This window comes from Sturnus vulgaris, chromosome Z (genome assembly GCF_052056855.1).
Source record: "Sturnus vulgaris isolate bStuVul1 chromosome Z, bStuVul1.hap1, whole genome shotgun sequence".
In the NCBI taxonomy this organism is placed as follows: Eukaryota; Metazoa; Chordata; class Aves; order Passeriformes; family Sturnidae; genus Sturnus; species Sturnus vulgaris.
The window spans coordinates 4,883,184-5,025,920 of record NC_142283.1 but is presented as its reverse complement, the minus strand read 5'-3'; the positions used below and the strand labels follow the sequence as shown (position 1 = coordinate 5,025,920).

Here is a 142,737-nt window from a genome sequence, read left to right as displayed (position 1 = left end):
CCTCCCCAGCTCCCGTGCCCTTCTGCGCACACGCTCCAGCCCCTCAAGCTCTTTCTGCTTCACAGCTGCCCACATGTGGACACAGCACTCCAGCTGCCGCTGCAGCCCTGCCCAGCACAGGCCACAGCTCACTGCCCTGCTCCTGCTGCCCCACGATTGCTGACACAGGCCAGCACGGCCTTGGCCTTCTTGGCCACCTGGGCACACACTGCCTCATCTTCAGCTGCTCTTGACAGGCACTCGTGGCTCCTTTTGTCCACCTTCCACATCTGACTTCGGATGCAGCATCCGAAATTCCAAGATACCTCTCCTCTTCTTAAAAACACAGGACACTAGTCCAAGTCTTTCAACTCTTCCCCCTCTGCAGGCACCACTGGCATTTTCATATGCAGTTATCAAGTTATAAGTTATGCACACAATAGAAAGTATCAACAGACACATGTAGCCTCTGGCTTTTGCCCCAGCAATGGGTCCACAACTCTGCAGTTTTTGTCTTTTGCCACACGGGACACGTGCAGGCCCATAAGGATCCATGGACAACACAATCATCTCTTTGCAGCTTCTCTAAAATAAGCCGACTCTCACTGCACTCTGCTACTGACCACTCTGCCTGAAGAGGCAAAAGAACAACCTGGCAATAAAGGCACCAAATCTCTGACTGCCACCTGCCACTCCACAATGTGTCTCTCAAATACCGCCACATAAGCAGAGCCAAGAAGCTCGTGGCGACAAAGCGCCCCAAAGAGCCTGTGAGGTCAGATCAAGCATTTCTGTGCCTTTAGCTCCTCGACCACCCTGTGGAGTGGCACAGGTCTCTCCAGACCGCCGTGTCCCCTACGTATCCAACGTGGCTGAGCTCAGTGCCTTGGACATGCTCCCTCCTCTGGGGCTGGGGAGCCTTCATGCTTCACGCTGGCCCCTAGCAGAATCCCAGCAAGCTGGGGCCTAAAGACGACACAGCAAAGCCCATTCTCCAGCTCTCACGGCTTTGCAGGGCAATTCCTAACTCCTGACAGGACTGCAGCACTCAGCAACCTGAGCCACCAACAGCAGGTCCTGGCTGGACAGAAGCTTGCAGCTCTGTCTTGCACTAAAGACAGCAGCAGCCACAACTGGCACTTACCGGCTCGCAATATTCAGCTTCCGCTGTGACCACACTTGCAGGTTTGTGGCCGTTTTGCTCCTCTTTGGCCTCATCTCCAGGAGCAGAGGGAGCCAGAGGAGAGTCTGCTCTTGGCTCAGGGTTCTTTGGAGAGAGAGAAGCATGAGGGACAGGCCATTACCTATCATTTATATACTTAATTCTGTGCAGCTCTACAACCTGATCTACAAAGGCAAAATCATCAACTGTCATCACAGTGCAATTCGAGGTCACTCTGACTAAATTCAAATGGGCTGGTTCAACAGAACTGCATATGGCTCTGAATTCAATATTCCACCCTGGTTACTATCAGCAAGCAACAGTCTCTCTGAAAACTGAGCTTTCAGTTCTTTAAAGCTGTGACATGGAAAATTAGGAAATAGCCAGTAATGCCTTTGCTATTGCTGCTTCAGACATGGAAATGGATTTTTTTACAGCCCACCCAGCTGGCCCTCCACCCTCTACTGCCACAGGCCAAGCTCACTGCTTTCTCCTCGTTTCTTACACAACAGCAACATCAAATGTTCCTTTCTCACTCACCTCCCATTGGGCACCTCTGAATACACGTCTCAGGTGACCTGTAGTGGGCAAGGAAAATGAAACAGATTCCTTGAGACAACTGCCTGGGCTGATCAATCCCACAAAACAAGGCAACCCTAATACAGAGCATTTTCTGTTTCACTACAGGGGACCAGGAGACACAGCTCTTGTGCACTGCCAGCAAGAGAACAGGACAATATTCTTGGCTGTGACTGTGCTTTGGCCTGTTTTGCCAGCAAATTCATACAAATTGGATCACTATAATGAAAATAGTTCTTTAACACTCAATGCTCCTTTTCTGCCCGACACATAAGGCAGCCTTTTTATCTTCTCCTTCAGACAATGTTTTTTTAAATTGGTTCCATGCACTAATTCTCATTAACTTGCTGGAAAGACTTGCCCAGAAAAGCTTCCCCAAGATCCCTCTGAACTGTGGAAGTTCCAGTGGCAGTGAAACAGCACAGCAGCAGCTCCAGGGTTCGGGAGCAGACACTCATTGCTTTGCAGTTTGCACTTCATTGTAAAGGGAATCACTATTTTAACACTTCAGAAAGGGTCAAGTTAGGCAGGCAAATCCTTTCACGACAAAATTTAGAATAAAGAAGCTTTCTCTGAATTCTTGGAAGAGCTGCAGAAATTTTAGAAGGCTTTCTGAGAAGGCCTCCCAGTTTGCATTTTCAAAGTTGTCCCGCTTGATCCAGCAAAGTGAGGAAATGTCAGACTCTGCTGCCACAGACTCTCCCGTGGAGGGAATTCAACCCCTGTAGGTTCCCGTGCAAATGCTGCCCACAGACCCCTGGCTACAGAAACCCTGTTTTTAGCGGAATGTGTTGACAGGAGCTTTCCCAAAGCAGTGGCATCCCAATGCTCTTTCTGTTTCAAAATCAACTCAATTACTAAGAAAGAGCAGGAAGATATACAAAAGCCAGGTTAGGTTACACTCAAGGGAAATCTCTACTTACGTGCCAGGTGTGTCAGGTAATAGCCGGAATAACCAATGCCATAAACAGTGCAAACTGCAGCAGCGAGTTGCTCCATGACTGTAGCACTGCTGTGCAAGTTTGCAGACTGTGCTGCAATGCAAGAAAAAACAAGGCTCCTGTCACTGTGCAGCTGCCCACTGACAGACGCCTCAAGCAGGAGGATGCTCCTGCACTGAGCAAGCCCAAGAGCTGCTCTGACACTGAGGCCTTCCGTGCCCCAAGGCAACCTTCTGATGTCACCACTACAACGTGGCAACCATGCCCTGACATCACAAAGCAAACGTTCTGCATTGGGCTCTGAATTTATGCAAAGCAGCCCAACCTTCCTTACATCAGACATAAAATAGCCGGGGAAGTTCTCCTCTGTCACAAAGTAGCACAAACTCCCCTGGTGGGCCAAACCCTGTTGTTCAAGGGATCCAAGAGTAATTCCAAGAGTGTCCCAAGCATCTACAGCCTGTACCCCAACTCAGCACTCAGATGGGACCAAAGCAAAGGAAAGCAGACCAATAAAATTTCCATAAGCACTGCTGTTTCTAGTAAATTGCTCTCATCTTCAACCCATGATCTTTATCTCTTTGTGCCCTCCTCTCCATCCTGCCACAGGGAAAGTCATGGGGAAGTCAGGGAATGGCACATGGTCCGAGGTATTTCAGTGTGAGCACTAAACTGGGGAATGCCATTCCTACACTGCAACAATGTGGGAAACTCCATTTCCTAAGTGATTACTTTCCTTCTCTAGTCCTACAGGAAAATTAGCCTGCTGAACAGCAACTGCTGTAATTGAACTGAAAGCCTGCTAGGTAACACTTGTTTTAAAGTACAGACTTTATAAAGTTACACAGAAAGCAAAACTTAAATATTGCCTAATAGTCTTTATAATAATATTTTAAAATCTGTGGTGGGAGAAATTCCTATGGTCTTTTCCCAGAGTGACAAAGAATTCTATAAAGCAAATTACAACTGAATATTTTCAGCTCATCAAGAAAGTTAAGTAGAATAGCAGAAACAGTTTCATTTGAGTTGCATTTACACTCCAAAGCAGATGGTTGACTTTAAGGCTTAAAGCTAAAGAAGGGGAAATGAGAGGATCTGTGTGTTGAAAAATAAAACCATAATAGGACTGTGCAAATGCTTTCTGTTCCTCCCTCAAATGGACATTCTTATATTCAAAATATCATTGAAAGTTGAAGCCAAAATTTCAAGTGACTTGATGACCATCAGCTGTGTTAAATCATTAAAGAGAGCGTTATCGGTCTATTTCACAGGTGTCTGAATGAATGATGAACAGAAAATCTGCACATGCCAAATTTCACTTTCTTGAATAAGTCAGATTTTCTAGAGAATTCAGAAAACAGGTTTGGGTTTGTTTTGGTTTTTTTTGTTTTTTTTTTTTTTTTTTTCCCTCCCTCTAAAAAATTGCCAAAGGAGTTCATGCCTTTGCTTAGTCAGTTCAAGGTTCTGAAGGGTCACTTGGCTAGTATCGAGGACACAGGCAATGGATTCTGAGCACTTCCAAAAAGATCTCCTTGATTTTCAGATTTTTTGCAGACAAAATGTCATGAAAGAAAAAATTGAAATCAATTGAATTCAGACACTAATGCCGACCAGGGGTTTTATGCACAGAAGCACAAACGAGATGGGACTGCTGTGGAACACGTCTCGAGCTACTTTATTATTTTTTCCTCCCAAGCATCAGTCTCATTACAAGGTTGGGACAGCGAGAAGATGCCAGCAGCTGACATCCTCAGCAACAGCCAGAGAACATGATGTTACAACGCATTTTGAAAGTTTTTTGACCAATCACAAAAGCAAAAACATATTGACAGTAGTTCTATCCAACCACTATAAGTACATGTCCTTTTGGTTAAAACAATGCTTGCGTATTTTAAATACAATACCTACTTGTAAGCCTTAAAATACAATACACAGAGCTCCATTATTAAGCTTAGACCTTCCTAATATCTTCCTAGATATACTTTTCTGCAGCTTAGAGAGTTATTCTAGCCAAGTGTTAATACACAGGCTGTTGTTCTATTTGTCCTTCCTTTCTACATTTCATATAACTTTTCTGCTGACATGCCTTATGTTTTTCGCTTAGCTCCTATTGCAGTTTGCTGTCTCTGAGGCCTGCTTTTGTGCAGCTTTCCCAAAACCCTCTGATTTTAAGGAATCACACTTTTTTTCCCTTTTTTTCCTCCCTCTAAAAAAAAGCCAAAAGAGTTCATGCCTTTGCTTAGTCAGTTCAAGGTTCTGAAGGGTCACTTGGCTAGTATCAAGGACACAGACAGTGGATTCTGAGCACTTCCAAAAAGATCTCCTTGATTTTCAGACTTTTTGCAGACAAAATGTCATGAAAGAAAAAATTGAAATCAATTGAATTGAGACACCACTTTGCTCTCCATTAAGCCACAAAACTACACTCTACCCTTCTCATTAATACAAACACAGAAACATTGACAGCCTTGGTTGGCAGAAAAAGGAAAACTGTCACTTCAGACAACTCATCGAGAGCAGTCAGTGTTAAACCCCCTGCCTGGGCTTCACAGCCACTCCCCACCTGTGCCCATCCCTGCAGGGCAGCACCAGCATCAGGAGCACCTGTGGCAAGAGGTGGTGACAGTGGCAGATCCCTGTGCCCAGGGCAGAAGGCACAGCACCTCTGCTCCTAGCTGGAACAGGGGGCACTTGCCTGGGTGGATCTGGTGCCCCAAAAGGAGGAGGGACCCCAGACCCAGGGCTCTCCCCAGCCCCACAAGAGGCCAATCCACCAGCAGCTCTAGCAGGGCTCCTGGAACTCTTTATTCAAGGAGAAGGAAATCAATTGTTATTTCCCTCACACACTCCCTGCACACTGGTTTCTCTTCCTTCTAATGCCCTTCCCTTTCCCCTTTTGCCCCACTGTGGGTGACACCTCTGTGCTGGGGGGCACAGCCATGGGCCCCTGGAGTGCGAGGGCCATGTCAGCAGTGGTACCTCTTCCCACAGGGAATCCTGCTCCAGCTGCACACCTGCAGCACAGCAGATGCCACAGGCAGAGCGAGCAGCACGAGCAGCTGGTCTGGCACAGGACCATGCCCTCAACCTTCCTGTCCAGCTCTCTGGATACACAGTGACTCCACAACCTGTGAGAGTCGAACTGGGGGCACTCCTCTCTGATGTTTCTGCCCAGAAAGTAGAATTCATTTCAGTCATTCAAGCTTTAGAATTGAGTAAAGGAAAATGAGTTAACATTTGAAGTGATTCAAAATACACCTTTGGAGTGGTACATGCACATGGGACTTGTGGAAAGAAAGGGACCTTTTGGCATCTCAAGGCACGTTGATCAAAAACGGAAAACATATAAAAGTTGGAAACAAAAAATGGTATTTCTTTTTTTTTTTCTATCCAAGACCATGTACCCACAGGGATGGAAGGCCTGTGCAAGGTCTTTTTGCACCTCTGAGATCACACGAACCATCACGACCCCCGCCTGTATTAACAGCAGATCGTGGCATTAAATTGGTGTCAAGGACAGGATTTTCTGGCGGACAGAAGGGATGCAAGGTTGTGTGCAGTCTGTAGTATGGGAAGGATATATTGCCTCAGCCACACCTAGCTGGCATCTTGAAAGGGGTGAGCCTGTCTAGAAAGCAAGGGGGGCAAATTCAGATTTCCTGCAAACTGCAGACACCTCGATGTAAAGCATCCCCACACTCGCTTGAGGGCTCTGTCATCAGAATTTCACAAAGGATCTCCTGGTGCAAAAGGTGCAACTTTGTTGTTTGGTGTTTCTGTGCAAAAATTTTCTACTTGGTGTAGCGGAGAGACAACCCAATATTTTGTACCTAAGGAGTGCCTCCCAAGTAGTTTGGTCTCTTCACCCGCACAGGGAAGCCAAGGGGGGCACACGGCAAAAGCTCTGTGTGTGAAACTTAAGCCATAGACCTCCCCGTTGTGGTTTCTACTTATCTCTTCATAAAATGACTGAAAATTCCAGTGCAACAGATAAAGCTGCATTTTATGCTTTACTAGCTAAATATAGCGCCAGACCATCCCAAGGTGGGGAGGAATGGGTGAACAAAAATTGGTTAAATCTAGAAAATGTGAAGAAGTTCAAACTGGGCAAAAATGAAACCATACTCTGCTCAGTTTTGGGAGCTTGTCTTGTAGCTGCTATAGAAACTCGCTCTAAGTGAAGAAGTGAGGAAAGCACAACCATAGATTCTTGACAAAACTTAGTCAAAATTTTGCAAAAACAATTAGATGAAGAAAGGGATGAGAACCTTTTGATACAAGCTGCCCTAAGAGAAGAAAGGGCCAAAAATTCAAAGCATGCTGACTCACCAAAAGAAACACAGGAGAAGGAAACTGTCCATATTAATCAAATATACCCTCAAAAAGACCTGATTTTGAAGAAAAATTGTGGGGAACACTGCTGCCCCAACTTGAAACCTGTAATTAAAATAGAATAGGATTCTATCAATGATGCACCCCCCAAGTAACCTTCTCCACAGATTCTGGGAGTTGAGCCAAAGCAGTACACCTGCACAAGGCTTTCTCAAGGGTATAAACACTCCTCCATTTTGGCCCCCCCAGGTTTTAGCCCAGGAATTAAACAAGATACACCAAACCTGAAAATGTAGCTGTTTATCAAGATATTGATGATATCCTGGTGGGAGGAAACGAAATAGAAGTAGTGGGAGATACCCAACAAAAAAATAATCTCCCATTTGGAAAGCTTAGATTTGCAAATTCCCTCAGAGAAAATTCACAATCCTCAGGAAGTGAAGTTCCTGGGAATTTGGTGGAAAGGGGGTGTCACATGCATTCCTCCTGATACCCTAACCTCTTTAGATCAGATTTTAATGCCTGAATCTAGAAAAGATATCCAACAAGCTCCAGTATTACTAGTGTTCTGGAGAAAACACATTACAGTCACCACTGGGACCCCCCCGCCCCCTGACAGGGTGGCCCAGAGATCTTCAGTCAGGAAGTGGTATGCTCAGATAGAACATGACTGCAACATTTTCTCAGTAACAGAAAGAGCTGTAAAAAATCTGGCAATACAAGAAACTGGGAGCTTGGCTAACAGCCATGACAAACCTGCCTTGGTAATTAAAATAGCCCCTCCTTTCTCCCCTGAACAATCAGCAAATTCTTGGTTCACTGATGCTTCTGCCTAACGAGAGGGAAAGGTGGGGAAATACAGGGCAGTAGCCCTCCCCACTTCTGCTGGTGAAGGAATTATTACTGAGGGAGAAGGCAGCTCTCAGGTTGGTGAGCTGACAGTTGTTTGGAGTGTTTTCCAACTCGAGGTACAGAGTACCTCTCTTGTTTACATCTACACTGACTCCTATGCTGTGTTTAAAGGAGGTACAGAGTGGCTTCCTTTTTGGCAGCAAAATGATTGGGAAGTTAACAGAATTCCAGTCTGCACTACACGCTGGATAGTTCCATCATTTTAATCTCCTGCCTCCTGGAGGCAGACTCTGTTGTGTTTACTTTTCACAGAAGAGCACCGAGCGACATGAAGAAGTATCCCCTCAGTGTTGGATGACAAGAACAATGTCTTTCCTCCTTTCATGGTAACACAGGGCAATGATGTCACAATAATGTGTAAATTAATTTTTGAATCCCTCCTTGAACCTGCATACAGTTATGGCACAGGACCTCACGGCCATGTTTTATACTGTGAAATTCAAAATCAGAATTGTTGGCTACTCTTAACTGTGGTACAATTCTCTCATAAAATCATGTGTGGTAAAAACATTCCAAAATACTGGGGGGAACTGATGTTAATGTTGTAACACCTACCACCCAACCACCGGTTATGCTGAGCCCAAAAAGTTTTGCTCAGAAATTCAGCCAGCTTGTTCACTTTTTCTGCAAAGGGGTGGACAACCTGGTTGTGAAAATGGAATCCTTCTAAGAAACAAACAACAAGAGGCATAACAGGTGTTGTGGGGACAGGACTGGGAATTTTAAATAGTATCAATTCAGAAGTACTGATGAATAAATTGGCTACCACAACTGGAGATGTAGCCAAATTACAGCAGCCACTGCACTCATCCTTAACAGCTTTGGGAACCCAAGAGTGGTTGTCATCAAATGTATTACCAACTTGGGAAAAGGTAAGCAAAATAACATTTCTCTTGCTCTGTCTGTATCTAGGCTCAGTTGTGGATGCAGTCAGTTGCTGCCTCAATTATAAGAGAAGGAGAGGAAGGCACTTTTCCTACTGAAATTCAGAAAATAATCTGGGATAGTGCCACTGATTTTGAAAGAGAATTCCAGTCCTGGTGGAACTTAGTAAATTTTACCTATGACCCCAGCACCAACACAGCCACAGCCTTTGTACTGACGATATGCAATGCTTCAGTGCATTCAATATTCCCCATCATTGCCTTAGGGTTGAACCATGATGGAGCTATTCTCTATCTTTTTGAGCATAGGGAATGGGCCCATCAAATTGGTGAGCAATGGCAAACTGTCAATTTGGAAACTTGCGCTGTCCGGGAACAACAAGGGTTTATCTGTGAAAGTAACACAATTAGAGCTCAAGATATTTGTTTGGACACAGAACAGAATGTTGTAACTTTGAAATTCACCCAAACAAGATCCCTGAAACAGTACTGGTGTATATAGGCAATGGATGTGCATGCTTTAGAAGTACTTGTGATAGTGTTTTCATAGAAAATTTGGTAGTGAACACTAAAAATCATTGAAATCTTTGTGTTTGTAACTTTACTAGAATTGCAGGATGTGACTTTTCCTATGTAGCTCCAGTTACTTCTTACCACTTTTTGAAGTCAAATCACACATTGATCCACCATCTATTGCCCACCCCCATTGGAATAAGCCTCTCTCTGGTGAAGAAATTGCTGCTTCACCGGGATTTAATTGAAATTTTGGAAAGGATCAAGAAAAATGGACAAAAACCTTTAATAACTGTTCATCACAATGTGAAAGAAAAACATGGTGTTTTGGAAAGAGTAAAGAAAGATGCCGAACACAGGTGCTGGGATACTCTATTTGAGTGGTCACCTACTGCTACAGGTGTCCTGACCAAATTGTGTCATCCCATCATTGTTCTCTTGATTTTTGGCTTTAATTGGTTTTGTTTTATTAGCAAACCTATACATTATGAGTTGGAGAATGATGAAACACTTAACAAAATTGGCATCTGTAATGGAGGTACCCAAATCGGTCACTGTTGACATCCCTAAGGTTATTGACACAAGACAAACTACACAGGTGTTCAAAAATAGGATAAACTGTGATCTTGACTGAAATTGCTTATTTTTAATTGTGTGGTATGTTTTGGAATTAATTTTTTTTTTGTAATCAAAAATTGAAAATTTACTTCTTCTTTTGTAACCAAAAAACTGAAAAAATTGTTAATTTCTTTGTAATCAAAATTGAATGTATATTTTAATTGAGAATTGATTATTTGTTTTGTTTCGTTCTCTCTCTTTTTCCTTTCCTTTGTTTTTCCTACTTTTCTATTCTGTCTGATTCTGTCTCTTTTTTCCGGGATATGCTACCAACTTGGATGGGTCCTGAAGACTTCACAACAACACTGCAAAGGAGCGCTCTTGACAACGATTGTGAGTCCTGGGGGGTTTAAGGGTCAGTCCGAAGTTTCCCTCGTTTTTGACTCACGACCATCACAAGAAGACCCCGAGGATCCCCACCTGGGCTGACTCTGGACAATGTTTTTTTTGGCCTGGTCGAGATGGATGCTTGCCAAGAGACTGTTTGCAGGTGTGTTGTGTTCACTGCACTGTGCTGTCATGGTACCAGCTGAAGCCTGCATGTACTGCACGTACGCACCTGTCTCTTGGAGCTCCTCACAATGGTCCATAAATCTTCCCAGCTCTCAGCCAGAAGCCACTCGCTTTGACCCTCTGGAGAAGACCCTTGAGTATTCCCCACGGATGAAGGTCTATTGGCTGAGGATCACGAGGACGTCCATCTTATCTGTTGGTAGCTATTTCCCCATTCTCCTCTTTCTCTCTCTCTCTAGACTCTTTTTCCTATATCTCTCCCCTCTATCACAACTGAGGTGTTAGCATTCCATAAAAACGCATTGCTCTGAATAAACTGATTTGTCCCCCGCTATTTGCCTGCTTGCACCTCTGAGATCAAACGAACAATCATGACCTCCATGCTGTGTTGGCAGATCATGACAGGAACACGGCGATATTTTGGGCTCTCTGCTAAGGTGGGCAGGGATCCCTCATGAGGTGTGCAGCAGGGTTAAACGAGACGTGTTTTTTCAGGCTTCTCAGCACAGCAAAGGGACACTCTCGCTCGAGGTTGTGCAAAGTTTGCTGGAAGCCTCCTGCAAAGCCTTGGGCCCGGCCTGCGGGCCCAGCGGGCGGGCAGAGCCCATCCCTTGGGGCCGGGCGGGGCCTCTGGAGCTGCCGCGCCCTGGTCGGGCCGGGTCCCGCGGCCGGGCCGGGCCGGGTCAGGGCCCCGGCAGGGAAGAGCCGCGGCCCCGGGCTCTGATGGCGCTGCCGAGCAGTGCCGGAGGCACAACAAGGGCCTCGCTATGCCCTGGCCCTGTGCTGCAGCCAAAGACACATTTACAGCCACGGCTGTTCCTGGGCCACAGCAGGCACCTGGGGTTACAACTGAGGCGGTGGCTTCTCACACTGAGGACTTCCCTGCAGTTGCCTCAAGCAGATGGGGAATCCAGCACAGCATGAAAACGGTTCTGATGGGTTCTGGTCTGTGCTCCCGTCTAGATCAAGAGATGGATTGACTGGAAGTCCTGGCTGGTCACAGTGGGAAGATCATAGTGCATGCTGGAGGCAATTTCTGAATGTCCCTTTCCTGACAGAAGAATCCCTGATTATTAACCCTGCCCAAGAGTAGCCCCAGGAGCAGTGGGCAGAGGCAAAGCAAGGTGGGGAGGAGAAAGAGCAGGGTCTAGATTGCCTTTGAAAGGCAGATGAGCTCTGGGGCCTGTTCCTGGCCAGGGACCCTGCCCAGAGCCATCCCCTGCTGGCCGGGGCCTTGAGGGGCAGCTGTCCAGCTGGGCCAAGGTGTGCCAGCAGCTCCAGCCGTGCTGGGGAGCCTTGCCAGCTCTGGGCCCAGCTGTGCAGGAGGGTCCCTGTCCACCACCAGCAGCTGGGGCCTCAGACACTCCTCTCTCCACAGGAGCGCCCCTGCAGCTTCACGAGAGCAGCAAATGACTTCAGTCTGGACAAACTGGATCTGTCATCTTGCATCTCCATGCACGTGTCCGTTTTCCCTCCCCCAAATGCATGACCAGGTAATTCCTGTGCATATGCTGCCACCAGGATGCAGAAAAGGACCCTCTGTCCCCAAAGGGACTGTCCTTCCTCTCCAGCCAGGACAAGAGTTGGGGCCCTCTGGCCAAGGCAGAGCCTGAGTCCAGAAAAACATTTGGGCTTCAACTCTGGTGTCTGGGTGGTGTCACCAGCACTGGCAGAGCTCCTTGTCTGGGCACAGCCAGGGCTGGGCAGGCAGCGGCCAGCTGGTCCTGAGATCAGCAGCTGCTATGTTTATTTTTCAATTGGCTAGATTTAGGAAAAATTTTCACCGAAACAAATCCTCAAATATTTCTTCCCTTTTCCCCAGTAGTTTAGGATTTTTCAAGTAGTTTTAGAATTCTGAAAAGCTTAGAACATTTTTACACTTGTAGAATAAAAAAGAAAACTTCATTTAGTTGGTACTCTTTATTCTAGCACAAACTAAAACAGCCCAAGACACCCAGCCTGTCAGAGTCGTTCCATCAGCTGCCATGGGCGGAGGGGGCGGGTCCCAGACAAAGGCACCAGCACTCCTGCTTCTTGTAACAACACCTAAGCCTCGCCCTGCTCTTTGGGGTTACAGCTTCAGAGCTGTATTCTCATTTCTGGCTGTCAGCAAATACATCTGAATGTTACTGGTAGTTCCTTAGCCACCTGCAGTGCTGCACTTGGGAACTGCACATTGAGAGAGATGTGCAAGGAGTCCCTAAAGGCCCCAAGCCCTGCTTAGAGCCCAGGATGTATCCAGAGAGTACTGTTCTGTTCATATGGTGAGTGGGGTTGCTTTGCTTTTATTTCTGCCAGATCCCCAAAAATGCTGCTGGTGGGAGTGCAGGGGCCCCTGCTTTGAGCTGAAGGCACAGCTGCAACATGCACAGAGGTACGATAGGGAAGCACAAGCAGTCAAGGGTGGCATTGGTCTGTGTGTGTCCCTTCCAGAGGGAGGGAGATACAATGTAAACCTTCAGGGGAATAAAGGCCACTGTTCTGAGCAGCGTTTAAAATCCTGGGTTTTCTTGGAACTGGCCAATTTCCTACTCCTTGTCTAAAGCCCCAAGGAAACTGAGCATGGCCTTCTGAGTTCTCCAGAAGATTCATCAACTGCCCATTCTTAGACTGAGAGTGCAGAATTCTTTTGCTTGATTTCCTAATTTGAGCTGGCTTTCATGGTGTGTTGTTTTCTCCACAGCTGATTTTGGTCTCTTTGCTCAGTTCACCCCTGAGCAGAGTAGACAGAACTCAGTGGCCAGCGCTTCTGGGTGGATGGCACCTGAAATCATGACAGGTCAACCATATGGCCCCAAAGTGGATATTTGGTCTTTTGGAATTGTGGGAATTGAAATGGTGGAACGAGAAGTTCCTCACTGGAACCTAACTCCTGTCTGGGTGAGGTGCAAATACTTACTGATCCCACTGTCTTTCTCACCTGTCCCATGTTCTGTGTGCCACTGGACAAAATCCCATTGCCATCTGCTGGCACCACTTCCATCAAGGTCCTTTTCTAAAAATGTCCCTGCATCACATCATCATCTCCTATACTTTTGGTTGTCTCAGAAGGGAAGTGGCAGGTAATCAGTTCAGCAACGTGCCATTTCTGCCTCCAGCCATGTCTGACATCTCATTTACTTTTTGAACAGTGTTGGAGCTCTGTTCCTGAAGGAAAGAAATTATTCAATGAAACGGTTAGATATGTGATAAACATCCTTCAAATTGGAGGTTGACTCTTCCTAGTTTCAACTTTAAGGAAATAGTAAAAAAATAGAAAAAAAAAAGAAAGGGAAAGGAAAGAAAAAAGAACAAAAAAACCCAAAAAACAAAACCAGGAAACAAAAATATCCCCCCGTAAAAAAAAAAAACAAACCAAAAGAAATAAACAAAAAAAAGCAAAAAAAAAAAAAAAAAAGGAAAAAGAGAAAAAGGAAAAAGGAAATGGAAAAAGGAAAAAAAGAAAAGGAAGTGGAAAAAGCAAAGGAAAATTCAAAGGAAAAAGTAGACATAAAGAACAATTACCAAAATTATTCTGAAGCAGTTCTGCTTGCTTTTTCCTTTTTTTACCAAGAAGAGGACAAAAAGCTTGATGAGTTTTGTTTTTTGGCAGCTCTGCTTAAGGGACCAACAAGCACTGCAGACATGCCTTTTATGTAATTACCTTTGGAAATTGTAGAGTTAGTTAATATAGCAAAGTCCCTCTTCCAAAATGCCTGTTAAGCTCATGTGAATCCTCAGGGAACCAAATGTGCTTTTGATGATGTAGTTTCCACTAACTAGGTGATTCAATGAGATCAGCTGCCAAGGTGAGATCCCCTGCATGTTGGAAAAGCTGTGGCTGCTTTGGGGTTTCAGTGTTTTGTTGGTACAGCAAAGTCATCTCAGCCTCTCTGCCAGGGCAGAAACTGCCAGTGCAGAGTGCAGGTTAAACAATGGCATCTGGGAGAGCAGTGACAGATGTGAAAGGAGCAGGCTGAGCCTCGTGTTTCCTTTTTCTCCAGCCTCAACTCCTGATAGCCACAGGAGGGAGACCAAAGCTGCAGCAGCCCAACCTCTTCTCGCCTTTGCTGCGGGACTTCCTGAGCTGCTGCCTGCAGACAGACGAGGCTCGGCGCTGGTCTGCCAAGGAGCTCCTGCAGGTAAAATGCAAAGGGGCTGCAGGTGAAAGAGTGTCTGAGGGATGGGCTCCTCCTCCACTGGAGGCCAAGGCATCAGATCAGCCCCCTCCTCCTCACCTCCAATCTTGTGCTTTTCAAATGAAAATGGTGAGGAATCCTAGACTGGGCTGGGCTGGCAGGGAGATGCAAAGGTCATCTGGTCCAAGTGGCCTGCAATGAGCAGGGACATCTTGAAGGAGATCAGGTTGGTCAGAGCCCCTTCCCATCAGAGCTGGAATGGTTCCTTGGATGGAGCACCTATCAGGTTGTGGGGTAACCTGTACCAGTGTTGTATCATGGTCCTTAGAAATACTCAGACTCAATCCCCTTTTCACTTAAAAATATTACCCCTACCTTTAAAACACCAGGTTTGGGAAGTCATGGTTCATTGCTCTTTTGTTTTTTTCTCCTTTTGTGCAGCATCAATTTGTAACATCAGCCAAGCCTGCATCCAGCCTGGTGCCACTGATCCTGTCACTGAAGCAGTGGAAGGAGGAGGAGAGTGGCAATCCATTCAGGACCATTTTCTGCAATACCAGCCTAGAGCAGGACTATAGAGTAGGATTGTAGAATAGGATTGTAGAGTAGGATTTTACAGGAGGATTGTAGAGTAGGAATATAGAGTAGGATTGAAATGAAATAAAGTTTCTGAAACCTCAACTCATTTGGAAGATACCCCTCCTTCTGAGCCTGTGAGAAAGTTCAACATTTCTTTCTGAATTATCAGTTGTTTCCTCATGCTGCAAAGTGACATTTCTGGCTTCCTTGGTGTGCTTCAAAAGTGGGGAAGGCTCTTCTTTATTCATCCTCTCCGGACCACAGTGCCTTTGGAATATGGCCTAATGGCCAGGTTTTGCCCAGCCCTGGTGCTTCTTTTTGAGACAGAAAGGGAAATGGAACTTGCAGGCAAAACCAAAGGAGTGGTGCAGCCAAATCACCCTGTGCAGGTGCAGGCCTTCAGTCGTGAGTGGGCAGAGGCAGGCTGGAAGGAGGCCCTTGGAGCTGCAAGAGGCAGCAGCCCGGCCCTGGGTGCCTCCTCCTGGCACCGGGCGAATCCTCTGCTCTCAGAGCCAAGCTGGCAGCTGGCTGGGCCCCAGGGGAAGCGCAGCCGTGCTGGGCACAGCACAGACTGGTGGCATTGGCCCCCTGCAGTGTGGCCAGCAGGAGAGAAAGGCAAAGAGCAGCCCAGGGCTGGTGCCCTGGCTGAGCATTGCCCCTCTTGGGCCGGCTGCCCTGTAACTCCTGGGCAAGGTCAGCAGTGTGTGCAGCACTCTGGGCACAGGGGCAGGGAGCCGGGCTGCTCCGCAGGCTCCAGCACAGGGCAGCGTCCTTCAGGCACGGCACTTGTGCCAGGGGAACCGAGGCCAGCGGGAGGCAGGGACAGCTTGTCAGGTCACAGCTGCAGGGGACAGTGCCTCACACAGCCCTGCGAGGAAGCGCCTGCAATCCTGGACTTGTGCACGGAGCCACAGCAAAGGTGTGAAATGCAGAGTGCTTTGCAGAAATATTCAGGGGCACCAGGCCAGCCTGCTTTGTGCTCTCTGCAGCACAGCAAGCACTGTGCAATGCAGCTCTGAGCTGCTGGGAGTGAGGTATTATGGGGATGTGCCTGAGGGTTGTGCTTGAGTGGTGAAATGATTTGGAAGGGAGCAGAATAATTTCAGTAGTCAATCTGTGTGGACACACACATTTAGAGAGCTAGGAAATTACAGCTTGAAAATTCTTTCCCAGGCTTGGATTTTCCTGCCTCTCAGGTCCATTCCGAGACTGATAAGCTGGTTGTAGCTTCAGTTAGGGAGGAATTCTCCCAGGATGATAATTTGTCAAAACAGAATGGAATCTGGTGAAAAACAAAATGGAATTCATTAAAGATTAACACCTGGTGTTTTTCCCGTGGGACACATCCTGAAGTATGGTCTCATGGATGTTTTTCCCAATTATCCAATGAGCTACTGTCCTGTCTTAGCTCCTCATAATATGCTTTAAATACGGGCTGTCCGTTCAATATAGTTGGCCTTTTTTCCCCAAAGAGGTCCGTGTGTGTTGCTGTTCTTGCTGTCTCTCTCTCTCTCTCCAGGGCAGTAACTACAAATCTGTGCTTTCTTTATTCCTTTTTGGAAGACAGATATAATGTAGCTTCATTCAGTGAAAGTCTTTTTTTTGTTTTATTTTAGAACGACTACTCAGGCAAGACCTTCAAAACAGCAACTAAAGCAATTCCCACCCGGTGAACAAAAAAGCCCAAACCCCCTACATCTTTCTACTGTAGATCTTGACTTTTTGGGCTAGTCCTGCAAAGGGCTTAGCTCCCTTTAAGGTGGGAAACACCTTCTTGTCTTGTCAGCCAGGACAAAGGATGCTTGGCCTGTTCTAGAATCAGGCCATGAGCTTGTTTGCTTTTGCTTTTTGTTATGTAGCAGCCCCTCTGTGGCAAATGTTCATAACCTTGCAAGCTGACCAAGCTTTGCTCACTCTGTCCATCCCAGTGCTTCTGGCAGAGGCAACAGATGGAAGCCTCTTCGGCTGGGAAGGGAACCTATTTGGAATGATGTAGTGATCCCAAAGTCCAACAACACTGCACCAAAAGATTAGACCCCTCACTCTTCAGTACATTCTAACTGGTCCTGCCTAAGATGGTTCTAGTGAATCTCTGCCAGGGCTCACACCTTTATTGCAGGGCTGTTCTTCCTCTCAGTAATAATGGCTCAGCTGTGTCTTGATGACAGGCTGCTAACCCAAGGCCAGTCTCATCCATATCCCTTAAAGAAGGACTTTACCTTAGATCCTGAAATGTTGCGTAAATGCGTGTAAAAAAGCCAACAGAAACCTTTAGGAAAATCAAGGTGCAAAAGCAGATTCCATTAATCAAACCCAGAGCAACTGCATTAAAATGCAGGTCTATAAGCCTTTCTTCAGAATTGTCTTATTCGTGGCTCCAGAGTAATTTTTGAGAGATAACTAGGCTGCCCCTAACAAGTCTAGATTACTTATCAAGCAGTAATTAGTCATCCAGAAAGCTTTCCAGCTGTTGTGTGGCATTTTATGCAGATAACTGCTCCCTGGACATTGCAACCAGCTTCTGACTTATATCTCTGCATTTCTTTTCCATGTTCTCAGCCCAGAGCATCCTAACACATTCCACAGTGACTCCTCACTCCGATCCCATGTATTATCCCGTGGAAGATTCCTTGCTCTGTTTTCCTTGCCACCGATGGGGATCTGCAGTCCCTGCCCGGCACTGCTCCTTGTGGGTTCTCCAGCCAGAGGCGATGCTGTGGCGCACCTGGCGCAGGTGAGCCTTGGGCCCGAGGAGGGACCGACGCTCTGAGCTGCCGCGGATACGGCGGCGAACCCGAGCGGTGCCATCGCCTCGTTGGGAACCCGAGCGGTGCCCAGGGCGCTGCCTCCCCGGGCAGGGCTGTGCTCTCACGGCCGCCGGGGCTGCCGAGCAGTCGCTTTCCACGTGTCTCCGGCTCCGGGGCCGCCCCCGCAGCCGCGCTCTCCCAAAGGCGCTGACCCGCGCCCATTCCCGGCCCGGCTGCACGACTCCCTGTGTCTGTTAATCAGGCTTTTTCTACTGGCCCAGTTTCTGCTTTGTAACCATGACTATTCCAGAGATTTGTTTTGCTCTCAGCAAATCTGCTGACAGGCAGCAAATCACACCTGTGTTCACTTGCGATGTTCAAGAGCTCCTGGGAATACCTTACAATGGCAATCTATGTCATTCACAGCACTCTCTGATACTTCAGTGACAAATCAAGTGATACTGGTTCAATACTGCGAGCTGTAGCAATGTGTTTATCTTTTGAATCTGTGGGTTGAGGCGAAAATAATCAGCATTAATTAGTCAGCAACATAAAAAAAGTGATGAGTTTCAATCACTAGAAATCTAATCCGTAGAAAACACATTTTAAGTATAACTAAGATGAGCTAGATAAGCTATCGTTATCAAATGATTTTTTCATCTTCAGGATCAGTGTCTCTTAGCTCCATCATTTATGAGATCTTCACGTTAACTGCTATACACAATATCCTACAGATACTTTGTGCAGCCCTTCTGTTAATGATGTCTGATGCTTACTACAGATGATGCATCAATTTTGTTTTTCTTCAGTGATAATTAAAATCATTTTTTGTACAATCCTAAATCAAACTTCATCGAGTTTGTCAATATTCTAACCACTTAATTTTTGAAAGAACAGTAGCGTTTCTCTTCCTGATTTTACTTAGAAAGAACAAAACATGAGACTAGCAAAAAATGTCGATGAGAACTTGTTTATGTAGATCATTTATTCAGCTGATACTTCATACCTGTACAAATATACATTATTTTTAGATAATAGTGTATTTAACCGAGGGTTTACAAAGTGATGTAAAATAACTATCAGGTCACTGCTTTAAATGATTTGCTCTCTTCCCTTCGTTTATCCTTTCTGTTCCTGAGAACCATGGGGAGTTGTAAATGACAAAGAAGTTCCAAGGTATCCATTAGTCCAGTGGATTACTGACATTAAAATCAAAATCAAAAGCATACACATGCCATGTTTACTAGGAAAAAGAGAACAAAAAATAAATCTAGATTTTTACTCCATTTTAATCAGCTTTAATGGAAATATTGCACAGAATGAAACAGAATTTAGATTAAATTTTAAACCAGCCCTGCAATTCTCACCCTTAATCGTTTTAGCAAAGTGTCTTTTTACTATAGGCACCTTAGAAAATAATTGAAAATAAAGTTCTCTGGAAACATGCTGTTGCAAAACAACCACCCTTTCTTAAATTTACCCTTTCTTCACGGAGATCAATGGATGTTCTATAAATCTGCTAAAGGAGAGAATGCATGGTTCTAAATGCTGAGCACTACCTTTCGAAACACAGAGGGTACTTAATGCAGAGACAGTCTAAGAGATCTAAAAACCAGTTTTAAGCAATGGGGCAACAAGTTCTGAAGTCTTATAATTGATAATATTGATAATCAGGTCTCCTCTCTGCAGTGGGTTTGAGCTCCAAAAGCCAAGCAGAGGCTGCGGGACAGGGAGCTGAGCTGTAACTGCAGTACAGGAGGGGTCCCGTTGTTGGCTCAGGAACAGCTCCCCTGTCCATCAGCAATGTGCCCGCTCCTCCTGCCTACTGCCAGTGCTTCCCTGCAGTGCCAGCAGGAGCTGCTCCCTGCCGCCGCCCAGCTCCTCTGCCTGCCGTCCCTCCCAGTGCTGGCACTACAGCTCCCTCCTGCCTTGAGCCAAATGCCTGCTGCACCTTGTGCTGCCTGTGCCAGGTCTCTTTCTCCAAGCCTTTGACTGCCGGGCTTCTGCCCCAGCCCAGGGACATTGGTTATTTCCATCACCAGGGAGTTTTACACAATGAACCATTTTGGTTTTACCTAAGAGGTGAATCATTAAGGTTGTGGTGCTTTCTTGTACCCAATGTCCTGTTAAGACCAACAACGAGCTCTTCCTACAGCTTAGTTTGAGGCTATTCCTACACCATTTTATTCCACACTGCATGCCTAAAGAAAATATATCCTTTTCCTTACTAAGTTTAGACTGCAGCTTAGTGCAAATACGTGTGAGAAGAGATTAAATGTCATAATCCCCTGACATTTTTCTCCTCCCCTCTCCAGCCAGGGTGCTGCCTGAGGGGGTTCTAGAGATGGACCACAACTCACAGACAAATAACCTCAGACAGGTTCTATTACCCACAGATGGACAGACTTGGGAGGAATTGGGTGCCACAGGCTGTCATACACTCACCAAAGCTTAAGGATCAGTTAAGAGATAGGGGCAAACATTGATGTGGTCACTCATCATAGAAACAAGAAGTGCTCCAAAGCCAATGTCAGTTTCAAAGGGAAATTTATTACAGATTGCTACAACTGCGATGCTTATATACGATGACCAATTTCAGTTCTGTTGGGCGTTGAATTTTCCCCTTTTCTTTCTGTGAAATTGCGGGCGATGGTGAGGGAAGGCATGCAGACAAGCAATATGATTGATAAAGCAAGCTCCGTTTATTCTCTGTTACAATGGCTTTTTATACACTTAGCAAGCAACAAATACAGCTGTCACATTTTGATTGGATTTGATTGCATACAGATTCCTACCTTGCTGCTTCTTCTTGCCAGGATTCTTCCTTGTTCTCATGACAAACTTCTCTAAAGTTGCATACAACAGGATGACAAGATTACAGTGCTGTGACAATTGATAAAAGATTCGTGTTAATCACAAAAGCATTAGGGTTTGTATAAACCAGAATACTAAGCTCTAAAGTGAAGCATGGACGCTAGATAAAGGAAATTATATGATTAAATAATTCTTTTTAAAATCACCTTGTTATGTTATATTATGTTGTATTATGTTACATTATAATATGTTATGTTATGTTTTTCAAATAAGTTGTATCGGCTACCAGCTTGGAAAATTGGACTTCCCAAAAAGCCCTTCCTGCCTTTGTCTGATCAATACTGCCTATCCCAAAAACCAGACTCCCAGACTTCTCTGGTGCTTATCTACAAAGACCAGACCTCCAGAACTTCCCTGGTGGTCATCTACAAGGACCAGATGGCTATCTGTGACTGATTATCACCCAAAGGCTTTGTGAATTTGTGAACAACGAGAACCCACAGTATAAGAAGAGGCTGCAAACCAAAGTTCAGTGGAGCGTGGAATGGGCAGTGACCCCTCACGTTCCCCAGCGCGCTGCTTGCTCTTTCTATATCAAATAAAGCAATCTAAATTTTGCTGAATATCGAGACTTTTGTCTCTCATTTATAACAGTGCCCTTGTCACATTATTACATAATGCAATACTTGTGAAATGATGTACAGCCTGTCTTATTCTGATCCACAAGGGGATTGTTCGAACAATGCTTCCAAAGACCCATGACCCTGAGCAGCAAGCCATTCCTCAACATGAAATTTTTCCCATTGTTATGCCAAGTATTTGGAGCTACACCCAGAAGCTCAGATAGCTCAGTTAACAGTTTCTCTCAAAGGGGGAGGAGAGGGGCAATACTGGAGAAATGAAGAGGTGGGGTAGGGGCCTGCTCTCTGGGGCTCTGGCTCTCTCGCTCGTTTGGCTCGGAGAAGGACGGTTGCTACAAACTCCGCTCTGCCATCCTGACGCCGGCAGCTGCCTCCCTTGGCTCTGGGATCCTGCAACCTCCCTGCTCGGACGCTCTCTCTCTCCTGCATCTCCTGCCTACTTCAGCACATCCTCTTGGAGCATTGGGATCCGTGAGCATCGTCTCCCTTCCGCCCTTCCCATCTGGGACACAGACGCCATTCACCGCAGGGCCCCTCCAGACACGTGGGATCAACGCATCTCCTCCCTGCTCAGCGAGAGCTGGCAGGCAGCGCCAGAACGGAGACTGCACCGCAGAGGAAAGGTGTCCACAACCGAGAGAACTGTTCACTGCGTTTGCTGCTCTGTTGCTGTTGATCTCGCACTTATTGTTGTTTCTCTTGTTACCTATATATATATATCAGTAAAGAACTGTTATTCTTTCCCCCATATGTTCGCCTGAGAGCCCTTTAATTTATATAAATCATAATAGAATGAAGGGAGGGGGGAGGTTATACTCTCCTTTTAAAAAGGAAAAAAAAAGAGGCCCCTGTCTCTTTTGGCAGATACCTGTATTTCCAACCAAGACAAGTTCAAAGATGGCTACAGAACGGTACAACTCTGCTGACTCCATAGATAAAGATAGAAATATCCATTTCAGTTCCCACAATCAAGTATGTTCCAGGTCACTAAGTACTGCCTACATATATATATATATATATATATATATATACACATACATATTTAAGGTATGTATGTATATCTATGCATGTGTGAGTGATCTGAAAATCCACAGAGGAGTTCTACGCTCAGTGGAGTCCCAGAGTTTTTTCAGCAGGCTTTGCAGAGAATTCTTAGCAAACGTGTGGCTCTGCTGCCATCCCAAATCTGAGCTTTCCTCGTCCAACCTGAGTGCATGTGGGGCCTGTGCTGGGCATGGCTGGAGATTTCCATGGCCAAAATCCTCCAGCATCATCACCTGTACATCTGCTCATTGCTTTGGATAGCACAAACCACACAACACCCATCTCAGCTGACAAATGTAATTTCCTGCAGATTGCTACAGCCACACTGCTGATCGACAAATACACGAGACTCGATTTCAGTTGAAAAATGTCATTTATTACAAATTGCTACACCCGCGCTGACAATACAGAACTGTACAAATCTCAGTTAAGGTTCAAAAAAGGAATTTATTACATTAGTAAAACAGTGATATGTATATATATATACAAATACCAACTTCTGTTAACAAAAACTTGATTTATTGCCAACCTCTACAACAACTCGGTTTACATAAAGATCATTTAGGTGTTTAACAACTTAATTTATTACATATTACTACAAGCGTACAGCCCATATACAAATACAAAAATACGTATTCCCTCTCTAAATAGACAGAAGTATACAGCTATACAACTCCATACGCTTTTAAATAGAAGTAAAAAAATACATATATACACATATATAAATACATTAAAAATTATAACGAGATATAGATGTAAATATAGATTAAATATTACATATTATATACAATATAAACAGATCTATAAAACAAACCTATCTATAAATATAAAACTATCACTGTGCCAAGCTAAATATCCATATAACTTCATCAATACAAATACACAGCTATACAATTGGATACATATGTCAATAGAATGACATATAGAAATAGATTAATATATAAGAGAACATATATACCTAGGCAAATATGAATATACCTATTTAAAGAGCCATTTATCTCAATAGAAGAAATAGATAGCAACACAACTGTATACATAGGAACTAGAACTAAAACCAGAACAACATACATGTATACTTAGATACATACATACATATATATGTAATTACAAACATATATGTTTGTAATCCATAAGTATAACACATATATAAATATAACAACAGACATATAAAAATATTGATATATAAAACAAAACCCACATATGTAGATATCCATAGAATTATCCCTCTCCACGTGCAAGTCCATTTATCTTGAAAGGGAACGCTGAGCAGAGGGATTCCAGCAGCCCCATCTTCAAAGCCTCTCCCTCGGTCTCTTCCTCCCACGCAGAGCAGCTCTCCTGGACAGCGACAGCAGACGGGACATCAGGGAAGCAAAGGGAACACGGAGTCAGGATCAGGGCCTTTCCCTCGGCAGCAGCTGCACTTCCATCAGGGAAGAGAAAATCTCAGCGCCTCCCCAGGAGGGCTGCAAAGGAAAAGCGGCCGAGCGGGCCGGGGTGAGCGCAGCCGCGGCGGGACCGTCCCGCAGCCCCCGGCAGCCCGGCACAGCCGGCACAGCTCCCGGGCCCTGCCGGCACAGCTGCCTTGCCCAAGGACAGCCCCTGTGCCGGCCGGGGCAGCTGCGCTGAGCAGCCCCAGCACGGGCAGGGCCCGCTCCTGCCCCGCCGGGCAGTGCCCACGGCCACAGCCCACGGCACCCTCACCCCCAGCCGGCCTCACCGGCCCTGTGGCCTCACCCAGGCTCCCTGCTCACTGCTCTTGCTCTGGCCTTCAGCTCCTCCCTGCTGGCTCCTGTCAGTCCTCCTGCTGTCTTCAAGGTCTTCTCTGCAGCTGTGCCAAAAACGGACGCTCAGGAATTGGTTCCAAGGCCTGGCAGAGCTGCAGTCCCGCACCCCTCTGTGCTCCCTGCTGGCTCCCTCCATCCCCTCAGCCCCGCCATGCTCTCGGCAAACCCCGAGTCCCCTTCAGTTTCTTCAGAATCCCGCAGTCCTCTCACCCCCCTCAGTCCCTTCTGACCCATCCCATCCCCTTAGACCCCGCCACCCCCCTCAGCCTGTGCCACTTCCCTGTCCCCTCAGTGCCACCATCGCCCTGTGCTGCCCCACACCCCCAGCCCCACCAGCACCTCAAGGTCACCGTCCCTTCAGTGTCACCACCTCCTCAGCCCCCTCAGTCTCACCGTCCCTCAGCAGCTCCTCAGGGGACAGTGCCTGGGGCCACCGGCAGCTCCCAGCGCTCCAGGGACACCCGGGGCTGGAACTGCTGCTCTGCTCCGGCCGCCAGCTCGGACACAGCACAGGGAGAGGGGACAGAGGGGGCACAGGGGGAAAACAAGCAGTGAAAAAGGCATCCGAGGGAGAAAAGAGGTTAAAAAAAGGCCTGTATGTATACAGGTATCAATCTATGTAACTAAACTCCCAGATAGAAATACAACTACGCCTATTTATAAACGTAACTATATAGATATATAAATCTAACTATACATATCTATAAATACGACTTTAGCAGAGGGATTTTACCTGCCTGATGGTCACAGGCCCTCCCTCTATCTCTCCCTGCCACCCAGGGCAGCCCTCCTGGAGAGGTCCATCAGAATGGATCTGGGAAGCAAAGGGAACACTGAGTCAATATTGGCCCTTGTGCGTGTTTCCCTTAGGCACCAATTGCCCTTCTATCAGGGACTGTTCAAGATGGTCTGAAAGGCAGACTCTCACTTGGAATTTGAAGCCTGATCTTTTGAGAAAAGGGATCCTTTCACATTTTCAAAACTGTGTAAAGCACTGCAATACCTCGATAAAGTTTCAGCACTCACAGTGCAAATAGCACCCATGAGAGCTTGAAACATAGACAGTCCCAGCTCCCACAAAGAAGCCCAGCCTTGTTCTTTCTCTGTGCTGACAGAGAGACCTCAGTCCCCACTGAAATGGCTGAAGCTGAAGGGTGCTGTGAGCCGAGTTATGAAACCAAATTGGGACACCCGACTTGGTAACACAACTCCCACAAGGTCAGGTTTATTCCCTGCTCTCTTGCCACAGCAGAGGACTCCATGTGAGAGCCTCTGGAGGGCAGGGCTCAGGGAGGTTGTGTCTGTGCAGGATTTGAACTAAAGGCACCGGGAAGCACCAACCCTGCAGACAAGAGCTCAACTCTACTCATCTCCCTTCCTGTGAGAGGCAGGCTCAGAGCAGCCGTCTCACACCTCTCTAAACCAATGTGGGCTCTCTCCTTACCAGGCTCCTCAGGCTCTGGGGAACTGTTCCTGCAGCTCTCGGTGCCAGATGAAGATTCCTCTGCTGCAGCCCTGTTCAGAGCTTCCTTCCCTGACGACTCAGGGGCAACATTAACATTCCCCTTGAAAGAGAAACAGAAAGAAAGAAACCCAAAGATCACTCACTGTTTTCTTGGAATCACATCAGGGATACAGGAACTCTCCTTCTCCACTCCCAGAGGACATGGAGCAAAAGGGGCAACACTGCCCACACGGTTCCCATGACAAGCATTTTAAACTCAGGATTTGGGTGGCCAAGGTGAAACTGAAGCTCTTACAAAATGATCTTTGAGGCAAAACATGAACACAGAAAATGAGAAGACAACAAGCGAGGAGACGCGCCCTCACATCCTGACCCTGGCTCATCCCACGAGCTGTAAGAAATCAGCCAGCAGAAAGCCAGGGGCCCTCCTTGTTGACAACACGGCTGGCAGCAAGGGCAGAGCTCGCTCCCAGCACTGCCCAGGGCTGTGTGCTGCAAACACACACCAAAAGCACACATCTCATTTCTGGCTGCGAGTGTCACCGCCCCAACCCAACCACTCAGACAATCCATCACCAGGTGGTGCTTTTTGGAGCCCTTTACTGCTGCCCCATATGGATGACATTTATGGACCAGGGTATTTCCAGGATCAAATTTTCCAGTGGCTAAAATCTGTAAATGTGGAGGGTAAAAAAACCAAACCAACCCATCTCTTTTGAAATAGCTCATCCATCAAAATCCTAAAGAGTCTAAAGAGGGTTGAGAGCCTGTAATGTTTCCTGTTAGTATGGAATAAAATGCTTTTGAAAACTGCTATGTGTGAGTTTACAGAAGACAAAAGACATCCCACTTGACAATAAAACATTAGTAAATCCAAAATATCCCACTCCCCCCTCTGAGTCTGCCCTTCCTCAATCATACATGTACTGCAGCCAGTGGGGTCAGAACATCAATAGAAAGAGAGGCATTCTTTGGCCAACACATATAATAACTGCAGAAAGGCCTTGGCAACACTCCAGGCAAGTCTGGGAAGAGTTAAGAGAAATGGGATTCCTAATCCAAAGACTGAATCTGTCAAACAAAAGGACAGAAAGCTGCAGCTCCAGCCCATCCCCAAACACAGCTCTAGGAGCACCTACATGCATGGCAGGGCTCACACAGCAGCAGCAGCTGCAGCCCAGCCCTTGCTTTGCCTTGGCCTTCCAACACAAAGAGGCAGAGCCCACATCTGCTGCTGGAACTGAGGCACCTCTCACATGCCCCTCCCTGTCAGGACACTTTGCCTTCAGTGGCATTTTCCAAACACTCTTCTTTCTCAAACATAGCCTGATAGAACCTACAAAGCATCACCACAAATGTCCCTGCACGAGGCATTCTTCCCAGGAAAAGGAGCAACCAAGCGTGGCCAACACAGGCTCACACCTCTCATCGTCACTAAGGTGGGGAGACTTTTTCATCCTCCTTCTTTTAGAAATCCTACTTTCCCAAGAATAATTAGATATCTATAGAATAATTAAACAAATTAACTTCAAGAAGCCTTTGCTTCTCAGCCACGTAACAAGGTTCCAAAGCTCTCAGTTCAGCCTCTTTTATTCCCATCCAATGGGGTTACCTGAGCAGAGGGTGACCTTTGAGGCAGGGATCTCCTGATCTCCCGAATCATTTTTTCTATTTCAAGGCCTAGATCTGCTGCTGGGGATTCATCTTCCACAGGTGCATTCCATGCTGAGCTGGAGGCCGTCGATGCTGCACAACCAGCACTACCAGGTGGAGCACTGGGGGCTGAAGTGCCTGGTGTGGCTGCAGGAATCCAAACACATTAGTCAGGCTCCACAATGTGGCTTTGCAAAACAGACCTCTACTGCTGCCTGGGATCAAACATCCCAGGAAGCACAAGGGAAAACCAGGCAAAGGATCTTTTGGCCTTCTAGGTCCCCCTTCCTAATGGCTTGACAATTTCTGTCTCACAATGACAGAGCAGTGCGGAAAAATACTTTAAGAGGTCACTTCTCATGACCTTTTGGAAAAGCAAGGCTGGAATTCTTTTCCTACCTGGCAGGTGGGAGGCTGGGGGCTGCTGCTCCCTGTGGAGCTGCTGGAAGCTGCAGGGCTCTATCCCGAGCACCTCCCGGTCGGCCGGAGGCAGCTGCTCCCCGCAGAGCTCCTGGAAGCGGCTGGGGGGCCCCTCCCGCCCGAGCTGCAGCGGCCGCTCCCCGTGGAGCCCGAGGAAGTGGCAGGGCGGCACCCGGAGCAGCTCCCGCTCGGCGGGCAGCGGCCGCTCCCCGTGGAGCTCCTGGAAGCGGCTCGGCCCCTCCCGCCGGGCCGGCAGCGGCCGCTCCCTGTGCAGCAGGTGGAAGCCGCTGGGCGGCCGCGCCCTGGGCAGCGGCTTGAAGCGACTGCGCCCGTCCGGCCCGTCCGGCAGTGGCCGTGCCCTGGGGAGCTGCTGGGAGCCGCGGGGTGGGAGCCTGCGCCCCTCCCGCCCCGCCGCCAGCCGCTGCCTGTTGGCCGCGCTCCGGCGCTGGATGCGGAGCAGGAGGTCGGGGCGGTCGCGGCGAAAACTGGGATTCGTGTAGTGGAGCCAGGCCCCGGCATCGCCCGGCACAGCTGAACCAAGCCAGCCCGGCACCTTGCGGAAGCCGTAGCGGTAGAGCTGGCGCACGAAGCTGCGGAACTGCGTGGCCCTGAAGGTGTGCGGGGCCGGAGCGTGGGCACTGCCCGGGCTGAGCAGCTCCCGCTCGAAGAGGGAGCGGTCGATGAGCAGCCCCTGGCCCCGGCTGTCCCAGCGCACGGAGCGGACGCGGGGGCTGTCCACCAGGCGCCAGAGCTTGGCGGGGAAGGTGCTGGCGTTGAGGCCGGCGGGCAGCGGCCGCTCCGCCATGGCGCCGATCGCCGAGTGTCGCCATAACGGCCGCGGCTGCGCCGGCGGCGCGCGGCCTGAGGGGGGCGCTGCGCTCGGTCCCGCTCGCGGCCCCGCGCGGGCCGGACTTGGCGGGGCCGAGCGCGGCAGAGCCGGGGCTGCGGGCCCAGCGCGGGCCGGGCGGCTCCCGGGGCCGGCCGGGCACCGCAGGGCACCGCGGCGCCAGCTGCAAACCCTTTCTCTCTGTCTTTCCCTGCCTGCAGCCATCCTTCTGCCTTCGCAAACCGTCAAGACAAGCGCAGGATCTTTCAGAAATGGGTCCGAATTGAGGAATCCTGTGGGAAACTCTTCCTCTTTGTCCAGTGAAAGCAAAATCGCTCTGTGTTCAGCATAGCTGAAGGGAGGAAAAAGATGTTAGATTGAGTGGCTTCACTATTTTGGTTGGGGTTGCAAAGAATTCCCAACTTGAAAGCAGACAAGGTCAAATGGGAGAAAGGGGAATTGTTGGGGGTTGAATTGTTCCCTTTTCTTTCTGTGGAATTTTTCCCATTGTTACGGTAAGTATTTGTGGCTACACCTTAGTAGCAATAGTTTTCTCTTGCAGAGGGGTGGGGGATAGGGGGACACCGGCAAAGGAAAGGTGGGACAGGGGTCTGGGGTGGGCTCTGGCTCTCTCGCTTGGCTCGTGGAGTGAGAGGAGGACGCCCTGTGCTCCGATCTGGCATCTTCCCCTCCATCCCAGCGCCGAGAGCCACGTTCCCTGCCCTCGAACATCGCTCTGCTCCTCTCCCACCTCACCCTACTACCTCCAGGCACTCTGCCGAGCACCACGACCGACACCGTGAGGGGGGAGTCTCTCCCCCATCCCTCTCAGCCCTGGGCCGCCGCCATCACTGCAGCCCCTCTTCAACTGCGCGGGACCTGCCCTGCCCCCAGCACCGGGAACTGAGCGCAGGGAGACGGCCTGCGGCCAAAAGGGACTGGAGCTGAGCTAGACTGCTCTGTTCTGTTGTCAATTTTTATAGCTGTTGTTGTTTTTTCTGCCTTGTTAGACACCAGTAAAGAACTGTTATTCCTATCCCCATATCTCCTGCCTGAAGGCCTCTGATTTGAAACTATAATACTTAGAAGGGAGGGGGTTGCACTCTGCATCTCAGGAAAGGGGTTGTCGCCTTTCCTTAGCTAAAATACCTGTCTTTCAAACCCAGACAAAGAATTGGTGTGTAAGTGAGGAAACAAGGTCAAATGTTCACTGAAATAGAAATATAGTTTAAGTCATTACAAATAAATTACATGTCACTACCATTCATTCAGGCATTTGTGGATTAATAGTCAATTGGATTAGAAGCATTTCAGCATGAAAATTAAAATAATTTGCTTAGTCAAAGTGTTAGGATAATCTTCTTAGACTTTCATGTTACTACAACAGCTTTTTTTAATGAACGTTTATTCTCTTTGGACACTCTACAGCCAGCTGAGGAGGGGGAATTAAATGTTGGGGATTCAGGTTTAAAGAGCAGTGACAGTGCAGGGTGACATGTGAGGCTGTGTTGGCCATGGGGAGCATGGGGAGGCACAAACCCTTCCTGAAAATGAGGGACGTGCAGGGCTCCTGGTGCTGTGTCACAGCTGAGCCACTCTGCTCTTGAGGCCTTGAGCAAGTGCCAGCCTTTATTCTAAACCTCAGCTCTGGCTCTCAGAGTGGGCAGAGGCTGGCTGAGCACACCCAGCCTGGGTGGCTGCAGCTGGAGGGGACAGCAGGACCCCTGAGGTGCAGTTTGTCCAGCAGCTGACCTCATGTGAAACTGCTCCATTTGGGTTCTTCTTCCAAAATGGGCAGGGTGTTGCTGCTGCTGGGCAAGCAGTGTGTGTTCCCTGAAGTGCCTCTTTCTTTAGGCTGACTCCAGATGGGTCAACATTATTAGCTACTTTATATTCTGTATGGTATTATTAAAGTATTAATTTTCTTTTTCTCACAGTCATCTCTTTGGAAAGATGATTCTTCATTTCAACTCCTTTTCTGGCTTCCCTGTCATACTCCTGTACCACTGGATGGGGTCAGCTGTGTCCTTGAATCTGTGTAGCCACTGGGAAAGGTAATACTTCCCTTTTGGAAGAATAAGTGACATAAATTCCAGTGTAATAATTTTGCTTTGCTTTACTTGGCGTGCTTCAAATTATTGAAGGCTTTTAGCTGAGTTTAAAAACAAGGGAAATAAATCACTTTACTGCATGGGCAGGTGAGTTAATGGATAAGTAAAGAGATCATTTAACAGTGGGCTGTGTGATGGGTTGACTTAGGAAGAAGAAACTCAGAGAGAAGTTCTATCTAAGGGAATTTCCTCTGTGGGGCTTGGGACACCTGCAACAGCCAATGAGAGAAAGTTAGTTCTCTCTGTGAACACACATTTTGAAGGAGGTAATCTGGAACTGAGTCTCTTTGTCTTTCCTGTAGCTGAGCAGGTGACACCAACCCGAGCTTCCCCCTCCCCCATGCGGGGGGGAGGCTCAGGGCGCCACTTGGGCCTCGTTTGCCAATGAGGGGGACCTGATGGCCAGGAGGAGAAAAAGTTGTGTGATGAGACCTTCACAGCTTCCTCCTCCACGGGCCTGTGGCTCTGGCATGGGGGGGAGGTCGACTCTTGCTGCTGCCGGCCGGGCCGGGCCTGCCCGGGTGGCCATGGGCAGGGTGGGGCTGCAGCCCAGCCCCAGAAAGGCTGAGTGACACCTCAGCCACCCTCACCCAGCACGGCCTGGGCCTGGCCCAACTCTTGGAGTTGTGTTAAACTTTAACTCTTTACTGCTCAGATAAGATTTGCAAAGCCTCCGGCCTTCCTTTGAATATGAAAGGGAATAAGACTTCTGAAGTCAGTAACATAAGAGCTAAGTTTTTTTAGATGGAAGAAGAATGAGAAGATGGTGAAATGGCTGAAAATCTTTTTGTAAATTGTAGGGATGAAGTGATGTACTGAATATTCCTATAAACCATGGAAAAAGACATGGGGGGATGGAGATGTTCCATTTGATAGATGATTTGACCAAAAAGTACCTGTGTTAAGAATCTTTTGCCCTGAGGAAAGAAGGGGATCTCGGTTTTCTGAGGATGAAGCATGAAGAGAAAGAAAAGAGATAAAGAAAACCTTTGCTGTGGAACATTTCATTCTTAAAAGTAATACCCCATGAAATAAACATGGCCCACATCTACAGCTTTGGGAAGGCTGTGGAGTTGGGAGGAGCGTCACGATTGCAGGTCAGGGTGGATGCAAATCGTGAAAATGAAACCACGAGAGGACTGTTTTCTTCCTTCTTGTGAAAAATCCCTACAGCTTTCATCAAAAAGAGGCTTCTCTCTCCGGAAGTGAATTGAAAAAGACTAAATTAGGGACTGACCAAAATACTTGCTATATGTTTTTTTTGTTGTTATGAAGGTTTGGAAAGGGAAGGAAGGAGTAGTCTGAAGAAAATCTTATTCTGAATTTGGGGGTTTTTTTCCTTCTCTTTGTTTGTGTAGTTAATAAATTTCTATTTTATACTCTCTTAAGTTTTAGGCCTGCCTTGCTCTTTTGCTCCTGGTTCCATCCCACAACAGAAAAATGAGTTTATTTAGATTAGCAAATCAAAACGAAGACACTGCTTTTTCAGATGAGCAAGACTCTCATCCAGGCAAACAGATTGCACTTAGTAATAAGTAATCATTTGGCAGGAACTCTGTTGATTTCTAGTAACAGCTGGAGGCCTTCATCACCACAGGATGTTTTGGCTTTCCCATACTTTATTGGATTTTGGCAGCAAATACCATTGCCCTTGCCATCTTATCTAGAAGTACCATGGCTGGGCAAAAACTGTGTAGTGGCCCATATTCCAAAGGCAGTTTGGTCTGGAGTTTGTGAATGAAGGAGACCCTTATCCAATTCCAAACCACATTAAAAAATCATGAAAGAGAACTTCTCATATTTAACAAACAACTGACAATATGGAAGTGAATGTAGAGCTTATTATACATTATTAATGTAGAGCCGTTGGTTCTAGGTGTTGTTATTTCTGGTTTGGATTTGTTCTAGTTAATTTCTTGGGTGTTGCTGTGAGCTGAGAGTGGGGCGGGGTTGAACACCAAACCAAAAAGAAAGTAGGATAAGAGGGCAGGGGACAGACAGAAAAGTAGGTGGTCAGGAGAGAATGTAAGTTCCCTGGTGTGCAGCCAATGGGAAAGGGGACAGTGACCGCCCCCAGCCGGGAACGGCAATAAAAAGCAGCATTTTGTAGGAGTGTGTGTGTGTGTGTTCGGCTTTTGGGGGAGGGACACACACACTCAGCTCAGCTGAATCCATACTAAGAAACAGTTCTCTTTTGCTTTGATGAGTTTGTCCCATTTAATTGTATCTAAGAGTTGGTTCATTTCTAACTTGTCTGTCCCAGCAGCTCAGAGCTGCATTGCGCAGTGCTTGCTGTGCTGCAGAGAGCACAAAGCAGGCTGGCCTGGTGCCCCTGAATATTTCTGCAAAGCACTCTGCATTTCACACCTTTGCTGTGGCTCCGTGCACAAGTCCAGGATTGCAGGCGCTTCCTCGCAGGGCTGTGTGAGGCACTGTCTCCTGCAGCTGTGACCTGACAAGCTGTCCCTGCCTCCCGCTGGCCTCGGTTCCCCTGGCACAAGTGCCGTGCCTGAAGGACGCTGCCCTGTGCTGGAGCCTACGGAGCAGCCCGGCTCCCTGCCCCTGTGCCCAGAGTGCTGCACACACTGCTGACCTTGCCCAGGAGTTACAGGGCAGCCGGCCCAAGAGGGGCAATGCTCAGCCAGGGCACCAGCCCTGGGCTGCTCTTTGCCTTTCTCTCCTGCTGGCCACACTCCAGGGGGCCAATGCCACCAGTCTGTGCTGTGCCCAGCACGGCTGCGCTTCCCCTGGGGCCCAGCCAGCTGCCAGCTTGGCTCTGAGAGCAGAGGATTCGCCCGGTGCCAGGAGGAGGCACCCAGGGCCGGGCTGCTGCCTCTTGCAGCTCCAAGGGCCTCCTTCCAGCCTGCCTCTGCCCACTCACGACTGAAGGCCTGCACCTGCACAGGGAGATTTGGCTGCACCACTCCTTTGGTTTTGCCTGCAAGTTCCATTTCCCCTTCTGTCTCAAAAAGAAGCACCAGGGCTGGGCAAAACCTGGCCATTAGGCCATATTCCAAAGGCACTGTGGTCCGGAGAGAATGAATAAAGAAGAGCCTTCCCCACTTTTGAAGCACACCAAAGAAGCCAGAAATGTCACTTTGCAGCATGAAGAAACAACTGACAATTCAGAAGGAAATGTTGAACTTTCTCACAGGCTCAGAAGGAGGGGTATCTTCCAAATGAGTTGAGGTTTCAGAAAATTTATTTATTTATAATCCTACTCTATATTCCTACTCTACATTCCTACTCTAGGCTCGTATTGGAGAAAATGGTCCTGAATGGATTGCCACTCTCCTCCTTCCACTTCTTCAGTGACAGGATCAGTGGCACCAGGCTGGATGCAGGCTTGGCCGATGTTACAAATTGATGCTGTAAAAAGGGAAAAAGAAAAAGAGCAATGGACTATGACTTTCCAAACTTGGTGTTTTAAAGGTAGGGGTACTATTTTTAAGTGAAAAGGGGATTGAGTATTTCTAAGGACCATGATGCAACACTGCTCATTGCAGGTCACTCACTTGGACCAGATGACCTTTGCACCTCCCTCCCAGCCCAGCCCAGGCTAGGACTCCTCACCATTTTCATTTGAAAAGCACAAGATTGGAGGTGAGGAGGAGGGGCCTGATCTGATGCCTTGGCCTCCAGTGGAGGAGGAGCCCATCCCACGGACACTCTTTCACCTGCAGCCCCTTTGCATTTTACCTGCAGGAGCTCCTTGGCAGACCAGCGCCGAGCCTCGTCTGTCTGCAGGCAGCAGCTCAGGAAGTCCCGCAGCAAAGGCGAGAAGAGGTTGGGCTGCCGCAGCTTTGGTCTCCCTCCTGTGGCTATCGGGAATTGAGGCTGGAGAAAAAGGAAACACGAGGCTCAGCCTGCTCCTTTCACATCTGTCACTGCTCTCCCAGATGCCATTGTTTAACCTGCACTCTGCACTGGCAGTTTCTGCCCTGGCAGAGAGGCTGAGATGACTTTGCTGTACCAAGAAAACACTGAAACCCCGAAGCAGCCACAGCTTTTCCAACATGCAGGGGATCTCACCTTGGCAGCTGATCTCATTGGCTAACCTTGTTAGTGGGAACTACATCAGCAAAAGCACGTTTAGTTCTGTGAAGATTCACACCCGTTTGACAGGCTATTTGGAACAGGGACTTTTCTTTAACTGTTTTCAAGTATTATATAAAAGGGAGTTATTGCTCAGATAAGGAACCAACACTTGGAATCTCAAATTCAACACAGATACATTAAGATGCATGCACAAATGTACTAGGATGAAAATGCCTCTTTGGGCACATAGGATCCACCTGCAGCTCTGTCTCTCAGCAGTCTGAAAATTTCAGCTTCCAATATGCAGAAAAGAAAAGCTTTCCATGTTCTAAACAGCAGAAGTGCCATCCCTTTGGTAATCCTCTGCTCATTTGGATATTCATGTGAATGCATTAATGGTATGCCCATCCCAGAAAGTGCCAGGAAACAAATGAGAGGTTTTGGCAGGCTCTCCCCATCACCATGCTCTGGCTTGATGTGGAGAACGTGGCTTGGGCTATGAAAGAAATATGGTCATTAAGGGTTTCTGCAACACTGCATAAGAAGCAGAAGAGACTCTATGGCCTTTATTCCCTCATGCCCAGGTTTCAGGCAACGTTCCCATGACAAGAACGTACACAGGGTGTGCACTTAATCTCTAAAAAACCACTGTTTTAGAAACTTTGTTTAATTTGAGTTTCTTTCCTTCATTTCTGCAGAGATAACACCAGCTCTGAGACTCATGTTTTGTCATATTAGGTCCATCTGCACAGACAAAAGAGTTGGAATGACTTGAAACTCAAAGCAGAGTGTTGCCTGGAAAGAGCTGGGGAGTGTTTGTGTGTGGTAAGGCTTGAGTTCCTCAACTGAACTGAATCAATTACCAACCACTGAACCAATGAACCAAACTACAGCACATGCTGATGTGCTGCAGGGACATTTTTAGAAGGTGACCTTGGTGGAAGTGGTGCCAGCAGATGGCAATGGGATTTTGTCCAGTGGCACACAGAACATGGGACAGGTGAGAAAGACAGTGGGATGAGTAAGTATTTGCACCTTACCCAGACAGGAGTTTGGTTCCAGTCAGGAACTTTTTGTTCCACCATTTCAACTCCCACAATTCCAAAAGACCAAATATCCACTTTGGGGCCATATGGTTGACCTGTCACAACTTCAGGCGCCATCCACCCAGAAGTCCCAGTCACCGAGCACCTTTGATTCCGCTCAGGGATGAGCTGAGCAGAAAGGCCAAAATCAGCTGGGGAGAACAAGAAATACTGTGCAATTAGAAAACCAAGCAAAAGAACTCTCCACTGTAGGTCTGAGAGTGCACTGTGCAGACTCCCTTCCCTGCTAAAATCTGTCCCTGCTCTGTTTTCTCAGGGCTTTAGCCAAGGAAATATGGAATTGGCCATTTCAAAAATCCCCAAGTTTTTTACACTGCCCCAAGCAGTGGATTTTATACCCCTGAAGCTTTAGATTACAACTCCATCCCTCTGGAAGGGACACACCCACAAAGCAGTGCCTTTCTGGACAGCTTGTTCCTTGTGATGCCTCTGTGCACGTTGCAACTGTGCCTTCATTTGCAGCAGGGGCCCCTGCACTCCCACCAGCACCACTCTGGGGGAACTAGCAGTCACTCAAAAGCAGCTCCACACTTCATATCCTCAGAACTCTGCACCTGACCAAGAATGTACTGACCCAATTTGACAGAGCCATCGGTTCTGAGAAGGATGTTGCTGCTCTTCACATCTCGGTGGATCACAAGATTTGAGTGAAGAAAATCCAGTCCTTGCAGGCACTGAGAGAGAAAACAGAAACAGAAGGGTGTCACATTACTCACTTCTCAGAAGCAAATGCCATTTGGGGTGAACTATTATCTTTTTCAGCTGAGGTCTGAGAGAAATGAGTATTTTTCTTTGCCATTGCTTTCAAATTCTGCCACCAGTACCTTTGCTTTTACAGGAAAGGAATGCAGTCCAGACAGGCTCGACGTAAACGCATAGAGAGGCAAAGTGGAGAACAGCAAATACAAATACAAGAGACAGAGCAAGAATTTAACAGCAGGAGATCAAAGTAGAAGAACAGAGTACAATGAATGCAGGCACACTGCCACGCAATTCACTTGAAATGCTCTTGCTTGCACATAGCATTCTAGTAACACAGAAACAAAGCTTGGCACATGAAATCTCTGCAGTTCTGAGCCCCAGTTTCCCAAACAATCCTGACCAAGCCCTTGGAAGCACAGGTGGAATCCCTGACCTCCCGACTGACAGCTGCCATCTCATCTTCAGACAGGTACATCTTGCTGATGGCATCTCTCAGAGTGCCTCCATCCATGTACTCCATCACCAGCCAGAATTGCTTATCCACAAGGTAGCTGAAAGAAGGAAACAAGGCTGTGGATATGAACGTGCATGGCTGTGTTGCTGTTTGGAAAAGACAAGCTTCATGGTTGTTCCTGGGTCTCTTTGTGATGAGGACACAATGAAAGGAATAGACATTCCCTCTAGGCTGTGCAGTGTTTGCAGTCTGTGCTGTCTCGAGGAGAATGACACATCTGTGAAAAAGAGATGTGTTAGATGGCCAGCAAGTGAAAAGTGCAGTTTAGTAACAGCCCAGATAAAAACCCTGTCACACATGGTATTTCTGGAAAAAAAGCACCTAGTGTCCCTGGCAGGCACAGCAATGGAAAAGAGGGGACACAATCCAAGGGAAATCCTCTCTAGGATTCCTAGAGATTCTCCTACATCAGCATGTAGGAGACTCGAAAAAAAATCAAGCCCAACACCATGGAGGCAGTGAACTTACAGGCTACTGACTTACTACAATAGAGCAGATCCAGGTTTTGAACAATTTTTAAACTATCTGTGCTGGGGAAGACTCATGCAGATAAGATGCACTCTCTTCCCAGCCACTGGAGATGAGCAGAGAAATAATGATGATGCAATAATTAACAGCTCTATTTTCTTCCAGTGACCAATGCGGGTTTTTGATCTCTCATGTTTGTGGTACATAAATGAACATTCATGGAGTAAGACCATAACCACTCACCTGTCTAAATAGTTGACCAGGTTGGAATTCCGATTCTTCGTCATGACCATGAGTTCATTGATGGTTACTTCCTTACTTGTCAGTCCTTGAAGATTTATTTTCTTTATGGCCACCTAAAATGACATTGGAAATCAGTAACTTCAGAAGCTGGTGGCACAAAACCACAGAGCACACGGAGTGAGTGATTTTGCAATGACACAGCTGAGCTGAGCCAAAGTGCCTTGTGATTAGACATTGGAGTAATTAGGAACTGACATTCCAACAGCCCATTTCTCTGCTCCCTTGGGGGCCAGTTACAGGACACATGGTCATTGATGTTTTGCCCTGTCCACTTGATAACAAAGATGTCTTTACTGTCACCCACAAAGCTCTGCCCACACTCTCTGCTGCTCTGTCTGGGATTCAGAAGTAATCTGTGCCTTGGTACTCTCTGGATACATCCTGGGCTCTAAGCAGGGCTTGGGGCTTTTAAGGACGCCTTGCAGATCTCTCCCTATGTGCAGTTCCCAAGTGCAGCACTGCAGGGGGCTAAGGAGCTACCAGTAACATTCAGATGCATTTGCTGGCAGCCAGAAATGAGAATACAGCTCTGAAGCTGTAGCCCCAAAGAGCAGGGAGATGCTCTAAGGCACCACCTTTGTTTTAGCAATTGAGAGCGAGTGAGTGCATCCTTCTCTGAAAGGAACCGCTGCTCTCCTCGCCTTCCTTCTGGCAGCTGAGAAGGACAAAGACTGTCCCAAAGGCAATTTCCAGGCTGGCACCAGTCTGTGCTTCTTGTGCCTTTGCTGCACAGCTCTACCCAAAGCTCCAGCCAGAGCTCACACCAGAGAGGAAAGCCCTCAAGAGCTGCAGCAGAGTCTGCAGGGGCTGTTGACATTTACCTCTTCTCCTGTGGCAGTGTCAAATGCTCTACAAACCTCTCCAAAAGTCCTAGAAACAAAACAAAGCAAAGAAAGAGAAGCCATTTAGAGCCTAGAGTGAAAGCCAGGCCAGACAGGAGATCTGTGCTGTCAGTGCCTAAAATCTGCAGGATGCAGGAGGGCTCTGCCAGAAGGCAGCTCTTGCATTTTCCTCTCAAGTGCATGAGCCCTGGGTCTGTTCCTGGAGTGTTGGTGTTTACTGCCTCAGCTCAAAAAGAGAGATTATTCTTCCATCTGGGGTTTCAGTTTCTAAACTGTGCAGTTCTTATCCTGACCATGGAGTATTTCCTTCAGCAAACTCTTGGAAAGAAATGTTCCTGAGAACTGTTTTTTGACAGCTATGATAGGGGCACTGTTGCCCCTATGATAGGAGTAGGTTGCTCTTTCTGACAATGAAGATTGAAGTATCTTTGACCATACCTTCTGACCACACTTAAAAATTCTGACTGGCACTCAGAAGTGGAGCAGTTTAACCCAACTGTCTAAATGAATATATGATTGCAGCTCGCCTGACTTCACACTCGATACACATTCTACCAGCAAATCACCTGGCCCACGTGCATGTAGAAGTAACTGTGTTTGGACTCACCCGCTGCCAATATTTTCCAGTTCAGTGTATTTCATCACAGGATTTCCCATATTCACCATTTTCCCTGAAGGAAACAAAATGCAAGATGCTCACTTGAAAGCAGAGATCCCAGTTTCCAGGAAATACAAAAGGCAGCCCCACTGTCTAGGTCTCTGAGCCCTTTGTGGTCAGCTAGGTGACAACAATGACAACAGCAACAACAATAACAACAGCAACAAGACAGGCAGCTCTGCAGCACAGATGGCCAGCACAGAGACTGATTTTGGACGGTCCTTTGAAGAGCTCTCTTGCTAGGAAGCAATGCACAGGGAGATACAGGAGAGAAGGGCATTTTCTGCACCTTGCAGCAGTTTGCCAGAAGAATGCCTTTCTGTTTGTAAACCAGAGCAGCTCATGCTATAGGTAATCACAACGGGGCTTTCAGCATCAGGATCCTCACCCTTTATGAGCAGGCTAAACTCAAAGATGCCCTAGCCCGTGCCCCATGCGAAGAACCACACTGCTTGTCTTCACCCTGGCAGCGTGGATCAGTCACTCGCGTTGGGCTCGCCCTCTCAGCACTGCACATGTCCCCATCTTCCCAGCGCGGCAGAGTGGGCAAGGACAGCAGTGCTCCTCAGGCGCCGGTGTGACACCGACAGTTGCCCAGAGGAGATGGTGACCCTCTGGTGAGTCCAGGCCCTGCCATGCAGAAGCCAGCCCAGACAAGGGGCTGCTGCCTCGGGGCAGCTCTGCTCTGCAGCAGCCAGGTAGCAGCGGGACTCTCCCAGCTAAGGAAGGCTCCGGCCTCTGCAGTCACACCAGCCATCAGGGGCAGGGCAGCTACAACAACAAGGCTGGCAAAGCCCAAGTAGGAGCACTGACAAGCAATGGGAAGAAGCCACAGTCAGCTTGAGCCCCTTACAATCTGCTGCCCCCATTCAGGACACAACAGGATTGGCTTGGAGATCAGACACACTGAGGTGCAGATCAATGCCCTTCTTGTCCCAACAGGTGATGGTAGACACAGAATCAACTGGGCTCTGTTCTCAGCCCTACCAGGTCTTATGTGAGAGCACAGAACTAGCAGCTGTTATGGTCAAGAAGCAGATTAACTGAGTTATGCTTCAGAATCACAAAAGGCTTGATGTGTCTTCCTAGAGACTGATCTGAGTTGGGCCAACGGGCAGGATTTTAACAGACATGGGAATGACTGGGAATCAGGTATGAAAAAGAGCCATGGGTCTGAGGAATATATAGCAGAGGGGCTGGAGGCTCACTCCTGAGAAATGCCTACAGTGCAGTTTTATCTGATCACACCACATAGCTGTTTCTCTTGGACATATCCTTATAAACATAAAACTAGGATATTAAATACAGATCGTTATACAGGTATCTTGTTTCTCTTTGAGGGCACAGTAAAAACGCATCTGGCTCTCTATTTGTGCTGTCACTTGATGTTCTTCCAAAGGAGTTCTCCTTTGAGGAGGACAAAAATGTAGTATTCTCATAAAAACAAACTGTAGATGTAGTAGTGGTATTTATAACAGTCCATGACACCAGTAACACACCTGCAGCAGGAGAGCTCCTTTGGGATGGAGGACAATAAAAACCAACCCCACAAAAATAAAACCACACCCAAAAAACTTCCAAAAGCAAATTTTAAAAACCCCAAGCCAGTCTGAGCTGCCCTCAGAGGCAGCAGGAACACCCAGGACGCTCTTTTGCTGCCTCAGAGCACAGCAGTTCCTCTGGGGAGTCCAACACCAAACTCAGGAGGAACATTTGGTACAGCTATGCTGACACATGCACACAACACACTGTCCCTCAGACAAGAAATACACCAGACTTACTCAGTAGCTCCAGGTACTTCTCCTCAAGCTCCTGTTTCTGAGCAGCTGCAGCCACACTGGACCTAAACGAGCTGAAAAGGCTCCACTTCTCAGGCTGGGGACTGGGAGTGTCATTAAACAACATTGCTGCTGCAGCAGGTTCCATGTCAGAGCTCGTGTAGATCTGGGAGAAGAAACGAGTTTATGTCAGAAAGGCGGCTGGCAGAAATTAGCCTGAGATCCCATTTCAAATGCAAGCCTTTAGGAAGGTGCTGTAAGCCACATCCAGGGCAGCAGCTGAGATTCAGCAGCCCAGGAAGTCCTTCAGAGCAGCTGTGATAGAGACCAAAGCAGGATGGCACTCAGAGGCATCACCCAACCCTCTGCTGCTCTGTAGAGGAAAAGAAAGAAGGGCAGAAACCACCAGTTTGGTGACTGCAGTGGTTATCACTCTTTCACTCACTGTCTTTTCTAGAGCCTCTTGTTCCTGAAGGAGGAGATTAATTTTCTCTTTGACGATTTTCATTTCTTCCTCTAGCCTCTTCTCCCTTGCCTTGAGCATAGCCTGAGTTTCCTGCAGCTCTCTGTGCAGCTTCTCACTGAAGTTCTGTAAACGGCAAGAGAGAGAAAGTTTCTTGCGTGGAATGACACCCACTCTTACCCTTACCTGGTTTTGTAGATCACCCCTCTGACGATGGAGATTCCAGTGATCTTGTATTCTTCTCATGTCTTCCTTGTTCCTCCTCTTCACTGCCATGGTGGCAATCTGAGGTTTGGGCACCTCTCCTTGTGGCTCTATCTTGATGTTCTGTACACACAAATGCAGAGCAAATCACAGGGAGCTGCCACCAGGCTCAGCTTTTTCCTCTTTCAGCCTCAAAATCAAATTCATTCCGCCACTTCTTTCTGTTTTCATACCCACCTCTGCTTCCATTGTAATCCTCCCGTCCCTGATCTCTGCAGATTACAAGGCTCTGTGCTTCCAGTGCCTGTGGCACTCCTGGCCTCCTCAGTGCCAAGAGCTCTGTTTTATGTCCCTGTTCCTGCCCTTCACTCTGTCACCTGCTTGAGCCAGGCTTACCTGGACATTCTCCTCTAGCTCTTCCACCTGCTGCCTGAGCTGCTCTTCCTGCTCTCGGGCTGGGCACAGCTCTCCCTGAGTCTGCCATGGCACCTCTGATAAAGCAATCTGCTCATGCTCTTGCTCCAGAAGGGCCTGCACAGAAAGCAAGAGGAGATGGGTTTCAACTTCCCATACAACATTTGTGGGCCAAGTCTCTGAGACTGATGGGCTCACACGTTCCCAAAGCACTGTGCTGCTGCTCCCCTGGCTCATTCCCTGCCCATGGGGAGGCACAGATTCCAAAGTGACACTGGCAGTACAGTCAGGGTCCATCTGGGACTGAAGCTCCAACAGCCTCTCAGGCAGCTGACAGGGAAGGTGTGGCATTTCTCAAGGCTCTGCTGAGGGCCTCCCTCCACTTCTGCTCTGTCCCCTTTGTCTTTCCATGGTGACAGACACCCAGCCCTGTCCCACAGCTCCATCCTGGCTCTGCAGGTGGCTTCCAGTGTGGGCTCACTCCTTGTGACAGACACTTCTGGAGTTCATGTTCTCTTCAGGCCTGCACCACCATTCCTGCCTTTCTGACATCTACTCTCTTGTTAGAAATTCTGTTCAATCAGGAGAGAAGGATGCATGCACAGATCCTCTGATGGAGGTCAGAGAGCCTCCACAGCCACCTTAGTGTATTATATGGAGGAGGACCAAGGTGTTTATTCTCCTTACTTTGTCAACTGAGGATTATCTCACGTACGTATGACCAAAGTCACTAAAATCACCTGGAACATAAGATTATTCCACCTCTCTAGGAAAGGCAGAAACTTCCAGGATAAACAGTGGGTTTCAGGGCAGGAGAGGCTGGAGGAGGAGAAGGCCTCTGAGGGGAAAAAACCAACCATTTCTGGAGAGGGAAACTTCTGCCTACTAAGACTTTGTGGACAAAATGTGTCTCTTCTCCTCTCCCACTGAAGGGATTCCTTTAGGTAAGCTTTGCACACCCAACTGTCTAGGTGCACAGCTGGGAAGATTCAGATAGATAGACAGATAGGTAGATAGATAGATAGATAGATAGATAGATAGATAGATAGATAGATAGATCTATTATAATCTCTCTCTTACTATACTTTCTGGTGCTACACACATCTACACTTAGTACCCAGTGGCCTTCTTGGCCACCTGGGCACACGCTGCCTCATCTTCAGCTGCTGTTGACAGGCACCCCTGGCTCCTTTTGTCCAAGTCGCACATTTGACCTAAGATACAGCATCCGGAATTTCAAGATCTCTTTCCTGTTCTCAGCAGCACAAGACAGCAGTCAAGGACTTACAGCTTTACCCGACTTGGGGCTCCAATGCAGTTTTCAAAACTGCAGACGTCACCACAAAATATAGCAACAGAATCTTGCCTCTTCTAGTTTTTGCCTCAGAAGAAGGGTTCAGAAGTGTTTCTTTTGTTTCTTTTGCCACAAGGGACAAGAATGCTCCCCACAGCTTCGTGGACAACACAATCATCTCTTTACAGTTTATCAAAAGCCAAAAGACAGGTGGGCCAAAAGACTCAGTAGAAGTGAAGAATTACTCAAGAAAACTGCAGACCAGTTCCACAGGTGCCAAACACAGGTTTCCAGAAAGGGAAAACAAACAAACAAAACCTTGTGATCTCCAGCACTACCACATGTGCCTTTGGCCATAGCACTGCAGAAGCCAAGAGACAGAGCTTAACTGGGGCAAGGAGCCAGATGCTCACCTAGAGGCACCAGCTCTTTGGTGGCTCAACAAGACAGATCAAAGCCCATTTCCCAGCTCTCGCTGCCTGGCAGGGGAATTGCTAGGTCCTGGCAGGACGCCAGCACTTAGCATCCTCAGCCACCAACAGCAAGTGCTGCCTGGTCAGAAACTTGCAGCTCTGTCTTGCACTAAAGACAGCAGCAGCCACAACTGGCACTTACTGTCTCGGGATATTCAGCTTCTGCTGTGACCACAGTTGGAGGCTTGTGATCATTTTCCTCATCCTTGGTCTCATCTTTGTCCTCTTCTCCAGGAGCAGCAGGAGCCAGAGGGGAGTCTGCTGTGGGTTCTGTGCTCTGTGGAGAGAGAGAAGCATGAGGGACAGACCATTACCTATCATTTATAATCTTATTTTTGTTCAGCTCTAGAACCAGGTCTACTAAGGATAAACCATAGCAATGGGATTCTAAGTCACTCTGACTAAATTAAAATGGACTGATTCAACAGCACTGAAAATTGCTCTGAATTAGATATTTCACCCTGGTTACTATCAGCAAGCGATGTTCTCTCTGCAAAACCAGGGTTTCAGCTAAAATTAGGAAAATTAGGAAATTGCCAGCAATGCCTTTGTTATTGCTGCTGCACACATGGAAATGGATTTTTTTTTAGCCTATCCAACTATCCCTCCTCACCCTAATGCCACAGGCCAAGCTCACAGCTTCCTTCACAATTCTTAAACACTAGAAACATCAAAGGTTCCTTTCTCACTCACCTCAGGATCGGCACCTCTGAATACATGTGTCAGGTGACCTGTAGTGGGCAAGTAAAATGAAGCAGATTCTTTGAGAAAATTAGAGAGAAAAATAACATTTTTAGAAGGCTTTCTGAGATAGCCTCCCAGTTTGCATTTTCAAAGTTGTCCTGCTTGACCCAGCAAAGTGAGGAAATGTCAGACTCTGCTGCCACAGACTTTTCCATGGAGGGAATGCAACCCCTGCTGGTTCCCTTGGAAATGCTGCCCACAGACCCCTGGCTACAGACATCCCATTTTTAGCTGAATATGTTGGCAGGAGCTTTCCCAAATCAGTGGCATCCCAATGCTCTTTCTGTTTCAAAATCAACCCAATCACTAAGAAAGAGCAGGAAGACATACAAAAGCCAGGTTAGGTTACACCCAAGGAAAATCTCTACTTACATGCCAGGTTAGTCAGGTAATATCCAGAATAAATAAGTCCATAAACTGTGCAAACCGCCTCGATCAGATCCTCAATCATTGTAGCATTGCTGTGCAAGTTTGGAACACAAGAGAAAACAAGTCTCTTGTCATTGTGCAGTTGCCCTCAGATGAACAGGAGGATGCTCCTGCGCTGAGCACGCCCAAGGGCGGCTCTGACACTGAGGCCTTCCGTGCCCCAAGGCAACCTTCTGATGTCACCACAACAACGTGGCAACCATGCCCTGACATCACAAAGCAAACGTTCTGCATTGGGCTCTGAATTTATGCAAAGCAGCCCAACATTCCTTACAGCAAACACAAAATAGCCGGGGAAGTTCTCCTCTGTCACAAAGTAGCACGAACTCGCCTGGTGGGCCAAACCCTGTTGTTCAAGGGATCCAAGAATAACTTGGAGACAGAAAACAAAGAGAATTTGTAAGAAGAGTGCAAAGAAAGCTATTCAGTGAAGACATAATGGATGTAACAAAGTTTCTAAAATGCAACAAGTAGCAGAAGCACAGTAGTTTGCAGAAATTGTTATACAAGCACTTGTCTTAGGGAAAAAAACCTTGATGTTGCTAACAGGGAATCAATCATGTATATTATTGGTTAGCAGACATCTGAACATTTATGTTATTGGCCATCCAGGCTCACGCTATTCTATCCAGATAGTGAAAATATTACACAAGCTGTATACTCTTCTAATAAATATTTCTGGATATGCCATGTCTGGGGACTGTGTATCGTTCATACGTTGCAGTGCCCCAAGCACCTACAGCCTGTACTGCAACTGACCACTGAGATGGGACTAAAGCAAAGGAAATCAGACCTGTGGCCACTGATGCTTCTGACTAAATCCAAGAATGCCTGTTCCTGTACCAAACCTGCTGCACACAGCTCAGCCTGCTGCTTCACTGCTAGGGCATCTCAAAAAAACATGTGGGGCCTGTGCCTTACCCCTGGAGCTCCTCTGGGCACATCTGTGAGCCACAGAGATGGGGTTGGGATGGTCATAAGGAAAGAGAAGGAGAAAGTTACGAAAGAATGTGGGAAGATGTAGAAGGTGGCAGGAGAGGGAAGCCAGTGGGGCCAAGTAAGTAACTTCCATCAAAATTGGGAGCTCCAAGGCAGGACCCCACAAATGTGGTATAGAGACTCATCACCTGTGACTTCTTTCTCAGTTAAAAAGAACAGATAAATATCTGGCCTTTAGCTGTGTGTCTAGGTATGAAGTCATGTTAGATTTTTAAATGTCTCCACACAAGTTTGTCAAGTTTTCTCCAAGCTTCCAAGTTCCCCAGCCCCAGGAGCACTAGTGTCCAGTTTTGTTGGTTTTGCAGGGGTTAGTTTTTGGTGAGGGGGGGGAAGAAGCTAGCCATGGAAGTGATATTTCTGTGAGGAGCTGTTAAAATCTTTCTCCCTGCCTGGTAACACCAATCACTGCCTTGCTCTGAGAATAGGCACACTGCTAAGCCACTTAGAAAAGCTGGTAAAAAAAAGGTGGTGAAAGCTTGTGCCATGCCTGTAGTGATGATGTGACCAACAGCCAGAAGCATGACGAGTGATTCCCCGATGTGGAGCCTGGACAAGATCAACCTTACAGTTCTGCAGAAATCTTTAAAAGCTGTTTCAATTGATAGAACTTGAGAACAAATGAACTTACGAACACCAATTCTCTCCTGAAAAAAGGAAATTCTTTCCTGAGAAAAGGAAAAGGTGGAAACACGTGAAAAGAGCAACATGGTAACACTAAGGTCAGTGCAAAAGAGGGCGGGGAAGAGAAGGCGCTCTGAGCGTCCGAGCTGAAATTCTCCCGCAAGCCGTGGTGAGGACTATAATACAACAAACAATTTCTCTGTAATTCATTAGGTGGGGGAGGGGATGCAGAATTCACCTGCAGCCCATGAGAAAAAGGTTCTCATGCTGGAGTGTGTGGATGCTGAGAAGCTGTGATCTGGTGAGAGGCTTGAACAGAGAGAGAGAACCCTTGCTTCCAGAGATAGGAGAAAAAGACCCTTGCCAAGCCATGGGGACAGAGTGGAGCTGCCCCATCTGCCAGGACACTCAGAATGACATGGCTTCTGCTGTGTGACCACCAGTTCTGCCTGGGCTGCATCCAGAGAAATCCCTCGTGCCCACTCTGCAGCAATCCACTAGAGCGTGTCAGGTTTTCTGAGCGGGGTGGACAGGATTACATACAATTTCCCATCAGCTCCCCATGCAGAGTCACCAGAGACCAACAGCCAGGCAGGGAGAGCTCCCCTCCACCTTGCAGAAAATAGCCCCCATGGCCCTGTCATGTCTCCTCCATCTTCTCCACAGGGAACACTGTCCCCAGCTGAGCAGGGGGATGCAGGATCAGAGCCTGTGGCCGGCCTGCTGCCCGAGGTGTGGGCAAGACCGTTCCAACAACAGCAGCACCTCCTGGATCCTGTGTGGCCCTGGCTGTGCCAGAGGCTGGCAGAAATCTATGGGTGGAGGGCAGAGGCTGCAGAGGCCTCCATCCTGCACAGCCTTTGTGCCCGTGGTCCGCATGCAGAGGCCTTGGTGGAGGCGCTGCAGCCTCTCCTCAGCCTGGTGCACGGCACCGTCAGCGCCATTGCACGAGTAGGCCCCGAGCCTGCTGCACTTCCATCACGGCAGAGGACAACGGGCCTGTGGCCAGCACCAGCTCCAGCATCTCCAGCTGCTCTAGCTGCCAGGAGAGGACTCCTGCCACTGGCCCTGCAAGCTTCAACATGGAGCAGGAAGCTGGAATGTCACAGCCGGCCTCCAAGGGAGTCACAGCTGTCCCCAGCCCATACCTGACCCTGCAGAGTGGGACAAGCCCCACTCTGAGAGGAGCCAGAGCAGGCAGCAGTGGCAGATCCGTCTGCCCAGGGCAGCATCTGCAGCCCCTCTGCTCCTGGCCAGGGCAGGGACCACTGTCTCAGGGATTCCCAGCACGCCCAAAAGAGGAGAGCCCCCAGATCCCAGGATTCTCTTTAGCCCAGAAAGAGCCCACCCTGATGGTGGCACGAGTGAGACTCCAGGAACCCTTTAGCCAAGAAAAAGTAAATTCTCTTTCTCTGAAAAAGTCCCTAGGTTCTGCTTTCTCCCCTTTCTAATGTCTTTGCTTGATGCCCACAGCCCACCACTGAGGGACCCTGGAGCCCCAGGACCATTTTGGCAGCATTTCCTCACACAGGAAATCCTGCTGCAGCCGTGATGGTGGAAGAGCTTCTGGGAAAGTGGGTGCTGTGCACCGCATGGTTATCCTGGAAGATGTGTCCAAGCTGCCTGCTGACTTACCTGGAATCCTGTAAGGCTTTTGACACAGCTGCCTGTGCAAGGTCCCTCCCCTCAATGAGAGAGAGATGGATTAGGACAAAGCAGAAATCAAACGGAGTGAGGATCAGCAGATCAGAAACCCTGCCTAAAATAAGAAATCAAAATTAATTCTGAGAAGCAGGAGCAGCCATAGCCGTGGAGACAGACCTGGAAGGGTCACCAGAGGCCACCAACTAGACAGGAACAGCTGGCAATGCTCTGAAAACAGCTTCAGATATCTCCGTGTCTTCAGTTCGTCTATTTGTGGGTTCTTTGCTTGCTTGATTGGTTGGTTGGTTATTTGGTTATGTCTTGACTGGCTTATTTCAGATGATTTCCATTTTTATTAGCATCTGTTAGCTGCTGACATTCTGCTTCAGATGTCTAAGATAAACATTTACATAAATATTTTCCTCAAAACAGTCATTTTTATCTTCCTTCTAATTGAATGTCTCAATGTTCATTTTAAGAGATATAATCTCTCAGCTACTGTTGAAGAGAGCAGAGTTTTTCCCACTGGAAAACAGTTGATGACACAGTCCCTGGTGAATAATTTCAAAATTTTATGTACACTCACAGCAAAGAAATCTATTATTATTATATATATAATATAGGTACATATATATATTATATATATATATATATATATATATATATATATATATATATATATAGGTACCTGCAGGACATTTTTATCATTAGTACAGGTATTCAGAAACTGGAAGAAAAAACCCAAATTTAGTTCTCAGTGCAGCATTTGTGACCACTATAGTGATAACTATAACCCTGAAGATTCAGTTAAGTGAATAAATATGAGCTAAATGTTGATGGACCGTAAGATAATTCTGTTACTGTAAAATAGTAAAAGGCTGATATCATTTCCTTAAATACCAACCAACCAAACACACTGTCTTCGTTTTGATTTACTAATTTAAATAAACTCATTTTTCTGTTGTGAGACAGAACCAGGAGCAAAAGAGCAAGGCAGGCCTAAAACTTAAGAGTATATAAAAAAAAATATTAACTACACAAACAAAGGGGGAGAAAAACCCAAATTCAGAATAAGATTTTCTTTCCAGACCACTCCTTCCTTCCCTCTCCCAATCTTCATAACAACAAAACAAACATAAAACAACTACTTCGGTCAGTCCCTAATTTAGTCTTTTTCAATTCAATTCCGGAGAGAGAAGCCTCTTTTTGATGAAAGCTGTAGGGATTTTTCCACAAGAAGGAAGAAAACAGTCCTCTCGTGGTTTCATTTTCACGATTTACATCCACCCTGACCTGCAATCGTGACGCTCCTCCCAACTCCATAGCCTTCCCAAAGCTGTAGATGTGGGCCATGTTTATTTCATGGGGTATTACTTTTAAGAATGAAATGTTCCACAGCAAAGGGTCTCTCCATTTCTTTTCTTTTTATTCATGCTTCATCCTCAGAAAACCGAGATCCCCTCCTTTCCTCGAGGCAAAAGATTCTTAACACAGGTACTTTTTGGTCAAATCATCTATCAGATGGAACATCTCCATCCCCCCATGTCTTTCTCCATGGTTTTTAGGGATATTCAGTACATCAGTTCATCTCTACAATCTTACAAAAGGATTTTTAGCCATCTTGACAGCATCTCCTCATTCTTCCATCTAAAAAAACTTAGCTCTTGCTTCACTGCTTCAGAAATCTTATTCCCTTTCATATTCAAAGGAAGGCTGGAGGTTTTGCAAATCTTATCTGAGCAGTAAAGAGTTAAAGTTTAACACAACTCCAAGAGTTGGGCCAGGCCCAGGCCGTGCTGGGTGAGGGTGGCTGAGGTGTCACTCAGCCTTTCTGGGGCTGGGCTGCAGCCCCACCCTGCCCATGGCCACCCCTGCTCCCAGACAGGCCCGGCTGCCTCCCCCAGGCCGTGCGGGGGCTGGGCAGGCCTGGCCCTTCAGAAACTGCTCCGAGCCAGCAGCAGGAGCTGGGCCCCCCTCAGAGCCGCGGGCCCGTGGAGGAGGAAGCCGTGAAGGTCTCATCAAGGAGCCTCTCCTCCTCCCGGCCATCGGCTCCCCTCGTTTGCAAACGGGGCCCAAGCGGCCTCCCGAGCCTCCCCCCGGCATGGGGGGCGGGGGGGAAGCTCGGGCTGGTGTCACCTGCTCAGCTACAGGAAAGACAAAAAAACAAGTTCCGGATTACCTCCTTTGACATGTGTTTTCAAGGAGTGAACTAACTTTCTCCCATGGGCTGTTGAAGGGGTCCCAACCCCCACAGAGGAAGCTCCCTCAGAGAGAACTTCTGAGTTTCTCCTTCCCAAGTCAACCCATCACACCCATGAAAAGGTTTCCTTTTGCCACATAAAGAAGCTGAAACTTGCAGACTGCTGAGAAACAGAGCTGCAGGCGTTTCCTCTTTGTGTGCCCAAACAGGCATTTTCATCCCAATACCTGGTGCATGCATCTTTATGTGTCTGTGTTGAATATGAAATTCCAACTGTTCGTTTTCTTACCTGAGGAATACCTGGTGGATTTCCTTTCTTTTCTTCCAATTACCATTCTTTTCAAGAACAGGACAAAAAGCTTGATGAGTTTTGGTTTATAGCAGCTTTGCATAAGGGACCAGCAAGCATTCCAGAGATGCCCTTCCTGTAATAATTCTTGGAAATAAGAGTTAGTTAATATAGCAAAGTCCCTCTTCCAAATAGCCTGTCAAGCTGGTGCGAATGCTCAAAGAACAAACACGTTTTTGCTGATGTAGTTCCCACTACCTAGGTCAGTCAATGAGATCAGCTGCCAAGGTGAGATCCCCTGCATGTTGGAAAAGCTGTGGCTGCTTTGGGCTTTCAGTGTTTTGTTGGTACAGCAAAGTCACCTCAGCCTCTCTGCCAGGGCAGAAACTGCCAGTGCAGAGTGCAGGTTAAACAATGGCATCTGGGAGAGCAGTGACAGATGTGAAAGGAGCAGGCTGAGCCTCGTGTTTCCTTTTTCTCCAGCCTCAACTCCTGATAGCCACAGGAGGGAGACCAAAGCTGCGGCAGCCCAACCTCTTCTCGCCTTTGCTGCAGGACTTCCTGAGCTGCTGCCTGCAGACAGACGAGGCTCAGCGCTGGTCTGCCAAGGAGCTCCTGCAGGTAAAATGCAAAGGGGCTGCAGGTGAAAGAGTGTCCGTGGGATGGGCTCCTCCTCCACTGGAGGCCAAGGCATCAGATCAGGCCCCCCTTCCTCCTCACCTCCAATCTTGTGCTTTTCAAATGAAAATGGTGAGGAATCCTAGACTGGGCTGGGCTGGGAGGGAGGTGCAAAGGTCATCTGGTCCAAGTGGCCTGCAATGAGCAGGGACATCTTGAAGGAGATCAGGTTGCTCAGAGCCCTGTCCCACCTGATCTGGGATGGTTCCAGGCATGGGCAACTACCAGCTCTCAAGGCAACTTGTGCCACTGTTGCACCGTGCTCCTAGTAAACAAGTTCTTCCTTAGATCTACTCTGACTCAATCCCCTTTTTGGTTAAAAATGTTAGCCCACTTGCTACTGCAACTGGACATAATTAAAAAGGTGTCCCACACTCCCTCAGAAGCCCCACTGAAATTTTGGAAAGTGTCAATAAAGTCTCCCTGGGAGCTATTTTTCGCCAAGCTAAATAACTGCAGGTCTCCCTGTCTGTCCTCAGAGGAGAAGTGCTCTGTCTGTTCTCTGACGGTTTCTTCTGCCCTGTTTTGTAATTTGGTGGTGTGGACAGTTTTATCTAATGCCACAAGAATTGAAGTAGAGCAATGCTGGATCCAGAGGCGTGAAATGTTGATAGAAGAACCCAAGGAAGCCAGTCCTGGCTGAGCACTCAGAGATTTGGCTGTGGGAAGGAGGGGTTGTGGCAGGCTCACTGTGAGCCTCTGAGGGGCCCTGGTTTGTGCTCCCACCCCACTCTCAGAGATTTCTGCCACGCAAACAGGGACAGCTGAGAGGGACTTGTCCCAGCCCCATCTGCTGCCTGGCATGGTCAAGCAGACAGGACCTGCCCCAGGGTTACTGCCAGCTTGTGTGGCAGAGAGGGAACTGCAGGACCCAGTGCCACTCGGCTGTCCCTGCTGGCAAGGAAGGAAGGAAGGTGCCATCCAGCACAGGAGGGGCAGGGCATGGAAAGGTAGACACTGCTGTGTCTCCCTGTGGAAATTAGCGTGATGCCTGTCTTTCAAAGAGAGGCACCCATGTGAGTCTTTGGAGTTTCCTGAAAGGAAAAAACCCCAAGGACAGAAAGCACCATTTCCAGAGCCCTGGCAGGGCAAAGTCCCCAGCAAGATGAAGACACCAGAATAAAGAGATGAGTGGGATTCTGGGCCAGGTTTGCCTGTGATGGCAAGGTCTTGCACAGGAAGGTTGAGGTGCAGATGGCCCTGTTGGTTCTCTTTCTGCATCTTTCTGTGAACCAGAGCAATCCTGACTGAGCCTGTGAAGCACTGAGCCTTGAAAGTCATGATTCATTGTTTGTTTTTTGTTTGTTTTTTTTTTCCCTATGGACAGCATCCATTTGTAACATCAGCCAAGCCAGTGTCAACCCTGGCACCACCCATCATTTCAATGAAGAAGAAGAAGGAGACAAGAATTTAAAAATCACATTGAAACAATACCTTGCAACCAGCATTGAATAGGACTGTTGAGTAGAATTGTAGATTAGGATTATAGAGTAGGATTATAGAATAGGTTAATAAATAAATAAAGTTTCTCAAAGTGCAACTCATTTGGAAGATTCCCTGTAGAGAGCCTGGTGCAGGAATGGCTAGAAGAGAGAGGCCATAGTCAGATCAACTTGGTAAGGCTAACAAAGTAGGCCTCAGCCTCAAGGGTACAGTGTCCTTGAATAGGGGAAGGCACGTAGGATTGGGAAAGACAGGCTGCAGAAGAGGAACTAAAAGAGCTCAGCTAGCCACAAGATTGCAAAAGTGTAGCCACAAGATTAACTAAGCAGCACAGTGACGCAAATGGCAAGTAAACCAATGATGAGCTTAGATTTTGCACTATGCATGAGCTAATTAAGCATTGTATTTAATCACCACTCTGCATATCAATAAACGAGACTTTGCTGACGACCACCTGGTGTCCGCGTCTCCCTTCTCCGACAAATGGTGACCCCGACGCTGTCCCTCCATCGCTAAAAAGAAAAACGGGGGAGAACGCGCTATGGTCGGTGAAGTAGAGTTGGGGCCCGCTGCAACCGGGTCGGTGTCCGGGTCGGTGTCAAACGACGTAGAGAAGACACCCTCAGGAGCTACAGAGGTGGTCTTGGGCCATACGTACTGCCGAAGCCGGAGAGTTGCAACGGCGCCGACGACAAAATAGACAGGCAAGCAGCATATGATTTATTCATAGTACATATAGATAAGTTAGGGCTGAAAGAAATTAATCCCAGGAAGGACATACCGGGGTTGTTAGCCTGGGGTTATGCTAAAGGCTTATTCACTAACCCTCATAGCGTGCATGATTTGAATGAGTGGCGTAAGTTAGGGGATGCATTGACGGAGGCGGTATTAGAGGAGGATAAAACAGCAAAGAAACTAGCGAAGATCTGGCGGGTGGTCCACAACGCACTGCTAAAGCAGCAAGCTGAGAGAAGGGCGGCACAGCAGGCAGTAGAGGCATATAAAAGAAATGCTCAGTATGGTGATAATGAGCCCCTCGCACCAAGCACAAGAAGAGTTGAAATACCCATCTCTAGGGACGCGGCAGGAATGGCCGATGGGACTAGTTGCGCCTCGCCCTCTGCACCCCCCTTAGAAGAACTGGGGGATAACGCTGCCAAAGCAGCAGAGACAATCGCAGAGGGCGAAATGCACCAACCTTGCGGCGCAGAATCCCCTTGCCAGTCTGAGCCTAACACCCCTAAACCTGCCGGTGAGCCAGACCCTGTCCCTGGGGCGGAAAGCGACCTGCGGGGGGAAATGGCAAGGCAGCGGAGGGAGGCATGGAATATGCTAGCTAGACACGGCTTGGAGACCGGGGACGAGGCCGCTGTAGACGCAGCGAAAGTCTGGGCCTTTCCTGTAACGTACACACAGGGAGTAAACCAGCAGGGACAAGTTGTGCAAGTGGGAGAGTATGAACCTCTCGATTGGAAGCTGCTAGCGCAGTTGCGACAGACAGTGAGCCAGTTCGGGTTTCGGAGCGAGCCAGCTAAGCAAATGCTAGATTTTTTGTTCGACACGTACCTACTACTGCCAAATGATATGAAAAGCATAACGAAACTGATTTTCACACCACATCAGCAGATGCTATTTAACGCTCACTGGCAAGCTCTTGTTCATGAGGCAGTTGCGGTACCGAGGGGTGCTGGTGATCCGTTAGCTGGAATCACATCAGATGAGTTAATGGGAGTGGGCCTATACCGCAGGTCGGAAGCTCAATTGCTCCCGGGACCCGACAGGGTTAGGGAAGCCATGCGTATAGTGAGAAGTGCCATCGATCAGGTGAAGGATAGCTCAGGTATACCCATGTATATGGGAATAAAACAAGGAAGGGAGGAATCCTTTGGGGACTTTGTAGATAAGGCTACTGCTGCTATTGAAAGGGCAGGAGTCCCAGAGTATATGAGAGGGGCGCTGTTAAAGCAATGTGCGTTGCAGAATAGCAATGAGGCAACAAAAAGAGTATTATCAACTTTGGGGGCCAATTGGACGATAGAAGAGGCTTTGGAAAGGATGGCACTGCAGCCGTCAGGGACGCAGGTCTTTTTAGTTAACGCACTAAAGGAAATAAGCTCAGGGCTGCAGAAACACGCCGAGTCCACACAGTCACAGGTGTTAGCCGCTCTTGCTCCGCTCCGTGCTTCTACAGCGGCCCCGGCCACATCGAGCGACCACCGGCCTCCTTCGGCGCGATGCTATAGATGCGGAAGCGGAGGCCACATCCGACGGGACTGCCGAGCCTCAGGAGTGTGGTGCCAAAATTGCCAAAGCAACACGCACAACACGTCAGCTTGCCGCTGCAAGTCAGGAAACTTCCGGAGAAGCGCGCCCGGCAGCCGCGCCCGGACACAAGTAGCCGCCGTAACATCAGCGCCATCTCCTGTCTACAGCCCGCCACAACAGGGAGCCTGGGACTCGACTTGGCAGCCGCAGTAAAAACATCATTGATAACAACACGCCCCGTCAGGGTTCCAACTGGAGTTCATGGCCCGATAAATATCAAAGGACAAGCTTATGGAGGACTAATTGTGGGACGCTCGTCGAGCTCCATTGTAGGACTGTTTGTGCTACCAGGTGTCATCGATGCAGACTATACGGGAGAAATACAAATAATGATCTACACTCCTTTCCCTCCTCTGACAATTGAGGCAGGTCAACGTATTGCTCAATTTATTCCACTTCCACAGTTGAGCCGGGGTGTTCAACCACAAAGACAAGCCCCACGTGGAGACCGAGGATTCGGATCATCAGGTATTGCTATGCTCACAATGGACCTCCATACTAGACCCAAAAAAGAGGTGAAGTTCACCTATGCAGAACATACAGTAAAAATGATGGGACTCTTAGACACTGGAGCAGATACCAGCATTGTTTCTCCAGAGAAATGGCCCCATGATTGGCCATCATTACAGACCACGGATACCGTGACGGGCGTCGGAGGGTTCACCCTCGCAAGGAAAACGCCCCCAATAAGGGTCACTATAGATGGGCAAGATTTGGTGACTGTGTTGTCAGTAGTCGCATTACCGCCCACGGTACATTGTTTAATTGGAAGGGACATTCTAGCCCAGCTTGGGGTCGTTCTATCCAATGAGCACCCTTTGGGGTAATCGCCATTGCTTGGACTTTCCCGATCCCAATCACCTAGACTACCAATGAACCGGTAATGGTTAAGCAATGGCCTTTAAAAAGGGAAAGCCTAATACAAGCACATCAACTCGTAAAAGAACAATTTCAACAAAGACATTTAAAACTCTCCACAAGTCCATGGAACACGCCAATCTTTGTAATCAAAAAGAAATCAGGGAAATATCGCCTTCTGCATGATTTAAGAGCAGTAAATGAACAAATGGAAGCAATGGGAGCGTTGCAACCGGGACTCCCCAATCCAGCCATGCTCCCACAACATTGGTCTCTTTTAATTATTGATTTAAAGGACTGTTTCTTTACTATAGCCTTACACCCCCAAGATACAAAAAGATTTGCATTCACCTTACCAGCAATAAATAGGGGAGAGCCTGATAAAAGATATGAATGGACTGTTCTTCCACAGGGTATGAAAAACTCACCTACTTTGTGCCAACTGTATGTTGATGCGGCCTTGCAACCCCTGAGGCTAAAATGGCCCGACACAATCATTTACCACTACATGGATGACATCCTGTTTGCCCAAAAAACGGCATTTACAGATACTCAAATGCAGGAGATTCAAAACACCCTAGCAAAGGCATCTCTCGTGATAGCCCCAGAAAAAATACAGCAATCCACACCATGGAAGTACCTAGGGTGGACTATTACAAATCAAATCGTACGGCCGCAAAAACTTCAACTTGCAACAAGAATCACCAATCTAAATGAAGCACAGCGATTGCTAGGAGATCTGCAGTGGCTTAAACCAATTGTTGGGATACCCAACTCCTTGCTAGACTCCCTCAGGCCACTGCTTAAGGGGACCGACCCAACCACACCTGTGACCATGACCCCACAACAAAAGGACGCTCTTAACGGCATTATACGCTGCGTTGATGAAGGGTTTGTCTCCCGCCGAGATGTATCCTTACCCATAGATCTCACCATTTGGAGTACTCCTGACCATCTACTTGGAGCACTCACACAGATGCAAAAGAAAACGGGGGAGATACAAGTATTAGAATGGATAACCCCACCCTTACAAGCAAAAAGGACAATCAGTACAAAAATCGAACAAGTAGCTACCTTGATTCGTAAGGGTCGGGTAAGGATCATGGAAATCACCGGAACAGGCCCGACCGCAATCCACTTGCCCATAAAAAAGGAGGACTTAGACTGGTACCTCCTTAATTCCGGAGATCTACAGACGGCCTTGCTGGAAGCCGGAGCAGCTGTCTACACCGGACCGCTGACGCCACGTCACCTTCAGTGGCTAGGAAATTGGGACTGGATAGCGAAGCCACTACAATCAGAGCAGCCGATAGCGGGCGCTACCACAGCCTTCACGGATGCCGGGAAAAAGACGAGAAGAGCAGCCATCACCTGGAAAGAAGGCCCTCGATGGAAAAAGCAGATAATAGACGCTGCTCCAGAAGACAGCTTACAAACATTGGAACTGCTTGCTGTTGTGTGGGCACTAAGTAAACTGCAAGGGCCTCTGAATGTGGTCACTGACTCGTTTTATGTTACAGGAGTAGCACAGAGAATTGAGGACGCCTCTGTGAAAGAGGTGCAGAACAAGAGACTCTATGAACTCTTGCTGCAGCTAAAGCGAGCAGTAGGAGCAAGGTTCAAGCCCTATTGTATAATACACATCAGGAGTCATAAGTGGGACGTAGGCTTGGGAGAAGGCAACGCCAGGGCGGATAGACTGGTTATGAATGTAGCAGATGATAGGGGGATTGAGGCAAGAGAGTCACACACACGATTCCACCAAAATGCTAAAGGATTGGTGCGTGAGTTCAAAATAGGCATACAAGAAGCTAAGGCAATAGTGAGAGCCTGCCCCACCTGCAGTCATCATAATAGCGGGGTAGGCCTTGGGTGTGGAGTAAATCCTCGGGGTCTGGAAAGTAATGAAATTTGGCAAATGGACGTTACACATGTAGCAGAATTTGGTAGGCTCAAGTACGTGCACGTCACAATAGACACCTATAGCAAGTACATCTGGGCTACAGCACAAACAGGAGAGAAGGCAATCCATGTGATAAGGCACCTGACAAGTTGCTTTGCAGTCATGGGGACACCTAGGGAAATAAAGACTGACAACGGGCCAGCCTATGTCGGCAAGAGAGTAAGCCAATTCATGAGACTCTGGGGAATTAAACATATTACAGGAGTACCACACTCACCCACGGGACAGGCCATAGTAGAAAGAGCCAATGGAACACTCAAACAGTACTTACTCAAGCACAAATCCGTAGATGATCCACAAGAAAGACTAGCCAAGGTTCTTTATGTTATGAATTATTTGTGTGTGTTTGGGGAAGAGTCAGAGCCGCCTGCAATCAGGCACAGAGGTAAAGGAGAAGGTAACAAAGAGGAAGGCACAAAAGAGTGGGTAAAGTACCGGGATCCAAAGACAGGAATGTGGAATGGCCCCGCTGAGGTGATCTATTGGGGCAGAGGTTATGTTTGTGTTTCTACCCCCACAGGAACAGTTTGGGTCCCTGCTAGGTGGGTGAAGCCCATTCTAGATGACCGAGTGGGTGGAAAGATTCCTGAGAAGGCGACTGACTCCAAACGACCAGGAACGGATCCAGCAAAAGTTGGCGGTGACCTTACAGCCCTATTTACAGAGACTAGCACCGTATAGCCGCGTTGCCCGCGAGGCACTGCAGCGGCCACCGTTGAACTGGACCGATTGGATCGAGAGCCACGCCTACCAGGAAGAACAGCCCCTCAATAGCCGTCCATGTTGCGCGTGTGGGGGGGCGTGGTGTGAGGCTTGGGTGGCTTTAAAGTGTGGGCGCTGTGGGGACTGCTCGTGGGTAAGACAACAAGTAGTATATAGTCTATGGTGCGCAAAGTGTCAAGGTGAAGACATAAGGCGTTCAAGCTGGGGTCAGGCCCTAGAGGGAGAAGCAGGGGTACCATATGCACAGCTCCGGAGCGTATATGAAGCACCAGAACAGCTTCTGTTAGCTTGGGCCCGATGGACGACTACTAGGTGGCTCTGGAGGCAGCGCATCAGTGCAAAATCTCGCATTGTCGCTGCCCGGTGTATGCATGAGGTGCCGCATCTGCCTTTCCCTCGGGTAGGACCAGTTAAGCCAGGTACCGACCCAGAAGAGGTATTAGACCAGTGCATAGAAAAGGTAAAGCAGTGGCACATAGCCGCAGCTAACCCAAAGCGCAAAAGAAATAGGCCACCCAAGCAATCAAAATGATACTCATCACACTGCTTACGCTTACTAACTTTGCTTGCACAAGCTCTTTTCCAATGCAGCATGCGCCTCGGGAAAATGTATGGGTGACATTTGCTAACATAACAAAACAAGAATCAATCTGCTTAAGCTTAGGAGGAGTGCAGAACCCCTTCAGAACCTGCCTTGTAGGATTACCAGTCTGGAAGCCAGGAGAATTCGCAGGGTATGTGAGCGATGCTAGCCTACCCAAAAAGGGGGATGGCGACTTACTACAAGGCTGTGCCAACCCCGGTAGCTATCCCTCACAACACGATGGATGCTGGCAATGTAAAATTGTCCTAGCTTTGAACAGAACCCTAGCCTCTCCTCCAGAAGAGATTGACCTCTTCGGGAGTACCAGCGCCTCAATAGGTAAAAACGCGGGAGGATGGTTTAGCTTTATACCCCTAAACGACGGGAACTTCAAAACACACCGCAAGTATTGGGCGACCCTTGATTCGGCCGCGACCCTTGATTCTGACCTTAGTAATTTACCAACAATTTATACTCAACTCTACTCCAACTGTAATGGTAGGTACATCACAAGGGCAAAAGCACTGCCCCCAGGAATATTTTTGATTTGTGGGGATCGTGCCTGGAATGGCATCCCAGTGAGGCCACAAGGGGGACCCTGCTATCTAGGGAAACTAACCATGTTTCACCCCAATGTAACTACCCTCATGCAACTTGCAAATAATTCAAATAGATCAAAACGTAGCTTACATGACCTTGACTGCACCGACATAGGGCAACCAAACTTTTGGAATGATTTCACACAGGTAGCAGTTGCCACACTCCTCCCTGGGGCAGGAGCCCTCAAAGCTATGACCCTGGCCAAGAAATTAGGATGCTGGGCAAAAGATGAACTCAATACCACCTCTCAGGTATTAGATATGATGGCCAAGGATGTCTCAAGCGTGAACCACGCAGTGTTGCAAAACAGAGCAGCCATTGACTTCCTACTCCTAGCTCAAGGGCATGGTTGCGAGGAATTCGAGGGAATGTGCTGCATGAATTTATCTGACCACTCTGAATCCATCCACAAAAAGATACGAGACATGCAGCAAAACTTACACAACCTAAAAGAAGAAGATGGTTGGGGCATTGATGAATGGCTAAAGAGTCTAGGCCTTGGGGGATGGATTCGGACCATCATTAAGTATGCTATCATGATTTTAGGTATATTCTTATGCTTAGCTTTATTGCTTCCCTGCTTGGTAACTTGCTTGCAAAATTTTATCCAGAAGACTGTTAGTAAAGCTTGGAATGCCACTCTTCTCGCTCAAAAAGAAAACGGGGGAAGTGTAGAGAGCCTGGTGCAGGAATGGCTAGAAGAGAGAGGCCATAGTCAGATCAACTTGGTAAGGCTAACAAAGTAGGCCTCAGCCTCAAGGGCACAGTGTCCTTGAATAGGGGAAGGCACGTAGGATTGGGAAAGACAGGCTGCAGAAGAGGAACTAAAAGAGCTCAGCTAGCCACAAGATTGCAAAAGTGTAGCCACAAGATTAGCTAAGCAGCACAGTGACGCAAATGGCAAGTAAACCAATGATGAGCTTAGATTTTGCACTATGCATGAGCTAATTAAGCATTGTATTTAATCACCACTCTGCATATCAATAAACGAGACTTTGCTGACGACCACCTGGTGTCCGCGTCTCCCTTCTCCGACAAAACCACCCATCATTTCAATGAAGAAGAAGAAGGAGACAAGAATTTAAAAATCACATTGAAACAATACCTTGCAACCAGCATTGAATAGGACTGTTGAGTAGAATTGTAGATTAGGATTATAGAGTAGTGTAGAGAGCCTGGTGCAGGAATGGCTAGAAGAGAGAGGCCATAGTCAGATCAATTTAGTCAGGCTGACAAAGCAGGCCTCAGCCTCAAGGGCACAGTAAGAGGGAAGGCACGTAGAATTGTGATAAGATGAACAAAGACAGACTGTAAAAGAAGAACTAGAAGAACTCTGCTAGCCATGAAATTGCAAAAGTGTAGCTACAAACTTAGCCGATCAGCATAGTGACGCATATGGCAAGGCAACCAATGATGAGCTTAGCTTTTGCAATATGCATAAGCTAATTAAGCACTGTATTTAATCGCCACTCTAATTATCAATAAACGAGACTTTGCAGATGACCGAATTGGTGTCCGTGTCTCCCTTCTCCGACAAATGGTGACCCCGACGCTGTCCCTCCGTCGCTGAAAAAGAAAACGGGGGAGAACGCGCCACGGTCGGTGAAGTTGAGTTTGGGGCCTGCTGCAACCGGGTCGGTGTCAAACGACGTAGGAAAGACACCCTCAGGAGCTACAGAGGTGGTCCTGGGCCATACGTGCTGCCGAAGCCGGAGAGTTGCAACGGCGCCGACGGTAAAAAATGGACAGGCAAGCAGCATATGATTTATTTATAGCACATATAGATAAGTTAGGGCTAAAAGAGCTTAATCCCAGGAAGGACATACCGGGGTTGTTAGCCTGGGGTTCTGCTAAAGGCTTATTCACTAACCCTCATAGTGTGCATGAGTTAAATGAGTGGCGTAAGTTAGGGGATGTACTGTGGGAGGCAGTATTAGGAGATGATAAGACGGCAAAAAAGTTAGGAAAAATCTGGCAAGTAGTTCATAACGCGCTCTTAAAGCAACAGGCAGAGAAAAGGGCGGCACAGCAGGCAGTAGAGGCATATAAAAGAAATGCTCAGTATGGTGATAATGAGCCCCTCGCACCAAGCACAAGAAGGGTTGAAATACCTATTCTTAGAGACACGGCAGGAATGGCCGATGGGGCTAGTTGCACTTGGCCCTCTGCACCCCCCTCAGAAGAACTGGGGAATAACGCTGCCAAAGCAGCGGAGGCAATTGCAGAGGGCGAAATATCCCAACCTTGCGGCGTAGAATCCCCTTGTCGGCCTGAACCTAGCATCCCTAAACCTGCCAGTGAGCCAAATCCTGTCCCTAGGGCGGAAAGCGACCTGCGGGGAGAAGTGGCAAGGCAGAGGAGGGAGGCATGGAATATGCTAGCTAGACACGGCCTGGAGACTGGGGATGACGCCGCTGTAAGTGCAGTCAAAGTCTGGACCTTTCCTGTCACGTACACACAGGGAGTAAACCAACAAGGACAAGCTGTACAAGTGGGAGAGTATGAACCACTCGATTGGAAGTTGCTAGCACAGTTACGACAGACAGTGAGTCAGTTCGGGTTTCGGAGCGAGCCAGCCAAGCAAATGCTAGACTATCTATTTGACACATATTTGTTACTGCCAAATGATCTAAAAAGCATAGCAAAATTAATTTTCACACCACATCAGCAAATGCTATTTAATACTCACTGGCAAGCTCTTGTTGCCGAGGCAGTTGCGGTACAAAGGGGTCAGGGTGATCCCTTAGCCGGAATTACAGCAGATGAGTTAATGGGAGTGGGCGCATTTCGCAGATCAGAAACTCAGTTACTCCCGGGGGCCGACAGGGTTAGAGAAGCCATGCGTCTAATAAAGAATGCCATCAATCAAGTCAAAGATAGCTCAGGCATACCCATGTATATGGAGATAAAACAGGGAAGAAATAAATCCTTTGGAAACTTTGTAGATAAGGCTGCTGCTGCTATTGAAAAGGCAGGAGTCCCAGAGTATATGAGAGGGGCGCAGGTTTTCTTAGTTAATGCACTAAAAGAATTAAGCTTAGAGCTGCAGAAACAAGCCGAGTCCACACAGTCACAGGTGTTAGCCGCTCTTGCTCCGCTCCGTGCTTCTACGGCGGCCCCAGCCACATCAAACGACCACCAGCCTCCCTCGGCGCGCTGCTACAGATGCGGGTGGATGCGGCGCGGCCCGACGGGCGCCGCCGATCAGCCCCCAGCGGCCGCCGCCATATTAACCCCGGTCACAAGTAGCCGCCGTAACATCAGCGCCATCTCCTGTCTGCAACCAGCCACAACAGGGAGCCTGGGACTCGACTTGGCAGCCGCAATAAAAACATCATTATTAACAACACACCCCGCTAAAGTCCCAACTGGAGTACAAAGCCCGGTAACTATTAAAGGACAAGCTTTTGGAGGACTAATAGTGGGACGTTCATCAAGCTCCATTTTAGGACTGTTTGTACTACCAGGTGTCATTGATGCAGACTACACTGGGGAAATACAAATAATAGTTTATACTCCTTTTCCTCCTCTAACAATTGAGGCAAATCAACGTATTGCTCAATTTATTCCACTTCCACAGTTGAGCCAAGGTATTCAACCACAAACACAAACCCCGCGCAAGGACCAAAGTTTTGGGTCCTCTGGTGTTGCTCTGCTTACAATGGATCTCAATACTAGACCCAAAAAGGAGGTGAGGTTCACCTATGCAGGACGTACAATAAAAATGATGGGACTTTTAGACACTGGAGCAGATACCAGCATTGTTTCTCCAGAAAAATGGCCCTGTGATTGGCCATCATTACAAACCACGGATACCGTGACGGGCGTCGGAGGGTTCACCCTCGCAAAGAAAACGCCCCCAATAAGGGTTACTATAGATGGGCAGGACTTAGTAACTGTGTTATCAGTAGTTGCATTACCGCCCATGGTACATTGTCTAATTGGAAGGGACATTTTAGCTCAGCTTGGGGTCGTTCTATCCAACGAGCACCCTTTGGGGTAATTGCCATTGCTTGGACTTTCCCAATTCCAATCACCTGGACTACCAATGAACTGGTAATGGTTAAGCAATGGCCTCTAAAAAGGGAAAGTCTAATACAAGCACATCAACTCGTGAAAGAACAATTTCAACAAGGACATTTAAAACTTTCCACAAGCCCATGGAACACGCCAATTTTTGTGATTAAAAAGAAATCAGGGAAATATCGTCTTCTGCATGATTTAAGAGCAGTAAATGATCAAATAGAAGCAATGGGAGCATTACAACCGGAACTTCCCAATCCAGCCATGCTTCCACAACATTGGCCTCTTTTAATTATTGATTTAAAGGACTGCTTTTTTACTATAGCCTTACACCCCCAGGATACAAAAAGATTTGCATTTACCCTACCGGCAATTAACAGGGGGGAACCTGACAAAAGATATGAATGGACTGTTCTTCCACAAGGCATGAAAAACTCACCTACTTTGTGCCAATTATATGTTGATGCGGCTTTGCAACCCCTAAGACTAAAATGGCCCGACACAATTATTTACCACTACATGGATGACATCCTATTCGCCCAGAAAATAGCATTTACAGATATTCAAATGCAGGAAATTCGAAACACCTTAGCAAAAGCATCTCTCATGATAGCTCCAGAAAAGATACAGCAATCTACACCATGGAAGTACCTGGGATGGACTATTACAAATCAAATCGTACAGCCGCAAAAACTTCAAATTGCAACAAAAATCACCAATCTAAACGAAGCACAACGCTTACTAGGAGATCTACAGTGGCTCAAACCGATTGTTGGAATACCCAACTCTCTGCTAGAATCCCTCAGGCCACTGCTCAAGGGGACCGATCCAACCACACCTGTAACCATGACACCACAACAAAAAGACGCTCTCAATGGCATCATTCGTTGCGTCAATGAAGGATTTGTCTCCCGCCGGAATGTATCATTACCTATAGACTTCACCATTTGGAATACTCCTGATCATCTACTTGGAGCACTTACACAGACACAAAAGAAAACGGGGGAGATACAGGTACTAGAGTGGATAACCCCACCTTTACAAGCAAAAAGGACAATCAGTACAAAAATCGAACAAGTAGCTACCTTGATTCGTAAGGGTCGGGTAAGAATTCTGGAAATCACCGGAACAGGCCCGACTGCAATCCATCTACCCATGAAAAAGGAGGACTTAGATTGGTACCTCCTCAACTCTGAGGATTTACAAACGGCTTTGCTGGAAGCTGGAGCAACAGTCAACACAGGACCGCTGACACCACGTCATCTCCAGTGGTTAGGAAATTGGGACTGGGTATTAAAGCCAACACGATCGGAACAGCCGATAGCGGGTGCCATCACAGCATTCACAGATGCCGGAAAGAAATCGAGGAGGGCAGCCATCACCTGGAAAGAAGGCCCTCGATGGAAAAAGCAGATAATAGACGCTGCTTCAGAGGACAGTTTACAAACATTAGAACTGCTTGCTGTTGTGTGGGCATTAAGTGAACTGCAAGGGCCTTTGAATGTGGTCACTGATTCGTTTTATGTTACAGGAGTAGCACAGAGAATTGAGGACGCCTCTGTGAAAGAGGTGCAGAACAAAAGACTCTATGAACTCTTGCTGCAGCTAAAGCGAGCAGTAGGAGCAAGGTTCAAGCCCTATTGTATCATACACATCAGAAGCCACAAGTGGGATGTAGGCTTGGGTGAGGGCAATGCCAGGGCAGATAGATTGGTTATGAATGTAGCAGATGATAGGGGGATTGAGGCAAGAGAGTCACACACACGATTTCACCAGAATGCTAAGGGATTGGTGCGCGAGTTCAAAATAGGCATACAAGAAGCTAAGGCAATAGTGAGAGCTTGTCCCACCTGCAGTCATCATAATAGCGGGGTGGGCCTTGGGTGTGGGGTAAATCCTCGGGGTCTAGAAAGTAATGAAATTTGGCAAATGGACGTTACACATGTAGCAGAATTTGGTAGGCTCAAATACGTACACGTCACAATAGACACCTACAGCAAGTACATTTGGGCTACCGCACAAACAGGAGAAAAGGCAATCCATGTAATAAGGCACCTAACAAGTTGCTTTGCAGTCATGGGAATGCCTAGGGAAATAAAGACCGACAATGGACCAGCCTATGTCGGCAAGAGAGTAAGCCAGTTCATGAGACTCTGGGGAATTAAACACATCACAGGAGTACCACACTCACCCACAGGACAAGCCATAGTAGAAAGAGCCAATGGGACACTCAAACAGTACCTACTCAAGCACAAATCCATAGATGATCCACAAGAAAGGTTAGCTAAGGTTCTTTATGTCATGAATTTTTTGTGTGTGTTTGGGGAAGAGTCAGAGCCGCCTGCAATTAGGCATAGAGGGAAAAGGGAAGGTAACGAGGCAGAAAGCGCAAAAGCATGGGTAAAGTACCGGGATCCAAAGACAGGGATATGGAATGGCCCCGCTGAGGTAATATACTGGGGCAGAGGTTATGTTTGTGTTTCTACTCCCACAGGAACAGTTTGGGTCCCTGCTAGGTGGGTGAAGCCCATCCTAAATGACCCATTGGGTGGAAAGATTCCTGTGGACGCGATTGACACCAAGCGACCGGGAACGGATCCATCAGAAACTAGCAGTGACCTTGCAGCCCTATTTGCAAGAGCTGGGACAGTATAGCCGCGTAGCCCGCGAAGCACTGCAGCGACCGCCATTGGACTGGGCCGATTGGCTTGAGATCCACGCCTACAGGGAAGAACAGCCCCTCAATGACAGTCCATGTTGCGCATGTGGGGGGTCGTGGTGTGAGGCTTGGGTGGCTTTAAAGTGTGGGCGCTGTGGGGATTGCTCGTGGGTAAGGCAGCAAACAGTAGATAATTTATGGTGTGCCAAGTGTCAGGGTGAAGATATAAGGCGTTCAAGCTGGGGTGCAGCCCTAGAGGGAGAAGCAGGGGTACCATATGCACAGCTCCAGAGCGTATATGAGGCACCAGAACAACTTATGTTAGCTTGGGCCCGATGGGCAACTATTAAGTGGCTCTGGAGGCAGCGCATTAACGCCAGATCTCGCATTGTTGCTGCCAGGTGTATGCATAAAGTGCCACATCTGCCTTTTCCTCAGGTAGGGCCAGTTAAGCCAGGTACTGACCCAGAAGAAGTATTAGATCAGTGCATAGAAGAAGTAAAGCAGTGGCACATAGCAGCAGAAAATCCAAAGTATAGAAGGAAGAAGTTACGTAAGCAACGAAAATGATATTCATCACACTGCTTATGCTTACTAACTTTGCTTGCACAAATGCTTTTCCAATGGAGCACACACCTAGAGAAAATGTATGGGTAACATTTGCTAACATAACAAAGCAAGAATCAATCTGCTTGAGCTTGGGGGGAGCGCAAAATCCCTTCAAAACTTGTCTTGTAGGATTGCCAGTTTGGAAACCAAGAGAGTTTGCAGGGTATCTTAATGATAGCAACCTACCTACAAAAGGGGATGACGATTTGTTGCAGGGTTGTACTTTCCCTAGTAGTAATCCCTCACAACACGATGGATGCTGGCAATGTGAATTTGTCCTAGCTTTAGGCAAAACCTTAGCCTCCCCTCCAGAAGAGATTGACCTCTTCGGAAGCACTAACGCATCAATGGGAAGAAACACAGGAGGATGGTTTAGTTTCCTACCCTTAAAAGACAAAAACTTTGCAACCCTTGATTCAGCTCTTAGTAATCTACCAACAATTCATACTCAACTCTACCCCAAATGTAACGGTAGGTACATCACAAAGGCAAGAGCACTACCCCCAGGAATATTTTTAATTTGTGGGGATCGTGCCTGGAATGGTATTCCAGTGAGGCCACAAGGGGGACCCTGCTATCTAGGGAAACTAACCATGTTTCACCCCAATGTAACTACTCTCATGCAACTTACAAGCAATGCAAATAGAACAAAACGCAGTTTACACGATCTTGACTGCACCGGCATAGGGCAACCACATTTTTGGAGTGACTTTAGACAGGTAGCAACTGCTGTACTCCTCCCTCACGCAGCAGCCAGGAAAGCTATGGCCCTAGCCGAACAGTTAGGGTGCTGGGCAAAAGATGAATTTAACACCACCTCTCAGGTGTTAGACATGATGGCCAGGGATGTCTCAAGTGTTAACCATGCAGTACTGCAAAACAGAGCAGCCATCGATTTCCTACTTCTAGCGCAGGGACACGGTTGTGAGGAATTTGAGGGAATGTGCTGCATGAATTTGTCTGACCACTCTAAATCCATTCACAAAAAGATACGAGACATACAAAACAGACTACATGACCTAAAGGAGCAAGATGGTTGGGACATTGATGAATGGCTAAAGAGCCTAGGCCTTGGAGGATGGATTCGGACCATCATTAAGTATGCTATCATGATCTTAGGCGTATTCTTATGCTTAGCTTTGTTGCTTCCTTGCTTGATAACTTGCTTGCAGAATTTCATCCAAAAAACTGTTAGCAAGGCTTGGCATACTAATCTTCTCGCTCAAAAAGAAAACGGGGGAAGTGTAGAGAGCCTGGTGCAGGAATGGCTAGAAGAGAGAGGCCATAGTCAGATCAATTTAGTCAGGCTGACAAAGCAGGCCTCAGCCTCAAGGGCACAGTAAGAGGGAAGGCACGTAGAATTGTGATAAGATGAACAAAGACAGACTGTAAAAGAAGAACTAGAAGAACTCTGCTAGCCATGAAATTGCAAAAGTGTAGCTACAAACTTAGCCGATCAGCATAGTGACGCATATGGCAAGGCAACCAATGATGAGCTTAGCTTTTGCAATATGCATAAGCTAATTAAGCACTGTATTTAATCGCCACTCTAATTATCAATAAACGAGACTTTGCAGATGACCGAATTGGTGTCCGTGTCTCCCTTCTCCGACAGAGTAGGATTATAGAATAGGTTAATAAATAAATAAAGTTTCTCAAAGTGCAACTCATTTGGAAGATTCCCCTCCTTCTGAGTCTTTCAGAAAAGACAACATTTCCTTCTGGATTGCCAGTTGTTTTTTAATGATGCTAAGTCACACTTATGGCTTCTTTGGCATGGTTTCTGAGTAGGGAAGGCTCTTCTTCGTTTATCCTCTCCAGATCACACTGCCTTTGGAATATGGCCCACTGGCTTGTTTTTGCCCAGCCACGGTGCTTCTATTTGAGGCAGAAAAGGCAATGGCATTTGCAGGCAAAACCAAAGGAAGAGGGGGCAGCCAAGCCATCCCATGCAGATGCAGACCTTCTATGATGGCTAAAATCTGGCCTGGAGGCTTCACAGTCATAGATACCCTAATTAGAATTCCACCAGTCTATGCCATTAGGGAAAAGAGGTCAACATCCCCAGGAGGAAGGCATTTGAAAGCTGGGACATTTAAATTCAAACAACGCCAGCAATCCCTGGCAAGCATGGACACAGGGAGCTACTGGCCAATGAGCTGGGTGGTAACCAAATTCAGCCAATTAGGAGACCAGCCACGGAGGGGTTTTAACATCTTCTAAAAAGGAACTGCACTCGGTAATATTGGCTGTTGCTGTGTGAACTACGGAGTGTCGTATCTTTTAAATCTCAACGGTGACAGCCTTCAGCTGTGACTCAAGAGCATTTGGATTCCTGCCACTTGGATTTGCATCCCTAAGTGCAATCTCTTTGGCTGGAGGAGAGTTTGGCTCAACTGAGAAAGCAGAAAGATCAGTGAGGCTGCTCTGAAAGGTCTCCAGGATGTGGTGCAGAGCTGTCAGTGACTGTGAGGGGAGAGTGAGCCCAGCCTTGCCCAGGGTGGAGCCCCAGCAGAGCCCTGGCAGAGCCCGGAGCAGCCTGAGCCTGGGCAGAGGCAGGCTGGAAGGAGGCCCTTGGAGCTGCAAGAGGCAGCAGCCCGGCCCTGGGTGCCTCCTCCTGGCACCGGGCGAATCCTCTGCTCTCAGAGCCAAGCTGGCAGCTGGCTGGGCCCCAGGGGAAGCGCAGCCGTGCTGGGCACAGCACAGACTGGTGGCATTGGCCCCCTGGAGCGTGGCCAGCAGGAGAGAAAGGCAAAGAGCAGCCCAGGGCTGGTGCCCTGGCTGAGCATTGCCCCTCTTGGGCCGGCTGCCCTGTAACTCCTGGGCAAGGTCAGCAGTGTGTGCAGCACTCTGGGCACAGGGGCAGGGAGCCGGGCTGCTCCGCAGGCTCCAGCACAGGGCAGCGTCCTTCAGGCACGGCACTTGTGCCAGGGGAACCGAGGCCAGCGGGAGGCAGGGACAGCTTGTCAGGTCACAGCTGCAGGAGACAGTGCCTCACACAGCCCTGCGAGGAAGCGCCTGCAATCCTGGACTTGTGCACGGAGCCACAGCAAAGGTGTGAAATGCAGAGTGCTTTGCAGAAATATTCAGGGGCACCAGGCCAGCCTGCTTTGTGCTCTCTGCAGCACAGCAAGCACTGTGCAATGCAGCTCTGAGCTGCTGGGAGAGAGGGAATATGGGGATGTGCCTGAGGGTTGGGCTTGAATAGTCAACTGATTTGGAAAGGAGCAGGAGGGTTTTGGCAGGCAATTTGTGTTCTCTCAGTGTGTTCTCAGTGCTTAATCCTGTATTAGCCATTTCAGTGATTATTGTATGCAAGTGGCTGTCTTTGCCTTGAGAATAAGATAGTGGTCCTGTTAAGAAGGTAGCTGGAATGCATGTCCAATATATGTGCAAATCTGTGGAGAACTTTGCTAGGATTTATTTCAGCTCTTATGCCAACAGTGCCTTCTCTCCTAGTTCTGTCCAATGCTTATGGAAATTTTATTGGTCTGGTTTCCTTTGCTTTGGTCCCATCTGAGTGCTGAGTTGGGGTACAAGCTGTAGGTGCTTGGGACACTCTTGGAGTTACTCTTGGATCCCTTGAACAACAGGGTTTGGCCCACCAGGGGAGTTTGTGCTACTTTGTGACAGAGGAGAACTTCCCAGGCTATTTTGTGTTTGATGTAAGGAAGGTTGGGCTGCTTTGCATAAATTCAGAGCCCAATGCAGAACGTTTGCTTTGTGATGTCAGGGCATGGTTGCCACGTTGTAGTGGTGACATCAGAAGGTTGCCTTGGGGCACGGAAGGCCTCAGTGTCAGAGCAGCTCTTGGGCTTGCTCAGTGCAGGAGCATCCTCCTGCTTGAGGCGTCTGTCAGTGGGCAGCTGCACAGTGACAGGAGCCTTGTTTTTTCTTGCACTGCAGCACAGTCTGCAAACTTGCACAGCAGTGCTACAGTCATGGAGCAACTCGCTGCTGCAGTTTGCACTGTTTATGGCATTGGTTATTCCGGCTATTACCTGACACACCTGGCACGTAAGTAGAGATTTCCCTTGAGTGTAACCTAACCTGGCTTTTGTATATCTTCCTGCTCTTTCTTAGTAATTGAGTTGATTTTGAAACAGAAAGAGCATTGGGATGCCACTGCTTTGGGAAAGCTCCTGTCAACACATTCCGCTAAAAACAGGGTTTCTGTAGCCAGGGGTCTGTGGGCAGCATTTGCACGGGAACCTACAGGGGTTGAATTCCCTCCACGGGAGAGTCTGTGGCAGCAGAGTCTGACATTTCCTCACTTTGCTGGATCAAGCGGGACAACTTTGAAAATGCAAACTGGGAGGCCTTCTCAGAAAGCCTTCTAAAATTTCTGCAGCTCTTCCAAGAATTCAGAGAAAGCTTCTTTATTCTAAATTTTGTCGTGAAAGGATTTGCCTGCCTAACTTGAGCCTTTCTTAAGTGTTAAAATAGTGATTCCCTTTACAATGAACTGCAAACTGCAAAGCAATGAGTGTCTGCTCCTGAACCCTGGAGCTGCTGCTGTGCTGTTTCACTGCCACTGGAACTTCCACAGCTCAGAGGGATCTTGGGGAAGCTTTTCTGGGCAAGTCTTTCCAACAAGTTAATGAGAATTAGTGCATGGAACCAATTTAAAAAAACATTGCCTGAAGGAGAGGATAAAAAAGACTGCCTTATGTGTCGGGCAGAAAAGGAGCATTGAGTGTTAAAGAACTATTTTCATTATAGTGATCCAATTTGTATGAATTTGCTGGCAAAACAGGCCAAAGCGCAGTCACAGCCAAGAATATTGTCCTGTTCTCTTGCTGGCAGTGCACAAGAGCTGTGTGTCCTGGTCCCCTGTAGTGAAACAGAAAATGCTCTGTATTAGGGTTGCCTTGTTTTGTGGGATTGATCAGCCCAGGCAGTTGTCTCAAGGAATCTGCTTCATTTTCCTTGCCCACTACAGGTCACCTGAGACGTGTATTCAGAGGTGCCCAATGGGAGGTGAGTGAGAAAGGAACATTTGATGTTGCTGTTGTGTAAGAAACGAGGAGAAAGCAGTGAGCTTGGCCTGTGGCAGTAGAGGGTGGAGGGCCAGCTGGGTGGGCTGTAAAAAAATCCATTTCCATGTCTGAAGCAGCAATAGCAAAGGCATTACTGGCTATTTCCTAATTTTCCATGTCACAGCTTTAAAGAACTGAAAGCTCAGTTTTCAGAGAGACTGTTGCTTGCTGATAGTAACCAGGGTGGAATATTGAATTCAGAGCCATATGTAGTTCTGTTGAACCAGCCCATTTGAATTTAGTCAGAGTGACTTAGAATTGCACTGCGATGACAGTTGATGATTTTGCCTTTGTAGATCAGGTTGTAGAGCTGCACAGAATTAAGTATATAATGATAGGTAATGGCCTGTCCCTCATGCTTCTCTCTCTCCACAGAACCCTGAGCCAAGAGCAGACTCTCCTCTGGCTCCCTCTGCTCCTGGAGACGAGGCCAACGAGGAGCAGAACGGCCACAAACCTGCAAGTGTGGTCACAGCGGAAGCTGAATATTGCGAGCCGGTAAGTGCCAGTTGTGGCTGCTGCTGTCTTTAGTGCAAGACAGAGCTGCAAGCTTCTGTCCAGCCAGGACCTGCTGTTGGTGGCTCAGGTTGCTGAGTGCTGCAGTCCTGTGGGGAGTTAGGAATTGCCCTGCAAAGCCGTGAGAGCTGGAGAATGGGCTTTGCTGTGTCGTCTTTAGGCCCCAGCTTGCTGGGATTCTGCTAGGGGCCGGCGTGAAGCATGAAGGCTCCCCAGCCCCAGAGGAGGGAGCATGTCCAAGGCACTGAGCTCAGCCACGTTGGATACGTAGGGGACACGGCGGTCTGGAGAGACCTGTGCCACTCCACAGGGTGGCCGAGGAGCAAGAGGCACAGAAATGCTTGATCTGACCTCATAGGCTCTTTGGGGCGCTTTGTCGCCACGAGCTTCTTGGGTGCGCTTATGTGGCAGTATTTCAGAGACACATTGTGGAGTGGCAGGTGGCAGTCAGAGATTTGGTGCCTTTATTGCCAGGTTGCTCTTTTGCCTCTTCAGGCAGAGTGGTCAGTAGCAGAGTGCAGTGAGAGTTGGCTTATTTTAGAGAAGCTGCAAAGAGATGATTGTGTTGTCCATGGATCCTTATGGGCCTGCACATGTCCCGTGTGGCAAAAGACAAAAACTGCATAGTTGTGGACCCATTGCTGAGGCAAAAGCCAGAGGCTACATGCGTCTGTTGATACTTTCTATTGTGTGGTCTATTCTATTCTTGATAACTGCATATGAAAATGCCATTGGTGCCTGCAGAGGGGGAAGAGTTGAAAGACTTGGACTGCTGTCCTGTGTTGCTAAGAAGACGAGAGGTATCTTGGAATTCCGGATGCTGCATCTGAAGTCAAATGTGGAAGGTGGACAAAAAGAGCCACGAGTGCCTGTCAAGAGCAGCTGAAGATGCGGCAGCGTGTGCCCAGGTGGCCACGAAGGCCAAGGCCATGCTGGCCTGTGTCAGCAATCGTGGGGCAGCAGGAGCAGGGCAGTGAGGTGTGGCCTGTGCTGGGCAGGGCTGCAGCGGCAGCTGGAGTGCTGTGTCCACATGTGGGCAGCTGTGAAGCAGAAAGAGGTTGAGGGGCTGGAGCGTGTGCGCAGAAGGGCACAGGAGCTGGGGAGGGGTGGGAGCACGAGCCCAATGAGGAGGTGCTGAGGGAGCTATAGCCTGGGGAAAGGGAGGCTCGTGAGAGACCTTCTAGGCACACTTCCATGACTGCCTAGGTGACAGTGCTCCCCACAAGGGCCGTTTCTGTGCCAAGGATCCCCTCAGTGCATCCAGATGCTTTAGATGCTGGAGTAGGTGACAATTTGATCATTGGGTTTGTTGAGTTGTTGGTCTGCTAGAAGGTGAAGACCTGTTTATTTTCTTCCTCTAGCAAGCAAAGGTGCTTTTGCTCAAGATTTCCTGCACAAGAAGATGTAGTTTGGGGCAGGGACGTTGGAGCACAAGGAGATTTTCTCATGCCAGGCCAGCCAGTTTGATCTTGCACATCACTTTCATGTTACCACCACCCTTATCTTTTGGCAGCGTTGGGGATCAGCAATTGTCCAATAATACAATCAGGACTAGATTTGGGAATTTAGCAGGAAATCAAAACCTTGAATTCTGGCTGGTTCTCAGAGATCAAATGAGCTGGGAGGGGCTGGGCTTAATTTCTGATTACAGCCACTTTGGCACCATCAGTGTGGTTGTGACAAAGAGAAGAACTTGCCCTAACACAGATGCAGAAAGAGTGCAGTTCCCAGAGCAGTTCTTTGGGTTTGATCTCATTCCATAATGACGTACATGCTCCAGATTCCCCAGGAGTTTGGTTTATTGATGCAACAGGCGAGCAATTCAGGATTGCTGCTGATGGGGGCATTGGTTGCATTGGTGTTGATGTGTGTCATAACAGAAATTATAGTAAGAGAAATTACATAAATGAGATCTATCTATCTGTCTAGCTATCAATCTACCTATGTAATATTTCCATAATTGATTCTTCCTGGCTCTGGTCAGAGGCAGTTGGAGTTGCAAATCTCCCCTACAGGCATCCCTTCAGGGGGAGAAGAGCAGAGACATGTTAACTGATCCCGAGCAGGCAGAGATGTTTCCCCTCCAGAAATGGTTGTTTTTTTCTCCTCAGTGATGTTATCCTTCTCCAGCCTCTTCTGCCCTGCAATCCCAGTTTATTCTTTAAATTCTCCCTGTCCTAGTGACATAGAAAAATTCCATGGTTTTGGGGGTGTTTGGCAACTCTTGTCATACATGCATTACATGACACATGATTTTCTTCACTGACATCTCTAAGGGTGTCTAAGTTCATTTGTTGATGGGGCCTTATGAGGGTCTCCTTTACTACTGGTCTGAATTCTCAGTTGACAAGAGAGGAAGAATAAACACCTTGATCCTCCTCCATATACTGAGGTGGCTGTGGAAGCTCTCTGACCTCCATCAGAGGATCTGTGCATGCATCCTTCTCTCCTGATTGAGCAGGATTTCTAACAAGAGAGTAGATGTCAGAAAGGCAGGAATGGTGGTGCAGGCCTGAAGAGAACATGAACTCCAGAAGTGCCTGTCACAAGGAGTGAGCCCACACTGGAAGCCACCTGCAGAGCCAGGATGGAGCTGTGGGACAGGGCTGGGTGTCAGTCACCATGGAAAGACAAAGGGGACAGAGCAGAAGTGGAGGGAGGCCCTCAGCAGAGCCTTGAGAAATGCCACACCTTCCCTGTCAGCTGCCTGAGAGGCTGTTGGAGCTTCACTCCCAGAAGGACCCTGACTGTACTGCCAGAGTCACTTTGGAATCTGTGCCTCCCCATGGGCAGAGAATGAGCCAGGGGAGCAGCAGCACAGTGCTTTGGGAACGTGTGAGCCCATCAGTCTCAGAGACTTGGCCCACAAATGTTGTATGGGAAGTTGAAACCCATCTCCTCTTGCTTTCTGTGCAGGCCCTTCTGGAGCAAGAGCATGAGCAGATTGCTTTATCAGAGGTGCCATGGCAGACTCAGGGAGAGCTGTGCCCAGCCCGAGAGCAGGAAGAGCAGCTCAGGCAGCAGGTGGAAGAGCTAGAGGAGAATGTCCAGGTAAGTCTGGCTCAAGCAGGTGACAGAGTGAAGGGCAGGAACAGGGACATAAAACAGAGCTCTTGGGACTGAGGAGGCCAGGAGTGCCACAGGCACTGGAAGCACAGAGCCTTGTAATCTGCACAGATCAGGGATGGGAGGGTTACAATGGAAGCAGAGGTGGGTATGAAAACAGAAAGAAGTGGCGGAATGAATTTGATTTTGAGGCTGAAAGAGGAAAAAGCTGAGCTTGGTGGCAGCTCCCTGTGATTTGCTCTGCATTTTTGTGTACAGAACATCAAGATAGAGCCACAAGGAGAGCTGCCCGAAGCTCAGATTGCCACCATGGCAGTGAAGAGGAGGAACAAGGAGGACAAGAGAAGCATCCAGGAGGAGATGAATCTCCATCAGCAGAGAGACAATCAACAAAACCCGGTGAGTGCAAGAGTGGCAGACCCTCCGTTCAAGAAATATTTCTCTTGTTTTATACGGAACCTCAAGGATCAGCTGCACACAGAGCTGCAGGAAACTGAGGCTAGGATGAAGGCAAGAGTGAAGAGGCTGGAGGAAGAAACAAAAACGATCAGAGAGAAACATAATCCCATGCTTGAGGCTGTACAAAATCAAGTGAGTGAAACAGCAATAGCCAGTGCAGTCACCAAACTGGTGGTTTCTGCCCTTCTTGCCTTTCCACTGTAGAGTAGCAGGGGGTGGGGTGATGCCTCTGGGTGCAATCCTGCTGTAGGGTTACTGTGTTCCTTGTTCTTGAGGTATTTTTACAGTGGGACATGGTGACCCAGATGGAGGATTGAAACAAGCTGTCTGTAGCCCTGTTCTCTCCCTTTCCTCACAGTTGATGACTCTTGGCTGACAGGGACAAGCTGTAGTCTCTGACTGCTTTGTTCTGTTTAACTTGAGGTGGAAGTGTTGACATCTCACCTGCCAGCCTGCAAAGACTTCCAGCAAAGGACTGGAAACAAAAAGCCTCGTGGTCGGTGTGAGGCACAGGAGCTGTCCCAGCCGGAGATGCTGCAGGTTGGGCACGTCCCAAAGATGGTGGAGGAAAAGAGATCTGAGTGGAAGGAGGTAGAACATTTGAACAAGTGTGTCTGCAGCCATTAGAGGGGAAAGGAATCCATAGGGAGGAAGTGGAATGATCATTCTGGCAGTTATCCTTCAGAAAACATGAAAATGGAACATGAATCTGGCCTTGAACTTGAGTAAAACCAGCCTTTGGTTTTGACCCATCCAGTTGGAGAAGTGGACATGCAAATAATCCATTTTAAGAGCCATGCATGTGGCTGAAAACATCTTCCTGAGGGCTTGCATTTGAAAAGGGATCTCGAAGTAATCTCTGCCAGCCACCGTTCTGAGATAAACTCATTACTTGTCTCAGATCTACACAGGCTCTGTTACTGAACCTGCTGCAGCAGCAGCGTTGTCTAAAGGAGCCTTTGTTCCCCAGCCTGAGAAGTGGAGCCTGGGCAGACTGTTCATCTCCAGCACTGACACAGCTGCTGCTCAGCGACAGGAGACTGAGGAGAAGTACCTGCAGCTACTGAGTACGTCCTGTGTGTTTGAGGGACAGTGTGTTGTGTGCATGTGTCAGCATAGCTGTACCAAATATTCCTCCTGAGCCTGGTGTCACAGGGACATTTAGGAATCCTCATAGGAACTGCTGTGGAAAAATCGCTCTCTGTGCTGGCCATCTGTGCTGCAGAGCTGTCTGTCTGGTTGTTGTTTTTGTTACCCAGCCAAGCACAAAGGGTTCAGAGACCCAGACAGTGGGGCTGCCTTTTTGATCTTCTGGAAGTTGGGATCTCTGCTTTCAAGTGAGCATCTTGCATTTTGTTTCCCTCAGGGAAAATAGTGACCATGGAAAATCCTGTGACAAAATACACTGAACTGGAAAATATTGGCAGCGGGTGAGTCCAACCACAGTTACTTTTACATAAACATGGGCCAGGTGATTTGCTGGTAGAATGTCTATCAAGTGTGAAGTCAAGCAAGCTGCAAACATATTCAGACACTGAGGTTAGATTGTCCCATCTCTCATTACTGGTCAGACTTTGTGAACGTGGTCAGAAGGCAATGCCAAAGACATCTCCATGCTGGCAAGGTCTTGCCAGCAACAAGGAACAGGACCTGGAAGATCTCCTTGTCTCTCAAGTGTGGGACAGCTCTGTGCTAATTTCCTTAGCATTTTTGAATACCTCCAAATCCTACAGCCACACTAATGAAAGCAGAAGGATCTTGCTTGCCTGAAATAGCAACCTACCCCCTATGAAAGCTGTGAGATAACTGTTCCCAGGAACAGTTCTTTCCAAGAGTTTGCTGAACGAAATACTCCATGATCAGGATAAGAACTGCTCAGTTTAGAAATTGAAACTCGAGATGAGATAATAAGCTCTCTTTTTGAGTCGAGACAGTAAATCCCAACACTCCAGGAGCTGGCTCAGTGCCTCCACACCTGAGAGGAAAACGTATCAGTTGTCTTCTGGTATTCTCATCCCACATCCTGCAGGTTTTAGGCACTGACAGGACTGATGTCCTCCTTGGCTTTCACTCCAAATTCTAAATGGCTTCTCCTTTCTTTGCTTTGTTTTGTTTCTAGGACTTTTGGAGAGGTTTGCAGGGCATTCGACAAGACCAGAGGAAGAGAGGTGAATGTCAACAGCCCCTGCAGACTCTGCAGCCCTTGAGGGCTTTCGACCCTGGCGTGAGCTGTGGCTGGAGCTTTGGGTAGAGCTGTGCAGCAAAGGCACAAGAAGCACAGATTGGTGCCAGCCTGGAAATTGCCTTGGGACAGTCTTTGTCCTTCTCAGCTGCCAGAAGGAAGGCGAGGAGGGCAGCGGTTCCTTTCAGAGAAGGACGCGCTCACTCGCTCTCAATTGCTAAAACAAAGGTGGTGCCTTAGAGCATCTCCCTGCTCTTTGGGGCTACAGCTTCAGAGCTGTATTCTCATTTCTGGCTGCCAGCAAATGCATCTGAATGTTACTGGTAGCTCCTTAGCCCCCTGCAGTGCTGCACTTGGGAACTGCGTGTAGGGAGACATGTGTGAGGTGTCCCTGAAAACCTCGAGCCCAGCTTAGAGCCCAGGATGTATCCAGAGAGTACCAAGGCACAGATGACTTCTGAATCCCAGACAGAGCAGCAGAGAGTGTGGGCAGAGCTTTGTTACTGTGTGGTCAGACATCTGTTACCAAATGGACAAGGCAAAACATCAATGGCCATGTGTCCTGTAACTGGCCCCCAAGGGAGCAGAGAAATGGGCTGTTGGAATGTCAGTTCCTAATTACTCCAATATCTAATCACAAAGCACTTTGAATCAGCTCAGCAGTGTCATTGCAAAAACACTCACTCCATGTGCTCTGTGGTTTTGTGCCACCAACTTCTCAAGTTACTGATTTTCAATGTCATTTTAGGTGGCCATAAAGAAAATAAATCTTCAAGGACTGACAAGTAAAGAAATAAAGGTCAATGAACTCATGGTCATGAAGAAGAATAGGAATCCCAACCTGGTCAACTATTTAGACAGGTGAGTTGTTGTGCTTTTGTCCCATGACTGTTTGTTTACATACTGCAAACATGCAGGATAAAAACCCACATTTGTCCCTGGCAGAAGATAGAGCTGTTAATTATTAATAAATTAGTATTGTTCTGCTCATCCTCAATGGATGGGAAGAGAGTGCATCTTGTCTGCATGAGTCTTCCCTGGCACGTGTAGTGTGAAAATTGTTCAAAACCTGGATCAACCGTAACTTACTAAGTCAATAGACAATAAATTCACTGGCTTCATGTTGTTGTGGGGCTTGATTTACTTCAAGTACCTTCTTGCATGCAGGTAAACTAACAAGGATTTCACTTGGATTGTGTCCACTCTTTTCCATTGATGTGCATGCCAGGGACACGGTGCTTTTTTTCCAGAAACACACAGCGTGACAGGTTTTTTAATCTCTTACTAAAGAAGACTTTTTGCTTGATGGCCACCTAACACATCTATTTATCGCAGATGTGTCATTCTCCTTGAGTCTGCACAGATTGGAAACACTGCACAGCCTAGAGGGAATGTCTATTCCTTTCATTGTGTCCTCATCACAAAGAGACCCGGGAACAACAGTGAAGCTTGTCTTTTCCAAACAGCAACACAGCCATGCACGTTCATATCCACAGCCTTGTTTCCTTCTTTCAGCTACCTTGTGGATAAGCAATTCTGGCTGGTGATGGAATACATGGATGGAGGCACTCTGAGAGATGCCATCAGCAAGATGTACCTGTCTGAGGATGAGATGGCAGCTGTCAGTCGGAAGGTCAGGGATCCCACCTGTGCTTCCAAGGGCTTGGTCAGGATTGTTTGGGAAACTGGGGCTCAGAACTGCAGAGATTTCATGTGCCAATCTTTGTTTCTGTGTTGCTGGTATGCTCTGGGGAAGTAAAAGCATCTCAAGTGAACTGTGTGCCAGTGCCCCAGAAATCACTGTCCTCTATTCCTGTACTCTTCTCTCCTGCTCTTGTATTCTCTCTATGTCTCTCGTATTTGTATTTGTTGTTATTCACCCTGCCTCTCTAAATGTTTACCTCGAGCCTGTCTGCACTGCATTCCTTGTCTGTAAAAACAAAGGTGCTGGTGGCAGGATTTGAAACAAACAGCAAAGAAAAAAAGAGAGACTCATTTCTCACAGTCCTCAGCTGAAGAGGATAGTAGTGCACCCAAAATGCTGTTGACTTCTGAGCACATCCACTGCAGCAGCAGTCATTCTGGCTGGTTTGCAGGGCACAGTCTACAACAGCAGTTGCTGTTGCTCTTCCAAAAGCTGACATGCCTTTCCTTAGAAAGGTTCTGCTCTGCTGGTGTTGGAGCAGCAAGCTCTTCCTCTCACTGGCACTGTGTTCTGCCATTACTCCCCATTCCCCTGGAAAGGGAATAATTTAGAGCTGTTTCCTTTCTTGTATGATGACCTCACATCACTAATGTTTGCCCTCCCGTTTCTGTTTTTCTTCCCAGTGCCTGCAAGGACTGGATTTTCTTCATGTAAATGACGTGATCCATCAAAATGTGAAGAGCTGCAACATCCTTCTCAGAACTGATGGCTCTGTCAAGCTGGGTCAGTATATTCTTGGTCAGGGGCAGTGTTCTAGGGATGTGGGGTGTGGGGCTGCTTTGAGTGACTGCCAGCTCCCCAAAAATGCTGCTAGTCGGAGTGCAGGGGCCCCTGCTTTTAGCGAAGGCACAGCTACAACATGCACAGAGGTATGATAGGGAAGCACAAGCAGTCAAGGGTGGCATTGGTCTGTGTGTGTCTCTTCCAGAGGGAGGGAGATACAATGTAAACCTTCAGGGGAATAAAGGCCACTGCTCTGAGCAGCGTTTAAAATCCTGGGTTTTCTTGGAAGTGGCCAATTCCCTACTACCTTGTCTAAAGCCCCCAGGAAACTGAGCATGGCCAGTTCTCCAGGAGATTCATCAACAGCTCATTCTTAGAGTGAGAGTGGGGAATTCTTTGGCTTGGTTTCCTAATTAGAGCTGGCTTTCATGGTGTGTTGTTTTCTCCACAGCTGATTTTGGCCTCTTTGCTCAGCTCACCCCTGAGCAGAGTAGACAGAACTCAGTGGCCGGCGCTTCTGGGTGGATGGCACCTGAAGTTGTGATGGGGCAGCCATATGGCCCCAAAGTGGATATTTGGTCTCTTGGAATCGTGGGCATTGAAATGGTGGAAGGAGAAGTTCCTCACTGGAACCAAACTCCTGTCTGGGTGAGGTGCAAATACTTACTGATCCCACTGTCTTTCTCACCTGTCCCCTGTTCTGTGTGCCACTGGACAAAATCCCATTGCCATCTTCTGGCACCACTTCAACCAAGGTCCCTTTCTAAAAATATCCCTGCAGCTCATCAGTATCTGCTGTACTTTTGGTGGCCTCAGAAGGGAAGTGGCAGGTAACCATTTCAGCAACGTGCCATTTTGGCCTCCAGCCATGCCTGACATTTCTCATTTGCTTTTTGAACACTGTTGGAGCTGTGTTACTGAAGGAAGTGAATTTTTCAGTGAAATGTTTAGATATGTTTTAAATATCCTTAAATTGGAGGTTGAATCTTCCTAGATTAAATTTTATAGAAAAATAGAGGAAAAAGAATAAAGGAAAAAAGAAAAAGAAAAAGATAAAGAAAACGAGAAAAAGAAAAGGAAAAAGGAAAAAGGAAAACCACCAAAGCAAAACAAACAATTCTGCTAGCTTTCTCCTTTTTTTAATCAAGAAGTGGACAACAAGCTTGATGAGTTTTTTTTTATGGCAGCTCTGCTTAAGGGACCAACAAGCACTGCAGAGATGCCCTTCCTGTAATTACCCTTGGAAATTGTAGAGTTAGTTCATATAGCCAAGTCCCTCTACCAAAATGCCTGTTAAGCTCATGTGAATCCTCAGGGAACCAAATGTGCTTTTGCTGATGTAGTTCCCACTAACTAGGTCAGTAATGAGATCAGCTGCCAAGGTGAGATCCCCTGCATGTTGGAAAAGCTGTGGCTGCTTTGGGGTTTGGGTGTTTTGTTGGTACAGCAAAGTCATCTCAGCCTCTCTGCCAGGGCAGAAACTGCCAGTGCAGAGTGCAGGTTAAACAATGGCATCTGGGAGAGCAGTGACAGATGTGAAAGGAGCAGGCTGAGCCTCGTGTTTCCTTTTTCTCCAGCCTCAACTCCCGACAGCCACAGGAGGGAGACCAAAGCTGCGGCAGCCCAACCTCTTCTCGCCTTTGCTGCGGGACTTCCTGAGCTGCTGCCTGCAGACAGATGAGGCTCGGCGCTGGTCTGCCAAGGAGCTCCTGCAGGTAAAATGCAAAGGGGCTGCAGGTGAAAGAGTGTCCGTGGGATGGGCTCCTCCTCCACTGGAGGCCAAGGCATCAGATCAGGCCCCTCCTCCTCACCTCCAATCTTGTGCTTTTCAAATGAAAATGGTGAGGAATCCTAGACTGGGCTGGGCTGGTAGGGAGGTGTAAAGGTCATCTGGTCCAAGTGGCCTGCAATGAGCAGGGACATCTTGAAGGAGATCAAGTTACTCAGAGCCCTGTCCCACCTGATCTGGGATGGTTCCAGGCATGGGCAACTATCAGCTCTCAAGGCAACTTGTGCCAGTGTTGCACTATGCTCCCAGTAAACAAGTTCTTCCTTAGACCTACTCTGACTCAATCCCCTTTTTGGTTAAAAATATTAGCCCACATCCTACTGTAACTGGGCATATTAAAAAAGGTGTCCCACACTCCCTCAGAAGCCCCACTGAAGTTTGGGAAAGTGTCAATAAAGTCTCCCTGAGGCCTATTCTTCCCCAGGCTGAATAACTCCAGGTCTCTCAGTTTGTCCTCAGAGGAGAGGTGCTCTGTTCTCTGACGGTTTCTGTCACCCTGCTTTTTAATTTGGTGGTGTGGTCAGTTTTATCTAATGCCACAAGAATTGAAGTAGAGCAATGCTGGATCCAGAGGTGTGAAATGGTGATGGAAGAACCCAAGGAAGCCAGTCCTGGCTGAGCACTCAGAGGTTTGGCTGTGGGAAGGAGGGGCTGTGGCAGGCTCACTGTGAGCCTCTGAGGGGCCCTGGTTTGTGCCCCCACCCCACTCTCAGAGATTTCTGCCACGCAAACAGGGACAGCTGAGAGGGACTTGTCCCAGCCCCATCTGCTGCCTGGCATGGTCAAGCAGACAGGACCTGCCCCAGGGTTACTGCCAGCTTGTGTGGCAGAGAGGGAACTGCAGGACCCAGTGCCACTCGGCTGTCCCTGCTGGCAAGGAAGGAAGGAAGGTGCCATCCAGCACAGGAGGGGCAGGGCATGGAAAGGTAGACACTGCTGTGTCTCCCTGTGGAAATTAGCGTGATGCCTGTCTTTCAAAGAGAGGCACCTATGTGAGCCTTTGGAGTTTCCTGATAGGAAGAAACTCCAAGGACAGAAAACACCATTTCCAGAGCCCTGGCAGGACAAAGTCCCCAGCAAGATGAAGACACCAGAATAAAGAGATGAGTGGGATTCTGGGCCAGGTTTGTCTGTGATGGCAAGACTTGCACATGAAGGTTGAGGTGCAGATGGCCCTGTTGGTTCTCTTTCTGCATCTTTCTGTGAACCAGAGCAATCCTGATTGAGCCTGTGAGGCACTGAGCTTGGATATCTTGATTCATTGTTTTTTGTTGCTGATGTTTTTATCTTGTTGTTTTTATTTTCCGGTGGGCAGCATCCATTTGTAGCATCAGTCGAGCCTACTTCCTGCCTGGTGCCACTGATCGTTTCCATGAAGAAGAGGATGATGGAGAAACAACTGCCATAATTACATCTGGACCATGTGCTCCACCACCAGTTTAAGATTGTAGAGTAGGATTGCAGAGTAGGATTGAAGAGTAGGATTGAAGAGTAGAATTGAAGAGTAGGATTGAAGAGTAGGATTGAAAAGTAGGATTGAAGAATAGAATTGAAGAGTAGAATTGAAGAGTAGGATTGAAGAGTAGAATTGAAGAGTAGGATTGAAGAGTAGAATTGAAGAGTAGGATTGCAGAGTAGGATTGCAGAGTAGGATTGTAGAATAGGATTGTAGACAAGGATTATAGAGGATTATAGAGTAGGATTGTAAATAAATACATTTTTTGAAACCTCATGTCATCTGGAAGATTTCTTTCAAACCATGTGTCAGAGACTGAAATATTACAATTTTTGACTTCAGCATTTTCTTGAAGGATGTTTAGAACTGAAATACAACAGCTGAACAGAATACCACCATATCCTGAATAGGCCTTTGGAGTGGGGCCCTGAACTGTTCCCTGATGAAGATAAGATAAAACACAGGAACTGGGGACATTCACAAAGCCAAGCTTAGCACCTTTGGGGAGGAGACAAGAGCCACAAGGCTGTCAGCTGCCAGGCTGGCACAGAGCCTCTCACCAACGGGTGGGCAGAGAGAAGCTTTGGGTGTGTGTTGGAAAGCCTCTGGTGAGAGGCTCAGTGACCGCCCATTCTCTGATGTGCAGACCAGCCCTGCTCTGGGGTCCTTCACCCGGGGGAAAGCTTATCCACAACAGAGGGGGTGACATAGCCCATGTCACCAGCTGACATGAAGTTGGTGCATCAAGGATCTCCATGGATTGCTTGCTTCTAATTATTCCTCTTTCCAATTTGGGCTTGCTTTGTTTATTGTTTTATTTGAATTCAACTACTTGAGTAAAATTTGTCTGCAGTGATCTTGTCTTTGTTTTAGGCTGTAGTACGCCTGAGCCAATGCCATCAGAATTGAGTTGTTCTTGTGAGCAGTGATGTGAAAATAATTAAATTATTGTGGTAGTCTCAGTTCGAACTGGGTAGAAACACCAATTTCATGTAGTGGTTTTAGTTGGCCAATTTGAAATTTCCTGGCCAATGCACCAATTGATGTGTTGGGTCAAGTGCTGCCCAAATCACCAGTGCACCCACTAGAATTATTTACTCATTTCCTGCTGTGAGATAGGGTTAGGAGGGAAGGCAAAGCAGGCTCAGACCTTAAAGAATATAGAGAAAAAACTTTATTAACAGAAACTAAAGGTAATAAGAAGAAGTAACAGAATAAAACCTTTTGAACATATCTTTTCTTTCCCACTGACAATGTACAGAAACAATTTGGTCAGTTTGTCACCTCTAGAATAGTCTTTCTTCATGTCACTTCGGGAGATGAGTCTCTCTTGTCAGTCTATGGACACTTCTCCACAAGACAACAGTTCTCTCGTGGATGCAACTTCCACACATAGCAGCCGTCCAGGAAATCTGCAATCATGAAGTCCCTCCCATCTTTTCACAGCCTTCCCACAGCTGAATTTATGGGCCATGTCAGACTCAGGGGGCATTATTTGTAAGGATGAAACTGTTTCAGTAAATGTTCTCTTGGAAGAGAGATCTTCTTCTTCCCTGAGGGCAAAGGGTCTTCAACACTCTTCTCTCTGTTTTAAGTTCTCCTGGGACCACAGCTACTTCAACATCTGCTTACTTCAGCACGGGTGCTTCTGCTCATGACTGTGCTTAGAACGCTTCATTCTCCACAAATGCATTCCATGAGTTACAGAGGAAAAAGTGTCTGATATCTCAATCATATCTTCTCTATTACTTACAAGAGAATTTCAGTCCAAGAGTGAGGCATCTCTTCAATCCCTCCCACCTTGGAACTTCTATTTCACTCACTTTAGTGTCCTCATGTTGTTTCTGTGTATTTTCACTCTGTCACTTTTTTCTCGATCAAGAGAGAATTGAAGCTCTGCAAGTCTCATCTGTGCACTGAAAGAGTTCATATTTTTCCCGAGGCCTGCAGAGGGCCCTGTGATCCCTGCCAGTCCCGGCCGGAGCTGTTTACGATGGAGGATTCTTGGTGGGCCGCGCTGGGGGCAGGCGAGGATCTCAGCAGCCAGGCCAGCACACTGCGGCAGCATCCGCGGGTCGATGGCTGCCCCTGCCCCTGCCCCTGCCCGGCGGCTTCTGCTGAAACTCAGCAGCAGCAGCAGCAGCAGCAGCAGCAGCAGCAGCAGCAGCAGCAGCAGCAGCAGCAGCAGCAGCAGCAGCAGCAGCATTCCAGCCGAGCCACGGGCCCGGTGTGGCCGTGCTGAGGGGAGGGGGAGCCGGCTCTGGCGGGACGGGGCCCGGCGAGCTTCCCGAGAAGGGGCCCGGCCCCGCGGCAGAGCCCGCCCGGCCTGGCCCGACCCAGGCCCGCAGAGGGGCAGAGCCCGCCCGGCCGGCCTGGGACCTGTGCTCAGGCCCCAAGGGAAAGAGAGCTTCCCGGCCTTTGTTCGTCCTTACATGGTGCTCACAGAGGAGCAGCTGACATTTCCATTGGTGTGACAGTGTGTCAACATTAAAAATCAGCCACTGATTGCGTTTTGTCTGGCCTAAAGGAAGCTGCCAAGGTCCTACCAGGGAATGATTTACATAACTGTTTCATTTCCTACCTTAAAAATAAAAGAAAAAAAATAATGCAAACCAGCACCATAGTTTATGTGGGTCTGTGCAAGAGCAATCTCGTAAAAATCCCAGTACAGTAGAGTGCTGGTTTACTGTGTCCTGTGAAAAACAAATTTGAGATGTCTTTCAAGAGATGCTCATCAACAAGAGAATTGTGGTCTGTACAAGATCTGTAGAGTTTTTTGGCAAGTGGTTAAATGGTGTTCTGCTGGTGAATCACAGGCATCCTTTAGACACCATCAGTGTGCCATGAGCTTGCTGGATCAACACCTGCCTCAGATGCAATGCTCATTGAGTTGTTGGCATTTTGCAGTAGTTTTCCCTATGTCACATTAAAATATCTCTGCAGAGGCTTGACAGCTGGCCTTTAAGCCAAACTGAGTTAGTAGAAGAAGCAGCAATTGATGAATTCCGAGTATATCTGTAGCAAGGAAGAAGACAAGGCTTTTAGCATGGAAACTGGTTTCAAAAGATACATGAAGGATTTTTTTAGTTAAAAAATGTGCATAAGTAAATGTTTATGCATGCCTTATAAAATTTGCAAAACTTGTGCCAAATGCATTGACACTAATGTCTTTGCAGCAATGAATATAATAAGGTATTGTGATGTAGTCAATGACTTAAGATCATGCTTTGTTAAGAGAATATAAACTGTAGAACACATAGAATAAAGAGGATGAAGATGCCATTGTTATTCTGCTCAAGTGTGTGTGTGTGTGTGTGTGTATATGACATCCAACCTGATGGTGACAACTGCCCCAACTAGTTTTAACAGATGAATATAAAATACATACTTTTGGGTACATCCCGCATTGCAATGCAAGACTCTTGTTAATTTAAGATCTTTGCCTTTAGTGTTTGAATGTGTGGAAATTTGGACAATCTCCTGCATTATTTCCTTTGTTTGTGATCTCTAATGGCAGTCTTTTGTAAAACTCTGCATTGCTCTGTAAGCAGATTTTCCATTTTGCTTGTCCCTGTCAGCCTAACACTAAGTAGCAGCCTTTCCAAATTGTCTACCAAATCCTCAACACCCCAATGAGTTTCTTCACGTTTGTCTTCTATAGCTTGTCTCATCATTGCTTGAGGCACTCTAACTTGATGATTTGCTCTTAGCCACCACCCTTGACAACTAAATCAGACATTAAGGATTTTGCTAATTGAATGTTTTCATCATGGTGTGCTCTTAGTGATTTGGAAAGGTTCACAACTTTGGAAAGAACTGGCAACAAGATGCTTTGTCCTGCCACCTCTCTAGCAGTTTTGGCTGCTACTTGGTTTCTGATGTTGCCAGGTGTTTGTCTGTTCTGGTGAGCTTTGCAGTGCATTATTGCTGCTTTAGCAGGGAACTGGACACTCCCAAAGACGTCCATACTTGCTTGGAGATCCTGATTTCTTGTAGAATGATGGAGGAACATAGAGTTCAAGGCAGTAGCTTTCTTTAGCACCGAATCTTTCCTTCTAGGAGTACCACCTGTTACTTTAGGATTCTGCTCAGGGATAACCAGTGACCTCCGTTTTGCTCTAAACCAGACATAACCATGTGTGGCACAGAAACTGTCATATTTTTTCCCGTTCATTGTCAATTCTATTCTATCAATGAGGACCATGCTGGCTCCTGCTCTCAGGTGAATTGGCCATCCCTCAAGTACATAATTTAGTTGCTTTTTGAGAAAGATACTCTTTTCCACTGGGTTCTTTCCTACATTCCCAGTCTTGGAGCTAAATATGGAGCTACTGTGCAAGGGGAAGGCACTCATGGATGGACAGTGGAAAGGGTTCAGTTAAATGTGGTAACTCCAGAGCAGGGGTCTTTTAAAATGTCTTTTAAAATCTTAAAAGCCTGTGTCTTGGTTTGAAAGAGAGATATTTGCTAAAAGAGACAGAGGCCTCTTTCTTTTTGTAAAGGGGAATATAAACCCCCCTCTCTTCACTCGACTATGATTTTGAAATTAAAGGGCTCTCATGAATCATAGTTTTAAAGAGTTAAGATTTTTGCTAAGCGTAGAAGTAGTTTCCACGACCACGATGTAAGTTAGGTAGGTAAATGGTAGGTTAATAATTACTAGATGCTTAGGCTAGAGCTAATCGGTAAAATTATCTGCTATTATGAACTCTCATAGAGAAGAACATAAAACAATAAAACCGTTAATCACGAAGCAAGAGGCCTCGGATCGTGCCAGAGGGTGACCGAGACCTGATGAAGACTCTCCTGACTTCATCCTTCGAGACACTGACCCAATTCAAGAGAAGACCTGCACACATGTGAAGGACTAATGGGCTCATTTTAATATTGCACGGGAATGGGAGGTGCTGGGGTTATGCATATGTGTTGTATGTAAGATCTTGGGGAATAAACAGATGGCAAAGGACCTTGTTTGGGGCGGTCACGCCTTTCAGAGGTGACTCCTGTGCCACCCGCCGGTGGATAAACATAGCACTTTGTAACTTTAATTACTTAGAGGGTCATTGTCCGTGATTATACTGGCTTTTAACGATTCGCTCAGACGAAGATATGGAGGAAGGAATAACAGTTTTTACTGAGATATATAGATATATATATATATAGATATGTAACAAGGGAAATAAAACACAACAACAATAACTGCGAGATCAAGAGCAACAGAGCAGCAAACGCAGTGAACAGTTCTCTCGGTTGTGGACACCTTTCCTCTGCGGTGCAGTCTCCGTTCTGGCGCTGCCTGCCAGCTCTCGGTGAGCAGGGAGGAGATGCGATGATCCCACGTGTCTGGAGGGGCCCTGCGGTGAATGGCGTCTGTGTCCCAGATGGGAAGGGCGGAAGGGAGACGATGCTCACGGATCCCAATGCTCCAAGAGGATGTGCTGAAGTAGGCAGGAGATGCAGGAGAGAGAGAGCGTCCGAGCAGGGAGGTTGCAGGATCCCACAGCCAAGGGAGGCAGCTCCCGGCGTCAGGATGGCAGAGCGGAGTTTGTAGCAACCGTCCTTCTCCGAGCCAAACGAGCGAGAGAGCCAGAGCCCCAGAGAGCAGGCCCCTACCCCACCTCTCCTTTTCCGAGGTTCCCCCTCTCCCCACCTCCTGCAAGAGAAACTTACTAGCTATCTGAGCTTGGGTATAGCCCAAAATACTTAGCATAACAGTGGGAAAAATTCCACAGAAAGAAAAGGGAAAAATTCACCCCCCAACAGCCTGTTGGACATTCTGTAGTGCAGTGTAATACCTCTTTGGATTCCTTTGATGGTTCATTCAAAGGCTTTTCCAATAGTCCATAATTGGGGATCCATAATCAACACCATCCAGTCATTCCCAAACAACGTCATAGTTCTCTTATAGATCAGGGCTCTAATATTTGACAAATTGTTTCCTTCCTTTCTATTCCAAAAAACTACACTGCCCTTGAGAGCGTGGCAGCCAGGAGACCAGACATGGGTAGATATGGACATAGTCTTGAAGACAAAGACAAGATTTTGTGACATGGAAAAATGGGCCTTGGATGGACATATTCAACCTATTTTCAATGACATGTTTTTATTCTCTCTCCCCGTAATGACTGAAGAAGAGTATTATTGGTGTCAGCTGACTGCAATCAGGAGTATTCTTGGGAATGGAGAAAATGGAAGTAAAACCATCAGAAGTTGACTATAAAATATTTTTCCAGATGTATCAATAACTTCAGTGGCCACCTGCAGTCAGCACAACTATCAGCCTGTAATTGTGTTCAGGGTCAGCTCTGGCTCTTCCATGTCAGCTCCTCCTGCAGAGCCCATGGGGGCCTGGGCATTCTCCTGGCTTGCTTCCTTTTAGGAGACTGGCATGAGGAAAGGTCCGGGTGGCTTTTGTCCAAGAGATGACATTTGAGTGAGCATGTACGTGCTGGAAGCCTCACAGACTCAGCAGCCCATGGCAGGAAGGAGCAGTGCTGGGAGGGCTGCACCTTGCTGCCCTAGTGAGAGGTGTTAAGCTGCACCTTCACCTCAGAGACAGCCAAGTACAGCACTTTTGTGCAGAAACACTTAATTAACCCTGGTTTGCACAGCTGCAGACACAGGGGTGTCTGGAGTGCCCCTTTCTGCACTTGGAAATGAGCTGAGTCAGTAGTGGGACAGGGCAGGGCTCTCCCACATGTGCCCATTGGGAATTCCCTCTGCCCTGGGTGTGTCCCGTCCAGCTCCTCAGTGACATCCCAGCCAGCCTGGAACATGGAACTCCCCGTTTCCAAGGACCCGTGGCCATTGTCACCAGCACAGGGCAGGAGCAGTCAGACCCTTCCGTGGCTGCAGAGAGAGCGGAGGTGTCAGAGCGTTTAGCGAGTGCTGCTCCACATCGGTTGGATCTTGCACTCGTTGCTCCAGAGGCTGATCCACACACTGAGTGGAGGTAAATATTTACAGTTCTGTGCTGAAAAGGGGAGGCTCAGTGGTCAGTTCACAAAGCCTGCACCACAAGCCCCAGAACGTTTTAGTCTTTATACATTTTAGCCAGCAAAGTTATTTGTGTTCATTGACTGCCAGTTACCCTGTTCTCTTCATAATTAGTATTCTGTCTGCTGTTGGGTAATGATCTCGCTTTTCATCTTAATTAGCTTGCACTCTTAGTCTCTCTCTTCTTACTTGAGTAGGTGGCCATGGCCTGCCTCTGCTGGAATGACTTTTTACCCAGCCAGAGCTGGTTCAGCACAGCGGCTGCGTTGGCTTTATTAGTTTGTGCCTTGCCTTTAGGGTTCTGCCAAATGTCCACGTGCCCATCAATTCTGCATTCTTTGTGTCCATCGTCCCAGGTGCCTTCATCTTCCCAAGCCTTGCTAACCTTGCCTAGGTCTGAGGTCACTGAAACCTTCCAGGCTCTACACGTTAATAAAGCAATTCAGCCAGCAAGTAACTGCCTTTGCAAGGCCTGGCCATGACTTAGAGCTTGTTGGCTACTGCTTGTTTCATGGAAAAATCTCTGTTTTTGTTAAAGAGCCTTGAAAGCCAGAAAGGCCAAACCACAAGGAAGACATTTTCCTAAGAACTATTGTACGTTTTCCAGATTTTGCTCCAGGATCAGTGTCTGTGTGGAGCAGGAACACCCGAGGCAGAGCGGGATGGCGGAGCTGCGGGGCTGGGCACGATGCACTGTGTTCCGCAGGGCCCCAAACCGCACTGCATCCCGCAGGGCCCCCAAGGCCGCTGCGATGCCCGTCAGGGTGACCCAGAGGCGCCAGGACCAAGAGGTGAGGGGCGGGTGTCGGGCTCTGTGGGTTGGCACTGGCTGGGGGCTTGGCCATGGTGTTGGTGTCAGGTGCTGCTGACCCTGCGGGACCAGTTGGGCAGGGCTGGGGCCCCACTGGTGCTCCAGGGGCCCCTTTGAGGCAGCCGCCCCGGGGGAAGCGACTCCCAGGGATGACACTGAGGAGCTGCCAGGGGAAGGCAGAGGTTCCCCAGTCTGTGCCATTCAGTCAATTCATGTTCTGGAAATGGCTCTTGATCAAAATACATGGATTTCTCATTGTTCCATGTTTATACCAGGGTTATCAAAAATGTAAGGCTAAATAAAACCCTGGAACAGTAGATTTTTAGTCTTGAGAGAAGGCATTACTTTGTTCTTGGCTCATGTGCATAGTGGACAACTCCAGCCACATACATGCCTATTTCAAAGCTTTTCCACTTACTGATACATTTTTAATAAACATAGAAATTCCTGTCTCTTACTTCTAAAAGACATCATTCTCTTCACTAATTATTTAGTATTCTCTCTTGTATTGGATATTGACGTCTCCCTTCTCATGGTAATTTGTCCACATTTTTCAGTCTGTTTATTATCTTTTCCCCAGAGAAGTTGTTTTGAGCTCTGAGGCTGAAATGGACAGTTTATTAGTTTCTTCTTAGTCTTCTGGTCATTCCAACATGTTCTTGCAGGGCTACCAAGTCTAGATTCCAGGTGTCCAGCCTTTTACACCCTCAGGCTTTGTTCATTGAAGGTTATCAGGATTAGTTGAGCAAAACAAAAAGTTTTGGTGATCTAACAATCCAACTCTGACAGTGCATTGTCAAAAGACACCTAGCTACCTACTTTCTAATCTGGAAAATTACCATGCTCAAGATGAATACACTGTTCATGGTTAATATACTGCTTACAATTAATTAAACAATGAATGACAAAGATAATTAAATTCATTATGAGGAGAAAACGTAGGCTAATCAAGGAATGAAAAGCTGCATAAGTAATCCAAGCTGATGGATTTGGCACCTTCCGTGATTTGTCCCCATTCTTCTATCAAATGCATGGATGCTCTTAGAGCCAAATCATTCATTAAGCTGACATAAAAGGATGTGAAGTTCAGGTGATTCCCCGTTCCCCTTCATGTACAGTCCCTGTCCTAAGCTCTACCAGGACTGATGATTGAAAGAGAAATATTAGTGGAATTGTGTTGAGGCAACACTTTGTCCAAATGACAGTGACATGGATGAAGGATGAACAGTCTCACAAGCAAAATATTGTGGGATTTCTAAAAGGCTGTGGAAAACTGCTTTCGCAAATCTTTGCAAGTGAGTCTCCTCTTTCAAGAAAAGTTCAGGCAAATTTCAGATGAACGGCTTTTAGCTTCAATGTCAGACAATTTTGCCTTCAGAATGAAGCAGTTAGATGGCAGTAGGTTGTTTTTGTTAAAAAACATGCTTATGCTGATAGACATTGTAGTAATTTTTTGAGCTCCAATGGATATTTTGTTACATCTGAGTAACCTGGGATAAACTGTTTCCATTTCACACCTATGTAAATAATTGCATGTAGAGATGAGGAAAAGAGAAAGGCTTTTGGTGCCTGTTAAAGTCAAAATTCATCATTTGCTGTTGAAATTATTGGAGCTCACTCCAGCATGTGCTTCCTTAGTACCAAATAAATCCCAGGGTTCGATGCTGACCCGAATTTGTGATCCGTTTGGGAACCACTCTCTCCTGGTTTGTCAGCTGAGCTCTGGCCACTTCAATTGTACTCAGGCACTTGATTTCAAGGGCAGCTCATGCCTATAAATTCCAGCAATTGGGAAAGGATGACTTGCTCCTTGAACACTTGGCTGCATTGGAGGCTAAGTGACGGTCGCTGTCTCAGGGCAGTTTTGTATCTGGCTGCTGTCAGAGGGAGAATTGTGTCAGAGTAGCTGTTTTTAGTGATGGGATAGCAAAACTTTTCAAATTGAGGTCTGGTTTAAAATTAAGGGCCTGGTGAATCACCAGCAATGGAGTGTTGGCTGAAGGTTTTACAGAACATTTCTTTTTTCCTTTTAGCCAAATGCCAGTGAGGCATCACACGTTGGAGGTGTGCAGGTTGCCAAATTGCATAACCCACTTGGAGGTATGGTTGCTTTTCATATTTTGCTCAATGTCTGTAAGATTTTCAACTTGGTAATTCATTTTTGCAGCACGTTCTTGGGACAGGGGTTGTATTCAGAGATCTCAGCTGTAGGTGGTTTGCCCTCAGGTCAGCCTTGCAATCTTTTGTCACAGCATTCAGCCATTGGTCTGTTTTCCTCTGAGGAAGCCTGCCTGTCCTTCCTTGTTCCCATACTGCTTGGCAGGTTGGAATTTTGAGCATTGAGGTCCTGGTTTGGAGCACCCACTGCACCAAAGTTTGCTGCCTTGGGAGCTAATGTGTTGGTTTTGCAACTGGATTTGGAGTACCTAGGCACTGTGCTTATCCTTTAAACTTAATTGGAAATTGACCAAAAATGACCTTGAGGAAGTCCCACACAGAATTCCATAAGGTCAATATGGAAAACTTTGCTTGAGTATATTTTTTGTCTTCGTCGTTAATAAGTAACTGTTGACACAATTACAGTTTGGGCTCTTTTCAAAGAAACTGAAAGGAAAGTAATGATCTTCCCCATGGATTCCATGATTGTCCACAAAGCACAATGTTCTTAGGTGATGCCATTTGTTATTAACTTGTTCTGAGTACTGTTTCCCCAAGGAGCCTGGCTCCAGGCACACATGAGGTGGAGATTCCCCTTACAGGCACTCAGTGCTGCTGCCTGCAGCAGTGAGCTGAATTAGGCACAGCCAGCTGCCCTGAGAAAAACGGGCTCTCACCTGGCTGTGGCTGCAGTCACCTGCCTGCAGGGACATCCCTGCCACTGAAAGTGCAGCTCTTGCTCTGCCTTAGCTTAGTGCAGAGCATGTTGAGGTAGCAGCATTGAGGCTTTTTGGAGAGACAAAACTAAACTCACAAATTTCTCATCGGGTTTATCTGTTTCACATGTGAATGATGATTTGTGTTATTCTTGGTGATAGTTTACATAGATCCTAAGGAAATATTTAACATTCAGTATCTGTGATGGAAGACTGGCCATAGTGAGACTACTAATGCTGGAACTTGGGACCATTTTGGTTTTGGGCTGGCACTGAGAATCCCAGGTGAGACAGGTCTGGTTGCTGGCAGGGTACAGGGTGCCCTTGCAACATGCTCCATGCAGTACCAGCTGGGGATTGGGCTTTGCCATAGAATCAGAGAATATGCCGAGTTGGAAGGGATTCACAAGCATATGCAAGTTCAGCTCTCTCCCCAAGAATTCCATCATCATTTTCAATCAACTTGCTTGCCTTCTCCCAACCTCCCCTATGATATTTCTTTTTCTGTTTTCCTTTCCTTTGGGAAAACAAGCAGACATCAAAAAGGCCCAACCAAACTCTTCACATCCTGCACCTGAGAAGAAGAAAAGAACGCCCATGAAGCCTGCAGACAGGGAAGGGAATCCTTGCACTGCTGTTTATGGCCGACCCTACAGGGACAGGGTGATTCATTTACTTGCTCTGAGGACGTACAAGAAGCCAGAGTTACTTGCCCGCTTGCAGAGAGATGGAGTCAGGCAAAAGGACAAGGGTACCCTTGGAAAGATCCTCCAGCAGGTCAGATTGTTCCGTTTGTTCCAGCAATTTTTCCCTTTTTAAATATTCCCTGTTTCTCATGGCTGTTGCTGAATGATGCAAATATTAATATATCACTTCAGAATATTTCCTCTTTAGCTATGAACAATGTCCAGGGAAGATAATTCAAATGGATACAGTTTTGGATGCTCAGATTTTTTTATCAAATGGATTCACAGACTTGCTTCCCTTCCAACACAACCTTAGTTCTGCTTTTAAGCATGAATTCCTAATTCTGGGTTACTTTGTTACTTCTGCAATGTTTTTTTTAAACTGGGGGGAGAGAGACATCAGCAAAGACCATCAGATAAACATTAGTGTTTACCATGCTTTCAAAGAAAGAAAAAGGCCAAATTTTAAGAGATGGTGATGGTGTGTTAATGAGTTATTTAATGTGTTGTACGGGTCAAATTGATGGAGATTTTTCCTGTGGGCTCTTCTATGGAATTCTGAGCAGGTGTCAGGTGATGAAATTGTAAACCAGCACTTTTAATATTACTGGTTTGGAGGTTTTCCTGCCTCCTTTTAGCTTTTTGAGTAGATTTTGTATTTGACTGGAGGAAGATACAAACCTCATTTATTGTCAAAGGAATAGAGCAAGCCATGTGCACTGCCTTCTCAGGACAGGACTTTGCTGGAATGAACCCTGGCCCTGCCACATGAAGAGGGAGGGACGCTGGCCCTGACCACCTCTCCTTACACATTGTAGTTCCAAATGTTGTTTTCAAAGAAACACTTGGGAGATATGAATAGAGATACTCAGTTGTTTCCAATTGGTGAAACTTTGATAGGTCTTATACCTCATGTGATAGAGGAATAATTGATCTCTGTACCAAAGGACATGGTTTAGTTTAAGTTGGGTGCTCACAAAGAGCTCTTTAGCAACAACTGGATTTCTGTAGTTTGCATACAGCAACCATAATGAAGGTTTATTTTCTTCAATGTCTGCCTGTAGGTAGCCAACCTGAATCTAAAGGATAATTCCTTCAGTCTGAAGGAACATCTCTTTCCAACCCTTCAGACTGATTGGCCTGGCTACAGTGAAATCGATAGGGAGAATTTGAAATTAATACTTGCTAGGTAAGCTCAGTCTTTAGAGGAAAGAAAAGAGACTTTTCAGGAAAAACACCTTGGGAAATGAAGCCTAGATTGTTAGAATATGCTGAGTAATGGAGTCCAACTCCTGGCCCTGCACGGGACACCACAAGGATCACCCTCTTTGCCCAAGAGCATTGTCCAAATGCTTCTTGAAGCCTTGCTGCAGTGCCCACTGGCCAGGAGAGCTGTACCTGTGCTCCAGCACCCTCTGGAGCAAGAACATTTTCCTGATATCCAGTCTATAGCTCTCTGAACTCAGCTTCATGCAGTTTCCTTGAGACTTGACACTAAAGTTCTGTATTGTCTGCAAGGAAAGAGCTATGACAGTTGATATTTAGGTCTTGTAAACTGAAATGTTTGACCATCCTCACAGAAAAGCAGCTCCATCTCAGAACTCCATCAGCACCAGCCAAATGACATCTCCAGGGCCTTCTGAGAGAGATGCTCCAGCAAGACCTGCTCAGGTATTTGGTGCATTTTGAACATTCTCTATTGTGTATTAAGGTTTAGCCCTCTGCTGATGGTGTAAAAGCTGTGATGTGAATGTGCAGGACCAGGCCAAAGCAGGCTCTGCCTCAGGCACTGTGACTGCTTTGACAGGAAGGTTGTGATCAGAAGAGAGGCTCCTGCAGGGCTGGAGCAGCACTGTCCTGAGCCAACTTTCTGCTCTGCCTGGACACTTGAGCTCAGTCCCCACTCTCAACTCATTCCCTGCAGAAGGGCTCAAAGGCTGGCTCTGCATGCATGACAAAACTGTGTCAAAAGACTCCTGTACATAAGAGGCTGCACCAGGGCGGGGCAGATGGGGCCCTCTCTCTCTCTTTTCCCTCTCTCCTGCTTTCATTCTCATTGTTTACTCCAGATCCACACTGTCCATGTGCCACATGGACCAGCACAGGATCTACAGAATTGTGATATTCCCTCACTCCCTTCTCTGCCTTGATTTGTCTCCTGCTTTGCTCTGCCTGGGAACAGCATGGCTGTCCTGTTCTACTCCATCCTCAGTCCTGAAGTTTGCTGTGGGCGTGGGGAGCTTGTGGCTGTGTGCTGTGGCTTGTGAGCCAGCACCTTTGAGAAGGTCCTTGGGAGGAGCTGAGCAATGATTGAAGGGCACCGAGGAAAAAGGAAGGGGCCATAAGTCACCACTTGTGAAACTCTCTTGTACAAATGTAAGAACTTGTTAGCCAACAGCTTTTGAGTCTAAAGAGTGGAGTGGCTGCTGGAGTGAAGGCAACTGTGCCTAGAAGCACAAGACTTTGCTGACATGTCACTGATGTCTTTGTTCATCCTGAGGTGAATTCACAACCAACCATCACACCCTGTACTCCTGGGTTGTGTCAGTGAAGCACTGATTGTGTCTTTAATGGGTAAAATCCTCAAACAGCCAAGTGCCTCTTTAGTGAATCATGTAGGTGTGTGACAGCAAGAGCTGAGACTTTTCCTGGTGTGTACAAGCAGGAATTGGGAGCTAGAAAAAACCAACTGGACCTCCTCATTTTGGGGAAGCCTTTGATAGAGCTGCTGAAGGAAATGTCTTTCTCTCAAAGCCTTTTAGCTACAAAGTCTTAGGATGAGAAAATAGGAATCAGATAAAGCATGTATTTACCTGCACTACATCCTTGTTTGAATGATCTTTTTAGTTGAGAAAGATGTGTTTTCAAGCATTGTCACTTTAGAAATGCTTGGTTTTTAGAACAGGAGCAAATTCTGATCCTGATCATAGATTAATGAATGAATGATTTTGTTGTTGTTGCAGAAACGGCCTCTGGCTTCTGACTTTACCAGTCCTGTGATGAGCAAGAAGAGGCGAATTGGTCACCAGCAATTCACCAGCCATGTCCAGCCAGCAGCTGGAGGCCTCTCTTCTTCCTGGGTGCTCCCTTCCACATCCCTTTGGACTTTGAACATGTCTCCAAGTGTCAGCTCCATTTCCCCCTGCACCGCCGAGGTGCACCAGAAAGAAAAGTTCCAGAGTTCTACTGTCCCAGAGCCTGCCATGGTGCAGAAGGAGATCCCCGATTCAAACGGGAAGAAAAATGAATTGGGAAGGCTGAAGCAGTCACATCCTTTGGATTTCGATGAAGGTATTAAGATGCTGCTTTTCCTAACTCCTCTCTGGAAAACTATGATGTAAAGATTTAATTATTAAGAGAAGCTTCTGCCCAAATTAAGCTGCAAGTGAGATTCTTTTCAATTGTCCAGACGTCATTAATAGTAAATGCAAACTAGGGAGATAGAAAGGAATAAGAGAATGGATGCTTTCTTTCCCTTTAATTTCCAGTAAACTGACAGTTGAGTGAGGCAACACTTTTTCCATCAGCAGGTTTTCAAATCTGCATGTTGAAGATAGAAACCTGTAGAGAGCCTGGTGCAGGAATAGCTGGAAGAAAAAGGCCATAGTCAGATCAACTTAGTAAAGCTAGCAAAGTGGGCCTCAGTCTCACGGATACAGTGTCCTTGAGATAAGGAAGACACGCAGAATTGAGAAAAACATGAATGCCGAAGTGCTTAGCTAAGTCGCACAGCTAGACCAATGATGAGCTCAGATTTTGCACTATGCATGAGCTAATTAAGCACTGTATTTAATCGCCACTCTGCGTATCAATAAACGAGACTTTGCTGATGACCGAATTGGTGTCCGCGTCTCCCTTCTCCGACATTTGGTGAACCCCGACGTGCCTCCGTCGCTGAAAAGAAAACGGTTTCAGAAAACGGGGGAGAACGCGCCACGGTCGGTGAAGTAGAGTTGGGGCCTGCTGCAACCGGGTCGGTGTCAAACGACGTAGGGAAGACACCCCCAGGAGCCATAAAGGTGGTCCTGGGCCATACGTGCTGCCGAAGCCGGAGAGTTGCAACAGCGCTGACGACGAAAAATGGACAGGCAAGCAGCATATGATTTATTTATAGCACATATAGATAAGTTAGGGTTAAAAGAGATTAATCCCAGGAAGGATATACCGGGGTTGTTAGTCTGGGGTTATGCTAAAGGTTTATTCTCTAATCCTCACACCGTGCATGATTTAAATGAGTGGCGTAAGTTAGGGGATGCACTGTGGGAGGCGGTATTAGAGGATGATAAAACAGCAAAAAAGCTGGGAAAGATCTGGCGGGTAGTTCATAATGCGCTGCTAAAGCAGCAAGCAGAGAGAAGGGCGGCTCGGGAGGCAGTAGAGGCATATAAAAGGAATGCTCAGTATGGCGATAATGAGCCCCGAGCACCCAGCACGACCAGAGTAGAAATACCTATCTCTGGGGAGGCGGCAGGAATGACAGACATGGCTAGCTGCGCTTGGCCCTCGGCACCCCCCTTAGAAGAGCTTGAGGAGGATTCCGCCGCGGCGGCGGAGACAATTGCAGAAGGCGGAGTAACCCCGCCTTCCGACAGCGAAGGGCCCCAGACCGGCGGCGAAAAATCCCCTTGCCAGTCTGAGCCTACCGCCCCTAAGCCCACCGTGGAGCCAGCTCCGGTCCCTAGGGCGGAAAGCGACCTGTGGGAGGAGATGGCAAGACGGCGGGGGGAGGCGTGGAGTATGCTAGCCAGACACGGCTTGGAGACTGGGGACGAGAGCGCTGTTGACGCAGCGAAAACCTGGGCTTTCCCCGTCACGTATACACAGGGAATAAACCAGCAAGGACAAGCCGTCCAAGTAGGAGCATACTCGCCTCCCGACTGGAAGTTGCTAGCCCAGCTAAGACAGACAGTGAGTCAGTTTGGTTTCCGGAGTGAGCCAGCTAAGCAAATGCTAGATTTCTTGTTCGATACATACCTGCTGTTGCCAAATGATATGAGAAGTATAGTGAAACTGATTTTCACGCAACATCAGCAGTTGCTATTTAACGCCCACTGGCAAGCTCTTGTTCAGGAGTCAATTGCAGTACAGAGGGGCCCGGGAGATCCGTTAGCTGGAATTACCATAGACGAACTGATGGGATTGGGTCAATACCGCAGGACAGAAGCTCAAATGATTTCGGGACCCGACAAGGTTAGGGAAGCCATGCGTCTAGTAAGGAGTGCCATCGGTCGGGTCAAAGATAGCTCAGGCATACCCATGTATATGGGGATAAAACAGGGAAGAAATGAATCCTTTGGGGACTTTGTAGATAAGGCTGCTGCTGCTATTGAAAAGGCAGGAGTCCCAGAGTATATGAGAGGGGCGCTACTAAAGCAATGTGCGCTGCAGAATAGCAATGAGGCAACAAAAAGGGTTATTATCAACTTTAGGAGCCAATTGGTCGATAGAAGAGGCATTGGAAAGGATGGCTTTACAGCCGACAGGGGCACAGGTTTTCTTAGTTAATGCACTAAAAGAAATAGGCTTAGGGCTACAGAAACAAGCCGAGTCCACACAGTCACAGGTGCTAGCCGCTCTTGCTCCTCTCCGTGCTTCCACAGCGGCCCCAGCCACGTCGAGTGATCACCGACCTCCCTCAGCGCGCTGCTACAGATGCGGAGCAAGAGGCCACTTCCGACGTGAGTGCCGTGCCCCAGGAGTATGGTGCCAAAACTGCCAGAACAACACGCATAACACATCAGCTTGTCGCCGCAAGTCGGAAAACTCCCAGCGAAGCGCGCCCGGCAGCCGCGCCCGAACACAAGTAGCCGCCGTGACATCAGCGCCATCTCCTGTCTACAACCAGCCACAACAGGGAGCCTGGGACTCGACCTGGCAGCCGCAGTAAAAACATCTTTGATAACAGATCGCCCTGTCAAAGTCCCAACTGGAGTTTATAGCCCGATAAATATCAAAGGACAAGCTTATGGAGGACTAATAGTGGGACGCTCGTCGAGCTCCATTGTAGGACTGTTTGTGCTGCCAGGTGTCATCGATGCAGACTACACGGGAGAAATACAAATAATGGTTTATACTCCTTTTCCTCCTCTGACAATTGAGGCAGGTCAGCGTATTGCTCAATTTATTCCACTTCCACAGTTGAGCCGGGGTGTTCAACCACAAAGACAAACCCCACGTGGAGACCAAGGATTCGGATCATCAGGTATTGCTATGCTCACAATGGATCTCCATACCAGACCCAAAAAGAAGGTGAAACTAACCTATGCAGGAGAGACAATAGAAATGATAGGACTCCTAGACACTGGGGCAGATACCAGCATTGTCTCACCAGAAAAATGGCCCCACAACTGGCCATCAATGCAAACTACGGATACCGTGACAGGCGTCGGAGGATTCACCCTTGCCAGAAAAACTCCTCCAATAAGGGTCACTATAGATGGGCAAGATTTGGTGACTGTGTTGTCCGTAGTTGCGTTACCACCATCGGTACATTGCTTGATTGGAAGGGACATTTTGGCTCAGATGGGGGTCGTTTTATCCAACGAGCACCCTTTGGGGTAATTGCCATTGCTTGGACTTTCCCAATCCCAATCACCTGGACTACCAATGAACCGGTAATGGTTAAGCAATGGCCTCTAAAAAGGGAAAGTCTAATACAAGCACATCAACTCGTAAAAGATCAATTCCAACAAGGACATTTAAAACTCTCAACAAGCCCATGGAACACGCCAATTTTTGTGATCAAAAAGAAGTCAGGAAAATATCGTCTTCTACATGATTTAAGGGCAGTAAATAATCAGATGGAGGCAATGGGGGCATTACAGCCAGGCCTCCCCAACCCAGCAATGCTCCCACAGCATTGGCCTCTTCTAATCATTGATCTAAAGGACTGCTTCTTCACTATTGCCTTACACCCTCAAGATACTAAAAGATTTGCGTTCACCCTACCAGCAATAAACAGAGAAGAACCTGATAAACGGTATGAATGGACTGTTCTTCCACAAGGAATGAAAAACTCGCCTACCCTGTGCCAACTGTATGTTGATGCCGCATTACAACCATTGAGGATACAGTGGCCCAACACAATTATTTATCATTATATGGATGATATCCTCTTTGCTCAAGAATCAGCATTTACAGACACTCAGATGCAGGAAATTCAAAGCACCCTAGCAAAGGCATCCCTCATAATAGCTCAAGAAAAAATACAGCGATCCACACCATGGAAGTACTTGGGGTGGTCTATCACAGGCCAAATCGTACGGCCACAGAAGCTCCAGCTTGCAACAAAGATCACCACTCTAAATGAGGCACAGCGACTGCTAGGAGATCTGCAATGGCTCAAGCCGATTGTTAGGATACCCAACTCCTTGCTAGACTCCCACAGGCCACTACTTAAAGGAACTGACCCAACCGCACCCGTAACCGTAACCCCGCAACAACAGGAAGCCCTCAAGGGTATTATACGCTACATCGATGAGGGGTTTGTCTCCCGCCGACATATCTCCTCACCCATCGATCTTACCATCTGGAGTACTGCCAACCACCTACTCGGTGCACTCACACAGCTACAAAAGAAAACACGGGAGACACGGGTACTAGAAAGAACAGCCTCTCAGCAGCCGTCCTTGTTGTGCGTGTGGGGGGTCATGGTGTGAAGCCTGGGTAGCCCTAAAGTGCGGGGGCTGTGGGGACTGCTCGTGGGTGGAACAGAGAACAGTGTTTAGTTTGTGGTGCTAGAGGTGTCAAAGTGACGACCTAAGAGATTCAAATTGGGGTCGGGCCCTAGAAAAAGAAGCAGAAGTGCCATATGCCCAAGTACGAAACCTATACGAGACACCAGAACAGCTCCTGTTAGCTTGGGCCCGGTGGGAACTTACCAACTGGATTAAGAGGCAGCACATCTATGCAAATTCGCACATTATCGCTGCAAGGTGCAGACATAAAGTCCCACACCTGCCTTGGCCTCGGGTAGGACCAGTTAAGCCCGGTACAGACCCAGAGGAGGTATTAAATCAAAGTATAGAAGAGGTAAAACAACTGCAGATAACAGGGAGCAATACAGGGCGTAAAAAGAATAGGCCGCCAAAGAAATCAAAATGATGATCATTACACTGCTTATGCTTGCTAACTTTGCTCACACAAAATCTTTTCCAATGCAGCATGCGCCTCGGGAAAACGTATAGGTAACATTCACTAACATAACAAGACAAGAATCAATCTGCTTAAGTCTAGGAGGAGTACAAAATCCTTTTAAAACCTGCCTAGTAAGGTTGCCAGTATGGTTGCAAGAAGTTCAAGGGAATGTGCTGCATGAATTTATCTAACCACTCTGAGTCCATCCACAAAAAGATACAAAACACGCAGCAGAAATTACACAACCTAAAAGAAGAAGATGGTTGGGGCATTGACGAGTGGTTAAAAAGCCTAGGTCTTGGGGGATGGATTCGAACCGTTATTAAGTATGCTATTATGGTGTTAGATATATTCTTGTGCTTAGCTTTATTGCTACCTTGCGTGATAACATGCTTACAAAATTTTATTCAAAAGACTATTAGCAAAGCTTGGCATGCCACTCTTCTAGCTCAAAAAGAAAACGGGGGAAGTGTAGAGAGCCTGGTGCAGGAATAGCTGGAAGAAAAAGGCCATAGTCAGATCAACTTAGTAAAGCTAGCAAAGTGGGCCTCAGTCTCACGGATACAGTGTCCTTGAGATAAGGAAGACACGCAGAATTGAGAAAAACATGAATGCCGAAGTGCTTAGCTAAGTCGCACAGCTAGACCAATGATGAGCTCAGATTTTGCACTATGCATGAGCTAATTAAGCACTGTATTTAATCGCCACTCTGCGTATCAATAAACGAGACTTTGCTGATGACCGAATTGGTGTCCGCGTCTCCCTTCTCCGACAGAAACCCAACACATCTTCGTTTCAGGCTTGTTTCCTGAAATATGTAGATCAAATCTCAAGAATTTCATCATTGTTCATTGAACTCAGCCTTTTCATGGGAACTCCAAAAGCTACAAAAGCTGGGCTGGGGTTTCCTGGAGTTCTAGTTTGAACTGTGCCATGAGCTCCTCTGCATCTTAGCTGCAGAATTTCTTTCTTCAAAAGCTTTACAAGTAGCTCCCTCTGAAAACAATATTGAAAAGCTAAACAGAAAGGCACCAAGATTTCTGATCACAGGGACATAGCCAGCAGGGCAGAGTTCAGTTGCTTTCTTTGTGTGTTGCCTCTTTTGGAGGTTGAAGTTGCAAATTACTAGTTTAGCCTGGAGGCATGTTTAGAGTGTGCAGATGCCTCTTGCAAGTGGTGGTGTGCTTGTAGACACAGGTGCTTTCAGATGGTCTTTCCACATTTCTTCTGGACATACACACAGTACCAGCAAACCTTGGGATGACGTTGGAAGGATTCCTGCTTGAATCTATAAATATGTGAGCATCATTCTTCAGGAGCCAGTTACAGAATTCTGAGCAGCTGGTGAAGGAAAAATCTGGACTGTGTTTTAAGTTGGAGCTTAGGCTGAAGTTTTTGAGTGGACTGAGCCATGAGAGCAAATGCATTTTAGGGAGTGAAATGTTGGCAGCAAAACTCTTCTTACAAGTTGTATTGAACATACATGTGACTTTCCTGCTAACAAGAGTGCAGAAACTTTGCAGGCAAATTTGTTTCATCTAAACTTTGGGCCTTTGGAATGGGCAAGGAAGTGGTGATAAAAACATGGCATGAGAAGAAGTCCAGCTTTATTCTCTAGTTCTTGTTAGAATCTCGATGTCAGTGTCTCTCTCTCGCCCTCTGTCTGTCTCAAGCTGTTGTGTTTTGTGAAGCTGCATCTGTTGCTGCAAGACTTGAATGGCTGTGCAGATGCCACCTCATGCCTTCAAAAAAGAAAAGCTGAACTGGGCTTTATAATGTGGCAGTGCAGAACCTGTAGAATAAAGTGGTCATGCCTTCTTTCTGAGGCCCAGAACAGGCTACTGTAGAGAATGTTGTGTGTACCCCATTATTAATATTTTTTACCTTTTTCCAAGTAATTTACTGTGAGAAGGAAGGTCTGAAGGTCATTTTCAAGGCCATCCAGTGAGTATTTTCTGGCTTTTGAAAGATCTCCTGATGACAGGTGTCAAAACTCTGCTTTTCTGCAGGAGAAAGAAAAGATACTTCCATTGTCTCCACATGCTCTGCAACAACCAACCAAGCAGACTACTTGAGGTGAGTAGAATAGCAATTAAGCCTTGCCATTCACAGTGGGGTGCCATGAGAAACTCTTTCCAGTTCTGAAAGGATGACTCTGAGAAGTTTTGCAGGAGCTCAAGGCTAATAAGAGCTGAGCTGAGCCCCGAGGTGGGTTGGGCCCAGACGGGCCCTCCCTTCCTGCAGTGCAGTTGCACAGGGGCAGCTGCAGCACTGCTGTTGCATCCCCCCCTCGTCTTTGCAGGGCAGGAGGGGACAGAGAAGTGTGTGTGTGTGTGTGTGTGTGTGTGTGTGTGTGTGTGGTATCAAAGGCTGGGAATTGGTGCCAGCTCCTGTCAGAGCAGTGATGTTGGCAAGGGCAGTCAGGCCTCCTGCAGCCCTTGGGCTCTGGGGCAGCTGTGGCCTTTGGAGCAGGCGCGGCAGGGCCCTGGCTCACATTGGATACAGCCAGGGATGCTCCGTGGCAAGGCTGAGGGCAAGTCTGGCCCTGCAGGGCAGCAGCTGAGTGAGGCCTGTGCTGGGGCTCTTGCTAGGAAATGCCACTGGGCACAAGCCACTAGTCCAGGCTATTTCTTCTCTGGCACCTCCCAGAATGTTGAAAGACATCTGTAGTTTTCTTTTCAGAGCACATCAGCACTCCAGTCAGGTACATCTGGCCTGGGATGCATCCCTGGCACAAGGTGTTGTCTGTCTTGGTACTGAATTTCAACGTGTTGAAAATTTACTGCTTGTAACAATTAATCTCGGGATCCTTTGAAGGATTCATTGCCATGTGGAGGGAGTTTTTGTCATTCAAAAGAACCAGGTGTTCAGGCCTGGAGGAACAGAAGCATTGGTGTGTCAGTGTTGAGAAGTGGTGTCTATTATTCTCATTGCCACTTCATCTTGGATTTGTATCATGTGCTTTATAAACCTCACTCATGTTGATTTGAGGGAGAAGGGAATGAAGAAAATTTTTACCCATCAGTGGCTTTAGGCATTAATGAGTTTTGGCTTTAGGCATTAATGAGTTTTGCCCTCCTTAGGAGCTGATGTGGTTTGGGTTATTGTAGTTGTAATTTCAGATTTGTACAGAGATTTTTTGTGGCTGTATTACAAATGCCTCAGTTCAAAGCTTCGTTTTGTAACTGCTGCTCACTAGAAGAATCAAAAATTTTCATTAGTTGTGTATTGCTGTTAGACAGCAAGATATCAATGTAGCTCGAAAGTCCAACTTTGTGTAACCAGCTCCATAAATGCAGTCCCTGGCAAATATGTATTGTAAATGGATTTTCAAAAGTAAATGTAAATTTTAAAGATTTTCCTATCTAGATGGAGAATAGAATTTAGCAATGTTTCTTCTCTTCCTGAGGCTGTGGTCTCTGTCAGTCCTTTGATATTTGAAATGAGTGCCAATATTTTCTAAATGTGCTCCACTTTCTAATGAAGAGCATTACAATGTAAAGTATTAGTAGTTAAGTGTCATAGAAAGGTGGGAGGCTTCTGGAGTAACCTGACTACATTCTCTTAAAGCACATGAACACATCGGAATGTTCTCTTAGAGTTCATTCATAGAAAAATGATCGAATTCTTTCCATTAGCAAATACATAGCCATAGTCTCCTTGGAGCAACGCCAGCACTACAAGGATGACTTCAATGCAGAGTATGAGGAATACAGGAATTTACATTCTCAGATTGACAAGATCAACAAGAATTTCAGACAGTTTCTTGAGCAGTGGAAGTCTCTGATTCCAGGCTCTGAAGCCTATCAGGTAAAGAAGGATAAAACTGTGAAAACTGTGCTTCATCCCAGCGGTGCTTTGAATTCCCTGGAGGAGCTCAGTGAGACAAAGGGAAACTGCAGAATTGGCATATATGCTCAGACACTGCTTGGGCTGGGTCTGATTTTTGCAAGACCCTGCCCAAAAGCCCTTGTTTGAGGTGTCTATAAACAAATAGTAAGGTGAGATGTGTCCCAAGCAGAGTCTTAGAGCATGTGCTCCTTCTGTTCCCTATGAGAGGCTTAATTGCAGATCTTGGGTGATGCTGGGAGTTGGGGATTTGTTTTTGCAAACCTCCCAGAAGAGTGTTGGCTCAGAGAGAAGAAAATCTCAAGAGTCAAACAGGGGTATTTTAGTATTTTACCTAGGTTTGCATTTTCTAGTGATAGTGAAGCATTCTTCATGGGGTTTTTTTTTTTGAAGATGCTGCTTCATCGAATCCTAGCAGATTATCAGCAATTACAACAGGTATGTGTGACACCAGACCTGCAGGGCCAAGATTACTGCTAAGTCTGGCTCAAGGCATTTTTAAAGCTCTCTAGAAATATTTGCATGCCCGAATTTTCTTTTGTTTTGTCCCTCACAGGGTAGTCCCAGCTACTCTGAAATGAAGAGCAGGTGCCAATACCTCCACAAAAAGCTGTCACATATTCAGAGGCGAATATCTGAATTTGACAAGCAGTAAGTGGAGTTCTGGCACCACACATCTGCTTCAGCCTTATAAATCAGTGAACTCTGGATTTTTATTTCAAATAGAAGATTAGGCTTTTAGGATTACTTAAGTTAGTATTGAACAGTTAGGTTATGTTTGCACATAGCACTGAGGAGATGATTATTTCTTAAAAATATAGGATTAGTTCAAAGACCTTCATGAGTTTTAGAAGTTGAAAGAAGTGAGTTTTGAACTTTAACAATAAAGATATTTTACTATTAATAACTCTATCTCTCGTTGTTTATATAGCATTTGGAGTGGCGTTCTTCTGGTCAATTCTTTTCTTCAAGCCTTAGGTTTGTCCATAGAAATAAACTTGATCTGTAGATGGTGGAAGCCCAGTACCTCTACTATGAAGTTGTACACAATTTAAGAACGTATTGTGGCAAATGGAAAGTCTTCATGATAAGTATAGGGGTGTTTTTCGAACTTTCTTGTTTAAATTAACAATCCTCTGCCTTATGCTGTCAAAGGCGTAGAAGTTTTGACAACCCCATCCCCAAATCCACTTGTTACAGAGGTTACAGGGTCTGCTCCAAGAAATCATCTTCAGCATCTCCCAGGACTGCTGGTAGACCTTGGTTTCACCTTGTCAGTGAGCCAAGGAATATCCAGATCTTGGCAAGTGTTTTGTAAAACATATTTACAAGTGTTGTAGAGAAGATACTTCAGCAGGTTTAAAAGAGAAATTGTTTGAATGTGTCCATATGGAAACCTTGTTTTGTAGTTCTCTCAAAAATACTCTGTCACAACCAGTCTCTCTAGAGAGACACAGATGTTGATTCCTGCACAGACCTATGGGGACGTTGCAGTCCAGTCCTTTTCCTAAGTCTCCTGTTGTTAATATATTCAGCTGACAGGGTAGAGGTGTGGCCAGCAATGCCATAACCTTCTTCTGGGGAAGGATAGAAAAATGGCTGAGGGAGGACAATATTTGGATAGACTTAAGTGGGGCTGTGAATGCCCCTTTCTTCTTTGGAGAGTATTTTAGAACTTCCTCAATTGTCTCCATGCCAACATTTTTAAGCCCCTATACCTGAGACATCCTGGAGTGTTTTGTGATTGAACACCTGAGCTGTTGCTGCCCTTCTGTTCTCCTTCAAGTGAAGGTGAAGAAAATGTCACCTCTTAAACCCTGAGACTTGGCTCCTTTGTAGCCTGGCACAGGGGATGCTCCTACAGCTCTGCAGTGCAGCAGCACAAGGAACTCTGCTGTGGGGACCATGGGGTGAATTCTGCTGGGCTGCCTGCCCTTGGCCTGGTGACTGCTGCAGCTTGGCAGACAGTGCAAGAGTGTTGCTGTTGAGAGTGGGCTGAGACTGAGGATTTTCCATGGTTACCCCTTCATGACTTATCTTTCCTTTCATGGAAATTCTTCTAACTAATTCTACACAGCATGAAGAAGTCATATTTTCATGCATCAGATTCTCAGTTGAGTCTATATTCCCATCTAGTTTCTCATTTGTTGGGGCTGGCTTCCCTTGGGGAAATGTATATCAATGCACTGATCCCATCCCCTTTTATTACTGCAGGTGTGCTTGGGAGTACTTGAAATCGTCATTTCCACTTTTGTTTCAATGCCTTGTTGCTCTGCTTTCTGACATAAACACAGTCCCCAGGTTGATGAGGATGTACCTGAGCATCTAAAGTCATCAGGGATGCTCGCACCAGAAAACTGTGCAAAGATGGGAGTGCTTTTCCCCAAGATGATACACACAGACTTAAATTATCATTTCCTATCACATGATTATCTCCAGAAAGGATTGTAACTTGGGAAAATCTTCCTCAGAGCATTTTATATGGGATCATTTTTCTTTAGGAGCCACTTGAATTCTGAATCTCAGTAGTGCAAGGGCAAGTCCTTGTGGCCACATCCCAGTGGTTTCATGGCTAATTTTACTGATTTGTCTTTTTAGATTTTCTGATTTGTTCTCTCAGCTTGCTGCTGGGGTAAGACCTCCATGGGCTAAGTCGGTCCCATGTAACTGGGAGTGTTTTGCATCAATCTTGTCCAATTTCAGCTATGAAATGACAATCTCCACCTGATGACATTCTGAGCTGTGTGTATGCAGTGGCAATGTAAGCCAACAAGAACATGAAAGGATCCTGTGGCAACCCCCGAATGAAAGCAGAGAGAGATTCCCAAGATCCTCAGTGTTCCTTCCTGTTTCAGCTGACTTTTCCTTATGCCAGCTCTTCTTCCTATCATAATTCCTCAACATTTCTTTGAAAAGATGGCTTTGAGTTGATGTGTGCAGAGCTTCCCAAATGCCTTTGAAAAGAGCCAAAGAGCAATTCACAAGTGCAGAGCTCTTTCCAACACAATCTTGCCAGGTTAATGAGGGGCACTCGGCTTTGTGAGCTGGTTATTGGAGCCTTGGTGCCAGTAACCCCTATAGAATGGAATTGGCTTTCCTTCTGACAAGAGTGCAGAAACTCCTCCAAACTTTGGGCCTCTGGATTCAGACTTGATGAGCCCAGTGATGAGCAAGTGTCCTGGGCTGACTTTATGATGCTTGTATCCCCAATTGTTTGTTCTGTTTGGGTTGGATATTGAGTTCTGCAGCTTTAAGACTGGTTCCAAGACTAAAGGCAGAGAGAAGAGGTGCAGAGTTTGTTATCAGAGACTGCACTTGCTTCCCCACATTCCTTCATACAGACTGTGCTGTCTGCAGTGGACAGCACGAGAGAGCTCTCCTTTGCTTTTATTTAGCTTTTGACTAGCTGAGGGACAGTAGTTCCATGGACTATGTTTTTTTCCTTTTTTTGGAATTCTTGGAACCTGCTCTGGACTGAAAAACCCCGAGGAGCAGTGGGAGCTGGCACCTGTGTCACACCAGGCCTGGCCTGGGCCGTGGCATTTCCCAGGGATGGAGGGACTGAGAACAGCCTGAGTGAGCCGAGCTGCAACCCACGGAAGGGACTCTTCTGAATTTGTCATCTCGTCAGAGCGGTGAGAGGTTCTGTTGTTTTGTATTGTTCATTTTTGTGCTGGGGAGTGCTTTGCCTGTTAAATAGAAAGCTTTTTTCCCACTTCTCTCTAAGGAAATCTTTTCCCAAAGCAGTTGGGAGAGGGACCCCTGGAGTCTGTTTCCTAGAGGGACCCCATTCAGAGGTTTCCTCCAAATTTGCCCTAAACCAGGACAGCAAGAAGCAGAGGATTGACCAGCAGGCCTGTCAAGTCCATCCAGCAGCTGCTTCCTGTTTACTGTTGTTACCTGCTTGCTAGGAGTGTGACCTGACAACGTGTTCGAGCCTTGTCCAGACCTGGTGGGCACCTACTGCTGCTTCAATGGTAGCCAACGTGTTTGGGCTTGCCTGGGCTTGTACCCCAGCCCAGTGAGCACGACACGGCCCCAGAAGCTGCCAATAAAAGGGGCAGTGACCAGGGGTAGCACGGACGTGTTGGTGGAGCGCAGACTCCCCGCAGCTCCAGCGCTGCTTGCCCGTTCCTTATCAATGAATTAATAAATTGCCTTATTGATTGACGTACCCGATTGTAATGAGTAAATTTATAACATTGAGACTAAGAGAGGGATTATCCATCAGTGTCTGAGGAAAGCAGTTCTTCACCATACCGGACCAAACAGAACCGTCTAAAATCACGTTCTCCTGTGTGTTTGGTACATCTGCTTCCCCTAGAAGACACAAAACGAAAACTTTAAGGGTTAAGTTTTGATAGAATTGAAGAGTTGTTTATATTGTTCAATGCTACTTCTCCCCATCCATTCAGGAGGGTAAGAGGAACGACTTGGAGTTCTTGAGAGCATTCAGCTGTTTATTGCAACTTGCAGAATGAGTCATGAGGTAAGAGAGCTACATAGACAGACACAACAGGCCTTTCCTGCAGTTTGTAACTTAAGAACTCTGCTTACAATGATTTCCTGTTATGTATATTTGTAGGCTGTGTTTCATGTAATCTGCAAAGAAAACATGAAATATGGATTGTGTTGTAACATTGCTTGTAAGGTGTTTCTCTATAGAGAAAAGACAGCTGTCCTGATTTGTGAGGAGTTTGTCTCCTCAACAATTCTAATGCAAAAATTCATGTGGGATATATGTAAGATGTCGTAATGTAACTGTTTCTAATTCTTACTCTAATTTATTTTCTTTAAACCTTAAAAATATCGATTGATTGCAGAAACCCTTGAAATGCTTCTCAGACTGGCTGAGAATTCACAAGCACACTTTTCTGCCGTGCATGTACAAACACAGTAACTGAGGCTGCTGGGAATGTGCAGGAGCTTTTCACAGATGTTGGACTCTTCCTATTCGGCACGGGCAATAGCACAGAGGAATTAGCAAATGGATGTTTTGACTCCCTGTTTGCAGTAGTCTATGACCTGTGATTAACCCTGGTTCACCCACAGTTCCCTGCCACGTGTGGATGCCTCCAGGTGGGGAGAAGAGACATCAGGCTCCTTGGCAGCGTTCCCAAAAAGGCCACGGGACAAATGGGAAGATCACTGTCACCCAGCCGGACTTTCCTGCGGGCTCTGAATTTGGGGATCGCAGGGATCAATCCAACAGATCACCCGCACTTCTGCAAAGCCTGCAGCAGAGCTTTGCTGAGAATTCATCACTGCCCACAGTGCCCGGGGCTGGCGCTGAGCGAGCCCTGCATGGGCTGCTGCCCCAACACCACCCGAGGCTGCCTGGCTGACACAGCAGGAGCTGGTCCCCACTGCTGGGGGTTTATCCCATCCCTGGAGGAGCTCTCAGGAGCCCTGAGCAGAGCACACGGCATTGAGCATGGGCTGCTGAACTTCCATGCCCTTGTTCGTGATGCTCTGGGACAGGCTCGGATCAAGAGGCCAGAATGATCTGAGCACGTCAGATGCCGATTTTATCCATCCCTGGGGCCAACAGGATGGTAGGAAAAGTATCACTGGCAGCTATTCTTTCTTTGGTCATTTTTATGGCGGGAGCACATTTGTGTCTGAGTTCAGCTTTATTTGACTGTGCAATTTCTGGGAGCACAAAAAATATTTTTCCCAAACATAAGAAAATGGTTTGATAGTTATTTTATGTGCACATGATGTCAAAGGTAAACAATCCTTATTTTAGATAGCAGTGGCCTGCCTTAAAGAACCTCTGACTTTGCATATATTATTTCCACAAATTTGTATCTTTCAGAGGAAGCAGCACGGTTCATTTGAACTAAGTCCTTCCTTAGGACTAAAGAGAAAAAACAAGTTGTGTGAGAGCTCTGCTAGCTGTGAATGTAAGAAGTTGAGAATTTTACTGCTATGGAAAGTGCACACTATTTAACTACACTTTAGGGAAAAGAGCTAGTATAGATTCTCATTTATGACAGTAAGTACCAAAATTTGAATTTCTCCTGTATTCTATCGAATCCCCAATAAGTTTCGTAATTGTATTTTACTCTGTACTCTTACATGCAGACTTCCCTGGCAGTGACATATTCTGTGCTAAGTGCTGGACTGGAGAGCTTGGTTTGGGGAGATGCCTTTAGTTTATGGCACACACAGGTCTAAAAAGAGGGTGTCCGGGTGTCCCTGTGCTCTGGCACCAGCTGAGGTGTTCCAGGGCTGCCTCCAGATGTGACGAGCTAAAGTTAAAGCAGGGCCTTTTGCTAAGCAGCTGCTACGACCTGACAATGAACAACTTGGCCTAATAGAATAAACAGAGGCCTCTTCATTTCTTACTAAGACCCAGGGTCTGATAAAGCGAGTTCTTCATCCTGCTGTGATCACTGAATCACAGGCTTAATTTCTACAAATGTCCCACTTTGTCTACCTGATATCTGCCAGCTACATGAGCCATAATATCCTGCTGCTCAACTTCCTTGAGAAAAGCTGTCATTTCTCTGGCACAGCGTTCTTCACTAACAGTTTGACTCAAAAGGGGTTCACTGATGTCTCTCTAATTCCCAGGTTATTTCAGATCTACAGCTGCCTTTTATGGATATACCCTGCTGCTCCTTTGATTTCTGTGGGATCTTCTTTGCCTCCCTTTTTCAAGAATGAGCTAGAACAAGCAAGTCAAGATTCAAGGGAAGGACTTGTGTTTCCTACTTCATCCAGGGTCATTTAATTTGACAAGTTTTGGACTTGGATTTTCAACAGTGAATTGTCTTTGGCCCAGACTTAGAAATCTCTCAGCACACTCCTGTTTTCAACATGAAGGTTTTTACACTCCAAAATAGTATCTTTCACTAAATGTTAGTAAAAATTTAAATGGATGAAGAGCCTTCCACTTAGTGTTTTTGCTTAAAGGAAATTCCATAGTGATCCAGAATAAAGTGCTTGATTTGGATACTCCTGAAAACTCCATGCCTTCCTTCTCCCCTTCTGTCCTTCAATACAAGGAAAGCAACATTTCTTATGTCATGATATTTGTTGCCAATGTGTTTGTTTGAAGATCGTGCATTTAGTAATGTTGTGTTAAAATCATCACCAGAATGATGCACTTCCCAATATCAAAACCCACATACTTAATTTTTGACTCCATCTGCACCACACCTAGTCATGTTTTTCACCTACTTCCTCTGTTATAATTGACCAATTCTCTCTTGGATCACTAATATGGTCAAATAAGACTAAAATGCAATGATCCCTTGAAAGATGGTGATCTAGTCAGTCTATTTCATCTTTTCCCATTTATTACCTATCAAGACTTAATTCTGACATGTAATAAATACAGTCTTTCAGCTTTAAGAGGCAGAGGACATGAATTCCACTGAAATTGGTCATTAATTTTTATCTTCAGAGTGACCCATCAACTCTTTCAAGTTTGGTTCAACAATTAATGCATCAATAACTCTACTGAGGAAAATATGGGCTGAGCAAGCAAATAATGGCTTGCTTAGGCAAGTCTGCAGCAGTTGGCAGTTTAAAAAGAGAATTTCATTACATTTTTTAAGTTTTGAAGAAGCAAATGGAGAAAAAAGTCCTTAAATGTTTGGAGGTATCATAGATAATTATTCAAGCGTTAATGTGAGAATCTACAGAGTATCCTACTTATTGATACATACAGTTGTACAGATTTTTTTTTTCATTCATGGGTGCATTTGTGGAAATAACCATAGGTAAAGGATTTTTTCTAACACTTTGCAGGGATATTTAAATCTAATGTATATTCATGCTTTAAACTCTGAGTCCTGTGGAAAGAACACTAATGCCTAGATAGAATGATTTCCTCCTACAAAACTCTTTTTTCCTAGTAATCTGCAGCTTGTTCCCTGTTCTGCTTGGGTCAGCAGAGCAGTGCCATTCTGTCTTCAGCTGGAAGTTGTTTTTCCTTTCTTCTTCATATTCCAAAATCACCTTTAATTTCTGCCTCCCACAGCTCTGCCCACTGACAAATAAGCACAGCACCAGTTCATCATCTCCATACCTGTGCATTATTTGATGCCATTCTGCAGAACCTAGTGGAGATGTGTGGGCTCTGCAAGTATTCATGGATTTCTGTATTTTCACACCTACATATTGTCACAGATTTAATGCTGCTTCTGCTCCTGAAGTCTGTGTATGTCTATTTATCTACTGCTATTGCTCAGGATATAGCATATCCTGTGACTTTAGCTGCAGCAGAATTTTTTAGCAAGCATCATGTGAGTTCTTGAGCAGATATAGTGTAACAGAATTGAAGAGAGCTGCATCATACAAAACAAGAACAGTGTGCATTATGAGGAGAATCTGAAGCAGAGGGTGTGTAGTTCTTACACACTGGATAACAGCTAAAAGTGCCTATTGTTACAGAGCACCTTGCAGACTCATCCTGTGCTTCCTTTCTGCTCAGACGGAGTTGCCACATCTCTGAGCTTGTGTCTAGCCAAGCAAATCCCCATGGAGGGCACTGTACAGCCTCCTGAATGCACAAGAAATTTAGGACACATTTCAGCCTCACATACATGCAAAAAACCCCAAACCAAAATAAAACACTACAACTAACTGGAAAAAAAAAGGCTAATAAAAACCCATGGAAATTTGTTTACAGGTTATAATAAATTGTCTCATGTCCTCTCCATTCTGTTATCCAAACTGCTGTCGATGTTAAGACAGAAGGACAGAGAGAGATTTCAGCAAGACTGACAAAGTTTAGGTGTGGATGGAGCCTCCTATCCCCTGCAGAAGAGCCTGCTTCCACTGCCTTTCTGTATGGATTGGTGGCACGGCCCTGATCTATGGCAGAGCAGCCTCCTGTGTCACCTACAGTGGGATTCAACAGCAGCTGAAGCCACTCTCACCCTGGATTGCCCAAGTGCTGCTCTGGCAGTGTCCTCAGGCCTCTCTTGCACCCCCTTCCCTCTGTGCATGCTGCCCTGGCAGCTGAAAGCCCAGCTGCTCGAGGGAGTGTCTGTGCTCTTAGCCAGGGTTGGGTTTGCTCTTTCAATACTTGTGCTGCCACACGCTGGGGAACCCGCAGGTGAGAGCTTCACTGCAACAAACAGCACCTGAGAGGAGGGGAAAGGGCTCTGAGGTCAGGCAAGAGATGAGGGAAAAGGGGAAAGGAAAAGGACAGAAAAGAAAATTCACAGGGCTTGATAGTTCAATCTTCCCTGCAAATTTGGCATACAAGTATTGTTCTGGATTCCTGAAAGATCAGTGGAGTCTGAGTTTATTATTAAATACAAGAGATGAAAAAGAATATTGATTAATTGTTCATTGGCTGTTCTGAACACTAATTATTTTGGGATCAAATATGTGTCCATGATACAAAAAAAAAAAAATAAATATATATATATATATATAAATGTGAGAATCAGAAACACTACATTAAAAAAAAAAAGTTCAAATTAATTCTGGCATTTCGTTATTTTGAAAGTGAGGAATCTGTGCTACAGGTTTCCTAAAATTCGTGTAGGTACTTTTGTATGTAATAGAAGCCTACAAAACTTCAGAATGGGATTTTCAAAAGCACTACATCTTTATTGTGTTCTAGCAGTTTCCCAAACAGTTGGAAACAGGAAAAATATCAAATTCTGGAAGCTCTCAAGTCCTTTCATCTCTAATCCTGAAAGAAAATCTAAGTTACATGTCTGCTGAAAAACAGGCATAGCTACATTCTATTAAAAGAGATTTTGTATTTTTTTTTTTATCAGTTGTCTAGTAGTGGAAATAAAGCAAGATCTTTCTTGTGACATACAATGGTGGCAGAAAGAAGATTTGAGTGATTGTATTTAGAGCTTCATTTTTCTTACTGGTTATTAATTATTAAGCTGGAATTAAGTAGCAAGAAACAGTCAGAATTGCTCTAAGAGAGTGATGTTTTCAAAGAGAGTAAGAGGGATGATACAGGCAAGTACAGGTCAGTCAGCCTTGCCTCCATGAATGATCTGGGGCACAAAGTAGAGCTGGAGGCAAGTCCTTAGTGCTCTGACCCCCAGGTGCTGATACTGGGGCAGATACTCTTGAATGTCTTCATTAACAGCCAGGCTGGAGGAGCAGTTTACCTTCAGCAAGTTTGCAGAAAATACATGATCTCTCCATAATTAGGTCACTTACAACCAGGCCTGCAGAATTAGTCACAGTGACTCAAACGGAAGTAGAAAAAGACTGCCCAAAACTCTCAGTTGGAGCACTGCTATTGCTCAAGTGTGCAGCTCACAAAGAAGCCCCTCAGCACTTGCCCAAGTTCCTTAGCTCATCTGCTATTTTAAGTTATTCCAGCAGTTTGCATGGCTGCATCATGAGAAGGTGTGTCATGAAAGCAGTGATGGGGAATGCACCTGGGGCTGGCTGTTCCATGTGCAGCTGCAGTGCCAAAGAATAAAGACTCTTTATTTTCCTTTGCCTGAAGCAAAACCTTCTGGAGATGTGTCAGACCTGGCAGCACATCCTTCCAGCAAGTGGCAAACAATCCCATGTCACTTGGAAGAATGATGAAAATCAGATTATTGGACAGCCACAGGAAAGGTGAGAGTTCAGAAGTCTGTTTGCACTGATGTGTACAACTTTTATGACCCCTGTCAGGAAAATTAATCTCCAAGCACCGGAGGTTTATGTCCAGAAAGGAGACAGAGGAGTCCTTTTTACATTATTCGGATAAAGGGAGAGGCCATGGGGCATTCCCCTGGGATCTCTCGAGATTTTGGAAGACACAGCCTCCTTTTTATCCTCTTTTTCGACCTGCATTTCCCTCTCTCTTTCCCCATTGGCTGAGGTACTTGACAGGTACAGACTTCCCAGAACACCTGATCCCTGAGATTCCCCTCTAATGTATAACCCTCCCTTTTAATTTTTAATTTTTATAGAATTCATAGTTTTTCCCCATTGCTTCTTTCATCTTTCAACATCCAATTTCATTTCTCAGCAAACCTACAGGTTGTATGCAAAAGCAAATATCTTTTTCCATTCATCAATCAGTGGAATCCATCCCATTGTTTCTTTTATCTCTCAGTGCTAGTCTTATCTACCAGCAGATCCACAGCTTGCTTGTAAAGACAAGCCTGACATTCCTCTCAGGACCTAGGAAACACAGCACAATAATACCTTCATCAGCATCCAAAGGATGCCACTGCTTCAGCCTCTGCAGTCCTTTTAATTTCCTCTTGGACTTTTGGGTCCTCTACTGCACCATGGCAAGTGCTGGGATTACAGAACTCCAAAATTTGTCTTTTTGTGGCACCTCACGGGTGCAGGATGAAATGGAGACAGGGATGGAAGTGAAACGGCATCTGGAAGGCAGAAGCAAGAAAGCAGCTGCTGGATGGACTTGACAGGGCTGCTGGTCAATCCTCTGCTTCTCGCTGTCCTGGTTTAGGGCAAATTTGGAGGAAACCTCTGAATGGGGTCCCTCTAGGAAACAGACTCCAGCAGCCCCTCCCCCAACTGCTTTGGGAAAAGATTTCCTTAGAGAGAAGCGGGAAAAAAGATTTCTATTTAACAGGCAAAGCACTCCCCAGCACAAAAATGAACAATACAAAACATCAGAACCTCTCACTGCTCTGACGAGATGACAAATTCAGAAGAGTCCCTTCCGTGGGTTCAGCTCGGCTCACTCAGGCTGTTCTCAGTCCCTCCATCCCTGGGAAATGCCACGGCCCAGGCCAGGCCTGGTGTGACACAGGTGCCAGCTCCCACTGCTCCTCGGGGTTTTTCAGTCCAGAGCAGGTTCCAAGAATTCCAAAAAAAGGAAAAAAACATAGTCCATGGAACTACTGTCCCTCAGCTAGTCAAAAGCTAAATAAAAGCAAAGGAGAGCTCTCTCCTGCTGTCCACTGCAGACAGCACAGTCTGTATGAAGGAATGTGGGGAAGCAAGTGCAGTCTCTGATAACAAACTCTGCACCTCTTCTCTCCCCCTCCAGTCTTGGAACCAGTCTTAAAGTTGCAGAACTCAATATCCAACCCAAACAGAACAAACAATTGGGGATACAAGCATCATAAAGTCAGCCCAGGACACTTGCTCATCACTGGGCTCATCAAGTCTGAATCCAGAGGCCCAAAGTTTGGAGGAGTTTCTGCACTCTGGTCAGAAGGAAAGCCAATTCCATTCCATAGGGGTTACTGGCACCAAGGCTCCAATAACCAGCTCACAAAGTCTAGTGCTCCTCATTTAAATGACAAGATTGGCTTGGAAAGAGCTCTGCACTTGTGAATTGCTCTTTGACTGTTTTTCAAAGGTATTTGGGAAGCTCTGCACACATCAACTCAAAGCCATCTTTTCAAAGAAATCTTGAAGAATTATGATAGGAAGAAGAGCTGGCATAAGGAAAAGTCAGCTTAAACAGGAAGGAACACTGAGGATCTTGGGAATCTCTCTCTGCTTTCATTCTGGGATTGCCACAGGATCCTTTCATGTTCTTGTTGGCTTACATTGCCACTGCATACACACAGCTCAGAATGTCATCAGGTGGAGATTGTCATTTCATAGCTGAAATTGGACAAGATTGATGCAAAACACTCCCAGTTACATGGGACTGACTTAGCCCATGGAGGTCTTACCCCAGCAGCAAGCTGAGAGAACAAAGCAGAAAATCTAAAAAGACAAATCAGTAAAATTAGCCATGAAACTGCTAGGATGTGGCCACAAGGGCTTGCCCTTGCACTACTGAGATTCAGAATTCAAGTGGCTCCTAAAGAAAAATGATCCCATATAAAATGCCCTGAGGAAGACTTTCCCAAGTTACAATCCTTTCTGGAGATAATCATGTGATAGGAAATGATAATTTAAGTCTGTGTGTATCATCTTGGGGAAAAGCGCTCCCATCTTTGCACAGTTTTCTGGTGCGAGCATCCCTGATGACTTTAGATGCTCAGGTACATCCTCATCAACCTGGGGACTGTGTTTATGTCAGAAAGCAGAGCAACAAGGCATTTAAACAAAAGTGGAAATGACGATTTCAAGTACTCCCAAGCACACCTGCAGTAATAAAATGGGATGGGATCAGTGCATTGATATACATTTCCCCAAGGGAAGCCAGCCCCAACAAATGAGAAACTAGATGGGAATATAGACTCAACTGAGAATCTGATGCATGAAAATATGACTTCTTCATGCTGTGTAGAATTAGTTAGAAGAATTTCCATGAAAGGAAAGAAAAGCCATGGTGTGGTAACCATGAAAAATCCTCAGTCTCAGCCCACTCCCAACAGCAACACTCTTGCACTCTCTGCCAAGCAGCAGCAGTCACCAGGCCAAGGGCAGGCAGCCCAGCAGAATTCACCCCATGGTCCCCACAGCAGAGTTCCTTGTGCTGCTGCACTGCAGAGCTGTAGGAGCATCCCCTGTGCCAGGCTACAAAGGAGCCAAGTCTCAGGGTTTAAGAGGTGACATTTTCTTCAGCTTCACTTGAAGGAGAGCAGAAGGGCAGCAACAGCTCAGGTGTTCAATCACAAAACACTCCAGGATGTCTCAGGTATAGGGGCTTAAAAACGTTGGCATGGAGACAATTGAGGAAGTTCTAAAATACTCTCCAAAGAAAAAATGGACATTCAAAGCCCCACTTAAGTCTAAATATTATCCTCCCTCAGCCATTTTTCTATCCTTCCCCAGAAGAAGGTTATGGCATTGCTGGCCACACCTCTACCCTGTCAGCTGAATATATTAACAACAGGAAACTTAGGAAAAGGACTGGACTGCAACGTCCCCATAGGTCTGTGCAGGAATCAACATCTGTGTCTCTCTAGAGAGACTGGTTGTGACAGAGTATTTTTGAGAGAACTACAAAACAAGGTTTCCATGTGCATACATTCACCCAAGTTCTCTTTCATACCCACTGAAGCACCTTCTCTCCAACACTTGTAAATGTGTTTTACAAAACACTTGCCAAGATCTGGATATTCCTTGGCTCATTGACAAGGTGAAATCAAGTTCTACAAGCAGTCCTGGGAAGTGCTTCACCTGACATCTTGGAGCAGCCCACATGCATTCCTCTGTAACCCTCCAAAACAAGGGATTTGGGGAGGGGGTTGTCCAAATTTCTATACATTCGAACACTAAAAGCAAAGATCTTAAATTAACAAGAGTCTTGCATTGCAATGCAAGATGTAGCCAAAAGTATGTATTTTATATTCACCTGTTAAAACCAGGTGGGGCAGTTGTCACCATCAGGTTGGATGTCATAAACACACACACACACACACACACACTTGAGCAGAATAACAATGGCATCTTCATCCTCGTTATTCTATGTGTTCTACAGTTTATATACTCTTAACAAAGCATGACCTTAAGTCATTGACTACATCACAATACCTTATTATATTCATTGCTGCAAAGATATTAGTGTCAATGCATTTGGCACAAGTTTTGCAAATTTTATAAGGCATGCATAAACATTTACTTATGCACATTTTCTAACTAAAAAAATCCTTCATGTATCTTTTGAAACCAGTTTCCATGCTAAAAGCCTTGTCTTCTTCCTTGCTACAGATATACTCGGAATTCATCAATTGCTGCTTCTTCTACCAACTCAGTTTGGCTTAAAGGCCAGCTGTCAAGCCTCTGCTGAGATATTTTAATGTGACATAGGGAAAACTACTGCAAAATGCCAATAACTCAATGACCATTGCATCTGAGGCAGGTGTTGATCCAGCAGGCTCATGGCACACTGATGGTGTGTAAAGGATGCCTGTGATTCACCAGCAGAACACCATTTAACCACTTGCCAAAAAACTCTACAGATCTTGTACAGACCACAATTCTCTTGTTGATGAGCATCTCTTGAAAGACATCTCAAATTTGTTTTTCACAGGACACAGTAAACCAGCACTCTATTGTACTGGGATTTTTACGAGATTGCTCTTGCACAGACCCACATAAACTATGGTGCTGGTTTGCATTATTTTTTTTCTTTTATTTTTAAGGTAGGAAATGAAACAGTTATGTAAATCATTCCCTGGTAGGACCTTGGCAGCTTCCTTTAGGCCAGACAAAACGCAATCAGTGGCTGATTTTTAATGTTGACACACTGTCACACCAATGGAAATGTCAGCTGCTCCTCTGTGAGCACCATGTAAGGACGAACAAAGGCCGGGAAGCTCTCTTTCCCTTGGGGCCTGAGCACAGGTCCCAGGCCGGCCGGGCGGGCTCTGCCCCTCTGCGGGCCTGGGTCGGGCCAGGCCGGGCGGGCTCTGCCGCGGGGCCGGGCCCCTTCTCGGGAAGCTCGCCGGGCCCCGTCCCGCCAGAGCCGGCTCCCCCTCCCCTCAGCACGGCCACACCGGGCCCGTGGCTCGGCTGGAATGCTGCTGCTGCTGCTGCTGCTGCTGCTGCTGCTGCTGCTGCTGCTGCTGCTGCTGCTGCTGCTGAGTTTCAGCAGAAGCCGCCGGGCAGGGGCAGGGGCAGCCATCGACCCGCGGATGCTGCCGCAGTGTGCTGGCCTGGCTGCTGAGATCCTCGCCTGCCCCCAGCGCGGCCCACCAAGAATCCTCCATCGTAAACAGCTCCGGCCGGGACTGGCAGGGATCACAGGGCCCTCTGCAGGCCTTGGGAAAAATATGAACTCTTTCAGTGCACAGATGAGACTTGCAGAGCTTCAATTCTGTCTTGAGTGACAGAAAAGTGGCAGAGTGAAGACACACAGAAAAAACATGAGGACACCAAGGTGAGTGAAGTAGAATTTCCAAGGTGGGAGGGATTGAAGAGATGCCTCACTCTTGGACTGAAATTCTCTTGTAAGTAATAGAGAAGATATGATTGAGATATCAGACACTTTTTCCTCTATAACTCATGGAATGCATTTGTGGAGAATGAAGCGTTCTAAGCACAGTCATGAGCAGAAGCACCCGTGCTGAAGTAAGCAGATGTTGAAGTAGCTGTGGTCCCAGGAGAACTTAAAACAGAGAGAAGAGTGTTGAAGACCCTTTGCCCCCAGGGAAGAAGAAGATCTCTCTTCCAAGAGAACATTTACTGAAACAGTTTCATCCTTACAAATAATACCCCCTGAGTCTGACATGGTGTTGGGGGTTGAATTGTTCCCTTCTCTTTCTGTGGAATTTTCTCCCATTGTTATGCTAAGTAATTGTGGCTACACCTTAAAATGACAGATAATGTTCTCTCGTAGGGGGGTGGCTGGAGGGGGAGGGGGGGGAACCGGAAAAGGAAAGGTGGGATGGGGGGTCTGGAGCGGGGCTCTCTCTCTCACTTGGCTCGTGGAGTGGGAAGACAACCTGGGCTCTGCTCTGGCATCTTCCCTGCCATCCCAGCACTGAGATCCATGCTCCCTGCCTTTGGACATCGCTCTGCTGCTCTCCCAGCTCTCCCTACTACCTCCAGACACTCTGCTGAGCACCACGACCGACACCGTGAGGGGGGAGTCTCTCCCCCATCCCTCTCAGCCCTGGGCCGCCGCCATCACTGCAGCCCCTCTTCAACTGCGCGGGACCTGCCCTGCCCCCAGCACCGGGAACTGAGCGCAGGGAGACGGCCTGCGGCCAAAAGGGACTGGAGCTGAGCTCGACTGCTCTGTTCTGTTGTCAATTTTTATAGCTGTTGTTGGGTTTTTTTCTGCCTTGTTGGATATCAGTAAAGAACTGTTACCCTTATCCCCACACCTCCTGCCTGAAAGCTTCTGAATTGGACCTAAAATAATTAACAGGGAGGGGGTTGCATTCCACATCTCAGGAAAGCGGCTCTTGCCTTTCCTTAGCAGATACCTGTCTTTCAAACCAAGACACATGGCCCATAAATTCAGCTGTGGGAAGACTGTGAAAAGATGGGAGGGACTTCATGATTGCAGATTTCCTGGACGGCTGCTATGTGTGGAAGTTGCATCCACGAGAGAACTGTTGTCTTGTGGAGAAGTGTCCATAGACTGACAAGAGAGACTCATCTCCCGAAGTGACATGAAGAAAGACTATTCTAGAGGTGACAAACTGACCAAATTGTTTCTGTACATTGTCAGTGGGAAAGAAAAGATATGTTCAAAAGGTTTTATTCTGTTACTTCTTATTATTACCTTTAGTTTCTGTTAATGAAGTTTTCCTTTCTACCCTTTAAAATTTGAGCTTGCTTAGCCTTCCCTCCTAACCCTATCTCACAGCAGGAAATGAGTAAATAATTCTAGTGGGTGCACTGGTGATTTGGGCAGCACTTGACCCAACACATCAATTGGTGCATTGGCCGGGAAATTTCAAAGTGGCCAACTAAAACCACTACATGAAATTGGTTTTTCTTCCAGATTTGGACTGGAACAAGAGCAACTCAATTCTGATGATGCTCACTCAGATGTGTTACAGCCTAAAATATAAAGACAAGATCACTGCAGACAAATTTTACTCAAATGATGAAATTCAAATAAAACAATAAACAAAGCAAGCCCAAATTGGAAAGAGGAATAATTAGAAGCAAGCAATCCATGGAGATCCTTGATGCACCAACTTCATGTCAGCTGGTGACATGGGCTATGTCACCCCCTCTGTTGTGGATAAGCTTTCCCCCGGGTGAAGGACCCCAGAGCAGGGCTGGTCTGCACATCAGAGAATGGGCGGTCACTGAGCCTCTCACCAGAGGCTTTCCAACACACACCCAAAGCTTCTCTCTGCCCACCCGTTGGTGAGAGGCTCTGTGCCAGCCTGGCAGCTGACAGCCTTGTGGCTCTTGTCTCCTCCCCAACGGTGCTAAGCTTGGCTTTGTGAATGTCCCCAGTTCCTGTGTTTTATCTTATCTTCATCAGGGAACAGTTCAGGGCCCCACTCCAAAGGCCTATTCAGGATATGGTGGTATTCTGTTCAGCTGTTGTATTTCAGTTCTAAACATCCTTCAAGAAAATGCTGAAGTCAAAAATTGTAATATTTCAGTCTCTGACACATGGTTTGAAAGAAATCTTCCAGATGATTTGAGGTTTGAGAAAATGTATTTATTTACAATCCTACTCTATAATCCTCTATAATCCTTGTCTACAATCCTACTCTGCAATCCTAGTCTACAATCCTACTCTTCAATTCTACTCTTCAATTCTACTCTTCAATCCTACTCTTCAATCCTACTCTTCAATCCTACTCTTCAATCCTACTCTTCAACCCTACTCTTCAATCCTACTCTTCAACCCTACTCTTCAATCCTACTCTACAATCTTAAACTGGTGGTGGAGCACATGGTCCAGATGTAATTATGGCAGCTGTTTCTCCATCATCCTCTTCTTCATGGAAACGATCAGTGGCACCAGGCAGGAAGTAGGCTCGACTGATGCTACAAATGGATGCTGCCCACCGGAAAATAGAAACAACAAAATAAAAACATCAGCAACAAAAAACAATGAATCATGATTTCCAAGCTCAGTGCCTCACAGGCTCAATCAGGATTGCTCTGGTTCACAGAAAGATGCAGAAAGAGAACCAACAGGGCCATCTGCACCTCAACCTTCATGTGCAGGACCTTGCCATCACAGGCAAACCTGGCCCAGAATCCCACTCATCTCTTTATTCTGGTGTCTTCATCTTGCTGGGGACTTTGCCCTGCCAGGGCTCTGGAAATGGTGCTTTCTATCCTTGGAGTTTCTTCCTATCAGGAAACTCCAAAGGCTCACATAGGTGCCTCTCTTTGAAAGACAGGCATCATGCTAATTTCCACAGGGAGACACAGCAGTGTCTACCTTTCCATGCCCTGCCCCTCCTGTGCTGGATGGCACCTTCCTTCCTTCCTTGCCAGCAGGGACAGCCGAGTGGCACTGGGTCCTGCAGTTCCCTCTCTGCCACACAAGCTGGCAGTAACCCTGGGGCAGGTCCTGTCTGCTTGACCATGCCAGGCAGCAGATGGGGCTGGGACAAGTCCCTCTCAGCTGTCCCTGTTTGTGTGGCAGAAACCTCTAAGAGTGGGGTGGGGGCACAAACCAGGGCCCCTCAGAGGCTCACAGTGAGCCTGCCACAGCCCCTCCTTCCCACAGCCAAATCTCTGAGTGCTCAGCCAGGACTGGCTTCCTTGGGTTCTTCTATCAACATTTACTCCTCTGGATCCAGCATTGCTCTACTACAATTCTTTTGCCATTACATAAAACTGTCCACACCACCAAATTACAAAACAGGGCGACAGAAACCGTCAGAGAACAGAGCACCTCTCCTCTGAGGACAAACTGAGAGACCTGGAGTTATTCAGCCTGGGGAAGAATAGGCCCCAGGGAGACTTTATTGACACTTGCCAGAACTTCAGTGGGGCTTCTGAGGGAATATGGGACACCTTTTTTAATATGCCCAGTTACAGTAGGATGTGGGCTAATATTTTTAACCAAAAAGGGGATTGAGTCAGAGTATGTCTAAGGAAGAACTTGTTTACTAGGAGCACGGTGCAACAGTGTCACAAGTTGCCTTGAGAGCTGGTAGTTGCCCATGCCTGGAACCATCCCAGATCAGGTGGGACAGGGCTCTGAGCAACCTGATCTCCTTCAAGATGTCCCTGCTCATTGCAGGCCACTTGGACCAGATGACCTTCACAGCTCTATGTCAGCCCAGCCCAGTCTAGGATTCCTCACCATTTTCATTTGAAAAGCACAAGATTGGAGGTGAGGAGGAGGGGGCTGAACTGATGCCTTGGCCTCCAGTGGAGGAGGAGCCCATCCCACGGACACTCTTTCACCTGCAGCCCCTTTGCATTTTACCTGCAGGAGCTCCTTGGCAGACCAGCGCCGAGCCTCGTCTGTCTGCAGGCAGCAGCTCAGGAAGTCCCGCAGCAAAGGCGAGAAGAGGTTGGGCTGCCGCAGCTTTGGTCTCCCTCCTGTGGCTATCAGGAGTTGAGGCTGGAGAAAAAGGAAACACGAGGCTCAGCCTGCTCCTTTCACATCTGTCACTGCTCTCCCAGATGCCATTGTTTAACCTGCACTCTGCACTGGCAGTTTCTGCCCTGGCAGAGAGGCTGAGATGACTTTGCTGTACCAACAAATCACCCAAACCCCAAAGCAGCCACAGCTTTTCCAACATGCAGGGGATCTCACCTTGGCAGCTGATCTCATTGACTGACCTAGTTAGTGGGAACTACATCACCAAAAGTACGTTTGCTTGTCTGAGGATTCACAGTGATATAGTTCCCACTAACTAGGTCAGTGGAAAAAGAAAAGGAAAAGAAAAAGGAAAAAGTAGACATAAAGAACAATCACCAAAATTATTCTGAAGCAGTTCTGCTTGCTTTTTCCTTTTTTTACCAAGGAGAGGACAAAAAGCTTGATGACTTTTGTTTTATGGCAGCTCTGCTTAAGGGACCAACAAGCACTGCAGAGATGCCTTTTATGTAATTACCCTTGGAAATTGTAGAGTTAGTTCATATAGCAAACTCCCTCTTTCAAAATGCCTGTTAAGCACTTTTTCTTTTCCTTTTCTTTTTCCACTTCCTTTTCTTTTTTCTTTTTTCCTTTTTCTATTTCCTTTTTCCTTTTACCTTTTTCCTTTTTCTCTTTTTCTTTTTTTTTTGCTTTTTTTTTCGTTTGTTTCTTTTTTATTTTTTTTTTACGGGGGGATATTTTTGTTTCTTGGTTTTGTTTTTTGGGTTTTTTTTGTTCTTTTTTCCCCCCTTCTTTCTTTTTTTTTTCTATTTTTTTACTTTTCCCTTAAAGTTGAAACTAGGAAGAGTCAACCACCAATTTGAAGGATATTTATCACATATCTAACTGTATCATTGAAAAATTTCTTTCCTTCAGAAATACAGCTCCAACACTGTTCAAAAAGCCAATGAGATGTCAGACATGGCTGGAGGCAAAAATGGCACGTTGCTGAACTGATTACCTGCCACTTCCCTTCTGAGGCAACCAAAAGTATAGGAGATGATGATGTGATGCAGGGACAGTTTTAGAAAAGGACCTTGGTTGAAGTGGTGCCAGCAGATGGCAATGGGATTTTGTCCAGTGGCTCCCAGGATATGGGACAGGTGAGAAAGACAGTGGGATCAGTAAGTATTTGCACCTTACCCAGACAGGAGTTGGGCTCTGGCAAGGAACTTCTTGTTCCACCATTTCAATTCCCACAATTCCAAAAGACCAAATATCCACTTTGGGGCCATATGGTTGACCTGTCATGATTTCAGGTGCCATCCACCCAGAAGCGCCGGCCACTGAGTTCTGTCTACTCTGCTCAGGGGTGAGCTGAGCAAAGAGGCCAAAATCAGCTGTGGAGAAAACAACACACCATGAATGCCAGCTCAAATTAGGAAACCAAGCCAAAGAATTCCCCACTCTCACTCTAAGAATGAGCTGTTGATGAATCTCCTGGAGAACTGGCCATGTTCAGTTTCCTTGGGGCTTTAGACAAGGAGTAGGGAATTGGCCAGTTCCAAGAAAACCCAGGATTTTAAACGCTGCTCAGAACAGTGGCCTTTATTCCCCTGAAGGTTTACATTGTATCTCCCTCCCTCTGGAAGGGACACACACAGACCAATGCCACTCTTGACTGCTTGTGCTTCCCTATCATACCTCTCTGCATGTTGCAACTGTGCCTTCAGCTTAAAGCAGGGGCCCCTCAACTCCCACCAGCAGCATTTTTGGGGAGCTGGCAGTCACTCAAAGCAACCCCACACCCACATCCCTAGAACTCTGCCCTTGACCAAGAATATACTGACCCAGCTTGACAGAGACATCAGTTCTGAGAAGGATGTTGCAGCTCTTCACATTTTGATGGATCACGTCATTTACATGAAGAAAATCCAGTCCTTGAAGGCACTGGGAAGGAAAACAGAAACAGGAAGGCAAACATTAGTGATGTGAGGTCATCATACAAGAAAGGAAACAACTCTAAATTATTCCCTTTCCAGGGAATGGGAACTAATGGCAGAACACAGTGCCAGCGAGAGGAAGAGCTTGCTGCTCCAACACCAGCAGAGCAGGACCTTTCTAAGGAAAGGCATGTCAGCTTTTGGAAGAGCAGCAGCAACTGCTGTTGTAGACTGTGCCCTGCAAACCAGCCAGAATGACTGCTGCTGCAGTGGATGTGCTCTCCATGCAGGGGACAAACAATTTTGCCAAAAAAGAAAACGTCCCTCCCCTTGGTGTGAAGTGGATTACTTTGGGTGGCAAGCTGCATGACAAAGGATTATTGTTGGCCTCAGCACAAATTTGGAAGCATCATATCAGTCACATTTCAGAAGCAAACAGCATTTTGGGTGCACTACTATCCTTTTTGAGACCTGTGAGAAATGAGTCGCTGGTTTTTCTTTACTATTCATTTCAAATCCTGCCAGCAGCACCTTTGTTTTTACAGACAAGGAATGCAGTGCAGACGGGCTCGAGGTAAACATTTAGAGAGGCAGGGTGAATAACAACAAATACAAATACGAGAGACAGAGTGAGAATACAAGAGCAGGAGATCAGAGTACAGGAATAGAGTACCGTGATTTCTGGGGCACTGGCACAGAATTCACTTGAGATGCTTTTACTTCCCCATAGCATACCAGCAACACAGAAACAAAGATTGGCACATGAAATCTCTGCAGTTCTGAGCCCCAGTTTCCCAAACAATCCTGACCAAGCCCTTGGAAGCACAGTGGAATCCCTGACCTCCCGACTGACAGCTGCCATCTCATCTTCAGACAGGTACATCTTGCTGATGACATCTCTCAGAGTGCCTCCATCCATGTACTCCATCACCAGCCAGAATTGCTTATCCACAAGGTAGCTGAAAGAAGGAAACAAGGCTGTGGATATGAACGTGCATGGCTGTGTTGCTGTTTGGAAAAGACAAGCGTCCTTGTTGTTCCCGGGTCTCTTTGTGATGAGGACACAATGAAAGGAATAGACATTCCCTCTAGGCTGTGCAGTGTTTGCAGTCTGTGCTGTCTCGAGGAGAATGACACATCTGTGAAAAAGAGATGTGTTAGATGGCCAGAAAATGAAAAGGGTAGTTCAGTAACAGATAAAAACCCTGTCACACTGTGTGTTTCTGGAAAAAAAGCACCTAGTGCCCCTGGCATGCACAGCAATGGAAAAGAGGAGACACAATCCAAGGGAAATCCTTGGTAGTTTATCAACATTTAAGAAAACACTTGAAATAAAAGAAGCCCCAAAACAACATGAAGGAGATGAACATACAAGCTATTGATTTACTAAGATATGGTTGATCCAGGGTTTTGAACAATTTGCAAACTACACGTGCCAGGGAAGACTCATGCAGACAAGATGCACTCTCTTCCCATCCATTGATGATGAGCAGAACAATAATAATGTACTAATAATTAACAGCTCAATTTTATGCCAGTGACGAGTGTGGCTTTTTACCTTGCGTGTTTGCAGTATGTAAACAAACAGTCATGGGACAAAAGCACAACAACTCACCTGTCTAAGCAGGTGACCAGGTTGGGATTCCTATTCTTCTCCATGAGCATGAGTTCATTGATGATTATTTCTTTACTTGTCAGTCCTTGAAGATTTTTCTTTATGGCCATCTAAAATGACATTGAAAATCAGTAACTTCAGAAGCTGGTGGCAGAAAACCACAGAGCACATGGAGTGAGTGATACAATGACACAGCTGAGCTGAGCCAAAATGCCTTGTGATTAGACATTGGAGTAATTAGGAACTGACATTCCAACAGCCCATTTCTCTGCTCCCTTGGGGGCCAGTTACAGGACACATGGTCATTGATGTTTTGCCTTGTCCACTTGATAACAAAGATGTCTTTACTGTCACCCACAAAGCTCTGCCCACACTCTCTGCTGCTCTGTCTGGGATTCAGAAGTCATCTGTGCCTTGGTACTCTCTGGATACATCCTGGGCTCTAAGCAGGGCTTGGGGCTTTTAGGGACTCCTTGCACATCTCTCTCAATGTGCAGTTCCCAAGTGCAGCACTGCAGGTGGCTAAGGAACTACCAGTAACATTCAGATGTATTCACTGACAGCCAGAAATGAGAATACAGCTCTGAAGCTGTAGCCCCAAAGAGCAGGGCGAGGCTTAGGTGTTGTTACAAGAAGCAGGAGTGCTGGTGCCTTTGTCTGGGACCCGCCCCCCTCCGCCCCTGGCAGCTGATGAAACGACTCTGACAGGCTGGGTGTCTTGGGCTGTTTTAGTTCGTGCTAGAGTAAAGAGTACCAACTAAATGAAGTTTTCTTTTTTATTCTACAAGTGTAAAAATGTTCTAAGCTTTTCAGAATTCTAAAACTACTTGAAAAATCCTAAACTACTAGGGGAAAAGGGAAGAAATATTTGGGGAATTGTTTTGGTGAAAATTTTTCCTAAATCTAGCCAACTGAAAAATAAATATAGCAGCTGCTGATCTCAGGAGCAGCTGGCCGCTGCCTGCCCAGCCCTGGCTGTGCCCAGACAAGGAGCTCTGCCAGTGCTGGTGACACCACCCAGACACCAGAGTTGAAGCCCAAAGGTTTTTCTGGACTCAGGCTCTGCCTTGGCCAGAGGGCCCCAACTCTTGTCCTGGCTGGAGAGGAAGGACAGTCCCTTTGGGGACAGAGGGTCCTTTTCTGCATCCTGGTGGCAGCATATGCACAGGAATTACCTGGTCATGCATTTGGGGGAGGGAAAACGGACACGTGCATGGAGATGCAAGATGACAGATCCAGTTCGTCCAGACTGAAGTCGTTTGCTGCTCTCGTGAAGCTGCAGGGGCGCTCCTGTGGAGAGAGGAGTGTCTGAGGCCCCAGCTGCTGGTGGTGGACAGGGACCCTCCTGCACAGCTGGGCCCAGAGCTGGCAAGGCTCCCCAGCACGGCTGGAGCTGCTGGCACACCTTGGCCCAGCTGGACAGCTGCCCCTCAAGGCCCCGGCCAGCAGGGGATGGCTCTGGGCAGGGTCCCTGGCCACGAGCAGGCCCCAGAGCTCATCTGCCTTTCAAAGGCAATCTAGACCCTGCTCTTTCTCCTCCCCACCTTGCTTTGCCTCTGCTACTCTTGGGCAGGATTAATAATCAGGGATTCTTCTGTCAGGAAAGGGACATTCAGAAATTGCCTCCAGCATGCACTATGATCTTCACACTGCGACCAACCAGGATTTCCAGTCAATCCATCTCTTGATCTAGACGGGAGCACAGACCAGAACCCATCAGAACCGTTTTCATGCTGTGCTGGATTCCCCACCTGCTTGAGGCAACTGCAGGGAAGTCCTCAGTGTGAGAAGCCACCGCCTCAGTTGTAACCCCAGGTGCCTGCTGTGGCCCAGGAACAGCCGTGGCTGTAAATGTGTCTTTGGCTGCAGCACAGGGCCAGGGCATAGCGAGGCCCTTGTTGTGCCTCCGGCACTGCTCGGCAGCGCCATCAGAGCCCGGGGCCGCGGCTCTTCCCTGCCGGGGCCCTGACCCGGCCCGGCCCGGCCGCGGGACCCGGCCCGACCAGGGCGCGGCAGCTCCAGAGGCCCCGCCCGGCCCCAAGGGATGGGCTCTGCCCGCCCGCTGGGCCCGCAGGCCGGGCCCAAGGCTTTGCAGGAGGCTTCCAGCAAACTTTGCACAACCTCGACCCAGAGTGTCCCTTTGCTGTGCTGAGAAGCCTGAAAAAACACGTCTAGTTTAACCCTGCTGCACACCTCATGAGGGATCCCTGCCCACCTTAGCAGAGAGCCCAAAATATCGCCGTGTTCCTGTCATGATCTGCCAACACAGCATGGAGGTCGTGATTGTTCGTTTGATCTCAGAGTTGCAAGCAGGCAAATAGCGGGGGACAAATCAGTTTATTCAGAGCAATGTGTTTTTATTGAATGCTAACACCTCAGTTGTGATAGAGGGGAGAGATATAGGAAAAAGAGTATAGAGAGAGAGAGAAAGAGGAGAATGGGGAAATAGCTACCAACAGATCAGATGGACGTCCTCGTGATCCTCAGCCAATAGACCTTCATCCGTGGGGAATACTCAAGGGTCTTCTCCAGAGGGTCAAAGCGAGTGGCTTCTGGCTGAGAGCTGGGAAGATTTATGGACCATTGTGAGGAGCTCCAAGAGACAGGTGCGTACGTGCAGTACATGCAGGCTTCAGCTGGTACCATGACAGCACAGTGCAGTGAACACAACACACCTGCAAACAGTCTCTTGGCAAGCATCCATCTCGACCAGGCCAAAAAACCATTGTCCAGAGTCAGCCCGGGTGGGAGTCCTCGGGGTCTTCTTGTGATGGTCGTGAGACAAAAACGAGGGAAACTTCGGACTGACCCTTAAACCCCCCAGGACTCACAATCGTTGTCAAGAGCGCTCCTTTGCAGTGTTGTTGTGAAGTCTTCAGGACCCATCCAAGTTGGTAGCATATCCCGGAAAACAGAAACAGAATCAGACAGAATAGAAAAGCAGGAAAAATAAAGGAAAGGAAAAGGAGAGAGAGAACGAAATAAAACAAATAATCAATTCTCAATTAAAATATACATTCAATTTTGATTACAAAGAAATTAACATTTTTTTCAGTTTTTTGATTACAAAAGAAGAAGTAAATTTTCAATTTTTGATTACAAAAAAATTTAAATAATTCCAAAACATACCACACAATTAAAATAAGCAATTTCAGTCAATATCACAGTTTATCCTATTTTTGAACACCTGTGTAGTTTGTCTTGTGTCAATAACCTTAGGGATGTCAACAGTGACCGATTTGGGTACCTCCATTACAGATGCCAATTTTGTTAAGTGTTTCATCATTCTCCAATTCATAATGTATAGGTTTGCTAATAAAACAAAACCAATTAAAGCCAAAAATCAAGAGAACAATGATGGGATGACACAATTTGGTCAAGACACCTGTAGCAGTAGGTGACCACTCAAATAGAGTATCCCAGCACCTGTGTTCGGCATCTTTCTTTACTCTTTCCAAAACACCATGTTTTTCTTTCACATTGTGATGAACAGTTATTAAAGGTTTTTGTCCATTTTTCTTGATCCTTTCCAAAATTTCAATTAAATCCCGGTGAAGCAGCAATTTCTTCACCAGAGAGAGGCTTATTCCAATGGGGGTGGGCAATAGATGGTGGATCAATGTGTGATTTGACTTCAAAAAGTGGTAAGAAGTAACTGGAGCTACATAGGAAAAGTCACATCCTGCAATTCTAGTAAAGTTACAAACACAAAGATTTCAATGATTTTTAGTGTTCACTACCAAATGTTCTATGAAAACAATATCACAAGTACTTCTAAAGCATGCACATCCATTGCCTATATACACCAGTACTGTTTCAGGGATCTTGTTTGGGTGAATTTCAAAGTTACAACATTCTGTTCTGTGTCCAAACAAATATCTTGAGCTCTAATTGTGTTACTTTCACAGATAAACCCTTGTTGTTCCTGGACAACGCAAGTTTCCAAATTGACAGTTTGCCATTGCTCACCAATTTGATGGGCCCATCCCCTATGCTCAAAAAGATAGAGAATAGCTCCATCATGGTTCAACCCTAAGGCAATGATGGGGAATATTGAATGCACTGAAGCATTGCATATCGTCAGTACAAAGGCTGTGGCTGTGTTTGTGCTGGGGTCATAGGTAAAATTTACTAAGTTCCACCAGGACTGGAATTCTCTTTCAAAATCAGTGGCACTATCCCAGTTTATTTTCTGAATTTCAGTAGGAAAAGTGCCTTCCTCTCCTTCTCTTATAATTGAGGCAGCAACTGACTGCATCCACAACTGAGCCTAGATACAGACAGAGCAAGAGAAATGTTATTTTGCTTACCTTTTCCCAAGTTGGTAATACATTTGATGACAACCACTCTTGGGTTCCCAAAGCTGTTAAGGATGAGTGCAGTGGCTGCTGGAATTTGGCTACATCTCCAGTTGTGGTAGCCAATTTATTCATCAGTACTTCTGAATTGATACTATTCAAAATTCCCAGTCCTGTCCCCACAACACCTGTTATGCTTCTTGTTGTTTGTTTCTTAGAAGGATTCCATTTTCACAACCAGGTTGTCCACCCCTTTGCAGAAAAAGTGAACAAGCTGGCTGAATTTCGGAGCAAAACTTTTTGGGCTCAGCATAACCGGTGGTTGGGTGGTAGGTGTTACAACATTAACATCAGTTCCCCCCAGTATTTTGGAATGTTTTTACCACACATGATTTTATGAGAAAATTGTACCACAGTTAAGAGTAGCCAACAATTCTGATTTTGAATTTCACAGTATAAAACATGGCCGTGAGGTCCTGTGCCATAACTGTATGCAGGTTCAAGGAGGGATTCAAAAATTAATTTACACGTTATTGTGACATCATTGCCTTGTGTTATCATGAAAGGAGGAAAGACATTGTTCTTGTCATCCAACACTGAGGGGATACTTCTTCATGTCGCTCGGTGCTCTTCTGTGAAAAGTAAACACAACAGAGTCTGCCTCCAGGAGGCAGGAGATTAAAATGATGGAACTATCCAGCGTGTAGTGCAGACTGGAATTCTGTTAACTTCCCAATCATTTTGCTGCCAAAAAGGAAGCCACTCTGTACCTCCTTTAAACACAGCATGAGTCAGTGTAGATGTAAATAAGAGAGGTACTCTGTACCTCGAGTTGGAAAACACTCCAAACAACTGTCAGCTCACCAACCTGAGAGCTGCCTTCTCCCTCAGTAATAATTCCTTCACCAGCAGAAGTGGGGAGGGCTACTGCCTTGTATTTCCCCACCTTTCCCTCTCGTTAGGCAGAAGCATCAGTGAACCAAGAATTTGCTGATTGTTCAGGGGAGAAAGGAGGGGCTATTTTAATTACCAAGGCAGGTTTGTCATGGCTGTTAGCCAAGCTCCCAGTTTCTTGTATTGCCAGATTTTTTACAGCTCTTTCTGTTACTGAGAAAATGTTACAGTCATGTTCTATCTGAGCATACCACTTCCTGACTGAGGATCTCTGGGCCACCCTGTCAGGGGGCGGGGGGGGGTCCCAGTGGTGACTGTAATGTGTTTTCTCCAGAACACTAGTAATACTGGAGCTTGTTGGATATCTTTTCTAGATTCAGGCATTAAAATCTGATCTAAAGAGGTTAGGGTATCAGGAGGAATGCATGTGACACCCCCTTTCCACCAAATTCCCAGGAACTTCACTTCCTGAGGATTGTGAATTTTGTCTGAGGGAATTTGCAAATCTAGGCTTTCCAAATAGGAGATTATTTTTTTGTTGGGTATCTCCCACTACTTTTATTTCGTTTCCTCCCACCAGGATATCATCAATATCTTGATAAACAGCTACATTGCCAGGTTTGGTCTATCTTGTTTAATTCCTGGGCTAAAACCTGGGGGGGGGCAAAATGGAGGAGTGTTTATACCCTTGAGAAAGCCTTGTGCAGGTGTACTGCTTTGGCTCAACTCCCAGAGCCTGTGGAGAAGGTTACTTGGGGGGTGCATCATTGATAGAATCTTATTCTATTTTAATTACAGGTTTCAAGTTGGGGCAGCAGTGTTCCCCACAATTTTTCCTCAAAATCAGGTCTTTTTGAGGGTATATTTGATTAATATGGACAGTTTCCTTCTCCTGTGTTTCTTTTGGTGAGTCAGCATGCTTTGAATTTTTGGCCCTTTCTTCTCTTAGGGCAGCTTGTAACAAAAGGTTCTCATCCCTTTCTTCATCTAATTGTTTTTGCAAAATTTTGACTAAGTTTTGTCAAGAATCTATGGTTATGCTTTCCTCACTTCTTCACTTAGAGCGAGTTTCTATAGCAGCTACAAGACAAGCTCCCAAAACTGAGCAGAGTATGGTTTCATTTTTGCCCAGTTTGAACTTCTTCACATTTTCTAGATTTAACCAATTTTTGTTCACCCATTCCTCCCCACCTTGGGATGGTCTGGCACTATATTTAGCTAGTAAAGCATAAAATGCAGCTTTATCTGTTGCACTGGAATTTTCAGTCATTTTATGAAGAGATAAGTAAAAACCACAACGGGGAGGTCTATGGCTTAAGTTTCACACACACAGCTTTTGCCGTGTGCCCCCCTTGGCTTCCCTGTGCGGGTGAAGAGACCAAACTACTTGGGAGGCACTCCTTAGGTACAAAATATTGGGTTGTCTCTCCACTACACCAAGTAGAAAATTTTTGCACAGAAACACCAAACAACAAAGTTGCACCTTTTGCACCAGGAGATCCTTTGTGAAATTCTGATGACAGAGCCCTCAAGCGAGTGTGGGGATGCTTTACATCAAGGTGTCTGCAGTTTGCAGGAAATCTGAATTTGCCCCCCTTGCTTTCTAGACAGGCTCAACCCTTTCAAGATGGCCAGCTAGGTGTGGCTGAGGCAATATATCCTTCCCATACTACAGACTGCACACAACCTTGCATCCCTTCTGTCCGCCAGAAAATCCTGTCCTTGACACCAATTTAATGCCACGATCTGCTGTTAATACAGGAGGGGGTCGTGATGGTTCGTGTGATCTCAGAGGTGCAAAAAGACCTTGCACAGGCCTTCCATCCCTGTGGGTACATGGTCTTGGATAGAAAAAAAAAAAGAAATACCATTTTTTGTTTCCAACTTTTATATGTTTTCCGTTTTTGATCAACGTGCCTTGAGATGTCAAAAGGTCCCTTTCTTTCCACAGGTCCCATGTGCATGTACCACTCCAAAGGTGTATTTTGAATCACTTCAAATATTAACTCATTTTCCTTTACTCAATTCTAAAGCTTGAATGACTGAAATTAATTCTGCTTTCTGGGCAGAAACATCAGAGAGGAGTGCCCCCAATTCGACTCTCACAGGTTGTGGAGTCACTGTGTATCCAGAGAGCTGGACAGGAAGGTTGAGGGCATGGTCCTGTGCCAGACCTGCTGCTCGTGCTGCTCGCTCTGCCTGTGGCATCTGCTGTGCTGCAGGTGTGCAGCTGGAGCAGGATTTCCTGTGGGAAGAGGTACCACTGCTGACATGGCCCTCGCACTCCAGGGCCCATGGCTGTGCCCCCCAGCACAGAGGTGTCACCCACAGTGGGGCACAAGGGGAAAGGGAAGGGCATTAGAAGGAAGAGAAAGCAGTGTGCAGGGAGTGTGTGAGGGAAATAACAATTGATTTCCTTCTCCTTGAATAAAGAGTTCCAGGAGCCCTGCTAGAGCTGCTGGTGGATTGGCCTCTTGTGGGGCTGGGGTCCCTCCTCCTTTTGGGGCACCAGATCCACCCAGGCAAGTGCCCCCTGTTCCAGCTAGGAGCAGAGGTGCTGTGCCTTCTGCCCTGGGCACAGGGACCTGCCACTGTCACCACCTCTTGCCACAGGTGCTCCTGATGCTGGTGCTGCCCTGCAGGGATGGGCACAGGTGGGGAGTGGCTGTGAAGCCCAGGCAGGGGGTTTAACACTGACTGCTCTCGATGAGTTGTCTGAAGTGACAGTTTTCCTTTTTCTGCCAACCAAGGCTGTCAATGTTTCTGTGTTTGTATTAATCTCTTTAATGATTTAACACAGGTGATGCACATCAAGTCACTTGAAATTTTGGCTTCAACTTTCAATGATATTTTGAATATAAGAATGTCCATTTGAGGGAGGAACAGAAAGCATTTGCACCGTCCTATTGTTATGGGTAAAATTTAGTTAGTGTGTTACAAGTCAAGGTTGTTAATTTTCTAAGTGAAGTGTTGAAGAAGTTAATTGTGTTTCAAGTTAGTTGAAATGTTACAGTAAGTTAAAGTAATGTTTGTTAAAAGTTTAAAGGGGTCCAGGATGGCGTGGGGGTTGTTCCTGAGGGGAGTGGTAACATCTCGAGAGTGAGGCCAGCGCAGTGACATCAGTGCCACGAGATGAGATTGGCGGAAGGAGCGGTCCAGTCACTCGACGCCCCGAGAGAATGGTTGGACAGGAATGAACCATGATAAGGACCAATAAAAGCCCCCAAACCGCACCAATTATCACGGGGATCCAAACCCCACCAATCCTGGACCCAAGGCGGGGGTACAAAAGGGGCTGTCAGACTCCTGCTGGTCGCTCTCCTGAGGAGTTCGTTCCGAGGGAGTGCTCGGTGTGTCGGGGGTTCCACACATTTGTTTGTTTTCCGGCTTGCTGCGAGGGGACTCGAGCTTATCTCGGGTCCTCCGTTTTCTACAGCTCATTTGAATAAACGAGTGCTGACTTTTGGCTAAAAATTCTGGCCTCGTTCATTACACTATTATGGTTTTATTTTTCAACACACAGATCCTCTCATTTCCCCTTCTTTAGCTTTAAGCTTTAAAGTCAACCATCTGCTTTGGAGTGTAAATGCAACTCAAATGAAACTGTTTCTGCTATTCTACTTAACTTTCTTGATGAGCTGAAAATATTCAGTTGTAATTTGCTTTATAGAATTCTTTGTCACTCTGGGAAAAGACCATAGGAATTTCTCCCACCACAGATTTTAAAATATTTTAAAATATTATTATAAAGACTATTTGGCAATATTTAAGTTTTGCTTTCTGTGTAACTTTATAAAGTCTGTACTTTAAAACAAGTGTTACCTAGCAGGCTTTCAGTTCAATTACAGCAGTTGCTGTTCAGCAGGCTAATTTTCCTGTAGGACTAGAGAAGGAAAGTAATCACTTAGGAAATGGAGTTTCCCACATTGTTGCAGTGTAGGAATGGCATTCCCCAGTTTAGTGCTCACACTGAAATACCTCAGACCATGTGCCATTCCCTGACTTCCCCATGACTTTCCCTGTGGCAGGATGGAGAGGAGAGCACAAAGAGATAAAGATCATGGGTTGAAGATGAGAGCAATTTACTAGAAACAGCAGTGAAATAAGAACAGAAACAGTAATAACAACACTAAAGCAGAGCGCACGAGGTGAACAAGTCACACGTGATGGTTCACCAGACGGTTCTTGGCACACTTCGCATCTTACAGCACACCGGCCAAGGAAAAACAAATCCCTTCCACTTCCCCCTGCCACGTAGGGGGTGGTATCTAATTACCCCAAGGTTCTGGTCGTGCTCTGCCTGGCTGCTGCAAAAATTGCTCCAGTCCTGGCCGGATCCAGGGCAGAGGATCTACCCTGGGGGTCCTGGCTCTTGCTCTGGGTGAGAGATCCCCATGGCATCTGCCCCAGCAAAAGGAACTTCAGGACAACCTCTCACTTATTGACGTTCCCCCCTCTGCCCCCGCCCCAGCTCCCTTTTTGCCTCCTGAAAACTTTGAACAGAAGTAGCACTTAAGTACAATTCTGGACATACTGAACTGGCAGGAAAGCGACTCGCATGTCGCTCTTGGCACGAGTGCAGCATGGACAAAGTTTTGGAGGGGCCTGGGTCTCAAGGCATTCTCTCATGCAATAGGGGCCCTGTTTCTAAGAGGCACGACCAACAGTGGAGCAGTCTAGCGTGGAGAACAGGGGCACATGCCGAGCCAGGGAAACCCTGGGGCAGCAGAGAGACGCAGACACCGGGCGGACACCAAGCGACAGCAGCTGCTGGCGCAGAGGCACGGCGGGGACATGCACACTCGGGTGTGAGCTTGCTAGGCTTTACTGGCAGAGCCAGGCCTGTGTCATAGCTGGCGCTCTCCGGGCTCTGGCTGTCTGGGTCGAGCCCCGGGCTCAGCTCAGCGGTAGCGGCGGCGGCGGCTGCGGTGCCGGCGATCCCCGCGGCGGCGGGACACGGCCCGGCGCCTCCTCCGCACGCCCCGGAGCCGGGAGCGCCTGCGGCTCCTACTCCGGCTCCTGCTCCTGCTCCGGCGTCCTCTCCGACCGTGACAGGGCATGATGGTTTCGGGTGAGTGCTGGCTGTGTGCCTGCCCTGCTTTTTTATACCGGTGCTGGGGCGGAGCACATAGTGACAGAGCCAACACTAGCCATGAGGTCACAATGGGCTGTGCAGTGCATACGTACTCTGTTTCTCAGAAATCATTAAATATGCATAAATTGCTTGAGTCTGCACAGTTGGTCTCTGGCGGTCTAGTTCGGGATCTTTAGAGACCCTGAGTGGTGGCTGAGCTTTTGGACTTTAGGTGACCTTTCATTGTGGTCTTCCATACAGTAGTCATTTTCATCTTGGTTATCTGAGCTGCACAATACGTTCTCGAACAAACTGCACTGCTCTGGCTTGATTTGGGAGCTAGGTGGTTTCAGAGCTTAGTGTTCCACTGATCTGTTCCACTAACTGCTTCCTCCTAAGCTATTTGCAACAATCCCCCACTTAGAGACTTTGAAGATTTATCTTGGAAGTCTCACTTCTAAAGCTCATTTTCTTATCTATGATAATCATGTTTGTTAGTATAAATATTTGCAAAACATCTAATGAATGCCTTGAACTATTACACACACACACAAAAAAAGGAACCATAGCAATTCCAACACAGGTTATAAATATATAAATAATTCTTTAAGCCTTTAGTGGACTGGTAGCTGTGAGGAAAGCCAGTCCCAGCAAGAGTGGGGACTTTTAGTCTTCTCCCGTTCTTAATTGCTTTTTTGAATTGATGGTATTCCAGATTGCTGCATATCAAGTCCATCAGCATTCTTGTAACAAATCCAGCAATTTGTAACCTTCACGGTTTCCACAAGCTTGATTTTCAAATTTACTAAGTTCTTCCAGAGCTTACCCTTCATGACTTATCTTTATTTTATGGTATTTCTTCTAAATAATTCTACACAACATGAAAGAGGTCATAGTTTCATGCTTTAACAAGTTTAAGCCTCAAATTCTCAGCTGAGTCTATTTTCCCCTCTAGTTCCTCATGTGTTGGGGCTGGCTTCCCTTGGGGAACTTGTATCAATGGTTGCATCAATGCACTGATCTCATCCCCATTTGTTGCTGCAGGAATGCTTAGGAGTACTTGAATTGCTCCTTCTCACTTTAAGTGCCTTGTTGCTCTGCTTTCTGACATAGACGCAGTTCCCAGGTTGATAAGGATGTACCTGAGCACCCAAAGTCATCAGGGATGCTCACACCACAAAGCTGTGCAAAGATGAGAGCACTTTTTCCCAAAGATGAGAGAACTTTTCCCAGAGATGATAGACACAGACTTAAATTATCATTTCCTATTACAAGATTATCTCCAGAACGGATTGTAGCTTGGGAAGGTCTTCCACAGACCATTTCATATGGACTTCCTTTTTTCTTTAGAAGCCACTTGAATTCTGATCCTCAATAGTGCAATAGGAAGCGCTTGTGGCCACATCCCAGTGGTTTGTCTTTTTAGACTCTGATTTGTTCTCTCAGCTTGCTGCTGGGGTAAGACCTCCATGGGCTAAGTCGGTCCCATGTAACTGGGAGTGTTTTGCATTGATTTTGTCCAATTTCAGCTATGAAATGACAATCTCCACCTGATGACATTCCGA

The 142,737-nt window shown here is 46.9% G+C and overlaps 4 protein-coding genes across 4 annotated transcripts in view; 1 reads left to right on the top strand and 3 right to left on the bottom strand.

Annotated features, from left to right (window-relative positions):
• Window positions 1-2,719, bottom strand: part of LOC148219608 (serine/threonine-protein kinase PAK 3-like) — a 13,139-nt gene extending 10,420 nt beyond the window's left edge. Inside the window, exons 1-3 of the mRNA XM_088156382.1 lie at window positions 2,644-2,719; window positions 1,322-1,326; window positions 1,124-1,210 (exon numbers count right to left, since the gene is read on the bottom strand). Of these exons, the coding sequence (XP_088012508.1) occupies window positions 1,124-1,210; window positions 1,322-1,326; window positions 2,644-2,719 (168 nt within the window). The remainder of the gene's footprint in view (window positions 1-1,123; window positions 1,211-1,321; window positions 1,327-2,643) is intronic.
• A 22,247-nt stretch (window positions 2,720-24,966) lies between these two features.
• LOC148219607 (uncharacterized) lies at window positions 24,967-28,506 on the bottom strand. Its single transcript, XM_088156380.1, has 4 exons — window positions 27,681-28,506; window positions 27,241-27,428; window positions 25,608-25,728; window positions 24,967-24,977 (listed from the first exon to the last, which is right to left on the bottom strand). The coding sequence occupies exons 1-4, from the start codon at window positions 28,504-28,506 to the stop codon at window positions 24,967-24,969; spliced, it is 1,146 nt and encodes a 381-aa protein (XP_088012506.1).
• Window positions 28,507-37,645: 9,139 nt separating this feature from the next.
• On the bottom strand, window positions 37,646-44,802 carry LOC148219606 (serine/threonine-protein kinase PAK 3-like). Its single transcript, XM_088156162.1, has 8 exons — window positions 44,589-44,802; window positions 44,038-44,172; window positions 42,111-42,245; window positions 41,493-41,837; window positions 41,051-41,213; window positions 39,219-39,282; window positions 38,591-38,639; window positions 37,646-37,822 (listed from the first exon to the last, which is right to left on the bottom strand). The coding sequence occupies exons 4-8, from the start codon at window positions 41,784-41,786 to the stop codon at window positions 37,706-37,708; spliced, it is 687 nt and encodes a 228-aa protein (XP_088012288.1). The 5' UTR covers window positions 41,787-41,837; window positions 42,111-42,245; window positions 44,038-44,172; window positions 44,589-44,802; the 3' UTR covers window positions 37,646-37,705.
• A 14,778-nt stretch (window positions 44,803-59,580) lies between these two features.
• Window positions 59,581-84,422, top strand: LOC148219605 (serine/threonine-protein kinase PAK 3-like). Its single transcript, XM_088156379.1, has 13 exons — window positions 59,581-59,649; window positions 75,757-75,891; window positions 76,165-76,497; window positions 76,789-76,956; window positions 77,267-77,432; window positions 77,732-77,795; window positions 78,485-78,533; window positions 79,296-79,408; window positions 80,063-80,180; window positions 80,876-80,975; window positions 81,427-81,623; window positions 82,553-82,690; window positions 84,080-84,422. Exons 1-13 carry the CDS (start codon window positions 59,581-59,583, stop codon window positions 84,170-84,172), a joined length of 1,743 nt encoding a protein of 580 aa, XP_088012505.1. The 3' UTR covers window positions 84,173-84,422.
• The last annotated feature ends 58,315 nt before the right edge of the window (window positions 84,423-142,737 follow it).

Coding starts and splice junctions, on each gene's coding strand:
- LOC148219607 (XM_088156380.1), bottom strand. CDS start 28,506: ATGGCGGAGCGGCCGCTGCCCGCCGGCCTCAACGCCAGCACCTTCCCC. Junction 27,429..27,680: donor CCCAGCCTCCCACCTGCCAG/GTAGGAAAAGAA, acceptor GGATTCCTGCAG/CCACACCAGGCACTTCAGCC. Junction 25,729..27,240: donor AAAGGTCACCCTCTGCTCAG/GTAACCCCATTG, acceptor TTCTCTTTCAAG/GGGAATGTTAATGTTGCCCC.
- LOC148219606 (XM_088156162.1), bottom strand. CDS start 41,786: ATGGCAGTGAAGAGGAGGAACAAGGAAGACATGAGAAGAATACAAGAT. Junction 39,283..41,050: donor GAAGTACCTGGAGCTACTGA/GTAAGTCTGGTG, acceptor TGTTTCCTTCAG/GGAAAATGGTGAATATGGGA. Junction 37,823..38,590: donor ACACTGCCACAGGAGAAGAG/GTAAATGTCAAC, acceptor ATGTCATTTTAG/GTGGCCATAAAGAAAATAAA.
- LOC148219605 (XM_088156379.1), top strand. CDS start 59,581: ATGGCGACTTACTACAAGGCTGTGCCAACCCCGGTAGCTATCCCTCAC. Junction 76,498..76,788: donor TTGAGGCTGTACAAAATCAA/GTGAGTGAAACA, acceptor GTTTAACTTGAG/GTGGAAGTGTTGACATCTCA. Junction 78,534..79,295: donor ACAAGACCAGAGGAAGAGAG/GTGAATGTCAAC, acceptor ATGTCATTTTAG/GTGGCCATAAAGAAAATAAA.